General features: G+C 39.3%; 2 protein-coding genes and 1 pseudogene across 8 annotated transcripts; 2 read left to right on the forward strand and 1 right to left on the reverse strand.

Annotated features, from left to right (window-relative positions):
• Positions 1 to 2443: 2443 nt before the first annotated feature.
• Positions 2444 to 3235, forward strand: LOC309825290 (ATP synthase F(0) complex subunit B1, mitochondrial-like; annotated as a pseudogene). Its single transcript has one exon. The product of its transcript is annotated as an ATP synthase F(0) complex subunit B1, mitochondrial-like (transcript).
• A 22452-nt stretch (positions 3236 to 25687) lies between these two features.
• On the forward strand, positions 25688 to 37557 carry METTL21A (methyltransferase 21A, HSPA lysine). Of its 2 annotated transcripts, none has more exons than XM_082657708.1 (4): positions 25688 to 25740; positions 26534 to 26713; positions 28284 to 28395; positions 36928 to 37557. In XM_082657708.1, the coding sequence occupies exons 2-4, from the start codon at positions 26567 to 26569 to the stop codon at positions 37323 to 37325; spliced, it is 657 nt and encodes a 218-aa protein (XP_082513834.1). In that variant the 5' UTR covers positions 25688 to 25740; positions 26534 to 26566; the 3' UTR covers positions 37326 to 37557. The 2 variants fall into 2 exon arrangements, with proteins under 2 accessions (XP_082513834.1, XP_082513833.1); XM_082657707.1 differs by having other exon boundaries at positions 25734 to 25868.
• Positions 37558 to 44056: 6499 nt separating this feature from the next.
• On the reverse strand, positions 44057 to 100326 carry CREB1 (cAMP responsive element binding protein 1). Of its 5 annotated transcripts, XR_014297042.1 has the most exons (10): positions 100156 to 100326; positions 81933 to 82054; positions 75876 to 76022; positions 75118 to 75159; positions 68609 to 68709; positions 64123 to 64265; positions 59962 to 60144; positions 57911 to 58061; positions 49605 to 50171; positions 44057 to 48290 (listed from the first exon to the last, which is right to left on the reverse strand). XR_014297042.1 is itself a non-coding variant. In XM_082659062.1 (9 exons), exons 2-9 carry the CDS (start codon positions 82044 to 82046, stop codon positions 50027 to 50029), a joined length of 1026 nt encoding a protein of 341 aa, XP_082515188.1. In that variant the 5' UTR covers positions 82047 to 82054; positions 100156 to 100326; the 3' UTR covers positions 44057 to 50026. The 5 variants fall into 5 exon arrangements, 4 of the variants coding, with proteins under 4 accessions (XP_082515188.1, XP_082515189.1, XP_082515190.1 ...); XM_082659062.1 differs by having other exon boundaries at positions 44057 to 50171; XM_082659063.1 differs by lacking the exon at positions 75118 to 75159 and having other exon boundaries at positions 44057 to 50171.
• Positions 100327 to 144179: the final 43853 nt, after the last annotated feature.

Consider the following 144179-nt stretch of genomic DNA (forward strand, 5'->3'; position numbering starts at 1 on the left):
AATCATGATAATGGAAGCACAGAATTCAAACTCTTTCTCCCAACATTCAAGGCCTGACATAACGTTGACCTAACCAACATTTTAAGCTTATCTCTCTCCTTTGCTAAGCTTTGTTCCAGGAAAACTAGTTACTCAACATTCTCTCCCCACCTCCATGCTTTCTTAGTGTCAGTCGCTCCACCTAGAATGCCCCTCTTACCAACGCTATCTGGCAGTTCTGTCTGTCAATCAAGAATCATCTTCTCAAACATCACCTCCACGATATTTCCCTTGTCGACCTTTTTCTCTACTCCGAGGAAGGTTCTTTGAAGGTAGAAGAAGCTACATCTTACACAATCTGAATGACGGAGACCTTTAACTTGTTCCCTTCCTTCTTGAGTGTAAACTTGTTGCAGGAAAGTGGCTACCCAACCAGGAACTACAGTGGTCAGTATTGTACAGCCAGGGGTGCCTGAATGACTTGTTCTTACTGGTTGAATGTAAGTGGAAGTGACAGGTGTCACTTCTGGGCTGGGAGTTTTAAGTGTGCCTGCGTGAAAAGATGCTTAACGTCGCTAACAGAGAAATGCAAATCAAAGCTACAGTGAGGTACCACCTCACACTGGTCAGAATGGCCATCATCAAAAAAGTCTACAGATGACAAATGCTGGAGAGGGCGTGGGGAAAAGCGAATCTCCCTACACTGTTGGTGGGAATGTAAGTTGGTGCAGCCACTATGGAAAACAGTATGGAGGTTCCTCAGAAAACTAAAAATAGAGGTATAATTCAAAAAGATGCATGCACCCTTATGTTCACAGCAGCACTATTCACAACAGTCAAGACAAAGAAACAACCTAAACATCCATCGACAGATGAATGGATAAAGAAGATGTGGTACATATATATATACACACAATGGAATAGCCATAAAAAAGAACAAAATAATGCCATTTGCAGCAACATGCATGCAACTAGAGATTATCATACTAAGTGAAGTAAGTCAGAAAGAGAAAGACAAATACTATATGATATCACTTATATGTGGAATCTAAAATATGACACAAATGAATCTATCTATGAAACAGAAACAGAATCACGGACACAGAGAACAGACTGCTGGTTGCCAACGGGGAGGGGTTGGGGGAGGGATGGAGTGGGAGGTTGGGGTTAAGAGGTGTAAGCTTTTACATATATACAATGGATACCAACAAGGTCCTACTGTATAGCACAGAGAACTGTATTCAGTATCCTACGATAAACCATTATGGAAAAGAATTTTTAGAAAAGAATTTAAAAAAAAAGAAGTGTGCCTGCCTTCTTCACTCTTCCTCCTCTTAGGCAGCTTGAAGCCAAAGATTTTGTTACCCTAGAGCATACCAGGAACTCAAGATAGGTGAAACTCAAATCCCTGGATCATCAGGTGGAAGAAAGTTGCCTGCTGACCTAAAGCAGCATCACTGAGTTATTAAGCGAGGGTAAAATTAACTTCCATGGGATTAAGCCACTGAAATCCAATGTTTTCTTTCTTACAGAGCTAGAGCCATTTCGCTGACTAATACAACTTGGTATATCCATTTAGTGCTTGGCTCATTCCATCTCATATAGCAGGTGCTCAAAAAGTGTTTGTTAAACCGAACTGAAAATTCAGAGACAAACACAAAGAAATATAAATTAGGTTATACTGCTAGAACATAGTTAGAGATATCTGTTGACACCAAAATGCTCTTCCAACCCTATTTTCTATTTTTTTTTTTTTTGGCGGTACGCGGACCTCTCACTGTTGTGGCCTCTCCTGTTGCGGAGCACAGGCTCCAGATGCACAGGCTCAGCGGCCATGGCTCAAGGGCCCAGCCGCTCCACGGCATGTGGGATCCTCCCGGACCGGGGCACGAACCCGCGTCCCCTGCATCGGCAGGCGGACTCTCAACCACTGCGCCACCAGGGAAGCCCCAACAACCCTATTTTCTTAAAAAAAATATCCCCTTACCCCAAGTCCCTTGTTTTACATAAGTACTTATACATTGAGATCAGTTGTCACTTATTCTCAGGAAGAGAAAATAAGATGTTTTGAGAACCGACAGTCATTCTCATTGGATATAGGTGCCAAGTTTTCTTCTGGTTATATGAGCCAGATGGCATAACTGAAAAATAATGGCAAGATGAAAGATATCCTCTTTGATTGTCAGATACTTGGGTCAGATTTTCAAATAAGACATAATTAGTGCATAGGGGCCCTTGGCCAGTGGCACTTTTATTCACATTCCAATTCGACTTTCATTGTAAAATGATGATGCTATTATTGCTGGTATAATTTTTCAAGGCTGAGCTAAGTTATACAAAAGAGAGATCTCTACTGGCTTCAAGTCCAAAATATCATCAAAACGAGATTGGGATTACCTTGTTTCTGCCCCTCACAGAATCTCCTGTCGCGGTCACTGGGGCGTGAAGACCCAGTGTGGACTGTTGTGTGGACGCTACCTGACAATGCTGTCCCGGGTGGTGCTTTCTGCCGCCACCGCAGCTGCCCCCTCTCTGAAGAATGCAGCCCTCCTTGGTCCAGGGGTATTGCAGGCAACAAGGATCTTTCACAAAGGGCAGCCAAGTCTTGCCCCTGTACCACCTCTTCCTGAATATGGAGGAAAAGTTTGTTTGGGGCTGATCCCTGAGGAATTTTTCCAGTTCCTTTATCCTAAAACTGGTGTTAACAGGACCCTACGTGCTCGGAACTGGGCTTATCTTATATTTACTCTCCAAAGAAATATATGTGATAACTGCAGAGATCTTCTCTGCCATATCAACAATAGGGGTTCTTGTCTATGTAATTAAAATATATGCTGCCTCTATTGGGGAATTTGCTGATAAACTCAATGAGCAAAAAACTGCCCAACTCGAAGAAGTGAAACAGGCTTCCATCAAACAAATCCAGGATGCAGTTGATCTGGAGAAGTCACAGCAGGCACTGGTTCAAAAGTGCCATTACCTTTTTGATGTCCAGAGGAATAACATTGCCATGGCCTTGGAGGTTACTTACTGGGAACGGCTGCATAGTGCATACAAGGAGGTAAAGAATCGCCTGGACTACCACATCTCTGTGCAGAATATGATGCGTCTAAAGGAACAAGGGCACATGATAAACTGGGTGGAGAAGAATGTGGTACAGAGCATCTCTGTGTAGCAGGAGAAGGAGACAATTGCCAAGTGCATTGCAGACCTAAAGCTGCTTGCAAAGAAGGCTCAAGCACAGCCAGTTCTGTAAATGCATCTGTCCCAATTGAGACAGCTAGAAACAGTTGACTGACTAAATGGAAATTAGTCTATGTGACAAAGTCTTTCTATATTGCTCTCTACTGAAGTTAGCTTCCCTTTCCTAAAAATGGAAAGTTTGAGTTTCATATAATGAGAGAATTAAAACAATCTATGGGCCAGTAAGATGTTTCTCTCATCCTTCTTGCTCTGCATTTTGAGTTGTTCCATGATCACTTTTGAATAAGCAGTTCGCTTTGAATAAAATTTGGTACCTGACTAAAAATTATCAAGTTATAGTTTAAATTTGAATTAATTCAACCATCTTGCAAATAAAGTGACAGCTGAAACAAAAACAGAACAAAATAAAACAAAAAAACCAAGATTGGGTTGTCAGCCCTCCAAATCAAACTTCAGGCTAATCCAGTGTGACTGAATTATTGCATTAGAAAATCAGCATGTAAAGCTTGACTGACTAAGAGGAAGGTGATAAGGTAATCAGAAATTTGGCATACAGCTATATGGCTTTTCTTGGAGTTACTCTAATCTCTTCTCAGTGTGCTTCTTTTTTGTTTTTGGCTGTGGCTTGCAGGATCTTAGTTCCCCGACCAGGCATGGAACCTGCGCCCCCTGCAGTGGAAGCGTGGAGTCTTAACCACTGAACTGCCAGGTAAGTCCCCACAGTGTGCTGCTGCTTCTTTTTTTTTTTTAACCTTCTTCACCCTTCTCATCTATCTCAATAAACAAGCATCCACATGGAGCCCTATTCCTGCCTCTGTTCAGATACATTTTCTTATGATCTATCTGTATTCCTAGACCATTTAATTTGCCTGGCCAGCCTACTGTACCATCAGATTGTTTTCCATAAAAACATTAATGAACATATATACACTTATTTTTGATAATTTTTTTCCAAAATTTTGTTTTTTCCTAAAACAAAAAGCTGAATCCACACTTTCTGATAGCAAGTGGACTAATTATGATTCAGACCCACTTTTGGGGGCCCATTAGTGGTTCATAAAAATCAATTTACTGAGTCACAACCAGCATTTCCAAAAATGAAATAAAATAGAATAGGAAAAACTATTAGAGGGTGTTATACATGGTAGTCGGTAAATACTGATTCATGAAAATTCTATTTAAGTTACTTATATACTGGCATGTACTAGGAGGCAAGATAAAATATTTCTCAATGTGAGCTATAGTAAAAAATGTCTGAAACCTATTGCTTTAGCAGATATTTTTCTGGTTATTATTGTCTTAATAATTTAGCTACCTATTATTGTGGTTTCTTAGGGAGGAGGGAAAACTGGAAAGATCAAGATTTTAATAATTAGTATTGCTCCTTAAGGTAAAATGAAGAAGTAGAGATAACTCCTCAATGAAGAAATAGAATAAAAACTTCAGTAATTCTTTTTACAATGAAAAACTTTGAAGCCTAGTTCCTACAACATTCATAAAATTCATAAGGAAATGATCACATTGTCCTAAAATTACACTAATACATTAATTTGCTTAATTATTAGCTTTAAAGGTGAACTCACTTTTTAAAAACAGCTTTCTTGAGATATAATTCACATACTATAAAATTTACCCACTAAAGTGTACAACTCAGTAGTTTTTAGTATGTTCAAAGAATTGTGCAGTCATTACTACAACCTAACTTTAGAATATTTTCATCATCACCCAAAGAAAGCCCAAACCCATTAGCAATAACTCCCAATTCCCCACCCTCCCCAGCTCTAAGAAGCCACTATTCTATTTTCTGTCTCTATACATTTGCCTGCTTTGGTCATTTCATATACAGTTGACTCTTGAACAATGTAGGGATTGGGGACACCTACGTTCCTTGCAGTAGAAAATCCGTGTATAACTTTGCAGCCAACCCTCCCTATATCTAAGTTTCCGCAACCCTGGATTCAATCAATTGCAAATTGTGTATTACTGTAGTACGAATTTATTGAAAAAAATCCATGTATAAGTGGACCCACACAGTTTAAACCCCTGTTGTTCAAGGGTCAACTGTAAATGGTACCATACAACACATGCAGTCACATATACATACATTCTTACTGTCTTTGGGGGCTGGCTTCTTTCACCAAGCATGTTTTCAAGGCTCATCCATGTTGTAACATGTGTCAGTATTTCATTCTTTTTTATGGTTGAATAATATTCCATTGTACAGATATACCACATTTTCTTTATCTATTCATCAGTTGATGGACATCTGAGTTGTTTCCACCTTTTGGCTGTCGTTGATAATGCTATTATAAATATTTGTGTACAAGTTTTGTGTAGATATATGTTTTCATTTCTCTTGGGTATATACCTAGGAGTGGAATGAGTCATACAGAAACTCTATATTTAATATTTTGAGGAACGACCAAACTGTCTTCCAAAGTGGCTGCACCATTTTACATTCCTCAGCAACTTATGAGGATCCCAGTTTCTCCACATCCTCTCCAACTCTTGTCATTGTCTGTATTTTTATTATAGCTATCCTAGTGGATATGAAATGGCATCATATTATGGTTTTGATTTGCAATTCCCTAATGATCAATTATACTGAGCATAGTTTCTTGTGCTTATTGGCCATTTGTATATCTTTGGACAAATATCTATTTAAATCCTTGGCACATTTTTTAATTGGGTTATCTTTTTCATTGTTAAATTGTAAGTGCTCTTGATATATTTTGAATACAATTTTCTTACCACAAATGATTTGCAAATATTTTCTCCTATGGATTGCCTGTTTACTTCTTGGTGGTGTCATTTGAAGCACAAACCTTTTTAATTTTGAAAAATTCCAATTTTCTGTTTTTTCTTTTGTTACTTGCCCTTTTGACGCTGTATCTAAAAAGGCATTGCCTAACCCAAGTTTACAAAGATTTATTCCTAAGTTTTCTTCTAAAATTTTTATAGTTTTAGCTCTTACATTTTGGTCTATGATCTATTTTGAGCTAATCTTTGTGTATGCTGTAAGATAAAGATCCAACTTCATTCTTTTGCATGTGGATATCCAGTTGTTCTGGCACCATTTGTTGAAAAGACTATTAATTCACCCATCCAGTTATCTTGGCACTCTTGCCAACAGTCTGTTTACCATAAATATAAGTGTTCATTTCTGGAATTTCAATTCTATTCCATTGGTATATATCACTCTCTTTGTGTCACTACCACCAAGTCTTGATTACTCTAGCTTTGTAGTAAGTTTTGATATTGAGGATTGTGAGTCCTCCAACTTTGTTCTTTTTCAAGATTGTTTCAGCTATTACAGATGTCTTCCATTTCCTTTTGAATTTTAGAATCAACTTGCCAATTTCTCCAAACAGTCCAGCTTGGATTTTTGATAGGTATTGCATTGAATCTGTAGATCGATTTGAGAAGTATTGCCATTTTAATAATACTGTCTTGTGAGCCACAAACATTGGATGTCTTTCCATTTATTTAAGTTCTAAATTTCTCTTTTTTGGGCTGCTCTTTGCGGCTCATGGAATTTTAGTTCCCCAGGCCCCCGGCAGTGAGAGCACCGAGTGGAGTCCTAACCACTGAACCACCAGGGAATTCCCTAAGTTTTAAATTTCTTTCTAATACTATTTTGTAGCTTTGTACAAAATACTATTTTGTAGTTTTCAGTGTACAAATTTTACACTTCTTTTGTTAAATTTATCCAGAAGTATTTTATTCTTTTTGATGCTATTGTAAATACAATAGTTTTCTTAATTTCATTTTGGATTGTTCATTGATAGTGTATAGAAATACATTTGTCTTTTGTATAATGTCTTTGTATCCTGCGATCTTGCTGAATTTATTAGTTCTAATAGTGTGTGTGTGATTCTTTAGAATTTTCTATATACAAGATCATGTCTTCTGCAAATAGATAGAGTTTTGTTTTCCTTTTCAATCTGAATGCCTTTTCTTTTTCTTGTCTTGACTGGAATCTCCAGTACAATATAGAACAGAAGTAGTGAGAGCAGACATCCTTGTTTTGCTCTAAGGGAGAAAGCGTTGTCTCTGACCATTAAGTATGGTGTTACCTGTGGTTTTTTCTTAAATGCCCTGTATTAGGTGAAGAGTTTCCCTTCTATTCTAGTTTGTTGTTTTTTTTTTTTTTGATATCACAGAAAGGTGTTGAATTTTGTCAAATGCTTTTTCTGTGTGTATTGAGAGGATCATATTTTTTCCCTTTATTCTATTAATATGGTGTATTAAGTTGATTTATTTTTGGATGTTAAACCAACTTTGCATTCTTGGTATAAATCCCACTTTGTCATAGTGTGTAATTCTTCTTATGCATTTCTGGAATTGTTTATCTTTTATTTCATTGAGAATTTTTGCATCTATATTTATGAGGGGTATTAATCTGTGGTTTTCTCTTCTTAAGATGTCTGGTTTTGGTATGAAGGTAATTCTGGCCTCAAAGAATGAAGAGGAAGTATTCCCTCCTATTCTACATTTTTAAAGAGTTTGTGAATGGTTGGTATTAATTCTTCTTTAAATTACCAGTGAAGTAATCTGGGCCTGGGATTTTCTTTGTGGGAAATTTTTAAATTACTAATTCAAAGTCTTTAGTTGTTATAGGTTTATTCAGGTTTTCTATTTCTTCTTAAGTCAGTTTAGGTAGTTTGTGTCTTCTTAGGAATTCATCTAAGTTATCTAGTTTGTTGGCTATTCATAGTATTCCCTTATAATCCTTTTTATTTCTATAAGGTTGGTGGTGATATCCCCTTCTTCATTTGCATCTTCTCTTTTTTTTTTCTTGGTCTAACTAAAAGTTTGTCAATTGATCTTTTGATCAATTTGATCTTTTGATCAATTTGATCTTTCTGAAGAGCAATTTTTGGCTTCATTGATTTTCTGTGTTTTTCTATTCTCTGTTTCATTTATTCTATGTTTACTATTTGTTTTTCATATAGTTCATATCTTTATTTCTCTATTCTTCAATTATTGCCTGCTTTTGTGTTAGATATTTTCTAGTGTACCAGTTTTATTCCCCTGTCATTTCTTTTACTATATATTTTTCAGTTATTTCCTCAGTGATTGTCCTTGGGATTATAATTAACATCTTGACTGGAAACGATCTAGTTTCGATTAATACCAGCTTAATTTCAATAGTATACAGAAACTTTGTTCCAATATAGCTTTGTTCACTCCATCTTCTTTTGTATTATTATGGTCATATAAATGACATCTTTATATTTTATAAGCTCATGAACATAGTTTAATAATTGTTGCTTTATGCAGCTGTCATTTAAATAATATAGGAAAAGTTACACACACACACAACTCCCATTTATACTGTTATTTATATTCACCTATGCTGTATTTACTTGTGTTCTTCATCCCTCTCTTTTTTTTTTTTTTTTGTGAGTAGATGCATTCCTGAGAAAATAGGGGAAGCCCAGAAGTGAGAACCAATAAGAAAAACCAAATGTTCCTCCCTATACCGTGCTATTGATCTAGAAGGCAGAAGTAGAAAGTCCTTGGTAGAGCTTCCCTAAATGTGTGGTATGTCTGGCCTTTTCCTCCATATTCTTGGTACTCAGTATGGTCAAAGGTGAGATCTTTATCTTTTTATGTGGATTCAATTACTGTCTAGTGTCTTTTCATGTAGTCTGAAGCCCTTTATTATTTCTTGTGGGGCAGATCTACTAGTGACAGATTCTCTCAGGTTTTGCTTATATTTATTTGAATGTCTTCTCCATTTTGAAAGGATATTTTGCTGGATGTGCAATTCTGTTTTTTTGTTTCAGCACTTGAAATATGTCATCCCACTGACTGCTGGACTCCATAATTTCAGATGAGAAGTCAGCCATTAATTTCACCAAGGATCTCTTGCACATGATGTGTCATTGTTCTCTTGCTACTTTCAAGATTCTCTCTTCATCTTTGGCTTTAGACAGCTTGACTATATGTATTTCAGTGTGGATCTCTTTGAGTTGATCCCACTGGAGTTTGCTGAGTTTCTAGGATGTGCAGATTGATCTTTTCCATCAAGTTTGGGAAATTTTTGGCCATTATTTCTCCAAATAGTCTTTCTGCCTCTTTTCTCTCTTTTCTCCTTATGGGACTCCCATTATGCATGTTCTGGTTAATTTTCATTTCCTTATTCAGATTTTTAAATGCAGGCATAAGTACTCCTATAGGTATACTCCTGTAGGTGAAACTGCTACGTTATGGTAGTGACATTAAGAACTTTGATAGCTATCACTATTTGCCTTCTCAAAAGTTTATAACAAGGCACTGTATATCAGCAACGTATGAGCAAGCCCATTTCTCTTAGGGACATTTTATTGATTGGAGGTTTTTTAAAATTATTGGATGAGGTGCTTATTTTCAGTTGGGCTGTAGTTCCTTAGCTGTATCTTACTGCCTCTCAGAATCTTTTTATCAATGGTGCTATTATTTCTAGTTCCTTCTAGAATGATCCTCAGAAAACATTCATGAAGAAGAAATGATGGGCATATTTCCCAATGCTTTTTTGTTCTGTCTAGTTTTATTTCTCACTAAAGAGAAGTCTATTTGTTCTAAATCACATCTGTCTCAAATGCTAGGCAGAGCTGTGGCCTTTCTCTGAGCCCTCAAGGCCAAGAGGAGGCTTATATTATAAACACAGTTTTGTTAACTGCTTTTTTCCCACTCAACCACCTCATGTGAATATTTTCCAGTGAATTCTACAATTTATAATGGCTACAGTCATTCATAACTGCAAAAAGAAACACTAATATTGCTCGTTTTGTTAGTTTCTGATTCTTCCCTGTAATAAATAACACAGCAATGATTATCAGTAACCTCCAGGCGAGCTGGAGCCCTGTCTATTTTATTCTTTGCTGTGTTGCAGCATCTAGCACAGAGTCTGCCTTATAAAAGACACTAATAAGTGTGTGTAGAATGAATAAGTGGTTGAATAACAAGCTCTTATGTATGTATTATATGTAACAATACAAATGTGATTATTTCCTTCAAAAAAATAACCCAGAGGAGAAATTGATGGGTGGGTAGATCTATAGTTTTTAAGCCCTTAGCCAATGTTTTCAAATTGCCTACAGAAAAGATTTTGCCAATTTACACACCCATTGGTATATAAGAGAACACCTGTTTCTCTACTCTGGCCAACTACTCGTTTGTTTAAATCTATGCAACTGATGGTTGAAGAACAAGGTATTCTTAACAGTTTTAATGTGCACTTCTTTTAGGACAAGTGATGTTGAACTTTTTAATGTCTTTCGCCATTTGCTCCTTTAACCAGCAGAGCTCATCACTCTGGGAGGAAGGCTGGTCTCTTTGAGTCATGGGGGCCACAACCTGGGCTGCTCAGGGAATGAGAAGGCTGTTCTGTGACCATCCCAACCCACTTGCTTCTCAGGCAATCTCATAGGGTGTCATCCTCATTGATAGGAAGAAAAGCAGGGAGAGGTCTCATTGTACCTTGCTTCTGGCACCACGACCTGGGCAATTCTGGTTTACCTTTTGGATCTTAGGAACTTAGGGGGAGGGCTCTCACTGCCACCACCTCCACTGACGTTCACCTTCCTCTAGGCAGACAGTCTCCAAGCTTTTTGGGTTTGGCACCCATGTTGGCAAACAATTTTTAAGCATGCCTTTCCAATATATGTCTGTTAACTAATAAAGTCTATATATGTCCAGTAATGTTAATGTATTAAATACATATAAAGCTATCACATGAAACTTAACATTTTAAAGGGTGAGATTAAAAAGATCTATAGAACCAGCAGTTCCAATGTTCCTTCTTGCTCAGTGATATTTCCCTTTGGGCTCCCCGACTCTGGAGTCCAGTGCTCTGGGGTATTTGTGGGAAGGTGGGTTGTCTCCTGTCTGAGCAGGTGAGTTGCTTACACAATTCTTAGGGAGCTAGACTTCCTTCGCCACTGTCCAGTTGGCTATATAGACCAGCACTTTTTATGGGGTGCTGTAGAAGGGCACTTTAATTACTGTTCCGTCAACTGCCCAGTGCCCTCTGATGCAAACATTTTATGAGGGCCAAGTGACAGTACTGGCTGTCTTTCCCACTCTCCTCATTATCTGGCTGCCTTGCAATCAGCAGCTAATCTGCTTATTCAAAGAAGACCATGACATTTGAGTAAAGGAAGGCAGCAGCGGGAGCCTAGTCAGGACCTACGCTTTGCTGTTAGATTTTGCATTACAGTGATGGAACTGAGCAAAATATTTATATCACATCATACTGTGTAAACATGTAATGTCTCTGTACAGAGAAATACACATGCAAAAAAAATTCAACTGAACTAATAAAGGAAACAATATGCAAATAAATATTATGAGACAATTTCTTTGTAGTAAAATTTACCACCAAATGCTTTCATGGAAATACCTTTCCCCAAAGAAAGAAGAAAAATCCTCTAATAGACTTTAGTTGAAAACTTTGGTGTGGGGCGCGGAGCAGTGCAGCGAGAAGGCTGATGTATTTGAAAGACCACGGAGCTCTGGAGACGGACAACTGGATTTGAACTAGGTCTAGACCCCAAGCTTGCTGTGGGTTACAGTGTGACCTTTGACATTGAGATTTTTCTTTTAATAAGAGGAGATAATAATCCCCTTACCTTGCAATATTATGAAAATTAAATGAGAGAATGTCCACCAACCATTTTGCTTATGGTATTGCTCGATAAATTTTGGTGTTTTTTTTTTTTTTTTGCCAGACCATGCAGAATGTGGGATAGTTCCCTGACCAGGGATCAAACCCACATCCCCTGCAGTGGAAGCACAGAAAGCACGGAGTCTTAACCGCTGGACCACCAGGCAAGTCCCTGCTTGTTTATTCTTTCCTCACCTTTTTTATTGTTTTTTCTTTTTTTTTTGCGGTACGCGGGCCTCTCACTGTTGTGGCCTCTCCCGTTGCGGAGCACAGGCTCCAGACGCACAGGCTCAGCAGCCATGGCTCACGGGCCCAGCCGCTCCGCGGCATGTGGGCTCTTCCCAGACCAGGGCAAGAACCCGTGTCCCCTGCATCGGCAGGCGGACTCCCAACCACTGTGACACCAGGGAAGCCCCTCCTCACCTTTTTTAGACCATGGGAATTTCTTTCATGCCTGCTTATGCCCTAACTTCAAAGTTTGCCTCTTTTTTATTTCAGCATTAATGATGTAGCACATTTTTCCTAGAGCTGCTTTAACTACTTTAAAAATGTCTTAAATTTGAAACTTCTATTTTAAACGTCTCTGTTCTATTTGACCATTTCTAAGTCTGTAAAATGCAAACACGTGGGTTTATTCTGATGAAAGTTAGTGCATCTGCACTCAGCTACTTCCATAATGCAATTGGCATCAGAATTACTTTTAGCCTCATAAGCTGATTTTTTTTCTTTTTTTAATTATAGGTAACTCTAGTGTTCTAGAAATTCACATATCCAGCAAAACGCACACCCACACCCACTGAAAAACCCCTGTTTTAGGAGAGTGCTTCTCCACCCAGCTCTTTCTGTTCAGCTTTTCTGTGTTCCTTCTTCAGTTCTGCAAATACAGGTTTATATTTAGCCCCCTTTTGATTCTCCATATGTTCCTTCTAAAAACATTTCCTATTAAGGACTTTTCAATGGCTGATCTCTTGGAGAACTACTGAGTGAACATGACCCGGGGTAGGTGTGAGTGAGGTTTGTCCGCAGGTGGCATCCCGACCAAACCATGAATCAAGGAAGCCCCTCAGGGAAAGTTCTGGCCCACAGCTCTCCCGTTTTTCCGGAAAACTTACTGCTGATGACCAGAGAGGGTCAAACACGGTGTGTGTGGGGTCAGTGTCACTTCCCTTTGCCCATGTTCTCCACTCTGTGGGGAGGGTGAGTGGACAGCCAGAGGATGGGAAAGGTGGAGTCCCAGCACCACAGACGAGAGGTAGCCAGCCTATTGGCAGGGAGAGACCAGCATGCCTACCTGCCCAGGTTCAGGGTGGGCAGGGACTTCCCAGTCTGGGCCCTGACTCCAGACTGAGGTCCTCTAAGGGAGATGACCCTGGCTGTCTGTTCTCAGGGCAACCATTTACGCTTGGCCTAAAGGACAGGAGGAGCGAGGGGAAGGGTTTTGAAGCCGCTGAGACTAGCCTTGGAGTCCTTCCACTGGGCCTTTGGAATCACTCTGGGCCTTGGTTTCCTCATCTCTAAAGAGCATACAGTGCATGACTCATATGTGCTCTACTGCGGTGGTCTGGCACTGAACCCGTAATATCTCCAAGGTACGCGTGTACTGCAATAAAGCAACTCGCGTGAATTTTTCGGTTTCCCAGTGCATATAAAAGTTATGTTTACATGACACTGGAGTCTATGGATGTGCAATAGCATTATGTCTGAAAAAACAATGTACATACCTTAATTTAAAAAAACTTTATTGCTGGACTTCCCTGGTGCTTCAGTGGTTAGGGCTTTGTTCTTCCACTGCAGGGGGTACGGTTGATCTCCCTGGTCCAGGAACTAAAATCCCGCATGCTGTGCATAGTTCGCCCCCCCCAAAAAAAACAAACCTTTATTGCTAAAGAAAAAGGATACCCATCATCTGAGCCTTCAGCAAGTTGTAATCTTTTTGCCTGTGGAGGGTCTTGCCTTGTGCTGATGGCTGCTGACGGATCAGGGTGATGGTTGCTGAAGGCTGGGCTGGCTGTGGACGTTTCTTAGATAAAACAGGGATGTTTGACACATCGACTGACTTCCTTTCATGAACGATTTCTCTGTAGCACGCGGTGCTGTCTGATGGCATTTTACCCACAGTAGAACTTCAACATTTGAGTCAATCCTCTCAAACCCTACCACTGCTTTATCAACTGAGTTCATGTAATATTCTAAATCTTTTGTTGTCATTTCAACAATCTTCACAGCATCTTCACCAGGAGTTGACTCCACTTCAAGAAATCACTTTCTTTGCTCATCCATCAGAAGCAACTCCTCAGCCGTTAAAGTTTTATCAGGAGATTGCAGCAATTCAGTATCATCCTCAGGCCGCACTTCTAATTCTAGTTCTCTCGCTATTTCCACCACATCTGCGGTTACTTCCTCCACTGAAGTCTTGAACCCCTCAAAGTCATCCAGGAGGGCTGGAATCAACTTCTTCCTGACTCCTGCTGATGTTGATATCTTGGCCTCTTCCTATGAATCACTAACGTCCTTCATGGCCTCTAGAATGGTGAAGCCTTTCCAAAAGGTTTTCAATTGACTTTGCCAAGATCCATCAGAGGAATCACTACCTCTGGCAGCTGTAGCCTTAGGAAATTTCTTAAATAAGACCTGAAAGTTGAAATTGCTCCTTGATCCATGGGCTGCAGAGTGGCTGCTATGTTAGCAGGCATGAAAACATCATTAATCTCATTGTACATCCCCATCAGAGCTCTTGGGTGACCAGGTACTTTGTCAATGAGCAATAATAATTTGAAAGGAATCTTTTTTTCTGAGCAGTAGGCCTCGACAGTGGGCTTAAAATATTTAGTAAACCATGTTGTAAACAGATGTGCTGTCATCCAGGCTTTGTTTTTCCATTTACAGAGCACAGAGTAGATTTAGCATCATTCTTATAGATTTTCGAAATGGTAAATGAGCATTGGCTTATAGGATTTTCGAAATGGTAAATGAGCTTATAGGATTTTCGAAATGGTAAATGAGCACTGGCTTCAACTTCAAGTCATCAGCTGCAGTAGCCCCTAACAAGAGTGTCAGTCTGTCCTTTGAAGCCAGATATTGACTTCTCTCTAGGTATGAAACTTCTAGACGGCATCTTCTTCCAATATATGGCTGTTCCTTCCATACACACAGAAAATCTGTGGTTTAGTGTAGCCACCTTCGTAATCGTAGCTAGATCTCCTGGATGACTTGCTGCAGCTTCTACATCAGCACTTGCTGCTTCACCTTGCACTTCTACGTCATGCAGACAGTTTCTTTCCTTAAACCTCACGAACAACCTCCGCAGCTCCCTCCCCTCTCTCAGCATTCACAGAATTGAAGAGAGTTAGGGCCATGCTCTGGATTAGGCTTTGGTTTAAGGAATGTTGTGGCTGCTTTGATCCTCTATCCAGACCATTCAAACTTTCTCTACACCAGCAATAAGGCTGTTTCGTTTTCTTACCACCCAGGTGCTCACTGGAGTAGCACTTTTCACTTCCTTCAAGAACTTTTCCTTTGCCTGTATAACCGGGCTAATTGGTGCAAGAGGCCTAGCTTCTTGGCCTCTCTCAGCTTTTGAGATGCCTTCCTCACTAAGCTTGTTTCTAGCTTTTGATTTAAAGTGAGAGATGGCGACTCTTCCTTTAACTTGAAAACTTAGAGGCCACTGTAGGGTTATTAATTGGCCTAATTTCAATATAGTTATTTCTCAGGGAATAGGGAGGCCCCAAGAGAGGGAGAGAGTCAGTGGAGCAGTCAGAACACACACAATACTTATGGATTAAGTTTGCTGTCTTATATGGTTGAGGTTCGTGGTGCCCCAAAACTATTATAATAATAACATCAAATAGCACAGATCACTATAACAAGTGTAATAATAATGAAAAAGTGTGAAATATTGCAAGAATTACCGAAGCGTGACACAGAGACAGTGAGCAAATGCTGTTGGAAAAATGGTGCCTATAAACTTGCTCGACACCTATCTCATCAGCACATCTTGGATTCCCTTTCAGTCCTTTGTCTTTATTCTTTTGCCTTCATTTTCAGTTCTTTTCATTCCAGTTGCTTTTTAAAATTTATGATTAATTAATTTTTAAAATATTTATTTACTTATTTATTTGGTTGCACCAGGTCTTGGTCACGGCAGGCAGGGTCCTTAGTTGTCATATTCGAACTCTGAGTTGCGGCATGCATGTGGGATCTAGTTCCCTGACCAGGGAGCGAACCCGGGCCCCCTGCATTGGGAGCATAGAGTCTTAACCACTGTGCCACCAGGGAAGTCCCTATGATTAATTTATTTATTTGGCTACGTCTGGTCTTAGTTGTGGCACATGGGATCTTTCGTTGCAGCACGCAGGCTTCTCTCTAGTTGTGGCGTGCGGGTTTCGGAGCACGTGATCTCAGTAGTTGCTGCGCGCAGGCTTAGTTGCCCCGCGGCATGTGGGATCTTAGTTCCCCGACCAGGGATCAGGGATCGAATTGAACCTGCATCGCCTGCACTGGACCACCAGGGAAGTCCCTCACGCCAGCTGCTTTGATTCCAGTTTGACCCAGTTGATTCATTCCAATTGACACCAGTAGACAGTGGGTTCTGCTTCTTCCTTTCTAGATACTTTGTTTCCATCTTTGCTGAATGTTACCATATTTATTTACCTAGAGCTAAAAGCCCCTTGAAGAAATCACCACAACCACTGGAGGAGACGGGTGTTCCTGGCCAGGCATGTTTTGGAAACCTCCTTCCTCCAGCCTTCCTCAGCCTCAGTGCCCTGAGGGCCAGGCCAGTGAGCAGTGTTCCTTCCCCTCTCTGGGAGGGGACAACAGTGAGGAAATAGGTAATAGCAAAGTTAGTAAATGCTTCCTGTGTGCAAAGTACTGGTCTAAGCCCTGAGTATGGGGTAACCACCTTCCTCCTCATATCAAGTGGGCAGGGTCATGGTAAGATGCCCATTTTGCAGATGAGGAAAATGAGGCACAAAAATGCTAGTTCATTGGTCAAGGTCATGCAGCTAGAAAGGACACAGTCAGGAGTTAAATCCAGACCTTTGACTCCAAGCCTGTTTTCTTAATTCTTCGCTCTAAGGATACTCAGTAATATCCATTGCAGTGTTCAGTGAGCTCCTCCATACATCTCCTCCTTTGGTGCCCACGGCAGCCCTGTGCGGTGGGCATTGTCATCAACCCCATTTACAGATGAGGAAACCGAAGCTCAAGGCATTGGCAGTGACTTGCCCAAGGCCCCGTGACTGGGGACTAGTGCAACTGGGACTCGAGTCCACATCCTGCAACCCCAACACCCCACTCTTCCCCTGCCCCGCCGTGCTGCAGAGCAGAACACTGGGCTTGTGCAGAAGTGGTACTTTCGAGTAAACTGAACCCGAAGTTGCAGTAAAGCTGCTAAGTAGGCAAGAGCATAGGAAGAAAGAAAGGCCAGTTTTCTGAGAAGCTGCAGCACCCTGGAAGCCTGGTGGCTGAGTGGAGGTGGTGGGGAAGGGGCGAGACCAGAGACTGGTGCCCTGGTGGCCCAGACAGAAAGGCCTATTTAAGTCCAATGCCCAGTGAAGTCTGGTGTCCAGGAGAAAGGCAACAATCTGGCGCTGGCCAGCGTTGCTCAGAGAGAACAGAACATGTCGGTTGGGCGCGGAGAGCAGCCAAGGGCAAGGGCAAGCCTGCATCGCTCTTATAATCTTGAATTTTTAGACAATAGGACTCTTGGACTTGTTTGAAGGCAAAAAGGATAGGCCGTTGGTGGAACAAGTTGGGGAGCAAGGCTCCCCAGAACTGGAAAGGTGACAGAATTCTTAGGGCCGGGTGGGGAGCGGACACCTTTTCATCGTAGGATGGACAAGAAAGGTGCAGCCAGAGATCACGCTTCTCTTTCGCGAACATTTATCAAGTCACCTGCTGACTGTGAGTGTAGAGAGGACATTTTTGTCTTTCAAACACAAGTTCATTTAAAGATTAGGATCACAGTTGTTGTTTGGCAAATACAACAGCAAGTTATTATATATGAGGACCTTATAGAACGTTTATATTCTGTTTACATTACTTCCTAAAAACACACAACAGAAAATATACCAGCTAAAGTGAAAAAGGGAAATTTATTTTCAGGTTACACTGGCATCTATAGGCCCTGGGAGCCCAAGTGCAGCCAGGAACCAGACACGATGGTTCTCCTGTCCTGGGCATGACAGGAGAAACTTCTCCACACATAGCACACTGAGAAGGACCCTGCACGGGCACGACTTTACTCTCTTTTGTTCAAGGAACCAGCCCAGACTGAAAGTATCAGTATTGTTTTTCTTCTTCAGGGAACAAAAAAGAAAAAAGCAGTTCAAACTGGCTTCAGGTAATTAGGGAATTTAGCGGCTCAAATAACAAACAATTCCCGGCCCACTGGATCCAGGTGGTCACACGGCACCACAGGAGGCACCTCTCCCTCCACTGGTACCTGTACTGGCTCCAATCTCTGCTGGCTCAGCCCTCTTGGGACCAGATGACTAACAGGAACTCTGGTTCTCCGAGAGTCCCAGCAAGTCTCAGGATGGGCTGTGGGTAAGCCCAGCATTGGTCACATGCCCACTTCTGACCCACTCATGTCCAGATGGAAGGAAATGTTCATTGGCCAGACCTGGGACACGTGCCTGGTCCTAGAGCCACAGCTGAGGTCAGTCCCACCCCAGACACAGAACAGTAAGAGCAAACGCTACAGGAAGTTCACTGTTTTGCTGGGCACGGTTTTAAGTGCTTTAGATAACTCATTTCAACCTCAGCTTACCGTCTTTGTTTACTAATTTAATCAGCACATTATCCCCTTTTTATAGCTGGGGAAATTGAGGTGCAGGTGAACGTGTCTTAGCCAAGGTCTCACAGCTAGTTGCAGCTAAGACGCAGAGCTGGGATTTGACCCAGACTCTTGGGCCCCAGAAGCTGGGCTCTTGACCATTAGCAAAAGGGGACTGCTACCAACAAAATGGGAAATTGATATTGAGCTAACAGAGATAATAACAAGAGATGTCCAATAGCCACCCTGAACTCTAGCTCTGCAGAGGGAATTATTTGTCCAGCCCGAGTTGGGTATCCACCTTGGCCCAGGGCAGGATCACACTGTACCAAGGTGGCTGCATTTACTGTGATCTTGTACATGGACTAGTTCCAGAAAACAGGAGGGATAAAAGAATAAGCTCCCTTCTACCACTACCATTCTCTAGTAAGGTGTCATATGATTGGGGAAAGGCAATTGTAGTCACAGGGATAAAAATAAAAAGCTATCAACTAAAAGACCCTGGGCATAGTTATTCTACCCCTAAATTCTGCTCCCCGCAACGGGTGAGTGGGTAAGAAGGGTCCAAAAGCCTGCAGGTACCTGGGGGAACTGTGGAGCTGGAGGGGATGCCCAAGCATGGTGCGTTTCAGTTGTCTGGGTGCAGGAGAGGACCAGGGAATGAAGCCCAGTCCCGAATGCTATAAAGAAAAAGCACATAGGGTTCCCTGGTGGCGCAGTGGTTGAGAGTCCACCTCCGATGCAGGGGACACGGGTTCGTGCCCCGGTCCAGGAAGATCCCACATGCCGCGGAGCGGCTGGGCCCGTGAGCCATGGCCGCTGAGCCTCCGTGTCCGGAGCCTGTGCTCCACAACAGTGAGAGGCCCGCGTACCGCCAAAAAAAAAAAAAAAGAAAAAGCACATAGATTTACAGATTGTTATATTATGATTGAGCCACGTTGTGGATTTACAGATAATCCAAAGTGACACAAAAGCCCCACAAGACTCAGCTTACCGTCTTTAACAAACAATTCCCGCAAGACTTGTTTGCACATCTCCCACAAGACTGTCCTAAGTGGGAAAACATTCTTCAAGCCTTAGAATCACAGTTGGATAAAGGCGGTCAGTAGTTTCAGGTGATGCTGACAAGGGGGAGGGGGACAGGTGTGGGGCAATTAAGGTGTCATCATGAGCTAGGGGGGAGCTCCAAAAAAGGATGACTTTACTGAAACTAAGTCACCCGCATTAAATGCTCCTACCTGTTTTGAAATTTCCGTCCCTTTCACACCTGTGTTCTGACAGCTTCTGCTGAGTTATACTACGTAACAAACCCCAGTCTCAATGGTTAGCTCAACAAAGGTTTATTTCTCATTCGTGGCTCACATATTTTATGGGTCGTTTGTGGTTCTGCTCCACCTGGGGATGGGGTTAGGGAGTGCTCCCATCTGGGGCCTGCAGGTCTTTAGCAAAGGGAAAAGGCGCAATCCTGCTGTGGCTCATAGGTGGCAAATGTCATTTCCACCCACTTTCTATTGGCCAAAGCAAGTCATGTGGCCAAGCCTGACTTCAACAGGGTGGGGAGACATCCCTCCTTTGGGAAGGGTCAACTAGGACAGGTCTGTAGAAGGCAGACTGGGTATTAAAAATAATGCAGTCTACCACATGCCCAATTTGTTTTCAAGGATTAAAAATTTATTTGCAAGTATTCACGGGGAACCACTGGCTGTTTTGGTTTATTCTGATAAAAACAGAGCTGCATTAAAAAAAAAATAGAGGGCTTCCCTGGTGGTGCAGTGGTTAAGAACCCGCCGGCTCGAACCCGTGTCGCCCTGTCCCTGCAGGGGACACGGGTTCGAGCCCTGGTCCAGGAAGATACCACATGCCGCGGAGCAACGGGGCCCATGCGCCACAACTACTGAGCCTGCGCTCTAGAGCCCGTGAGCCACAACTACTGAGCCTGTGAGCCACAACTACTGAGGCCATGAGCCACAACTACTGAACCATGTGCCTAGAGCCCGTGCTCTGCAACAAGAGAAGCCACCGCAATGAGAAGCCCGCACACCGCAACGAAGAGTAGCCCCCGCTCGCCACAACTAGAGAAAGCCCGTACCCAGCAACAAAGACCCAATGCAGCCAAAAATAAATAAATAAAACAAATAAATTAAAAGAAAAATAGAGCTGCACTTAATGTTTACGGAACAAGTAGACACTAAGTGTCTACATGAGTTGCATATGTTCCTAAACATTCTTTCTGGTGCTCCCTGAGCCAAATGCTACCAATCAGAACACTGGCTGGGCTAAAGGACACTCTTGTCTAATACTAACAAGGAAAAGCAAATGAAAACTTTCTAGATAAACTGTGAGTAAATATAATGAGGCAGATGTCCTATGTCAGTTTAGTGGAGTGCTGGAGAGGTTGGGAGGTTTGGTTTTGTTTCGTAAAGTCCTATGTATGATTTCAGCAGAAACCATGGAGAGCGGGGAGAAGGAATGGGGAAGGGGCACAATCTGTGACAGGCTTTATGGATGAGGAACCTGGGATCTTGGGATGTTTATAGTACAGGTAACCCTTAAGCAACAAGAGGGTTAGGGGTGCTGACCCTCTGTGCAATCAAAAATCTGCATATAACTTATAGTCAGCCCTTCCTATCCACAGTTCCCCTGTATTCTCAGGTTCAACAAACTGCAGGTCACGTAGTACTGAAGTATTTACTATTGAAAAAAATCTGACTATAAGTGGACTGGCATGGTACAAACCCATGCTGTTCAAGGGTCAATTGTAATTACTCAAGGTCATACCAATTAAACTGTCAGAGGCAGAATTTAAATTTTCATAGTTCCTCTGGCTCCAAAGCACATCCTTTTTCTTGTGCCCAGTGATGGCTCCCCAAAGGAAAGGAACAAAGAGGAAAAGAGAAAATAAGGAGACGGGAGGTTTAAAAAAAGGAAAGTTGAGAGGGAGAAGCAACACAGAGAGGTAGAGGAGGTAAGAAAGAAAGGAGATACTAGGAGAGAAGAAAGGAGAGGGAGAGAAGACCAAAAAAATACAAAATAAAAAAGGAAAAAATGAATAATAATATTGAAGGAGAAGAATAAAGTTGGAGGACTGATACCATCTGACTTCAGACTTACTGTAAAAATGTAGTAATGAAGACAGTGTAGTATTGGGGTGAAGGAACAGACAAATAGATGGAGGAGAATAGAGAGCCCAGGAATTGACTCATATAAATACAGTCAAGAGATTTTTGACAAAGTGGCAAAGGCAATGCAAGGGAGAAAAAGATAGTCTTTTCAACAAACGGTGCTGGAACAACTGGACATTCACATGCAAAAAATAAATCTAGACACAGACCTACACCCTTCACAAAAGTTAACTGGCTATGGATCACAGACTTAAATCAAAATGTAAAACTATAAAACTCCTAGAAGATAACATAGGAGAAAACCTAGATGACCTTGCGTAAAGTGATGCTGTTTTAGGTATAATACCAAAGGCATGATCTATGAAAGAAATAACTGATAAGCTGAACTTCCATTAAAATTAAACATTTCTGGGGACTTCCCTGGTAGTCCAGTGGTTAAGACCCTGCGCTTCCACTGCAGGGGGCGTGGTTTGATCCCTGGTGGGGTAACTAAGATCCCACATGCCATGTGGTGTGGCCAAAAAAATAAATAAAATAAATCAGGGCTGGAAGCCTAATGAGACACAAAAATGAGAAGAAGTGAAACAAAATTAAACACCTCTGCTCTGTGAAAGAAACTGTCAAGAGAATAAGAAGACAAGCCACAGACTGGGAGAAAATATTTGCAAAAGACACATCTAATAAAGGACTGTTATCTAAAATATACAAAGAACTCTTAAAACTGAACAATAAGAAAACAATCATATTTTAAAATGTCCAAATAACAGGTACATGAAAATGTGCTCAGCATCACTAATCATCACAGGAATGCAAATCAATGCCACAATGAGATATCACCTCATACCTGCTGAATGGCTATTATCAAAAAGGTAAGAGATAATAAGTGTTGGTGAGAATGTGGAGAAAAGGAAACCCTTGTGCACTGTTGGCAGGAATGTAAATTGGTACAACCACTATGAAAAACAGTATGGATGTTCCTCTAAAAATTAAAAAGTAGAACAGAATTACCATATAATGCAGCAATCTCACTTCTGGGTACATATATCTCTGAAGGAAATGAAATCACTGTCTTCAAGAGATAGCAGCATTCTCGTTTTCAATGCAGCATTATTCACAATAGCCAAGACGTGGGAGCAACGTAAGTTTCATCATCAGATGAATGAATGAAGAAAATGTGGTGTGTGTGTATACACACACCTCCCCACAGGGAATATTATTTGGCCATAAAAAAGAAGGAAATCCTGCCATTTTCAACAACATGGATGACCCCGGGGGTATTATGGTAAGTGAAATAAGTCAGACAGACAAATACTATATGATACAAATACTCACTTAAATGTGGAATCTAAAAAAAAAAAAAAAAAAAGGACTCAGAGATACAGAACAGATTGGTGGTGGCCAGAAGCAGAGGATGGGAGGTGGGGGAAATGGGTGTAGGTGATCAAAAGGCACGAACTTCCAGTTATAAGTTCTGGGGATGTAATGTACAGAATGGTAACTGTAGTTAACAATACTGTTTTGTACATTTGAAATTTGATGAGAGTAGATCTTAAAAGTTCTCATCACAAGGAAATAAATTGTAACTATGTAAGATGAGGGATATTAACTAAGCTCATTGTGGTAATCATTTTGCAGTATTTACATATATCAAGTCATTATGTTGTATACCATAAACTAATACAATGTTGTATATCAATTACATCTCAACAAAACTGGAAAAAAAAGATGCTCTACATCATATGTCATTAGGGAACTGCAGATTAAAACAACAGCAAGGTACCACTACAAGCCCATTAGAATAGCCAAAATCCAAAACACTGACGACACCAAATGCTGGTAAGGGTGTGAAGCAACAGGAACTCTCATTTCTGGTGGGACTGCAAAATCGTACAGTCACTTTGGAAGACAGTTGGCAGTTTCTTATAAAACTAAACACACTCTTACCATATGACTCAGCAATGATGCTCCTTGGTATCTACCCAAAGGAGCTGAAAACTTATGTCCACAAAGAAGCCCGTACAGGAATGTTTATAGCAGCTTTATTCATAATTGCCAAAACCTGGAAGCAACCAAGACGTCCTTTACTGGGTAAATGGATAAACTGTACTAAATCTATACAATGGAATGTTTGTCATTCAGCACTAAAAAGAAATGACTACCAAACAATGAAAAGACGTGGAAGAACCTTAAATGCACACTAAGCAAAGGAAGCCAATCTGAAAAGGCTACATACTGTATCATTCTAACTACATCACATTCTGTAAAAGGCAAAACTATGGAGAGTTAAAAAAAAAAAGTCAGTGGTTGCCAAAGGTTATGGAGGAAGGACGGATGTGTAGAGGACCGAGGATTTGTAGGAAGTACAACTACTCTGTATGATACTATAATGCTGGATACATATCTTCTGCGTTTGTCCAAGCTCATAAGGTGTACACCACCAACAGTGAACCCCCATGTGTAAACTGTGGCCTTTGGGTTCTAATAATGTGTCAGTGTAGGTTCATCAATGGTAATAAATGTACCATTCTGGTGGGAGATGTTGAGAAGGGGGAGGCTGTGTATGGGGCAGGGAGTGTTTGGGAAATCTCTGTACAAATCTCTGCCAATTTTGCTGTGAACTTAAAACTGCTCTCAAAAATACATTAAAAAAAACTTAAAAATGAATAATTGAGTAAAGCAAAGAAAGAAAAAAAAAGTAAAAGACCTTCACTGGTGACCTTCAAAGTTCACTTCAAACCATCTTTGCAGCCCCAGGTCCCAGTCTTCTAAGACCTGGACAGAGAGCGGGGCACGCCCCCAGCGGGATGCGAGAGGCGAGGAGAGGGGGTGGTCTAGGCCTGGCCTGAGCCTCTTACCGGTGGCTGGCGGGAATCACCCGCGAAGCTCTGAAAAACAGGAATGCTCGGGCCCCACAGCGCACCAGCTGAGCCTTTCCGGTGGCAGCGTCCAGCTCTGCGGAGTTGAAAAGCGCTCCAGTTCATCCTAACGTGCAGGCGGAGCTGAGAATCGCCATGAGAGAGCGGCGGCCGGTGGGGTCGCGGGTCAAGGTCCGAGAGGAAAAAGAAACCTTCCTGGGAGAAGGATGAGCCCCCAGCCCCGTCCCCAAGCGCGGTCACATTCTTGGATGTTCACTCCAGCCGCGCGCTTCCCAGGGGCCTGCGGCCAGATGCCACACTCTCAGCAGCTCTCACCTCAAGAACAGGTGTCCCCAGGGCAGGTGCGCTCACCTTCTGCCCCGGGAGGCGGGAGACCCAGTCCGTGACTGGGGCCGACAGCGCGCCCCGCCCCGTATAACAATCCAGTCCCGGGAGCCACGTGCGGGCTCCGCGAAGGGCTTGGTCACGTTTCCCACTCTATTGGCGCGGAGCGCGCGATTACACCAATTCGGACTTCACTTTGGTGACACGAATACAGATGGGTGTGACCACGTATTCTTCGGCGGGAGTTTTCTCCTATACCTCCTAACTGACCACCGTTAAAACTAAAAACAAGCAAGCACACACAGTGAAAAACACACACAAAAAAGGCGCGCGCGCGAGAACGAGCACACATACAAGTGGACCCAGCGCCTGTCCAACGCCAGGCAGGTGGCTTCCGGGTTCCCGGTCGCCATGGCACCCACGGCCTCCGCTCACCACCCACCCCCCGCGCCTCCGCACCTAGCTCTCCCGGCCAGCTCTGCCCTCGGCAGCCAAAGAAACTGACTTGGGGGCCCAAATACCTTGGGGACACACGCGGAGGGAACACCGCCTCCGCCCCGCCGCGGCATCCCCGTTCCGGGGCCCTGCCCCACACCCGCCACTCCGTACCCCCGGCGCTCAGGGAGCGCTTGTCGTGGGAAGGCGGGGGACCGGAAACGCGTGACCCCGGCGCGGGCCGCCCGCACGCCTGCACGCACGCCGGTCTACCGGCTCTCTGGCCCTTTAAGGCGGATTTTTCCGCCGTCGACCTGGGGGCGGGGAAAGCGTCGCGCGCACCAGGCGGGGGCCGTCTCCCGAGCCGTAAGTGGAGGCGACGCGGTGCCGCGGACCGTAGGGTGTGGCGGGCCAGCGCCGCTGGAGGGGGGCTCCTCTCCAAGCTCCCGCCCCTACCTCGCCTGTTCCCGCAGCTGCGGGCCCGCGGGAAGGACGTGCGTACCTGTCGGCCCTTCAGTGGGGCAGGCGGGGGGGCAGGTTGGGCGACTCTGGAGAGGCCTCCGAGCCGCGGATGCCCGAGTCCACGCGGACCCGGGGTCTCGCTACCCGCGAGCGACTCGGAATCCACGAGTGTCTTTCACTTTCAGTCTCCAGGAAATGGAACTGCGTCGACCGTGTATCTCCAGCCGGTGTCGTAAAGCAGGATAATCATACAGTTAACCCCCAGTTTAAGTTTAGGTTTGAGTCCGTGGTGGTCGCAATTGAACGCACCGATTTAGAGGGAGTGAGGGAAGAACAAAACACGAAAAAATGCCCTGCAGACCGCAGCGGGTTGCAGCCTCAGTCCACGCGGGCCCGGGCAGTTTAGGAAGCGGTACTTTCTCTGCGGCCCCGGGCTGTCACCTCCGCCTCGCTCACTCTTACCACGCTGCAAATTCCCTGAGTGGTTACAGCTGAGTGCATAGCCATCCCGCACCTTTGGCATGAATTCCCAGCGAAATCTCACTTCCCAGGAGAGCCAGGCAAAAGGAATTAGACAAAGGCTTCCCGCAACCGTTTGTTTTGAACTTGTAAAACGGCCTTAAGAAGCATTTGGAGCTACTAGAGAGATAATGCATTTTCTGGCTAGAACCTCACTCAGGATTCTTTTGCCTCACAGCTTTGAGCGAGCAGAGAGCTGGGCGCGGGCGAGATGGCCCTGGTGCCCTATGAAGAGACCGCGGAAAAGGGGCTGCAGAGATTTCACAAGCCTCTTGCCACCTTCTCCTTGGCAAACCACACGATACAGATCCGGCAGGACTGGAAGCAACTGGGAGTCGCAGCGGTGGTTTGGGACGCGGTAAGTAAGCCCCGGGGGCCTCTTAGCATCAGCCATTGATTATAAGACTGGTCTCTATTTTTAAAAAGTAACAGCTTTATTGGGTTGTAATTCATATACCGTACATTTCACCTATTTAAAGTGTGTGTGTGTGTGTTTTTTAAGTAAGTTCAGAGTGGTGCAACTATCTATCACTACTCAATTTTAATACATTGCATCACTCCACCCCTTCCAAAAAAAAAGTCCTACCCATTAGAATCACTTCCCTGCTCCCTCCCCACCAAATAGATTGCATTTTAAGGGTGAATGAAGAAAACTGAAAGAAATTAAATGACTTACCAGTAATTTACCCAGCACGGAAGAGGGAGGACTGGGGCCCCTAGCTGTTTTGGACAATTATTCAGTTAGTTTTTAAGTTTAATATTGCACAAAGAATATTGTAAACTGACAAAGCCAAAAATGAAGATCATGTGTTTTCTTTAAGTTTTCCATAGTTGTAATGATCAAAAATTATACTATAATTGCTGCTTTACTTTTTTCTCTCCCAGCACTGTTTTTTCAGCTGCTTGTGCCAGAGACTTGCCTTAAGCATCTAGCCACACCTGGGATTCGGTGGGAGCTCAGTGAATGTTGGATAAATGATTGGTGCAGATACAATTTTACAATCTTAATATTGTATCAGGGGTGTTAGAGAAACACTTAGGAATAAAAGTCTTGATATATCGTAACCCAGTAATACCACTTCTAGGAATCTAGTCCAGGGTAACTACAAGAAAAGTTTTCTCAGAAAGAGTAATAAAGATACATAACAGCAAGGAATGGGTGAATCTCCCTACATTCTCACCAAGAAGAGGAATTGCTAAGTATGCTAATAGTATGTGGCCATGAAGAACAAATTATATTTTAAAATTACGTTATATGCTAATAGTATGTGGCCATGACGAACAAATTATATTTTTAAATCACGTTAACAGTATACAGTGATTTATAGAGTTATATGCAAATGCTAACTCACACATCAAGTCCAAACCTTTGGCTAAAACTTCCCTTTTGATGCCCAGCTCCTCTGGGGTGACGAGCGTTAGGGATGCAGGAGAGTAGGAGAGAGGGAGGAAACTCCAGGAGCCTTGGTGCTGCTCTGCTTTTTCCCTTTGGTTGTGGCCTTGCTGACTTGAACTTGGTTTAGGAACTAGACATTCCTTTAAGCAGAATCACAGAGACTGTTCATGTCAGCTCTACCAGAGTGATTTTATAAACCTTGAGTGTAAAAATGCTGTGACACAGTAAGAAGTTAGCCTTCCCAGATTCAGCAGGATCCTATCCTGGGTGGTCAGTGTCACTGACCACTGCTGTCCCCCGTAAGGGCCTCTGGTGGGGCCTGGGGCAGCTGTTCTGGGGAGCTCGGTGTCTGTGCTTGCTCCAGGTGACCTCCCAGCAGCAGCTGAGTTCCTGTGTGAGCTGTTACACTGGGAATGAACCTTGCGGTGGGAGGGGGGTATGTGATGTCTTCTTGGAGTATGTAGCCTGCTTGAAACACTTCAGGCCCTAAAGCGCTTGTTGACCTAAATTGTCATGCTGTGTTTTGACTCAGGCTATCATTCTGGCCACATATCTGGAGATGGGAGCTGTGGAGCTCAGGGGCTGCTCTGCCGTGGAGCTGGGTGCTGGCACGGGGCTGGTGGGCATGGTGGCTGCCCTGCTGGGTGAGTGTGACTCATGGCTCACTCCTGTGTGAGTGGAACTCATGGAGGGGCACCTTTTCCTGACTCAGAGCTCATTGTTAGTTTCCCTCTTACCGTGTTACTTCTTTTCCCCCTGTACTTATCATGAGTCACAGGCCAACGGCAGTGCTCTCAACTCCAGGAAGGCTAATTCCTTTTCCCTCTCTCATCCTATTATTTATACTTCTCACGGGACAGTGCTTTGCCCACTTCACTTCTGTGATGCCCATAATATGATCTTAAGGCAACTGAGTTCAAAGAGAATTATCTTATTTGTGTACATAGCTTTTTACTGTTTAGGTGCTGTCTCTGTACTCTTGGATTTAACCCTAGGAGGTCGGGAGAGCAGATAGTCTGTTACTTCATTGCTGAGGAAGCTTTGCTAGTTTTTTTCTTTTAGGGAGGGCTGGCCCCCCCTGCAGTTTGTAGTGACATCTATTAAACAGTGTGCAGTTCTGAAATGATACCAAGGTCTGTCGTTTTTTGCTTGGCATACAGACATTAGTTTAGGCCTAGAGTATTTTTAAGCTTCATTTCTATTTTATAATTCATTGATGACTCTTTTCTACAACTTCCTGCTCATACATTTCAAGCTGTGCCTTGATTGGATAGACCAGCCTCTGAGATACAATGTATAATATTCCCCACTTCAGTGTTGTCACCTGGAGCTCTTGTTAAAATGCAGTTTCTGCTTCTGTAGGTCTGGGGTGGGGCCTGAGAGCCTGCATTTCTAACAAGCTCCCAGGTGATGATGATGATGCCGTAACTCCTGGTCCTCAGACCACACTTGGGTGGTCAGGATCTAGAGTTCCATGAAGTGTGTACAGGTACTTGAGCACCCACTAAAGCCCCGCTTTTGTCCTGTCCTTTTTCTGGTAACATATCTTTTTCAGTATTCCTTTCTCTGTTTAGATTGTGCCTCCCGGGATTTGATGGGGAGCATGGGCAGGAGCGATGGGTGGACGTGTGAACATAGAAACTGATGCAGGTCCATCTGTCTGACACCACAGCACTTTCAGCCACTGAGGAGGCCCTAGCCGATACACCACCTTTTGATCTCCTCAGGTTGACCTTATATCGTCCCCGTGTATGTTAGGTATATTTTTAATTTTCATTTTTCCAGTGAAGCTGGGATTCCGGGAGATTAAACCACTTTCTGAAGTCCTGGTCAATGGTGACCTGAGACTCAAACCAGGCTTGTCAGACACAGAGGCCCAGGTTCTTTTCTTTCCATGGCACTAAGTCCCGTCTCTGTGACGTTTGAGAGGACTTAGCTGGAAGGGGAAATGAGGTTTCTTCTGTCTCCCCCTGAGAACAGGGTCTCCTCACTGCTGTCGAGACAGCAGAGCGTGGTGACCTGCAAAGGGTTAGAGGCCCACTTGGCTCTGACCTTTTTTGTTTCAATTTAATTTTATCAAAGCATAGTTGGTTCGCAGTGCCGTGCCCACTTCTGCTGCATAGCAAGGCGACCCAGCCATGCATACACGCATTTTCTGTTACGGTCCATCACAGGATGCTGAATACAGTTAGCTCCCTGTGCTACACAGTAGGACTCTGCTGTCCATCCATTCCACATACAATAGTTTGGCATCTGCCAATCCCAAACTCCCAATACTTTCTTCCCCACCACCACGCCCTCAAATCCCCCAACCACAAGTCCACTCTCCGCAGGCTCTGACCACCTTTAATTCTTACTAGCTATGTCACCTTGGGCAAGTTGCTGAATCTCTAAACTTCAGTTTCCCAATAAACTGGGGATAATAACCATAGTGACTGACCAACAAGGATCAAATGAGAGCATGCATAGAAATCTGTTAGCTCGCTGACTGGCACAAAGTAAATGCTCAGCAAGTGTTCTCTGCATTTTCATTTCTGATCTAGAAATCTGGATCTGTGGGCTTGGGAAAGCCAGCATAAGGTTCTTCAAAGACCATCACAGAGCGAAGGACTAGTTAATTGTTGCCACAAAAGATGGGGACTTTGGGAGGGGCGAGAACAGCAGAATGGCAGACGGTGTTCTTGTGGTTGCCCCAAAGCAGAATTAATTGCTCCCTTATTTCTCTTCCCCACAGCGCTCGGTGTTCTCCGCCCCAGCTCTGTCACATTTCACTTTAGGCAGTTGTTTCATGTGTCTGTCTCTCCTGGCAGGCTGAGGCTCCTGAGGAATGGGGCCATGTCTCATTCTGTGTGTCCTTGGCCCTAGTACAGCAGCTGGCACACAGTAGATACCCAAATAGTTCTGGAATAAGAGATGAACTAGAAAATCATGAAAATTACTGTTTCTGTTATAAAAATGATAAAACTCTATTACAAAAATAGCCCTAGAAGCAGTCTAAAAAAAAGGAAAAACCCACCAAAGATTCTGCTTATTCATGACTTTGCAACATAATTACCATTAGCATTTTGGTATATTTCCTCCTATTCTTTTCTCCATCCGTATTTTAATCATAGTTATAATTGTGATTCCATACGTGTACCTATGTGTGTGTGTGTATATTTTCACACATATATGATGTTTCATTTAACATGTCATGCACATTTCTCTGTGCTATGGCATGCTTTTCATGCTCATTATTTGTGGCTACAAAGTATTAGGCTGGAGAAATTTTGATGCTGAAACCTAAGAGTAAGAAAAAGTTAATCTCTTTAAAACGGAAACAGAACTAGAATAGGTAGTGCTTTGGAAATGTCAGAAAGAGGTTGATTGTTCCCCTTTTTTTGCTGTACGCGGGCCCCTCGCTGCTGTGGCTTCTCCTGTTGCGGAGCACAGGCTCCGGACGCACAGGCTCAGCGGCCATGGCTCATGGGCCCAGCCGCTCCGCGGCATGTGGGATCCTCCAGGACCGGGGCACGAACCCGTGTCCCTTGCATCGGCAGGCGAACTCTCAACCACTGCGCCACCAGGGAAGCCCTGATTGTTCCCCTTTTTAAGCTATTTTCATTTTTTGTAACCTTACTCATTGATTCCCGACTCTGGGGAACACCCACGGCGTGCCTGTCATGGTTTTAGAGCAGCAGGTCACTGCTCTCAGGAAGCATCCATTCTGACTCTTAACTGGAGCGAGAGGGGGGAAAAGACAAATTACATTAAAAAGCCTCCCCCTGGGCTTCCCTGGTGGCGCAGTGGTTGAGAGTCTGCCTGCGGATGCAGGGGACACGGGTTCGTGCCCCGGTTCGGGAAGATCCCACATGCCACGGAGTGGCTGGGCCCGTGAGCCATGGCCACTGAGCCTGCGTGTCCAGAGCCTGTGCTGCGCGACAGGAGAGGCCACAACAGTGAGAGGCCCACATACTGCAAAAAAATTTAAAAAAGTAAAATAAAATAAAAAGCCTCCCCCTCAAATGGTCAATGATATGCAGACTGTTAATCTAGGGTGATGAGATTTTCTTGTTAAAAGAAAAAACAGCTGCTAATTCCTGGGCGGTTCCTGTGTTCTGGGTGTTGTGTCTTTATGGCCTTCATCCTCACCACACCCCGGCATAGTAGGTCTACTTGGAGCTCTTTTCAAAGTGGCGAAATGGAGGCTTAATAGATGTCAAGTAACTTGCCCAAGGTCACAAGCTAATGGATTGTGGAGTTAGAATTTGAATCCAATTCTGACTCTCAAATCCTGGTTCTTCGTTTAAAAACCTCTTCAGCCTTTATACTACTTGAAAACTATTCTTAAGAAAAAAAAAATCACATCTTTAAGACAGGGTTCTGTAAGTTGGGTTGGGGTCAGGAATCTGGATTTTAAAAGCTTCCCAGGCGATTTGATGCCCAACCAAGTCTAAGGACCGCTGTCTTAAATATAATGCTCAGCAAGAAATTGTCTTTTAGGGGCTTCCCTGGTGGCGCAGTGGTTGAGAGTCCGCCTGGGGACACGGGTTCGTGCCCTGGTAATTCCAGTGCAAGTCTCCACTGAACTTTCAACGTGTACGTTTAAATGAAAGCTGTTGATGTCTCTACGTGGCTATTTGTCAGCGCGTGTTTAAACTTGAACTCTAATTCCCTTTCCAAACTTGTCCTTTCTCTTTTGTTCTGAGTTAGCATCACTATCCAAGTAGTCACTCAGGCCAACTCCTTGACCTGCCCTCCCTGCTGCCCACCCGGCCCTTGAGCCCTGCTGGGTCTTTTAACTATTTCTTGATTCCCTTTCTCCCTGTCCATTCCCACTGTCTGGCTGGAGTGCTCATCATCTGTCTCCTGCAAGATTCTATCCACATTCCCACCTGACCTTTCTACCTCTGTCTTATCAAACCCACTTTTCCCAATAGCTGTCAGGGTGGCCCATGTAAAACGCAGAAGTGATGGGGTGACCCTGTGCCTTCCCATTGCCTGCAGGCCAAATCCCAGGCTTCTTAGCGAGGCTCTGTAATCTCACTTTGCTGACTTTCTCAGCACAATTGCACTGAGTGAAGCTCCAGTGACACACACCCTGCCTCTGGCCTGTCCCTTCTGCCTTGAATTCCCCTCTTCACCTCTTTCCTCTGGTTAATACCGCATCTTTCAAGTGTAAACTCAGATTTCCTTTCCTTCCGAAATCTTTCTTCGACTTCTGCTCCTCTCGAAGAATTTTTCCTTTGTGACCACATAATTTCCTAGCACACCCATGTTCCTATATTTTACTCCCTACACTGCTTCATAATTACATTTATCTCTCTCATGAGACTCTCAGTTCCTAGAGGGCAAGGACTTTCTTACCCATCTCTGTATCTTTAGCACACACTCTGTGCTCCAACATTTGAATAAATTAAGGTGTTGCTTACAAAACTAAAAACTAAAAGTAATGACAAATGTTTACATGTTCTTTTTCCATTACCAAGTGAGTGACAGCAGGCTATGTTGTCTTATTGGGTCAGTTTCCATTAGTTTTTCATGAACTAAATATTGTCTCATCTCCCTCCTTACCCAGCATAAATCTCACGGGCAGTCATTTTATTACCATCTTCACATACCATCAATACCCTGCACTTCCTTGCTTCATCCTCTTCACTGGGCTCAAAACAAGGTTACGTGCAGCTCTCCACTTGTTCCAGGCCTGCACCCAGGTAGCTGAATGTGGCTGGAGGAAACAGACTACTTCTGGGTCTCATTTTAAATGCCTGGTCAGGACCCTCTGGGGGGCTCTTCGTGCTGCTGAGGAGTCCAGCTCTGCTCCCTCTCTGCTGACCTCCAGTCCTCCTTTCTCCACTTTCACTCTGAGCTGATGACATTTCTCCTTATTCTACTGAGAAGATTGAAGCAATCAAGAGAACTTCTGTAACGTCCCGGCACTGTCTCTAACCACCCCCTGCGTCTGCATCCACCGTCTGCCTTTGTTCCTGATGCTGTATGCAGGTGGACTGTGTCTCCTCCCCGGGGCCAGCCCTCTCTTGCCTGTTCAAGGGTGTTGTTCTGGTGGTTCTCTTTCCTGCATTATCACTTTTCCCTCTTTCTACCTGATCATTCTAATCAGCATACAAACTTGCTGTTACTCCTCCCATCCAAAAAGTAAAAATTAAAACTTAATAAGTGGCTGATTATAGTTCTGTAGCAGGAAATGTATAAGTTGACCCTGGAATATCTTGTCGTACCAGATAGCAAGGAAGCTATCGAGGATGACTGGGTTTGTGTCAAAAGTCCATTGGCAAAAGATAGACAATTTGAACGTTGATAATGATGATGGCATGGGTTTAAATACATCAGATATGTTTAATGCATAGTTCATGATACAACAACACTAAAGTAAACCCAATCTGTCATCTTTGGAGGATACTTAGAAACCAACTCTTTGAAATCTGGGTTATAAAAGGGGAGAGAGCAAAATTTATCCCGCCTTTCCTATCCAAACAATTCCTCTACAAAATGAATAACCAAGTAGGAATTGAAAGAAGCTTACTCAACAAATAAATGCAAAACGAATCTAATAAATTAAGGATCTGGGCATTGAGTATTTGTGGTTGCTCGCATCACAAAAATAGAGCCTACCAGATATTACATCCTCTTGATGAAAAATACCACCACCACCTCTGAAATACTCTTGTTCAAAAAATCAGACTCAAGTCAAACAAATTTACAGGAGATACAGAGCACAGAGGAACATGTCAAACTATACAAATGGCATAATCAGCCAAATCTAAATTGTGGGAAACTACAGGACAGATGATTTGTTTCTTCCCTAAATTGCAGGAGAAAAATAAATAAATAAATAAATAAATAAATACAGGAAACTGATAGATTAAAAGAAACTTAACACATCCTGCATACCCTTCACCCAATAAACAAACAAAAACTCCCAAAACAAAACCACAGGCAAGATGATAATATTCTGTGAGCTGAATATTTGGGTGATAAAAATCGAGTAACTAGGGCTTCCCTTGTGGCGCAGTGGTTGAGAGTCCGCCTGCCGATGCAGGGGACACGGGTTCGTGCCCCGGTCTGGGAAGATCCCACATGCTGCGGAGCGGCTGGGCCCGTGAGCCATGGCTGCTGAGCCTGCGCGTCTGGGCCCTGTGCTCCGCAACGGGAGAGGCCACAACAGTGAGAGGCCCGCGTAAAAAAAAAAAAAAAAAAAAAAAAACCTAAGTCAGATCACTAGTACTTCTGCTCAGCACTCTCCAGTGGCTTCCCATCTCACTCAGAAAAAGCCAGAGCCTTTTTGGAACTTAACCTGTGAACCCCAGCTGCTCTGCCTCCCTCCGGTTACTTCTTTAACCTGTTACTTCTCTCATTTGTCTCCTCCTGCTTTATCCCTCCTTCCAGCCCCTTGCCTGCCCCTATAGGCCTTTGCACTTGCTCTTCTACTTGCTAGGAATGTTCTTCCCCCTGATATGTATTCGGTTATTCCCTCACCTAAGTCACCTTCTCAGTGAGGCCTTCCCTTTCTACCGAACTCTCTTACTTCCTGATGTTTTATGTCTCTCTTTCCTGCTTTATTTTTTTCCTTAGTGTGTATCTCCAACTAACATACTAGATATCCTACTTTTAAAAACACCTCTTGCTGCCTATCTCCTCACTTGAATGTAAGTTCTATGAGGGTAGGGGTTTTTCTCCCATGCTGCTGGTAGACACTTGGATGTTTGTAGAATTGATGGACATTATGGGGAATGGTCAACTGACATTAAGATCCTACTGAAACTCCTGGAACACCTGGCAGGTTAGAAGTAGCCTCAGAAATCCCTGAGACAGGAGTTAGAGGAGGTCTCCATCTAAGAGCTATTAACAGGAACACTGAGGTGACATGCACAAGACCAGATCACTCCAGTATTCCTAACAGAGTGCTCTGTAGACTGTCAGGAAATCCAGAGGTAAAGTTCTAAGTTAAACCAGGAAAAGGCTGTCTGTGATTTCTGTTATCAGGAGAGATGAAAAGTGTCACTGAATTTTGCTCATTGGGCAGCACTCTGTCTAGCAACAAACGGTCAAAGTGGTAGGTGCATGCATCTAACAACTTGCACATTTTCATAGTATCACACTCAGGACTGAGTCAGATGTCAAACTGAATTACATACTGTCCTAATGTTACATGTCAAGATAAGAAACATTCAGTATAAGCTGCCACTGAAATGGTCTGGGATCCTCTTGGGGATTACCCATGAAGATTACAGACTGAAGGATACAGATGAGAGATAATTTTAGGAAAGAGTGAAACATAATTTTTAAGTTTCAGAATTTATGGGGTCAAAACCAAGCAGGATTACGTGTACTATAGTGTTACTGCAATGCAGATGAGGTATTTCAGGGCTGACCTTATGTGGTTGCTTCTCCTGAAGGATACCTACCGGTTCAGACTTCTCTCGGTCATATTGGTTCAAAGAGTTGGATCTCTTGGTTCATGGTAAACAACCCTCAAGAAACAGATTAATAAAATATTGCCTCATTCATTTTACACATTGCACGTAGAAACTTAGCACATAGAGAACATTACCTCACATTTTAACCTACAGTACTTTAATACAGGCTAGTAATTTCTAACTACTATTTTTCAATAATTATATATGAATTGCATGAATACATATAGATGGTCTGCTTCATGACAGCATAAGGAGAGGAAGACTGAGATTTCTTAGTAGCCAGTTAATCTTTTTAAAGCTTTAGCCCCAGAAAGGAACCTTTCCCGGTTTATGGTATCTTGTCATCCTCATAATCGTTGGCTCCCAGATTTTTCATCTTTGGACTCCATTTTACCCTGAGGCCTACTGACTTAAAGATGGTGACCTAATGAATGAAGTATAATGGTAGATACCTGTGAAGGGTGGGCCACTTCTGTCTGCACAATTCAGAAGCATCAGCTAGCTTATCACCTGTATTTAATAGGCATAACTTCAGCAAACAGCAAGTGTGTCATAGAGGCAAACCAAGTTTCACTTTTACCTACAGGCAGTAGAGAAGGAGCATCTGGCCATGGTTCTGACGTGTCACAGCTCTCCACAAAGGCATCATATTGTGTCTATGAGGTGGAATATTTAGAGACACTCACCCTGCTGTTTAACTTGATCCCTCTACCTATTAGTTGTACTGATGTGTGCATTACTTTCTGTCCCATGTTCTAGGTGCTCATGTGACTATCACGGATCGAAAAGTAGCATTAGAGTTTCTTAAATCAAATGTTCAAGCCAACTTACCTCCCCATATCCAGCCCAGAGCTGTTGTTAAGGAGCTGACTTGGGGACAGAATTTGGGGAGTTTTTCACCTGGAGAATTTGACCTGATACTTGGAGCTGATATCATATATTTAGAAGAAACATTCACAGATCTTCTTCAAACATTGGAACATCTCTGTAGCAACCACTCTGTGATTCTTTTAGCTTGCCGAATTCGCTATGAACGGGATCACAACTTCTTAGCGATGCTTGAGAGGCAATTTACTGTGAGGAAGGTTCACTATGATCCTGAAAAAGATGTACATATTTACAAAGCACAGAGGAGAAGCCTGAGGGAGGACTTATAGTTGGCTGTAATTTATAAGAATGTTGTCACTGAGTGTGTCAATTAAGGTCTTAGACTGGGAATATAACCGTATGTAATGAAATGGCTTACTGTACAAAGAGTCTAACCAAAGGTTCTCAAAAGGCAAAGCAAATGTGCGGTTTTAAAACAAAGCACTTTGTCCCATTGCTGTGACTTTTTAGTTACGTTTTACTCACTCTGAAATTCAATTAACATTAAAGGAAAGTGTGCGATTTTGGTTTATGTTGTTTCTGTATCCCATACTGCTCCCTCTCAATAAACAATTTTCACTGATGCTGTGATGAAGGGTTGGTATAAAGGCATCTTCAAAGCAGTGAGCTTGTTTTGGTGAGGCTAGATCCTGCAAATCATTTAAAACACATTGTAAGGCATACGTTTAGCCCAGTTTTCTAATTTTCTGAGTATAAAACAAGAGGTTTGGGCTTCCCTGGTGGCACAGTGGTTGAGAGTCCGCCTGCCGATGCAGGGGACACGGGTTCGTGCCCCAGTCCGGGAAGATCCCACATGCCGCGGAGCGGCTGGGCCCGTGAGCCATGGCTGCTGGGCCTGCGCATCTGGAGCCTGTGCTCCGCAACAGGAGAGCCCACAACAGTGAGAGGCCCGCATACCGCAAGAAGAAAAAACACAAAAAAACAAACAAGAGGTTTAATGGACATTCCCTGAGCTGTTAATACTCTTGAAATCTTTTGTCTACTGCATTTAGGTCTTAAATACTTTTGCTTGTTTGAGATTAGGATGTGAGTTTTCTAAAGTCTCACATGCTTTCTGGCATAATTTCGGATTTAGGTATATGAACAAAGGTGTAAGTCAAAATAAAATTTTAGTTACTTTTTGATAGCACCTAAAATCTTGGACCTCTATGTCCTGGGAATAGGTTATCTTCAAATCAAAAGCTATAGTTTCTCCCTTCAGCTCTACCCTTTGTCAAATGTTGTTTTTGTATTTCTTTCCTAGCCTTTCCCTGCCTCCTTATACTGCATAGGATGACAATAAAAAAAAGTTTTAAACCTCATCCCGCCATGGGAGGTTAGCTCCCCAAGTATAATCTCCATCTGTATTGTACTGGTAATTGCTTATTCAATGTCTGTGCTCCCCAGAAGACTGTGAGCTTCTTGAGGGTCAGAATGCTTCTGCCCCTTTCATTATAGCCTCCCCAGTATCTAGTATATCATAACCAAATATTTGTTGATTGAAAAAGATACATTACATTTAGAGGGTATTGATCTCTGGGTTAATTGATTGCTACATTGTTTTATGATTATCTTTGATAGACTTTGTGAAGTCACACACATACCCTGCCCTTTTTTCACAATGTAAAAGCTTAAACAACAGCTTAAACAGATTAAGATCCAAAGAATATTATAACTTCAGTATGGTATTTGGTACTAGAGATAGATTTCCTTCGTAAACCCTTAGAAACAAGACCTCCTCCCTCTTAACCTTTTAGTGAATATTTTGGATGTGGAAACACCAAATACTTTGTTTTCTACACATATTTTAAATAGAGGTTTGGCTTTAATAAAGATGAATTTAAAGTTCTGAGATTGTGATGTACCAGTTCAACCCAATTCTGATAAATGCACATGAAATTGAAATATCCACAGCTTACTGAATCCATAAAATGCCAGTACTGCACCATAGGCATGGAAGGTCTTTTAACAAAAGTAAAATGAAGGCCCTGCTATATCAACAACACTATAATGAAAGACTAATCCCATCTAGGTATGATATTAGAAATGAAGATACTAATTGGAATTCAGCTGCTTTCCTTTAACATCCCTGACTTTGGAGAGAGGTATTAGAATGTCTTGGGGTGTCCATGGAGTGGGCGGGGAGCCTGGATGCTTTACCAAGTGAAGGAAGCAGTGATCGGCTTCTTCTACATTTTCATAAAACAGTAAGACTCAGAAAAGGTTGAAGGTAATTCTTTCCCCTTGGCCTACAAATAGAAGAAGAGGTGAGAAAAATTCAGCAGAAATAGCTTGGTTGTCTAAGTGAAAATCAAATGATTTTTTCCTGGCTTTGAGTTCAAAATGTGGCCACAGGTCCAGTTCCCTAGGGAAATAGACTCAGAGGTGAAGGTTAAGGTGCAGAACGTTTAAATGAGAATGCTTTCGAGCGTGACACCTCTGACGGAGTAAAAGTAGCAGGACTGGGAAAGAGGAAGAAATTGGGTTGGGATGCGGTCAGGAAAGTCCTCAGCGGAATTCAGAGCTGAGGTGGCCGGAAGCTGGGTATTGAGGCAGGGGGTGGGACTTACATCCTTGTGTCGTCAGTCATTGGATGCAAGGAGCTGAACCTTGGGGTGAAGACAACACCTGAGAGACTCAGCTGAGAGCCATCAGCCACGAACATTCCCAGAAGCTGGGAGATGAGTGCTTCAGGGATGTGTGTGTGGGGATGGGGACGTGAGACTATATCTGGATATTGTAGCGCATTGTCCACTATAGATGTCAGCGAAGTTGTGACACTTAGGAGAAAAGGATTAATTTATCCCATAAATGTGCATTTTAAGTGTGCTTGTTTTGTCTTCAAGGATAGAAATCTAGTCTCTGGACCTACTGTACGAAGCCTTGATCCTCACATTGCTCAGTTTCTTCAAACTGTTATGCAGTTAACTTAGCCAGTGGGTACCAGTAACTTTCTTCCCAGTTAAAATCAAATACCATGGCCAAGATGCTAAGTTAAAATATACATCAGATTCTTAGAACTAAAACTACAAAGTACGCTGTTGTCTTCTAAGTAGTTACCTCTTAAGGGTATCTTGCTTTAGTTCATGATAGAACCATCTGAATCCATGGTACCATCTTCAGATAGCTTCTAGCGCTACATTTATTCTTTTATACTAAAGGATCAGAATTATAATCAATCAAAATACTTTATCTAAGTGAACTGAACACTAGATTGAAAACTGAGGGCAGAGTAACATTGTCTGAAATGTTTCATCTTACCAGTTTATGCTCCAATAAGACAAGGACCGTACCTCATACTTATATTTCAAGTGTTAACAGTGACCTCTTCATAAAGGGAGTTCAATAAACATATACTCATGAAAAATACAGATTCCTTTACAGATCAGTTACCTTATTAAATTGCCTATTCTCAGGGATATCAAAATGTAAAGCATATTCTCAGTAACAAAATTGTTATGAACTTATATAAAATATTCACTTCCAACATCATTTGTTTAATCTCTATGCTTTTATAGTGGTTGATAGAAGCATTTTCAGTCACTTTTGAAATCAAGAAACAAAAATAACAGTTTAAGACACCTTTAAAAAAATTCAAGCACTCTATTTTTTTATTGTTTTGGCTGCACCACCGGCTTGTGGGATCTTAGTTCCCTGACCATGAATCGAACCCCCACCCTCGGCGATGAAAGTGCAGTCTTAAACCACTGGACCGCCGGGGAATTCCAACAATTTAAGATACTTTTAAAAATCACTTTTTCATGTACCAGTATTGGTTAGAGGTCCTAGATATAGTTGGTGAAACAGATGTGTGATTTATTTTAGTGTCAGAGAAAGTGGTAATTTTTCTGCTCCCCAGAACCTCTACCAAGACAGAAGTAGCATTTTCAAGTTCTTTCACAAGAATGAGGTGAGACACTACAGTGAGTATTATTTCCCTGTTGTGGGAAACTGGAGACCTGGGCTCTCTTAGCACTGACGTGAACTGCAGAAAAAGCAGGGCAGTCCTCAGGGTCTTTTTTTTGCACTTTAAAGATTGAGGATTTGTTAGCTCAGAAGTTTCTGCTCTAAAAATCATGTTATGCTTTTCTTTCTACAACCAGAGAAAGGTTAAAATTTAACACTAGAAAGTATGGCATACTGAAAAATTGTTTCCTAGCTGAGAACAACTGTTACTCAGGGAGATTAGAAGGGAGAACAGTATAACACAGTTGAGAAAAGGAAGGGCCAGCTTTCTTTTTTATAACTTTGTGTAAGGCTGGTTCTGCTACTTCTATTTTTTTTCATATAATATATATATGAAGAGAGAGACTATGAAGTTTAACATAAACTAACCAACATGACATTTTTATTAATTTAGCAGATTAATACTGCTTAGGAAACCACCTCCAAATATGAAGAAAACCATACTTAATAAGTTTCCACTTTTCAGCATCTATCCTGGAGATATACTAACTTGTATATATCTATACTAACTTGTATATATATTAACAGTCAGCAGTTTCAAGCAACCTGAATGTCCACAAAAGAGGGTATTGGTTAAATAAACTATGCTGTATCTATACAATGGAATACTTCACACCTGTTAAACTGAGGTAGATATACATAGAGTGAAATACAACTATTGCCAAGATACATTCAGTGGAAAAAAAGCACCATTTATATAAAAAAGGGAGAGGGAGAAAAGACATTTACATTTGTGTGTATACGCACAGATTGTCACTAAAAGGATACACAAACTCACCCATTTGTACTGTTTAGTTTTTTTTCCAAATATACATATTACTTAAACTAAGTTAAAAAATATGAGGACATTATCAAGAAAGTGAAAAGAAAACTTACAGGATGGGAGAAAATATTTGCAAATCATATTATCTGTTAAGGGTCTAATAAGCAGAGTATATGCGGAACTCATAAGACTCAACAACAAAAAAACCATTAAAAACTGAGCAATGAACTTGGACACTTCTCCAAAGTATACAAATTGCCAACAAACACATGAAAAGATGCTCAATATCATTAGTCATTAAGGAATTACAAATCAAAACCCCAATGAGATACCACTTCACATCCATGAGGATGGCTTTACTATTTTTCTTCTAAAAAGCAAAATAACAAGTGTTGGCCAGGATGTAGAGAAATTGGAACACTCATACATCACTGGTGGGAATGTAAAATGGTACAGCCAATGAGGCAGTTTGGCAGTTCCTCAAAAAGTTAAACAGAATTATCATATGACCCAGCAATTCCACTCCTAGATGCATACCCCAAAGAATTGAAAACAGAGACCCAGAGCAAAAAACTTGCACATGATGTTCATGGAAATAACTGCAACGTATAACAGATGAACAGATAAATTGTGGCATATACCTACACTGGAATACTACTCAGACATAAACAGGAATGAAGTACTGATAAATGCATGATTATGTGTAATATCCAGAATTGGTGAGTCTACAGAAAGACTGGTGGTTGCCAAGGGCTGGAGGAGAAAATTGAGAGTGACTCTTTACCGAGTACAGCGTTTCATTTCGGAGTGACGAAAATGTTTTGGAACTAGATATAGGTGGTAGTAATACAACATTACGAATGCACTAAACGCCACTAATTGTTCACTTTAAAATGATAAATTTTGTTATGTGAATTGCACCTCAATCATAAAAATTACATTCAAATGCCTGGAAATTGCCTTTCCTCTTCACTTGTTAGGCCCTCATTAGAATTCTAAGCCCCAGTTTGGTCAATATACTTAAGAAAGTTGTCGAGAAATTAAAATGCAGTGAGGGGAAGGATAATACTGATTAAGGCAGGGCTTTTCTGGGTTTTTGCGTTTAGTGGATAATGGCAGCATCTGCAAGACGGAGAAGAACCAGCCAAAGGAAGAAGAGATTTACAGGAGTAATTAAAAGTTCAGTTTGGACCTATTGTTTTGCAATCAGAGTAGAAATGACAAATAAGTCTGGAATTCAAGGCGAAAATTGTATAAACGTGTTGGAATTGTTTCCTTGGCTGTGTGTCTTAGAGCGTCTTGAGGACAGGAACTTCTGCGCCCAGAAGTATGTTCTCAACAGGTACGTATTTGTGAAATGAGCAAGTGACAGCAGAGATATGGGTGGAGAGAAGATAGGCACTCTTTGCTTTTACTGGCGGTCCAAGCACCTGAACACGGTTTGCAAGGAGGGTCAATACAGGTCCCAGTTTGCTCAGCACAATCCTGGTTTACACCTCACCCTTTCACTCTCAAAAATGTCTATTTGTACAATAAATTACGTGTTACTCTTTGTAGAAGAAAAAAAAAAAGGAATACAATTCATGTAATTCCTTCAATACAATGGCAGAGATAACAGGCTTAATAAACATCGGAATTAAAAAAATTCCTTTAGAACGCAACTGCTTATTTTCAGAAATTGAATCAATAGTACAGGAGAGAATCTTTTATTCTTGTGCTTTAAGCAAAGAGCAGATTAACCATATCTCCTCTCCTTTCCTTCCATTTTATGGTCACAGAACTTGAGAATTACAAGGGGAGCCAGGAAGTCATCTGTCCTTATCAGTTCTTCCAATGCAAAGATGCGTTTTATGACATTAGAGACAGCTGGCCATATGTCTCCTCCCATTGGTCGTCTCAACAGGGGAGTAACATCTCCAGATCTTCAAATAGGCACTGTTTAATCTTACTGAAAAAAGAAATCTTGTGCTAAAAACTAGGAATACAGTGAAATTAAGTAACTAAAGATATGTTCTTGTTGCTTGAGTTAGTTTTCTGTTGCTGTGCACCACAAGCTTGTGATATATTCTAGCATAACTTTTGCCCTTTAACAAAAGTAATAAACCAAGTCCACAAAATACAGCTTGACACAACTAGTGAAAAACACAATGTAGAGATCCCATCCCAAAAAAGAGACTTCCGGAGTTTTTAAAAGCATGTTTATGTGACTGCACATAAATGTTTGTGTAAAAAGGGTATTATGACAGTTGATACCACAAAGATTACAGTAAGAAAAAGCACTTTATGACAATATTTCACAAATTCACAAGGATCACTTTAATATACAAAGCAATTGCTACCATTCTGAACACAAAGCAGCTAATATGTACATAGTGTTAATAAAATCCATTATAGCTCAGTACATTTTTCTTTTTACACAGATAAAGCACAAAAAGATTTAGGTAAAAAAAATTAAAACAGGGATGTTTCTAGATTGTAGGGAATTTTATTAGAAATGTATTTCCCTCACTATAGTTACTTATTTAGTATTCAACTCCAATAGCAACATCAGAGTTAAAAATCAATACCCTGTTTTGTGCTGATAGTTTTGGGGGGAGGTATTCTTTACCCCAATCCTCAAGCAAAAACCAAAAAAATAAAAACAAAACCAAAACCAAAAACCCAAACAAATATCTTTCTCTCTAGAAACTTCCCTGATTATTTTGCTTCTAAAGTTTCAAGTGATACAGCTAGGTTAGAAATAATTCCTCTTCTTGGGGGGGATGACAACTGACGTGACAAATCAGTAGGGGATTTTACATGGAAAACGGCAAACTAGCACTCTTCTTTGCCATCCTAACCTATACTCACAGAAAAATGTTGACGAATTATTTCCCACTTTTAATATAAATAATTTTATTACATACACAAATTGGAGTGGCACCTGGATAAAAATACAATGTCTATAAAGCATATACCAATTCAATTTTAAAAAAATAAGAAAATAAAACCTCCCAAACACAACGATATATCATTTCACTCAGCCAACTAACGTAAGATCATTATCTGCAGGGATTGTCTTCCTTCCCTACCAATTTTTTAACTACTTTAGATTTACTCTCACATCTCTGAGATGCTCCTCAGACACAAGCTTAGAAATGCCATACTTCTGTAGGCAAGTATTAAATAATGCCTCTATAAAGTAGGTAAAATTTGAATTTCCTACTGTATGACCCTTTCAAAAAGACATTTCCTGAAGACTGTTCATTTTCCTTTTACTTGCTGGTGAGAATAACTCAAAATGTATCGTGTTTTACCCAGCTAGGACCTGTGTGCACAGTACCAGAATGCAGACAGGTCAATATTTTCTCTCTGTGCTAAACAACTCAGCCTGTTTATAATATCAAATTGCTTCACAGGCTTTGTTCTATTTTTTTTCCTATTTTAATTTTTTTAAAAAATAAATTTCAAGCTAAAACACCTGAAATATAATCCCTCCATTCAAACGTTATCTGGTCCCTCTTAAAGTTTGCCCCCTGAGGACACATACAAAGGCTTAAGTTACATTCACTAATCAATAAGAACTTATCATAAGCAGATGAGACAGATGGAACTTCAGCACCCTGTTTGATTTATTTGAAATTCTTCCATACTGACTCAGCTTCATGATATGTTCGACCCCTCAGGGATTAGTGCCTCTCTTAGCCGTTGATTTTAGAAAGTCAAGGAAACCAGTTCCTAGTACATACAGTGACTGTGCAGTCAACTTAAAAAAGTCAACATATCAACATTAAAAGTATTCAAAATGTATGTAAGCCATCCAACAAAAAGTTCTAGTTGTGCTTTGTACAACTGAGTGAACAAATTTATACCACAATTCTTCACCTACAGGCTTACTTAAGCATACCTCACTTTTCCCCTCCTCATCTGAAATCAGTCAAATGTGATGTTAACAAAGACAATTTAAAGTGAAAAAATTTAATCAAATTAATACATGTGTTCTCCATGATAATAATGATTAATTGCCTTGAGAAGTCTTTTACTGTTCTAGGCAAATTCAAGGATATCTTGGGATTCTATAAACAGTATTAATGTTGGGGTGTGGACAGTCTTAAAATTGGAAATAAATATTTATTCACTTGAGTTGCTTTTCCTTCTATCTTTATCCATGATGAAAGACAATAAGATAGGGTTTGAACCCATCTTTTAATTAACTGGGCTAGTCTAATCTAATTTCCTGATATTTTTCTTTTACAGCATTTATAAGGCTAGCCTTTAGGTGTTAAAATATTTTAATCAATGAAAAAAGCTGCCATAAAAAAAGCCACATGATTTGAAGAGAGGAGAAAGACATAAAAAGTCAGATGACAATTAATTGATGAGGGAATTTCTCAAGTTTGCTAATACCCAAACAGGGTCATTTTTAAAAGTGCAAGTTACACCAAACATTTACAAAGAATATAATGTAAAAATAATCCAAATAAATATACAACTTTTGTATTAAGTCAATGGGAAACAATATACCAACAGCTTTCAGGGTTACAATGGCAACAAATAAAGCCTCTTGGAAAAACTGAAAAGGTGTGTTAACAGTTGTCTCTAAAACCCACTTTAATTCAAAATCTTAACTTTAAGATATTAGCCTTATTTTAATCTTGCAAAATTAAGCAGGCTTCTGATCTTCAAAATAAAGAGAACAATATATGCTGATAGCTGACTACAGCTGATCACAGAACTAAAAACATTAAAAATGAAATCTAGATTGAAGTCACTTAAAGTAAGTAAAAGCATCCTGGTTTAAACAAACTTGTTTCTTCCTAAGCCTTTGTATGATTCCACATGTCACCCCAAATGGTCAAAAGGATCAGGGATTAGGCCTGAGAGACAGAGATAAACTTCAGCCAGATGACTTCTGATCGGACAGCCTGCCTGACTGGCATTGTGCTTTCAGATACTAGCACTGCTGCTGACTTGCCATCAAGATACATTTTCTGACAAAAATCCCTGCTCAAATGAAAACACCAAAAATTCTCCCCCAGGATGATTTTTGAAAAATCAGTGGTACCTTTTAGAAGCTATCTTCAAAATGTTCTTACCACTGTTATAGCTGCCAGAGACAAAGCACAAAAACCAAATACTTTTTTGTGGGGGGGTGGGGGTGGTGGTGGTTCAAGTGACTAGTAACATATTTAAAAGTATCAAGCCAAAGAAAACTGACAATTAAAAAAAAACCAGGAGATTAAAAAACATCAATCATGAGTGCTGGGGTAATTCAGTCCAAGAAACTACCAAAAGTGATACAATAAAATACACAAAAATGTAAAATTTCATCTGACCTCAGTATACTATAATACTCAGCATTCCTGACTTAAGAGCTCTCAGAGCTTCAGATTATATACTGTATGTATATATATATATATATGTACACATATATTATACAAATGCCATTCCCCCCCCCGCCAGGAATATCTAAATCAACAGAGCACCTATGACAATATTATGGTTGCCAATATGGTACTTGAGTTTGAAAAATGAACTTAAAAATTACATCTGATATCAATTTTTAATAATGTGAACACATTGGATCTAGCCCTTTCTAAACCACTTTTCAGTTAAACACTATCAAAGCTTGAAAACTCGTAAGAGCAATATATAAAAAATAAACCCCTCCCACTTCATTTTTATTAGAGTTAATCTGTCCTATAGATAAAAGTGCCACATGGCCCTATATTTGCAAAGTGAGCAATACCAAACTTGCTATTTTCTAGGCAAATCAGTAGCATATGTACAGATTCCTATGATGACATTTTTATTCCCTTTTGGCCAATGAAGAGAAAAAACATAATGTGGCCACATGTTATTGGCTATAAGATTTTTAAAAATTATGCTGTTTTCTTAACAAAGATTCTCAAAGTTGCATGCTTAAAAACAAACACCTTTTTCCCAATTCTCTTAAAAAAAAGTTTGCTCAAAATATGCTTAATTTCTATCTGTATAAACTGAAATCTTCAAATCTCTCCAAGGGTCTAAACAGATTTAGCAACAGAATACATTTCTTACCTCACCATTAAGTAACTGACTTTAAACCAGTGCAATCAGTCTTTTATAACTTATAAATGCAGCCAGCTAATATGGATGTGACTTGCCTTGATTTATCAGGGACTAAGAGGACCACCAACTTTCTAATTAAATAGAAAGCCTCAACTTTTGAAAACATTTAACTTGCTAAATACTAGGCAATTTTCATTTATAAAGCTTATGACTTTTAAAATGTTCAGGTCTGACATTCTGCCTCAAAGAAAGACTTCTAGTTTGTGAACAGATTTGTGATTTTGCTTGGTTTCTATTAAACCAGTTTTGGAAAATGACACATCTATGCAGGTATACAAATAATTTTTACACTATAACTTTCCCCATTAGCTCAGCAGGATAAACAACAAAATTTACAGTCGTTTGAAAGCCTTCTTGAGAATCTGGCGAACTGTCCAGATATAAGACTACATCACTCAATTCTTAGAATGGTGCTCCTTCATAAACTCTGTTCATCCTTGAAAAAAGACAACGGTTTGTTACAAATAAAAATATACCATTTACAAATATTAATTAAAAATCTTACTTTTCAAAATGGACTCAATAATTAACACCCATATCTGCGTATTTTGTTAACACATTAACAAACTTAACTTTTAAAAACAACCCATGACTAAATATAAAACATTAAATTCTAGACTCTCTTTTAAAAAAGGAATACCTTCTCAAATGAGAAATTATAATCTAACATTATGTCAATCTCCAATTTTTCAAATCCACCTCAGTCTTATTTTTTTTTAAAGGGTAACTTTTAAATTTATCAAGCTTAGTGAATAAAATGAGTATTGGTAATTAAAAGTAGTACTGGAAACAATGTGTGATACATACAAATACAGACTGTTTATAGGTAAGGAATTAAAACAGGTAGCTCCTTTACAGAATAACAAAGGGTATATATAGCATATTGGAAAGCTAAAGCATAGCTATCCTTTTTATCAATAGAAGAAAACAACAAAGATATGTTTTGCAAGAATGACAATCCAAATATTGTAGTACAGCAGTCATTCAAATATGTCTGAAGAAAATTATTTTCCTTGTGCATATCTAATACTGTACTTTAAAAGAACTATATCCTTATAACTTCTTTCATTAAAAAATTCACTACTCTGTTAAAGTATGTTAATACGGAAAAGATTTAAAATCAGTATTTTTCTACAACACATAACATTTTATAAACAAATACAGCACTTTGCTTTAACATCTTGAAGGCTTTCCTGTTGGTGGTATAATATAAGTGCAAAGGGGAACAGTTTAATTAGAAAAACCTTTTAAAGTAAATGAGTGACAATATAAATATTTTTGAAGGCGATGACAAAAACATTTATTTAAAAACCTTGTTATATAACTCAAGGGATTGGTTTACTAATGAGCATCTTTTTACTAAGAATTTAGTACTAAACTAAAACAAGCTTTGTACTTTTACTTACTTTGATTTAATTTAAAATCAAATACCATGCTTTTTCATTCAGTTGGTTACTTCTTTTAATGTATTCAAAATGTTGAACACATACAGAATTGAATTAAGAAGCAACAAACTGCCCTATGGAAGAGCTGTAGTTAATACAGAATATTTTTAAGAACCAAGGACAAGTTTTCAGTATTGAAGAGAATGTACATAGAAAGCACTCCAAATTCATTCTTAATTTCTTCAACACCATCCTAAAATTCTTTTTTTAGAGGGTATGTCTCTTAACAATCTTACATAATTCACAATGAAAATGTGAAAACACGTCAATTTGGCAATCAACACGTCTTCATTGCACCTACTTACTTTATGCATGCGGCCCACACATTACTTCAGCTCAAGAGGCTGGGGTAATTCTGTCCCTAAGGCAATCAAGGAGCTCAGCACAAACCTTGAAATCATTTAAAAAAAGATTTTCTTTTCCTCATTTCCCCCATCAATTTACAAGTAAACAAATTATTACTTCTTGAAGAGGGCGGGGGATAAAAAGCAGAAGTCTCTTCATGATTCGTGGTGCTGAAAATTTCTTGAGGGGAGAAGTGGAGGCAGGTGTTGGAGCATTCACAGTTTAATGCAAAAGCACAAATGAATGAAAATTCTGTAGTTGCTTTCAGGCAGTTTTGCGCATAGAAAAAAAATGTTTAGAAAATAAATGTTTATTTCGTCTTTCTGGTTGTGGCCAAGCCAGTCCTTTTTCCACCATAATAGGTGAAAATTTAAATCCCAAATTAATCTGATTTGTGGCAGTAAAGGTCCTTAAGTGCTTTTAGCTCCTCAATCAGTGTCTTGTTTTGGTTTTCAAGCACTGCCACTCTGTTTTCTAGACATTTCACATATTCTTTCTTCTTTCTACGACACTCTCGTGCTGCTTCCCTACAAGCAAAAAAGGACAGGAAAACTTATGCAACGTTTCTGTATCATTTATTTTGCATTGATAGACTACATTAAAAATAAAAGATTTAGCTCAAAGCAACAAATGTTTTAATATATTATAGATTAGGCATTTGAGAAAAATAAACAGAATGACTTGGAAATTGTCTAATGTAAAATTTTAACATACGATAGAAAGTTGATTAAAAAAAAATTCAAAGCACCAGTTTTAATTGATGGGGCATAAGGGTGGCAAGCATTTTCATACTAAATTAAGAATTACTATATTTTGGAGTAGAATACAAAATTGAAATGAGCTTTAAATAAAAAATAAAAAGAACTCTTTAGCTTGGAGAGTGCCTCTTAAAGTTTCTCAAAAATTTCGATCTAAATATTTTTAGATAGAATGAAAAGATTCTCCTAGTGGATTGTATGGGCGAAAGGACAGATACACAGAACAATGAAGCATGCTAGACACCCCAGAAACAAACCTATACAAATACAGTCAATTAGATTTTGACAAAAGTACCAGGGCAATTCCACAGAGAAAGGATAGTCTTTTTAACAAATGGTGCTGGAACAAACAGGTGTTCATACAGAAAACCTTTTACACATTTCACACCTTATAAAAAAGTTAATTCAAAAGGGATCACAGACCTAAATGTAAAACATAAAACTATAACATTTGATACAGAGCAACTGGAACTTTCATACATTGCTGGTAGAAATGCAAAATGGTACAGCCACTCCGGAAAACAGTTTGGCAGTTTCTTATAAAGTTAAATATACACTTACCATTCCATCCATCCAGGCCACTCCTAGATATTTACTCAAGTGAATTGAAAGTTCATATAAAAACCTGTATGTAAGTATTTATAGTAAATTTATTCATAATCCTCCAAAACTGGAAACTAAGATGAACTTCAAGGTGAATGGATAAATAAACCACATCCATACAATACCAGGGATAAAACTAATTCCTGATTCATGCAACACTATCAATGAATCTTAAATGCACTGTGCTAAGTGAAAGAAGCCAGATCCAAAAGGTTACATACTGTTTTTATATGAGATTCTGGAAAATACAAAACAAGATGGAAAACAGTTCAGTGGTTTCCAGGGGCTGGGGGAGGGGGTAGAGGCTGACTACCAAGAGGTATCACAAGGGATTCTTTTTAGAGTGGTGTAAATGTCTGTATGGCACTGTGGTGGTAGACACATAACATTTTATGTCTGTTAAACCCCACAGAAATATACAGCACAAAAAGTAAAGTAATGAAAATTTAAAATAAAAAACAGGATATCGGGGAATCCCAGAATTGAATGTAGATGTTGAGAAATCTAACTTTACTATAAATGTTTATGTATATGACATAAGAGGGTGGAGAAAAAAGAAGCAGAGCTAAGTAACTTTGAAAACAGTGCTTTCACTGGTACTTTAAGGCTAAAAACAGAAAGAACTGTACATAAATGCTATATTATAAAGTTGTTTCTCATAGGGGTACAAGTTGGCAATTATGGAACTATTTTATATACTAGAGTTTAACAAATACATAAATAAACCATCTTTAGTGGGAAGCCAAGTTTCTGTCAGAGAACGAAGTTCAAATAAGCAAAGGGGGGAAGGGAAGGCTAAAATAAGCCCTGTGGCTACAGAATAGAGTCAGAGGGATCAGTACAAACATATTTATTATAGTAATGTACACGTACAGAAATACAGTTGTGTGCATACATGGGCCAGTGTACACGTACACACACACACACACACACACGTGTATATTTCCTAGCTCTGTCCTTTGAGAGGGCCTGTGAAACCTCAGTAGCAAAGAGCACAACTACTGCCTAACTGATTTCTAAATACCATTTCCAATGAAAGAAACTAGAACTCACTGAATAAATGGCTGATTTCAAGGCTAAAGCAGGGAAAACACAAGATGAGAAGTTGAACCCAGATGATCTTGTAGGGCCAGAAAGTAAAGACGTGCTTGAAGAAAAATAAGATGCCATCTAAAGGACACAGGAACCAACTTTTAAGAGCTCCCGATGGCCAAAACTGGAATAATCTTATCATAATAATATTGAATTATAGCCCAAAGAATATAAGGTAAGTATCTATAAGACCGTACTGATATAAATAAATATGTGGGGAAGGGACAAATTTTCCTTATAGAAGAATTCCAGTTAGTAAATGTAGAAGGGATGGGGAAATAGAAAATCCTCATTAGAATATCACAGTAATAATTACTGCAGGAAAGATTCCCCTGTGAATACTAAAATTAGTGGGGAAAACTTGAAAGAGAGAAATAAAATATTTGCATAGTCTCCAAGCAACTCTGCGAAAGTAACACCAATTACCATGTTGGTTTTCACCTATGACCACAAGTTCTTTGATACTCTCCTTTCCAGGAGGTGGAGTTTAATTCTCCTCCCTTTCTAAATCTGTGACTTTCTTCTAAGGAATAGTGTGTAAAAAGAGAAAAATGATAACTGCAGCGGGAACACTTGGACAGCACTTTAACCAAGTGATCAAAGTTAACATTGCCAGTAATGAGTCATGCTGGTATGTGCTCCCTGATATGAAGTGACAAGAAGGGCAGACTACATCTCTGTGGTATTCTTCCCCCAAATCCATTACCTTCATCTAATCATAATAAAAACATCACACAGGCCCAAAGTGAGGGATATTCTGAAAGAAACTTAACTACCACTCTTCAAAAGTGGCAAGCCCATGAAAGACAAGGAAAGAACTGTCACAGATTGGAGGAGATGAGGAGCCACGATGACTAAATGCAATGTGGTACCCTGGACTGGATTCTGGAAGAGAAAAGGAATAGAAGTAGAATAACTGAGGAAATTCAAATAAAATGGACAGTGCAGTTAATATTACTATACCACTATAAAAAATACTATGTTAATTACTATACATAGTATATGACAGAATGTTAATTTCTTAAGTTTTGACAAACACAGCCTGGTTATGTAATATGCTAAACTTATAGAAAGGTGGATAGAGAGTATCTGGAACTCTGTTCTATTTTTATAACTGTTCCCATAAGCTAAAATTATTTCAAAATAAAAAAATAAAAACTGTATACTAAAAACGTATTATTTATCTTTGCACATATATATTAGGGGAAAAAAATTATACTCCAGAATGTTAACATTTTGGGTGGCACAATTAGTGTTGAGTAAATATTTTAGCTTATGTTTTCTAATGTGCTTATAATGAGCATGTTTTACTTCTGTAATAAAAATAAATAAAAATGGGATAATACATATTCTTTGGTAACCTGCTCTTTTCCACTATGAACATCTTTCCATCTCAATAAAAACACATCTGCATTATTAACAGTTGGTTTTATACAGTTGAAAGGATGTACCTTAATTTATATAGCATACACTTTAAGTGGTTTGAATTTTCAGGTTTTTTTACCCCATTTCTAATTCATTTTCTTTGAATCTACTTATTTATATCCTTATCAGTCTCCTGACTTTGTTAAAATGTTTCTAGTTTATTGTTTGCTTTGCTACTTACCTTTTCCATGGCTAATCAGAGGCTTTCATATTTTTAGATGGTCAAGCCTACTTAACCTTTTCCTTCATTACTTCTGCTCTTAGGAAACCTATTAAATTCTTCCTGCACTCTAAAATTGTAAGACAGAGGTGCTGGGTTGTATTGCTTCCATAATTTTTTACTCCTCCCTCCCTGTGGGAAGAGCACACCATTGCCATTTCACTGATGTTGGGCTTGTCCTAGCCTGTGCTTTGGCCTATGGTACCCGAGTGGACAAGATGTTTACCACAATCAAGCAGGTGCTTCAAAAAGTATTTCCCCTTTCCCTTTGCTACAATAATGACAGGACTCAAAGAGGTGCTCCTCCTTTGGCTGGGAGCATGTGGAGGAGAGCCATACCATGACCTGCAGCTGCCGAAATGTAACATAAGTGAGGAAGAAATTTTTGTTGTTGTTGGTTTTTTTAAAATAAATAAATAAATTTATTTATGGCTGCGTTGGGTCTTTGTTGCTGCACGCGGGCTTTCTCTAGTTGCGGCGAGCGGGGGCTACTCTTTGTTGAGGTGCGCGGGCTTCTCTCATTGCGGTGGCTTCTCTTGTTGCACGGCACGGGCTCCAGTAGCTGTGGCACATGGGCTTAGTTGCTCTGCGGCACGTGGGATCTTCCTGGACCAGGGATCAAACCCGTGTCCCTTGCATTGGCAGGTGGATTCTTTTTTTTTAAAGAAGATGTTGAGGGTAGGAGTTAATTAATTAATTTTTGCTGCGTTGCGTCTTGGTTTCTCTGTGAGGACTTTCTCCAGCTGTGCAAGCCACTCTTCATCGCGGTGTGCGGGCCTCTCACTATTGCGGCCTCTCGTTGCAGAGCACAGGCTCCAGACGCGCAGGCTCAGTAGCTGTGGGCTCACGGGCCCAGTTGCTCCGTGGCATGTGGGATCCTCCAGACCAGGGCTCGAACTCGTGTCCCCTGCATTAGCAGGCAGACTCTCAACCACCGTGCCACAAGGGAAGCCCAGCAGGTGGATTCTTAACCACTGCACCACCAGGGAAGTCCCTGTTGTTCTAAGACACAGGTTTTTTGCAGTATGCGGGCCTCTCACTGTTGTGGCCTCTCCCGTTGCGGAGCACAAGCTCCGGACGCGCAGGCTCAGCGGCCATGGCTCACGGGCCCAGCTGCTCCGCAGCATGTGGGATCTTCCCGGACTGGGGCACGAACCCGTGTCCCCTGCATCGGCAGGCGGACTCTCAACCACTGCGCCACCAGGGAAGCCCTATCTTCATTTTTGAGTAAATGGCAATTTGAATGTTATAGAATTTGGGGAATCACAACTTTTTCTTATCAAGTTTAGAAGACAGGCTGTGTTTGAGGCACATAGGGACATTTATCCTAGTGAATATGTTCAGAAGGAGAGTGCTTCTCTAACTTTTCCACCTAAGTAACCATAATGGCAGAGGAAACTAAATATGGGAGCACAGTCCAAAGCAACTGCTGCTGGTGTGAATTATATCTTTAAGTTTACCTTAAAAATGTTTTTTCTCTCAAATTTTTGAGCCAAATAAATATTCAAGGAAAGCATTCCATGTTTGCCTCTTGGTGCTACGTACCTCCAGCACACTGCCATGTGTTCTTGTCTGAGAGGCAGAGCAGGAGATGATGGTTGAATCTGACAGGTAGCAGGTGCACAGGCTTTGGTGCCAGAGCAAGGCTCATATCTCAGTTCTACCCATTTTTTAAAAGGTGTGACCTTTGGCAAAATATTTACCTTCTTTCTGAACCGTATCTCCTCTGTAAAGTGGACATAAGCTTCTCTCTCATTGTGGGCAGAACTAATAAAATATGTAAAGAAATGAGGTATCGTGTCCAGCACATACCAGGACCTAAATAAATAATATCTCAAGGGAAAGGTCAAAGTCAGAGTATATATTAGGTGGTATCAACATATAGACGATGCCTGAAATACATAGGTATGGATGAAAGTTTCAAGGGAAAATTTGAAAAGTAGTCAGAAAACCAGGTGAGTAAGCCGAAGAAGAGTTTAGAAAAATGAGCAGTCAAAAGTGTCAAATACTCCCAGTAAAGGTAAAATAAAATGAAAAGAGAATACTAGATTTGCCAAATGGGAAGGTATCTGTCCCTTTTTATAGACACTGGAGTGGTATGGTGGGCACAGAAGCCAGATTCTAGTGAATGGAAGTTGAAAAAGTAGAAGCAGCAGATATCTGGGAAGAAAGGGAAAAGGAACTATACCAGAGTCAATGGGAAGTTTCCTTATAGTGAAATTAAATCCAAGCCAAAGTATTTTATTAAAGAGTTCACAGTAAGTCAGGTGGCTTCCCTGAATATCTCAAGCAAGCAGAGGTTGTTAGGAATTGTAGCTATGTGTTCCCTGTCCCCAGCTTGGCGTGCATGTGGCTGGTGTGTGTGTGTGTGGGGGGAGGGTGCGGGGCGGGGGGGGGGGAATCATAAATCGCATGAAGAGGAAAAGGAGAATTTGGTATGCCTGTCAAATTAATGTGCTTTCATAAATGGGCAGCCCTCTATACACCAGAGCAGACAAGAAGCTGCAGTGCTGCCTCCTCACCCACTACAATTAAGCTGCTTCTTAAGTGATTTCTGTGTAAGGGGAAAGGTTTCTGTTCCATAGAGCCAAACTACACAGACATAATCTGAAGTCCTTTGTTGCTTTCACAATCAAGAGATGTATTTTTTACCTGACTGCTCTGTTGTGTCTGCTGAGAACTGGTTTCTTCAGTAAATGTTCTCGTCTTAAACTTTATAACCTAGCCTTTACTTGAGACTTCTAATCAGACTTGCTTCTAATTTTCAAAAGGGTTACTTACACATTTCCTTACAAACATTAAAAAAGTTTAAAACACAGTTTAATTTATATTTTAAAATACATTTAAATATGAACACAGCTTTTATGCTTCTGTTTATTATTGTAGCTTACTTAAAATCACAGATTGATGGAGCACAAATGAAATAAGTTACTCAGCTTGTTTCCAACTCTTTTCCTAATAATCTGGAAAAAACTGTGCCATTTCTGCCTAGGTGTAATTCACCAACATTCTATAACAGCTAGGAATATTTTAGGAATGAAAGAGGTTGATCTAAGCTGAAACATGAAATTGCACAAAAACAGACACTTCAACAGAGCACTGCAGTTACAAAGTGCTTTCAAAGGAATTATCTTACTTGACCCACATATTTGACCCCCAGAGCAACCCTCTGGGTGCGTAGTGGGATCCTGTTTTACAAAGGAGAAAACTGAAGTTTAGAAGGTTATGTTCTTCTAAAGTCACAGCAAAAGGGGTAGATCTAGGACTTGAATCCACATCCTCTAAGTTCAACCTCTATGTTTCTTTCACTTTATCACAGCAGTTGAAGAATCTTGAGGTGAAAAGCAGTGGAATATTTTCACTGTTTCAAACTTTTAATATCTTTATTTTCATTTTCTTTATTTTGTCTTAGGTCATTTCTATATCTTAAGCTAAATATTTAAATCCTAAACTAAATAAATAAAAATACTAAGGTAAATATAAGTAAAAAAATTTTTATTACGTTTTTTTGATGACAAAGCCATTTACAGCTATGAATTTACTTTATGGGAATAACTTTCCCACATTTAATAAATTTTTGATATGTAGCATTTTCATTGCTGAAGACTAGTTCTATTTTAAGATTTTTGTCAATAATAAGATATTCTCGGCATTAATCTATTTTTGAAGAATCTTTCTTTAGGTGTTAAATTGTTATTATTTTGAGTAAAGATAATATGCATTAAAACTTAGACTGGCCATCATACATTTACCTATTACAAATACATTTAATATAAATAAACCTTAACACTTAATTTTAATATATATATACATAAAACTCTTAATTTTAACAATACTACTCATGAAAAGAAACAATTTTAAATAACCTAGATAGTTGGTTGAAGCAATAGTGGAAACGTAGCAAAGTTGTGCGTTAAATCTCCCATGGGGAAATTGCATGAAAGAAAACTACTCTATCATCAAAGATGGACCCATAATCCCATTAGCCATCTCATAAGTGCAGCTTATGAGAAGCTAAATAAAGAAGTTTTAGCAAGATCCATCAATTTTACCAGAAAAATATCTCAATGCAAAGATCCTATTGTCAGCAGATGTTAAAGACACACATCTGGCAGAATCTGAAAATATGCCTGACCTACAACAATATAAGTAAATGCAATGTATGTACCTGTTCTTCATGAGGCGAACCTCTCTCTTTCGTGCTGCTTCTTCAGCAGGTTGTGTAGGAAGTGCTGGGGAGGACGCCATAACAACTCCAGGGGCAATGGTGCTAGTGGGTGCTGTGCGAATCTGGTATGTTTGTACATCTCCAGAGGCAGCTGAAAAGAAAAACAGTGAGCATGGTGTAAGACACTGAACCACTGTGACTTGGTAAAACTACGTGTCAATCATCAATCTAAACATATATTTTGGATTAAAAGGAAAAAAAGGAACAGATGATTCTGACTAAAATGTTGGAAGAATCAGCACTCTTTGGGACATTACTCAGAAATTAATTCCCAATTTAATGTATTTACTAGTATAGTCACTTGGATGAAAGAGGTCTTAACTTATGTCTGCTGGGTCTTATATTTATCTTTCATTGGAATGTAGTTCTATTCTGTTGTTAACATGCTTACCAACCTTAAGTCTAAAAGGTAAGTGGGGCACAGCCTGGATGATCTTCCTAGATAGAGTATAGTCCTCAATGTCTTCCTTTGATATTGGTAAATTCATATTAAAAAATTTCAAGTAGACTCTTGCCACGACATAAAAACGACCATGATTTTTCATAAAATAGCAAAATGGAAGAGAAAATAAAGCATAATGGTCAACTATTATAAATTCCTAATTGTAACAAAACAAAGTATGAAAAAGTGTACCATTTGATGCCAATTATATTACTTGTAAGCATTGTTTTAATGTAAATGATAACGGCTGAACAAATTGAAGTTTTATTTTGCTAAATGATCCATCATTTGTGAAAAGAAAAAGTCTCTATTTGTCAAATCGCTTCTAAAAACAGCTTAATAATATGCCCTCCTAGGAATAAGAAACCTAACATTATCTGAGAGAATTTGAAGCTCTTTATAAAATCATCCATATTTGTTATTAATATCAATTAAAATGTGTAGTTTGAGTGGAAAAGATTTATATACTAAACATGTTACCATCTTCAAACTGACGTTCAGAATTCAAATTCACTGACATCCTGCTTTACAATTTTTGAGTACCTGCATGTAAAGTGAAAAGTTGTTTTACTCCCATTAATAAGCAAAATATTATCTTCTTCAAATATTATTTGTTTAGTAACAGAAAATATTCTGTAAATACATTAGGGCCCTTTAAATAAATTATGACTCTCTAGTTGGTGTTTTAGAATTATTCAAAATTAATCATCCATGGCGAAGGGGCACATCTGTCATTACCTAACAGAGGCAAAACATATTTTTAATAAAAATATTTTAGAAACAGATTTATTATTATTTCCTTAATATGCAAATTTTAAATGTGGCATAAATCATATTCTTAAAATATTCAAGTGAATTCAAAGAAAAATGGTCAACTCCCATCCATAAAGATTTCTGAAACAAATAGGAAGAAAACAAAAAAATTAAAACAAAACAAAACAGAAAAAAGCTATTTCTATAATTCACCATGGATTTAACTACTTTTGCTCATAGACCAGGAGACTTACACACTGGTATAAGATTTTTCAGAATATAATGCTATCCTTTGAAATAAAAAATGATGATCTTAGAAATGAAGATGTAAATTTCTTTTGACTTAAAAGCAGAGGAACAGAATTTTGAACCTCCAAAGATTCTTATCAGTGATTTAGTACAACTTTTCATTTGACACATGAAAAAAAATGAGGCCCAGGGAGGCTGGGTCTTACTCACAAAGGTCACAAAGTGAATCTCTATATATTTAGATTTAGAATCTATCTTTTTTTAACTCCTAATTTTATTGTCTTTCCCTCTAACCTACCTCATTTCTCCTATATCCAATAAAGATAGATGTTATATTTTTAAAACTGAAAATAGTTGTTTTTATGCCATGACATTTTGGTCCAATTGGAATAATGGAAGAAGAGTTCATGGAAAACAGTATCTATAATGAAGAAAAATAAACTATATTTTAATAGTGCTTTGCAGTATAATACTTACTTTTTCTGAGTCTATAAAATTTTAACTTTTCAAAGAATTTACCACACCTGTGAATTCTGAATTCTCTTACCTTGAACAACAACTTGGTTGCTGGGCACTAAGATCTGCTGTCCATCAGTGGTCTGTGCATACTGTAGGATGGTAGTACCCGGCTGAGTGGCAGCTGCATTGGTCATGGTTAATGTCTGCAGGCCCTGTACCCCATCGGTACCATTGTTAGCCAGCTGTATTGCTCCTCCCTGGGTAATGGCAACTAAAACCCAATGGATTTTATTATTACAAGTTTAATTAATACCATGTAAGTCTTATACACACACTAAATTCAAAGCAGAATAATTTGCAAGGCATAATCTAGGAGAAATTATTACAGCAAATAACATCACCAAGAAGGATTTTGTATACTCAAGTAACTTTCTGCTCAGGAAACCTATATCCAATTTCAAGAATACAAACGTACTCTATGAACATTATAATTTACAGTAATGTCAGTTAATAAAAAATGAGAAAATGTTAAATTCCACTTGAAGTTACTTGGTTCACAAGAAGTACCACTCTGTGACCCACACTTCCTTTATTCTGGCATTAACTACATATTATTTTCCTTCTCTACGTTCATGTACTTATTAGCACAGATATGGGCATGTAATAGGCACCCAATAAATGATTATTTAATTCATAATTAATAAAGCAGTTCAGTAGTGTATTCTGTTCTCTAACTCGGTTAGCAATGCATGAAGTGTAACAAAAGTCCACTCAGTGGAACAACGGAAATGTCCTATGGAACTTAATTATCACAGACCTCTCGTGGAGTTTAAAATTAGAGCCCAAGATCATCATTTAGAAAAAAATATTTTACTGCTATTTCTAAGTTCAAGCATTCTCATGTAGGATCCGTTGATTATTCACAAATTAATCATACTTGTCATTTATCTTTTACAAAGGAATCAACTTTGGCTCATACTAGTAGACATTTCACTTTATAAAAAACCTCAATTAACCTTTATGCTACAGTACATGTAAAAAGTTAATAAGATACTTTCCCTGTTAAAAGTTTTCCAAAAAGAGAAGGACTAAAAATCACAATATTACATATAAAATTGCATAATGGATTTTAACTAAGTCAACATGTCTGATTTGAGCATGTTACTTTTTGTCTGTTAGAAGGAAATTAGTTTGGGATCAACTGTCAGCTAGCTCTGGGTAACTAATATCCTGAGTCATCTATGTATGAAAAACTGGATTATTTACTGTTCAATCAAGAAATAATAACAGTTAATGGCTGTGATTTGGTTTAGTAAATAATACTTGTGGAAATTAAGATACTGGCATATACAATCTACCCACATTAGCTAATCCCATAAATTTTACTTATCTTAGACAAGGAGAAAAAAAGGAATATGTAAAAACTATTCTGAGATTAATACTTCAGGATAACTTGAAAGAATCAGGTTAACAGAATCAAACCACAATTTCTCAAATAGAGTTAATAAGCAAATTCCACTGTATTCAATGCACACAACTTTCTTCTTGACTACATACCAATGAACTCAAGGTGGGAGGAAAGAAGGAAACTAGAAATCAGGAGATCTGGGCTCTAGTCCAAGTTCCATCACTAAACTGTTATTTGAATCTGTTATCTCTTCTGTAAAAATAAAAATATCTGGTTCTAGCCACTAAGTACAATTGTTATAAAAATCAAATGAGATCATGTATATATGAAAGTACTCTGAATAACTCAAGTCTGAGCCTATCAAACATTGTTTTTCTCTTAATAGTTATATACTTCATATTCCAAAAGGACTTAAGATAGCTTTCAATAAAACTAAATTCATTAAAACAAGAAAAAAAGATAGAAATCAAGCAACTGATATATCTTTAGGTGTGTATAATGATTCTACCACAAAATCTAGAAGAAGGAAAAGAGTATAATTAAACAAACCCAGCTGAGATTCTGAGGAGCCACAATGAAAACAGTTTCAGTTAGTGAAATAAAATATGTTTTTCTAACTAAGAATAAAATCTCTCAAACAAGACTTTATTATCAGGAACTGTGAACCAAGTAATGGACAAAACTAATAATAGTATTAGTTAAAAAAAAAAAACAATTTATTGAAGGAGTACAAATTGGTGTAGCCACTGGGAAGGGTAATTGGGCAGGCTGGCTTGGCTTCAACAATTCCACTCTTTAGATGCTATCCCCACTGACAGGACAGGATACTACATATATAAAAGAATGTTCAGGTAGCATTGTTTGAAACAGTAGAAATGTCCTAAATATTCATCAGTGTATGATTTTTAAATAAATGTTATATTTTACAGTGAAACACAATGTAGCTATTAAAGGAAACTACATACATAACTATATATGCATATATTTGTCTATGGTATATAAATAATGTAGGTCTCACTTGTATAAAAATGACACATGACACATGTATGTATAAACAGAATGAAAAAGAATGGAAGGATATATACCAAACTCTAATGGGGAGGGATGGAAAGGGTTTTTACTTTTTATTAACACTAAAAACCTCTACCATTTGACTTTTTACAACCATATATTTCTTTTGTAAGTTAAGAAACAAATAAATATTGTATATGTAAGTGGTCGTTATATTGATTCTTAACGACAATCAAGAACATAATGTTAAATCAGTTCCATCAAGGTCCTATGTGCACATACAGAGAATAAGGGATAAAGATAATGTATAAAGCTTTTAAAATCTCAAAGTATTAACCTTTAAAACTAGCAACTGTCAGTTGCCAAATTAAACATCTATTTTTCTCAGCTTCACCTCCCTCAACTTCACTTCCCTATTTGAGATTTTGATATGCCTCTTTCCTAAAGAGCATGCTTTCTATTTCTAGTTCAAGTGAGAATTGCTGTGGTGAGTGAATCTGTTACTAACAGGAGTATGCTGTATCCCTCAAGCGTGGTGAAGTTAAAGAAAAAAAAAGTTCACATATCAAGGTCTTAGAACACACACCTTGAATAACTCAAATTATTTGGATATAAGGCTAAAAAATACACACATACACATATATAGATAGTATCTATTTCTGCCAACAAAGAACTTAAGAAGGAAAAGAATGAGTGAACTCTAATGAGCTTACAGAATGGACAAGAAGCTTAGTCAGAAATGCCTGCCTTCTACTTACTATTAAAAGTTTCAGCTTTGGTTGAGCTAAAAAGTCTGCTACTTGTTTTTAATTCAGTTGGAATGCAATTAGTTATACAAACCAAGGTTGAGCTGTAAATGGAAAACTATGAACTTGGGAGTCAAACTTTTACACATATTTCTGACACAGACTACCCCAGGGCATTAGAAAACCAATGCAGCAAGAGTTTCAATGTGTACATTTAATTTGTAATTAAGGAAGACAGGGAGGAAAACTATATAATGGGTAGCACTGGATTTAATGAACAAATCAAAATGAAGACATCAATGTGTGAGGCACTTTGGGAGGCAGAAAGATATTGGGAAAAGAGGAAAAAGGTACCATTCACACAAATGCCTTTGATCAAACAAAAGCAGAACTCAAAAGTTCTTTATAACAGATTTAGGTGAAAGATAAGAAGAGAGACCTAAGTGTCAGAGACATCAGAGAAATGGAAACTTTGATAATTCTGCAAAAGAAATCTTTGCTTTCTGTGCGACAAAAAGCAAAGTGCCCTCTTAATTTCAGCAGTCCTTATGCTCACATTATTACAATTCACTACACTACCTTTTATCTTAAAAGGAATAATAATTAAATGTGCTGGTAGACTGCAAACAAGCCTCTCCACCCCACCGTGAAACGTCAATATGATTTAAAAATGCTACTTTTAGAAAGAAAGATGAATTATTAAAATAGATGAATAATGAGACCATTTTTGGCCTTAAACATAATCAAAGAATGATTATCTGAAAAACTCATGTTTTCTATTAACATCATATGCTATATGAGGACTGAAATACAGAGTTTCAAGCAGTGGTTTGAAAAACTTGTAAGACTCTCCATGCATCTGCACAAAACAAAGGGCCATTTAAAGGTCTTACATACCTAAGCAATCCTAACTAAACCCTGAAGGAAAGAAAATACTTCTGTTACAAAACTTTGCATATAAGTAAGGGAAATAAAATGACAACCAAGATTTAGAAAAGAGCTGGTGCTTATAAGATTACTTTAAGGAAAATGCAGTCATTAGTTTTTCATCGCACTTTCCAAAACAGAAATATCTATTACTCACTATACTGTCCACTGCTAGTTTGGTAAATCGGAGTTGGCACCGTTACAGTGGTGATGGCAGGTGCTGAAGTCTCCTCTTCAGACTTCTCTTCTTCAATCCTTGGCACTCCTGGTGCATCAGAAGATAAGTCATTCAAAATTTTCCTAGAAAAATAGAGAACTATATCAATTAAAACAAAAGTAACATTTACTGGCTAAATACAAAGAAGAGGAAAAGATCAGAAAACTGGCAGAAAGCTGATAGTGCTTAAGAGAGAATTTTTAAATTTTACAGTTAAAAAATTTACAATAATAAACAATAAAATTTGCAACAATAAAACTAAAAATGGATCAGGGATGCACATGTCAAAACCATATGAGGACTAGAAAAAACAGATGCATTTCTCTTTAAAATGAACATAAAGACAGACTATGATTCAAAATCCAGGTACAATTAAAGAAGAGATTAATAAAACTGACTACAGGAAAAAAACGCTTTTTTATGGCAAAGAACACCAAAAATAAAGTCAAAGATGATCAAACATACTAGGAGAAAATGTTCACATATATTACAGATAAAGGTCCAATATCCCTAACATACCAATAACTCCTGAATACTGAGGGGAAAAAAAGACCAAAAACCTGATTTTTAACTTCTCAACTCTCAGATTGGTAAAAATAAAAAAAAGTATAACAATACAGTCTGTTAGCAAAGCTGTGAGAAAATACATGCTCTTGTATATTGCTGTTAGAAGTATAAAACTGGCACAACCCTTATGGAGGGAATTTGGGAAACCAAATGTGTTTACACAGCAATCTTACTTCCAGGAATTTACCCTTAAAATATACTTCCAACAGTACAAAATAAATATGCATAGGATTAATCATGGCAGCATCGACTGCAACTGCAAAAGACTAGAAACAATCTCCATGCTCATATATACGAGAATGGTTGAATAAACTATGGCTCATCCAAATAATGGATATAGCATGGTACCTTTTGTATACGAATGAAGGTGAAATAAGAAAATAAGAAAATATTTGTGTATCTGTTCATCTGCTCAAGAAAAAAAAGTCAGAAAGGATAAACTAGATGGAGTTCAATTTGATTAGTTATCTACTGGGGGTGGGTGGGAAAGAAGTAAAAAAGGATGGGTGGAGGGACACTTCTGAGTGTGTGTGTGTGTATATGTACAATTCTGACTTTTGGAACCATGTTAATCTTTTACATATTCAAAGAAATAAATTAATTATCAACAAGGATGGCAGAAGAATTCTAAAATGGAAAACAAACAAAAACAAATGAATCTTACCACATTTCAAATGAATAACATAATCACAGAAGAGGGGAAAAAAATACTAACCCAAGTAAATTTTTGAAACCTTAAATTTCTAACAAACCAGTTTGAAACTTAGCCTTAACCATCTACCAAAAATTTCCCCCTTATGTAGTTATTGTAACAAATTACATCTTCATGCCTTGTGTGTTCATTAACAGATTTATAATTATTGTTTTATGCATTTGCCTTTCAAATCATGGGAGAAAAAGAGGAGTTACAAAGTAAAACTATAATAATACTGGCTTTTATATATTTATGTATGTAATTACCTTTATTGGTACTGTAGAAAATATTCTTACAGTTGTTTTTAAAAAAAAATAATTCCCCTGATTGTATTTCTCATTTGTAAGACTTCTTACTCATTCTTTTCCACATCTGCCTGTTCCTATTTAGTAAACTTCTATTTTTACTGTAAGGATGGTTTTCTCTCTTTGCAAACAAGATACAAAACTATTTTAAACAGCTTGGAAACTGACAGCTGGTCAATACATCATGATTTGGGTATCACTGTTCTAGAACACTTGTTTTTCAAACTTCAGTATACAAAAGCAGCTCTTGAAGAGCATGTTAAAACACAGACAGATTCCTGGGTCCCCTCCCTAGAGATTCTAATTCATTAGATATGGGGTAAGGGCCTGAGAATTTGCATTTCTAACCAGATGCTGATTTACCAGTCTGGGCTGTGGACCATATTTTGAGTTGTATTGGTCTTTAGAGCAATGTTTTTCAAACTCAAATCATAACCCCTATGTGGGCCATGAAAACAATTAAGCATGTTGCAACCAACATAAACAATAAATAAAAAACAGCTAAGCGTCACACATAAGGATGAGTATTGCTTTGTATTAATTTTTGCTTCAGATCCCTATATATAGGTATATACGTGTGTGTGTACATACACACCTATATATAATGAAGAAAGAGAGAACTGTAAAGATATATTCCTTATTGTGGTTTAAAAAAAGTTTAAAAGCTACTTTTCTAGACCTACAAATAAATCTACTTCTCTTCTGCACGAAGCCAGCAATCATTCTCAGTCTTTTTTTCCAGTTTTTCAAATTGTTGCTCCAGACCATCCTGGACATTCTCCACTCAAGAAAGTTCACTTTCTCTTAAAGTGTATTCCAAATGTGGTCTGAGCAGTGGGATTAATTCCCTCCCTTAATCTAGACACTAGGTTTTTTTTTTTTTTTAAACCAACGTAGCCTTACAGCATATTGGCTTTTTTTGGCAACCACATCTAATCAATGATAATTAAAAGAGCATAATTATATTTTTTAGATGAATTCTTAATCCAGAATCCTATACTTGAATAATCGATTTTATTTTTTTTTTATTTTTTATTTTTTTTGCGGTACACGGGCCTCTCCCGTTGTGGAGCACAGGCTCCGGACGTGCAGGCTCAGCGGCCATGGCTCACGGGCCCAGCCACTCCGCGGCACATGGGATCTTCCCAGACCGCGGCATGAACCCATGTCCCCTTCATCGGCAGGTGGACTCGCAACCACCGCGCCACCAGGGAAGCCCAATCGATTTTATTTTAAACTCAAGCTCAGAAATTTTACAGTTATCGCCAACATTTCATCCTATTTGTTTCAATCTATTTCCCTTGGCTGCTATGATCTTTCAAGGTTCTTATTCTACCACCTATTAGGGTACTTAGCCCTTTAGTTTCTGTCATTTGCAAATCTGATAAGCATGGCCTCTATGTTTTCAGCTAAATTGCTGGTAAAAATAGCAAGCCAGATGAGAGCAAGTGAGAACCCTTCAAGGATTTCCTCTGGGTAAAAACTGATCACTATAAAGCTGGGCTGTTCCAATAAAAACCAGTGTGTATTATTTAATTCCCATTTCTCCAACTTCACAAAAACATCTTAAGAATTTTGTTAAAGATCTTGTTATAATCAAGACATAAAGGCTAGGTTTCAAGAGTTCATAAACCAAAAGCAAAATAATGGTATACTCCACTATGGAGGTTTGATTATAAGGGAAGATATTATCATCTTTCATAAAAGTAACGCTTTCTCTACACATGTGTGGTCTCAGGCATCTTTTATTTGATTCGTAACTGAAGTGCTATATAATGATTTTTGCTGGGATATACACTATAAGCCAATTAAAGGCAAATAAAAGATTTTTTTTCAACATAAAACTCATATAAGGTGTACAGCTAAGATTTGCCTAGAATTTATATATAGAGAAGCCATGTAGCTTGTTTCTTAGTACCAGGTTGAATCTGCTTCAGGATCAAATATCTTATATACTAACATGAGATACATTTCGAAGTTAAAAGATAAAACTAGCTATATTTTGAAAAAATTATGAGTATAAATAAAGGTAACACATACTTGGTAACAAAGAATTTCTTAAGACCTCAAAGTCAATTTATAGGTATTTATTTAGGGTCCTTAATTTATTTGTAAGGATAGAGAAAAGGGCTAGCTTAGCAGCCAAGAAAGTGGGAAAGAAAATTTCAACATCCCTTTGAAAAACAGAAATATATATTAATAGAAATAATTCAGGCTAAAGCAGGGAAGAATAAGTTTGAAGTTCATTAAACTCTGAAGTAAGCTTATGAAGATTTGTGGAACTGCTCTTCCTGGAGATATTTAATATGGAGCCAATTTCTACGTAGTATTAGAAACAGTTTTGGTCCATCTTGGAGGCAAGGCATGGATTTACACAACTTTTGTAGCTGAACACAAAACTACAGTAAGGTGCCCCTAAAATTAGGGAACATCAGCAAAACATCACCCTGAACAACTATTAAATTAACAAGCAGCTATCATGCTAAGTACCATGGCATAAGAAATGTGTTGTGAAGTAGGTAGTGTAGCCTCAGAATTGACATATAGCTAGAAAATGCTATAACCTTATCAAATGTATTCCAATCTTTTTAACAGAAAAGCAGCAGCCAGCAAAGTCTACAAAAACAGAAGAAAAAAAAAAATCAGTGTTTATCCAGGACTGTTCAGAGTAAGAAGTGCTCTTATTCTGTACAGTAAGGTTCTACTTATTTGAGAGAAGCAACTCAAGATGAAGAGAAGTATTCTGTATGGTCCTGAATCCAGCAGCTCATTGGCCTTCCGACATCTCTTCATCTGCAACTACGTAAGGGTACCTTTATACTTCCGATTCTAAGTTCATTTAACTATTAATTTTCCATACCTGTAGGAAGGCCTCCTTGAAAGAATTTCTCTTCGTTTTTGGGAATCGGTTACACTATCCACTGACTCCTGTGAATCTTCACTTTCTGCAATAGTTGAAATCTGAAAATAAAGAAGAACTTTATCTTGATAATCAAATTTAGTTCTCATAAAACTTTTATGAATTTTAAGAAAAAGTGAAATACAAAAGGACATATATAAACCTTATATGTGATTCGGTAGAAAAAAAATCAGTTTTTATGGGAGACAACCATACCATCCCTTTCCTCTCCCCTTTACTCATCCTACAGAAGTCAGAGGACCTAAAATTTTTTCATCAAAACCAGCCTAATCTCTTTCAGGACTTCTTGTAATCAACCCAGAATGTATCAATATTACTTGTCAGTTGTTTTCTTACAGTTGTTAGAACAAAACTACCAAGTAAAATAAAGTTTCTGACATGAAAGAAAGAATAAACAACTAAATATTTGGCCATTAAGTCTAGTGCCTATACAAATATTTTCCTTTAACTACTGGGTAAATAGTTTTGAATATATTTACAATTGTACAAGTAAGATCGGTGATCCTTCAACCGTGTTCCAGATGGTTGTTCCTAACAATTTTGGAAGAAGCCCTCTGCTACATATAGACACGTTTCAAAGTTGGCATTCTACAATTTTTATTAAGCAAAACTTCAAGGTAAAGGACTGTGCATTTCTGGAAAGTATCCTTGGATTGAGAAGTAATAAAGGTAAGTTGAATACAGATTTTACATGGGATAATAACAGCAACTAGCATTTATTGAGAACTTACTATGTGCCAGGTGCTATGCTAAAGCATATACATATATTACATTACTTAGTACTCACTAATACTTACAGGAACTTTACGTGCTAGATAAGTACAATTATTATGTCCACTTTACAGATGGAAGAACTGAGGCACAAAGAGTTTAAGTAACTCACCCAAGTCACAAAGCTACGAAGTAGTGGAGTCACTGTCACACTTGACATCTCAATTCTAGACAGCCTTACCAGCATCAAAATCCTGTTGGTTCCAATCTCAAACCAGTTTTGTCAGAAGCAGCAACCCAGGAACGTCTTTAGACCATTTTTAGACTAGAAGTTCACTCATCTAGGCAAGCTTGTCTGTCAAATTTATACTGCCAAGTTTCTCTAGTCTAATCAGCAGGAGCCTCCTGCTCTTTCCTGAACTAGGTGAGCATCATGCTGTAAGAGTGAGAATTAGATTTAGCCAAGGCAAAAGGGTCTCTGTAGGTTAGCTCCCTGAACAAAATTTATGGCAATGGCAATAAGAATGAACACATTTAGAGGAACTTGAGAAATCAAGTATGTGGTCTGAGCCTAAGGGTTCTGGACAGCAGGTACTCATTTTCACAGAGCTTTGTGATAGACACTCACTTTAAAATGAAATTTGCTAAATCTAGTAATGCTTTACAAAATATGTCTATAATAAAGTAATGTATGTGCCCCTCCAAACACTTTAAAGTATAAACGGTATAGTCTTATAGACCTAAAAATTAACAGGTAACACTGAATGAATCCAGAAATGACTGATAAAAAGATGGACAAGGCTGAATTTAGTCTGTGACTCTCTATAGAGTAATAGTGCTATAGTTACTGCCAAAGGAGCACCCAGAACAATTTCCTACTTCTGTAGCTGCTGTTAACTAGCCCACTCAGCATAGTCTCTGCACAGACTTTCTCATAGATGTAGAGTGATGAGTTGTGAAACAGCCTTAGCAGAGAGTCAGAATTCGAGGAATAACAAGAAGACTGAACTCAAAGTGGATAGTATCCTGACAAGTGTTTACCCTCATTAATGCTTCTCAGAACCTTAGTTTCTCTATTGTTCTTTCTGCCTTTTGTTTGTTTAACCCTCATTCTTACAACCTTCTTTTAAGGATACATAATGACTTAGGCACACTTTCCCAAGTTGAAAGTCATTAAAACAACAATTTTAAAGCACGCTACATAAACCACCCATAGGACAATTTTGAAATGAAATAAATTATCATTGCTTATTAAATATATGGCCCTTAATTTTTCCCCCAAACTCAATGGATCTATTGCTCCCAGTAAAACGAAAAGCCCCCCATTCCTCTCATTTGAAAGAATTTGTCAATTCATACAAAAGGAATTAACTTATCACTCTGTCGTGACTGCAACTTAAAAAAAAATTGAAGTATGATTGCTGTACGATATTATATAAGTTACAGGCGTACAGTACAGTGAGTCGCAATTTTTAAAGGCTATATTCCACTTACAGTTATTATAAAATATTGGCAAAAAAAAATATTGGCTATATTCCCTGTGTTGTACAATGTATTCTTGTAGCTTATTTTATACATAATAGTTTGTACCTCTTAGTCCCCTACTCCTACATTGCCCCTCCCCGCAGGTAACCACTAGTTTGTTCTCTGTGAGTCTTTTTCTTTATATTCACTAGTTTCTTGTATTTTTAAGATTCCACATAAAAGTGATATGTACTGCAACTTGTTAAATGTAAAGGGAATTCAGAACTATTCAGTACTACATAATGAATGTAACATTTCCTCTTTGGGGGAATACTATCCAGAGAGAACTTAGAATTAGGAAGTCAACTCTTATGGTCTATCTACCAAAAAGCAGAAGAACCCAACCCCACACCCCCAAAACCAAAAACAAATCAAAAAACAAGAAAATCCCAAAACCACTGAACCCACATTTCTAAGACCATTAAAAATCATGCCAAAAATCCTTTGATAATAAATAATAGTTTATATGTAATAGGTTATTAAAAATACCCACATGAAAAATTATATCCCAATTTTAAGTATCACAGTCTACCATCACATTTCAACGATAGATACCCTTCCTCTGGTCCTCACCTCCTGTCACCTCTTATTAACCCCTTCCTGAGCTCCTTAAATAGGTCTTTAACCACGGCCACTTATATGTTAAGAAATTTTCAAAAAGCCAAACCACCACGTGTACATGTAAAGTTTTACATCTATATTTCTCTATTTTCTCTTAGTTTGTTAAAAACCCATATATTCTGTTTATAAGGGGAGGAAAAGTCCTATTCTGATGCTATTTGAAATTTCAAAATAAAATATACAGTGACTAGAACAAAATTTAAAAAATGGTTGTATTAGATGTTTTCTCAAACTATACATGGTACCCTGGAAACTTAAGCACTTTTCTTGGGTAGAGTTAAGACTCAGGTTTAGGTACAGTTTTTACTCACTGGATCAAGAAGTTTAATAAAAGTCTAGAGCAATAATCTCCAAACTCTTCTGATCTGCAGATCTCCCTTATAAATTAATTATAAGATAATAAATTATAAGAAAATTTTATATAAGCATATATATTTATTTACAAGTTTTATCTATATCATAAAACAAATTAATTTTTAAAGAGGATAAGTATAAATATTACAATACATCTGTTAATTTCTTAAAGATAAATCATTTAATATTTCATAACAGTGAGAATGATGTGCTTTAATATGATTAATTAAAAGTCATTTAGTATTTTATAACAGTGACTCAAAAATCTGATTCTAAGCTTGGACTTTCTGAAATGTGATTTAACATCTGCTATTGTTTAAAACAATCATTTTTCATTTTCATCTGTCAATTACACAAACTTCTGATGAGATTTACTAGTATATTTTCATCTCCCTGGCTCTTGGTCAGTTATTATATGCTAATAAAAGGTTTTATATTTTAACAAATAAGTTCAACACCTACTGAAACTCTAGAAGACTTCTGAATAGTTTAGAAACTCTATTTCCAGAGTTTTGAAAGTATATAGATTTGAGTTTTTAGGGTACAAATTTACACTGTTTGCAGGTAAAAAAAAAAAAAAAAGTATGGGAACATTTCCAAACTTCTATATTCAAAATACTCTGTCCACAGCACAAGTTTCTTTCAAGATACAGTTATTCTCTCATGCATTGTTAAAATGCCACTTTCTCTCAGAAAGGACAGTTGAAAGGAATTTGTTTCTTTCAAAAATATCTGTTAGGTAACATATCCCTTGCAAGTCATCCCTTGCTTGCCATTGTTAAAAAGATCGGAAACTTTGGAATACTTGTCTTATGTAAAAAGCAAACAAGTAAACTCATCCTTATGTTAAGCAACTCAAGTACTTTGCTCTATGATAATCACTGAATCTCTATCTTGCACAAAAGATTTTTATTGTTGTTCCCATCACATCATGAAGTACTGTAAAGACTGTATCAGAAAGTTCATCTCCAACCGCTATCCCTCTTGCTCACTCTATTCAGGCCACTTCTTGCTATTCTTTGGTACATAAAGCATACTCTCACTTCTGAGCCTTTGGACTTGCTTTCATTATTTGTATGGCTTAGCCTCCTTCACTAGTTTATAGTTTCACTGCTCATCGTGTTCCCTGACCATCCTACCTAAAAAAAACACCCTTCCCTCCACATCATTCTCTATCCCTTTCTCCTGCTTTAATCATCTTCCCAGCACTTAATCCTCACCTGACACATTTTATTTTTTCATTGTCTCTCTTCGCTCAAATGTGATCTTCATGAGAATAGAGAAGTATTATTTGTTCACTGCTGTCTTTCATATCACCTAAACAGTGACTGGCACATAGCATGTGACCAATAAAAATTTACTGAGGAAATGAATGTATTAAAAATGCATCCAAAACTAACAAGTGAGGATGCCACTGTTAACTTCTATACATTTGTGTAACTCCCATTATTTTTGTGGGAATTCTTACATAATCTGTGAGATTTGATGTACATATATACATAAGGATAATGTTAGGGCACCAATGTCAAGCCATACATGAAATATTAGTAGTTTAGTTTCTAATACTCTGAGATGAAAAAAGATAAACAGAAGTCTTATTCTCACATCAAGAGAAATGTACCTTGTATATTTTGGAAATGCTGTTCTAGAATACTAATATTCTCCCATCGAGAAGTTTGAGGAATCACCTCTCTCCTTGTTTGATCACCTCTTCTGATATAAACCACTTCCTACTTATTAATGCTAATCACTGTTAACCAGCTAACATTACCATTAAAGTTTAATAGCTTCTCCATGGTTTAGGGCCTTTAAAGAAAAAAATACTGTTTATGTTTCTGTTTGTAGAATTCAGGCTTTTAATTATAAGCACAGCTCACTTTGATGGAAAAATCTATTTTTGAAAAGATGAATACACATTTCTATAAAGTTAATGGTCATATAACCCCAGGTCCAAATTATTATTATTACTCTTACCACAAAGTAAAGATTAAAATTAAGAATATAATCAACAATTAGGCATCATATATTAAAACCAATGTTTGTAATCTTAGCAAATTTTGTGATAATTTTTGTGTGTTCTTTATAGAAAGATCTCCCACTGTAAGTGAAAAAGAAAAAGTAAAGGTTAATGTGGGGTCTGGAATCTAGGTCTCCTGACTAGCAGGTCAGGTTCTTTCCACTATCATCAAGAGGAAGATAAGAGCAGGGAATTAGTAATGGCATACATAGTACGAAAAACAGTTAGGAAGCATTCAATGAAATAAAAACTGAGGCACAGGACAGGAGACTATTGTTCAGTCAGTGTGGTTCCACAGAAAAATCAAATTCTTCAGTCTTTACCTGGACTATACTGTCTCCTACTCAGTAACAACAAATTCCATTCCCAATATCTTTCAGTATGGAAATGCACAGAACTTGATGATTTTATATCAAAATATTCTTTCTTTTTTCTCCACCCCCCACACCGCCCTGCCTTAAATGTCCAAGCAAACCAAAGGCACAGGGACAGAATGAAGCAGAGGTGGGTTAACAGTGGCTCAATGACTCAATAGTATGATATGGCTGACAAAATCTGGTATATCCTTTGATGATACTGATAGAATGCTTCTAGGACAAAGGAGGGACTTCTCCCCTCTCCAAGTATCAATCAATCTGGCTACTAAACTCAAGGAAAACACCAGAGTTCTCACCCACAAGAAGACAACAAGGATGGTGAAGAGGAATCAAAGCTATGTCATATATAAATGGCTGAAGAAAAACAGGCATTTACTTAGTCTGGACATTTTTTTTAAATGGGAAGGATGTGGAAGATGGGGAAAAGGAAGCAGCCCAATAGAAAAAGAAGTTAAATTTGCTTAACTAGTTTCTGAGAATAGAATTGGGACCACTAGGTAAAAGTTTTAGAAAGATATTCTGGTTCACCACAGGAAAGAATATTTTAGCAATTACCCCCAATTATAAATCAGTTACCTCTGGAGATAGAGCATCCTTTCTCTGAAAGTGTTCAAGTAAAGCTGGACTGCCATTTGGAGGAGGAGAGAAGGATATTATATAGGGAAATTAAGCAACAGACTAAGGGCTGGGTAGGTAACAAGTTTGGCCTAGACCTAGAAGATCTCTTAAGATTTTTATTCAAACCTTGAGTTCTATGTTTATAGAGAGGGACAAAGATATAAAGAACAATTTCTCACCTTCCTTTCTAAAAATAGTTCTCTCCAAATCTAGGACCTAGGACTCACCTGAGTTCCGGAGAAAAGTCTTTTTAAGTCCTTACAGGAAGACTGTGAAGCAAAAAATATGAAATGGGAGGCTGGGGTTATGGCCTACTTGAATGAACGTTCAAGTCTTTTTTTTTTCCCCAATAAGCTCATCGAAAAGATGTATACTGCCCTAGGTTCCCTACAGTTAAGTAGAGGTTTACACACCTTTATTCCCTTTGGATCCAAACCAAAGGAACAATCTTTCCAAAGAATAAGATAACATGCATGGAAAAAACCCCTGATTCTTAAAGTGCACTTTCTGAATATATCATTTCAAAGTTATATACTCTAACTTAGAATCCTAAACATAGCTGGTTTTCTCTACATTCAAATAATATCTTAGGTAAGGTTATTACTTTTTGACAAGGGTTATTTTTTCCAATTGCATGTTTAGAAAATAATTAAAGTTATTATTTTTGTATCTTAATTTTCCCTAACTGAGGTACATCAGCCTTATAGTCTCTCCCAATATTTCCACTTTATCCCATATACTTTATGATTTTTCCCATTCAATTGTTTTCCTTTTTTAGTTTAAGAAAAAGTTTTTTCTTATATGTCTGTTCTTGTGTATATATGTTCCTATACTTAAGGTGACTACAGATGCAGCATATTCCATAATTACTGTAAAGTAAAATAAACTCTGAACTAGATATGTTCCTATTTTCATAATGAAAGGAGAGAGATATGGCTATAAACAACAGTTATGAAAGTAGATGCAGAACTTTTTATACACATACCTGAACTGTCTGGACTTGTGGAGACTGAATAACTGATGGCTGGGCCGCCTGAATAACTCCATGGACTTGAACTGTCTGCCCATTGGGTAGCTGTACTAAAGTTACGGTGGGAGCAGATGATGTTGCATGAGCTGCTGGCATAGATACCTATGGTGTTGAACATGGAAAAAAATTACCATCACAGATACCTCCTGGGGAGTACTCATGTTTAGTAAGAAACAACTCTTTGGCAGCAAAAGGAAGACCCTCCTGCTAGGTTAAGTATTCCATTGGTGTGAAAGAAACTAATCATTAAACTTAATATTGTTTTTGAAGAAAGACTACAAATGCTTCCCATGCCCCCTACTTTTAAACTCCTCCCAAATGACAAAAACCAAAAAACTATTTTAATGTAACATCAAAATATATAACACAGACTTCCTTTGAACACTAAATACCACTTTATTTGTATAGTGCCTTACATTTTCCCACCTGCTTTCATATTCAGTTTCTCATTTTGCCCTTCGAAGAAATCAGACTGGTTAGAATAAGGGTTATCTCCATTTTAGAGACAGAAATATGAAGTGCTCCAAGAGATTAAGTCACTTACCCAAGGTCAAGAGATATGCTAGCTCTGAAGAGACATAAGTCTTCAGAATATCATGTGTTAAATAACCCATGTTCTAAAACATAACTGTTCCCAAACTTGGGCAAAACTTAGCTACTAAATCTAGAACAAATACATATCTTACAGTATACAGCATATTTATCTCTTGTAAACTAATTACAAGTATGCCTTTCATTAATGAGAAAGTGTTAATAGATATTATGAACTGAAAATTTCTATCCTCACCCCACCCACTGAACTGATAATAATTGATATTTCAAGGATTTATTTTCCTCCTGAAGAAATAAGGGAGCAGAACTGAAAGAATATGAGAGACCAGTTTTCTCCTGAGGCACAAAGGCGGCAGATTTAATGACTCAATACCCAGGTTAGAAGGGTTCTTAAGTCATACATGTCTATCAGATGGTATTTACTGTTCCTGTGCTTGAATGCGTTTGGGGGCAGCAATTTTATTTGTTCATTTGGTAAAGTTATTGCGGATATGTGTGTCAGAAACAATGTTAGAACTGAAACTACAGAAATGAGAAAGACATAGGTCCCTGCCCTAAACGAAATTATTAAGGCATGTGTATGAAGGAATGGGGAAAAGAACACAAATAAATATAATTCAGTGAAGTAATGAGGTTTGCAAAGGGAAGAATGGACACACTGAGGAAAGCTACCCCGCCCCACCCAAGAGGAGGGGAGGCTACCAGGGAAGCATGTGAATTTGAAATAAAGAATACAAGTAAGGCACGTTATTATGATTTGCAGGGGGGAGGCACAGAATTCCAGGCAGAGGGTAGCAATGGCAAAAGCAAAGAGAAACAGCAGTGTCTGTAAATGGCAAAGAGGGATGACCAGCAGCCAGTACTACTGGAGCACATAAGTGTGTTACTATATGATGTAGGAAGTGTGGAAAGATGGAATAACAGAGGTAGGCAGAGGCCAGATGGGCTAGTCATGAAAAATCTTACATATGTTACGTTAAAGAACTTGCATTTTACCGTGAGATTGGGAAAAGCACTGAAGGGCTTTTGAACTCCTGAAAATCATGGTGAGGCTTGCATTTCAGATAGATCACTTTAATTTAGTGGCAGTGTGAAAGACACTTATCTCAGAGGAAGAAAAAAGTGGAGGTGAGACCAACTGAGAAAGTCTATATATAGTAGTAAGGGTGAGATGATAAAGGCCAGAAATTAGGCATGAGTTGTGGTAGGGATGGGAATGAGAGAAGTGATTTAATGAAAATTCAGGAGGCTAACCAGAAAGGGCTTTATGAATGACTGATTGAAGGAGGTGAGACAGAAATCAAAGACGACCCACATATTTCATGTTTGGGTGAGAATTAGTAGACTATGCCATAAAGAGAGAGAACACAAAAAGAAGCTTATGGGTGGTTGGGGCAGTGGTGGAAGATGATGGAACTGATATGATATCTGAATTTGTAGAGATGTTTAGCAGGCAGTTAAATATTTGACTATGAAGCTTGGGGGAGATACCTACTGAAGGTAGAGGCTAAAACCATGAGCTTCTCCTTTGGACAGTTAGGAAGGCCTTCCTTATCAATCGTTTTTCTGGCTACTATACATCTTATTTTTACCTTGTTTTCAAAATGTGGTCCATGGACGACCACCATTAGAGTTATATAGGGTGCCTGTTTATAAAGTCAGAATCTCTGATGAACCCAAGGACACTTTCGCCTACGCCAAAGTTTGAGAACCAAAACCATAATTTATTTAGAGTATCCCATCTCAATGGAAAGCTCTTCTAATATTTGAAGCAATTAGTACGTCCTCTTCTCTGAGTATTCTCTAGGGTAAACATAACAAGCTCACTCAACAAATAATCCCTTTTCTACCCTAATTATTCTACATAATGGCTACTCTCACTGTAAGTTTATAAAATACAGATATACCAAAAAAGAAAAAATTGCTTATATCCCTACCACTCGGAGTTAATCACTTAATATTTCTGCTGTAGATATAGGTGTTTTTAAAGATGCATATATACACTCAATTTTCATAACACTATCACAGAATCTACTTTATCTTTCAAATCCATTCTAAATATCTCTTCATACCATTAATAGTATTCTTTAATGATAAAGAATGGTATAATGGTAAGAATTACATAATTTGTTTAATAAATCCCAACAAATTATTGGAATTAAATTATTAGTAATAATTAAACAATAATAAAATCACTAACTTAATATTATTAAATATTAAATTACTGAATATACAAAAAATTATTATTGAATATTTAGGTTTTCAAATTTGCCTATTACAAGAAAGTTATTTTACAACAAAATTGCAACGATCATCCTTTTACCCAACTCTTTACTTAAAACCATCCATAAAAATTAACATTCCCATACTCAAAACCAACATTGTTTTTTTTTCCACTTAAAAAAAAATCTCTGTAAATTCTAAAAGTAAAATAAGGCATTTCATTATTGTTTTAGATCGACTTTCTTCCTTTACTAGTTAGGCTGAATTTGTGTTTTTACTGTTCATTGATCACATCACAATGGTCTTGGACTTGAAAATTTTATTATATATTTCTAGTATTAAAGACTGACAACCAAAAAATAACTGGTATCAGAATTGAGAGAAATAATGTCAAAAATGTATAATATATGTGTTAAGAACTTGGATGAGCAAGTAAAAAAAACTCTGTAATTAGGTATTAAAAAGAACAACAACAAAAAATATAAATGGGAACAGACACTAGCTTTCCTAAAATTCAAATATCATGTCATTCCACTTATCAGTGATTATATGCAAATTGAACATGTGCATATAATTTTGTTCTTTCTTGAATTTCCAATTAAGCTTCATGACACTGATTTTGTTTTTATAGGCATAATCACACCAGCAGAGAAGAATGGGAAAGGAGATAACAGTAAGAGTTTTGGAGGCTGGAAATGGATGAATGGTAATGAACTTGGAAAACCTCAGAAGGCCAACTCATGAGGCAGAGGCAGGGACAGACTGATTTCTGCCACAAAGTCCTTAAGAGGCTCAGGATCTAAGGCACCCCAGAAGGCAGAGTGAAAGGAAAGGCTGAAAATAAGGAAGGCTGATCGAAGGTCTTTGAAAAGCAATTGGATCCCCTCTTCAACTCTCTGTGGAAGAATAACTAATCTATACCCTATGCTGACAGAGAAATGGAGGTTTATTTTCTGGATAGGTGGTTTCTTGACTGCCTAACACCAGGCACTGCTGAGGTGGGTACTAAGTCCCAGTCCTCTTCCCTCGTCTGGCTCAAAGGTCTTTACCTATAAGCAGAAGATTAGTAAAGCTTTTCTCTGCAAATGTGACCAACACTAAAGGGAGAAGAAAGACTTAAGAGATAATGACACAATAAAGATGTAAAAAAAAAAAAAAAAAAAAAAGAGATAATGCCAGTGGGATGCCACAATCATCCTACCGTGAAGCTCACAACTCAGATGTTAGGCCCCAAAAAGAGCCACAGAACTACCAATACAGGTTTTTGGTTCCCTACTTTTAAATGTAGGCAGAAAACCTCGAGTTATGAAATACTCAAGGAAATCTTCTGATAGGAAAGATGGTGACCAAAACAGAAGGGAGAAAAGGTACACAGAAGAAAATCTATGTGGAAAGAAAACTTAAAACTTAATTAATATTATCAGAGGTAAGAGAAAATACTGCCTTTGTGAAACATAAAGAGGATGCTATTAAAACACAAAAGGACTATTCAGAAACAAAGGGAACTCTTGGAAACATGACAGCAGAAATAAAAAAAATCTGACAGATGGGTTGAAATGTGAAGTTGAGAAAATCTCCCAGAAAGACAGAGACAGAAAACAGGAGAGAAAAGATGAGAAAATCAGAGAAACAGTCCTATAGGTAAAATATCTGGATCACAAGAATCCTAGAGAGAAAGGAGAAAGAAAAAAAAATCATCAACCAAATAAAGAAACTGCCCAGATTTGAAGACCCGAGATTCCACTAAAAAAAAAAAGCCCACTGAATACAACTGCACAATGGATGAAAACTGCTACAAACCAAGGCCTTGATGATGAAATAGTGAAGCACTGCTAACAGAGAGATTTTTACAAGATAACAGAGATACAAAGTAAGAAATGGATTTAGTCTTTTCAAACAGCAACACTAGAAGTTGACTGTGGATCAATGCCTTCAAAATTTGAAAGAAAAATGATTTCTTTACCCAGTCAAACTTGCTCAAGGGACCACTGGAAACAAAAACTCCATAAGAGAAAGACAGTAGGAAGAAAGGAATTTCCAGGATGACATTATTTAGTGGACGTGGAGGACAACCAGACCAGAAAATGATGTCCCAAGAGATAGATATGTTGAAGGTTGTCACCACCAAGATCCCTGCTGGTATTATATCTTCTTTTTACCACAGGGCTGAATGTTTGGATGAGCCCATATTCTTATCTGTGCACATTTGCCTTGACCATGTGCTAATGAAGTCCTGATGCTCTTACCTTCGTTCCCACACCTGCTTCATCTTGAGTACTTTTTCTTCATCCCTAAATGTATTCTGCTTTGCCTTACACCTGAGGGCTGGAGGTGGGTCCAGGTGATCTTAGGAGAAAACACAAAGCAGCCCACCGCTTCTGACTACATTCCTGCTGGAGGTCTAGTATTTGGCCCATATTTTAGCTCAGTGTGGTTACCACCTGTGGTTAGCCCTCTATATCCCAAGACCCACTGTTGCTCATGACTCCTCTAAGAGAGCTTTTAAACTCTTTGTGAAGCTGAAGCTCAACATACCAGAGCCTTGGCTAGGATTATTTTCTTTTGGGAGCTTTCATCTGAAAGAGGCAATGTCACATTTTCTTACCTAGCAGGTTATTGTTTGCTACTTGGTTTTTATATTAACCACCTTTCTCACTCATATATATGCCAACAATTATTAATAAAATAAAACATCTGAGAAAAAATACACAAGAACAAAAATGAGAATATAACCTTAGAATGCTTAAGACAAAGACAAAATGAAAGAATCATGAATCATATTTAAAATATACAGGGACAAAAACTATCATCCTTGAAATTTACTTGTGTGTCAATTTATTTGCTTATCCTATTTTTTAGTTTAAGCACATGTAAATTTAGCCTTTCAGATTATCTGCATTCCCATGCTCCCAAATACATCTATATGACATGAAAAAAAGCAGTTATCATATTAGGTTTTCTTCCTTTAAGAGACAATCTACCCATCAGTTTAAATGTAATTATTTCTGAATTATGTCACTACAAATAGTGTGTTAGTGTTTAACAATACATTTTTCTGTTATGTTACTGAATCAATACTATCATTTCTAAAATTAGGCTAATACTAAGTAAATAGGAATTTTGATATTCTAAGAATGTTTCTGCTCATTTTATCTCTGTAATAAAAACTAAGTTCTCTTGTTTAAAACATATTCCTCTTAGAAGAGACAACTTGGAATCTCTCCATGTATTTTATACCTGGGCTAATGTGGCAATCTGTGGCTGGGCTTGAACTGTCATTTGCTGGCTTTCAGCTTCTGTTACAGCTGCATCTCCACTCTGCTGGTTCTCTGCTCCAGATTCCATGGTCATTTAGTTACCTACAATAATATGGAAGAGTGTTACAAGCACTACAGTGCTTTGTGCTTTTGTGGTTTTAAAGGCAATTTTCAAGTTGTAAATAAGTATATGTGGTGGTTAGGTTAGCAGATGCACTCAGAAATCTAGTTAAACTATAATGTAGTTGAATTATTGTCAGACTTGTCCAAATACTCTGAGCTAAAAAGTTCTAGTCTTTTCAAAAAAGAAAGAACTTTTTCCTTTGCCATTTCTTCCCAATGGGATATTACTCCATCTATTATAGAAGACGGGATTCCTCTCTTCCATGAATCTTCCCAACTAACAAGGGGAGGAAGGGCAGCAGCATAAATATAATTTTTTCAAAAATGTATCAATCAGGTAAGGAGGGAGGGTAGAGAGTAGAAGTGAGTTGATGACAGGGTCTATGAGATACTGGCTTCAAGGTACCGCCTATATGGGTATTCCCTCCTATTATAGGGAAACAGAAGAATTATAAGCTACTTCCTTGGGAAATTATTGGTGGTAGGACAAAACAGCCCAGGTTTCAACAGCCCAAGTTATTGGGTATCAAGGTAGAAAGGTGGGATTAATAGACACAGAGTCAGACCTCAAACAACTGAAAAGGTTACTTTGTGTTCTGACTCCTTACCCTATATATAGTGTGCAACATTACACACGTGTGTGTGCGCGCGTGCACACACACACACACACACACACACAATAAAACACCTTTTAAAATTTTAACTGCAAAATTCTGGATAAGTTAATCAAGGCTGATCTTTCTTACTTTTTGGAAGCTGCTTTGCTAAGAGTTTACTATATTTCTTAGATCTGGCACTGGATGACAGCAAAAGTGAAGAGAAATTCCTAGCAGCAGTAGCTGCTACCTTGAGGTTAGGGAAATTGATTATATATAGCAGATATAACTAGGAAAGCAACTGTGTCTAAAGGAGTCACAATAAAAGGGATTACTTCTTATTTGTGTACTACTGTTACCATTTAGTACCTAGCATATTACCTGTCAAAAATAAATTTAATAGTAAGGACTACCTATGGTGATTCCATAAACAACACAAGAACTCCAATGCTTTTCCAGAATTTATTACATTTATTTCATAACTCCGACATCAAAATAGTCACTGATCCTTATGTGATTATTACATGCCATCAGAATGTATCACATGCTAACATTTTGCCATCATTCACAGGATTCTATAAAAAGAAAGTGTTTTTACAAGTGACAGTTAAAAATGAAAATATCTCTGTAGAAATGAATATAAATAATGTAGAAATACAGAAGCCACCAAACAGATGACAAAGGAAAAGATCAACAGACTACATAATTATTTAAAACGTTAATATGACAAAAGCCACCAAGACAAGTACACGAGGAGAAAATATCTGCTACATAAAATCAACACAATAACATCTAGAATACAGAGAAACTACTAATTCAGTAAGAAACTCTTATTGGCTAGTTCACAAAGATATATGTTTCAAGGATGGAATTTTTTTTTATAATAGCAGAAAACTGGAAACAAGTATCCATCATTAAGGAGGACCATTAAAAAATTAAAGCAATAAAAAATAATGAAGTCTATCTATAATGTAAAGACACATAAAGCTTTCCAAGACAGACTGAGTGAAATGGCAAGTTATGAATATACTATAAAGTAGAAGTCCATTTATGTTAAAAACAAGTAAAACAAATTGTTGTAAAGGTGTATGCATGAAAAGAGGTATGGGAAGTTATAACTGAATCATAATAAGTGGTGGCTCTGAAGAGAGAAAGATTTGATAGAACTGTATAGGATGATTTTCACCTTTTACTTTTTACATATTTTAGTACTTTACTTTTATTTTTCTTTCTTTCCATAAGCATGGATTCAGGATTACTTGCACAATTAAAGAAATTTTAATACCAGAAATGACAGATAACATTTTGAAACTCTGAACCAAAAGCTTTACTTCAGTCATGATTTTGAGATATCTGCTAAAATTTTTTAAATCTGATCCTTTTTATATGAAATTAGTATTTTTGTTTAAGATTCACCTAAACTGTTTACCCTACATTTCCAAAGAGTAAAAATAACTATTTAAAAAAAATTATCAAATAACTTTATTACCCTCTGTGATAATTCACTGAATTGTACACTTAAAACCTGTGCTCTTTTAAACTAAAAAATTTAAGACATCAAAAATAACAGAAAGCAACATCAATAGCAAAATAGTTTATGTATACTAAATACTGTCCATATTTTTGCTCTGGAAGAAAATGGCACATGAAAGCAAAAAATCTAATCCTAGTAACAATAAAATAAGTAAATGAATCCATTTGAGGACAGTACTGAGTCAAGCTAAATAAGAGCAGAAACCCGCAAACTTTTCTCTATCTTCTCCCCTAAGTCATCAATTTAATGAGAATGAGAAGATAAATACAAATTTATCATCATAATACTTCCTTTGTAGAGAGAGAACATGCAACCATTTTTGAAAGACTTTAGTCGAAGCCACATTTTTTTTTAACCTATGCTGTCATCCATATAGTTTCACTCCACCATTTGATTAAAAGTAATCCAAAGCACAGATCATATTTCTTTTGTTTTTGTTTACTTTTCAGTATGTCAGGGCTACTTAATTCTTTTTTTTTTGACATTTAAGGTATAGGGTATCATTATAACTTTTTGTTTCAAAAATTAAAATATTTATGACTCTATAATAATAAAAGAATAAAACCATTAGCTAACATAAGTAATTACAGCTACAAGGACACATTCAAAATAGGAATGTGATTTGCATCCTTCTTCCCTCCCCAACTAGATAATATTCTTTTTACTTATTTTTTACTTTCTTCTAAAAACAAAGTGTGGTATTTCCAATGGTTAGCATCCCCCATGTGAATAAACTGCCAGTGTTTTATTATCATTTCATTCAGGCAGACTATCAATCCTTTTTCAAGGTGGGGGATGGCCTTCTTAATTAGTTTGAGTAGATATCAACCACTTGGGCAACAGTATAATTACTGTCTCTCATAAGATAATTCAGGCCTTCCTCAAAGTACAGGTGAGAATTACTTACAGAAAAACAATTTGTTTTAGATAAGAAATTCAAAGGACTCAACTAAAACAGAAACCATTCTTTTGGTTTTCACCTTGAGGGTACTGAAATAGCAGTCTCCAACTAAACTAGCATTTAACACGAGCACCTTAATTATGACTTTGAAAGCTTTTACTCTTTTTTTGTTTGTATCTTCAGGTGGAGAGAGAAGAGATGCTATGGTATAATGTGTACAGTCTTCAATTTTTCTATTAACCCAGGAGCAGTCTTAGCCAGCAGAGCAGTACTTCAGACACAGGATCAGTTACTAGACCCAATATGTAGGTTTCCAAAATTACTCAAGAAAGGAGACTCCTAATTCATTACACAAATGAATGCTTTCTGAGAGTGCAAAAACAAAGAAAGACTGAATACTACTGTAAAATTAAAAAAAGATCAGGTACATATGAACTCAGAGGGAATGTTGTACAAATATTGGACCTGGAATATTAGAAACAATGAATCTTAGAAATCATGAAAGATCTAGTCTTGACAGTTTTGTGAAGAATTCTTAAGAGTTCTTCCAATAATTCTGAATTCCAAAATTTATTTGGGATTGATATTTAAGATTTAGGTATTTTAATGAATTTATCCCTAAAAATTTACATAATTCTTTGAAAACTATGAACTTGAAGCAAATTTCAAAAGTGTCACTCCTAAAAAAAAACAAATTTTAAAAAATAAATTCACAAAGATACATGCCATTTTGGGACTTCCCTGGTGGTACAGTGGTTAAGAATCTGCCTGCCAATGCAGGTGACATGGGTTTGAGCCCTGGTGCGGGAAGATCCCACATGCTGTGGAGCAGCTAAGCCCATGCGCCACAACTACTGAGCCTGCGCTCTAGAGCGTGCAAGCCATAACTACTGAGCCCATGTGTCACAACTACTGAAGCCTGTGCACCTAGAGCCCATGCTCTGCAACACAACGAAGAGGAGCCCCTGCTCGCTGAAACTAGAGAAAGCTCGCGCAGCAACAAAGACCCAACGCAGCCAAAACAAAAGATACATGCCATTTTGCTACAAAAAGATACATGCCATTTTGCTACAATGGTCTTCAGAGTTCTAACTCATAACATGAAAAATAAAAAGGGAGTGATCCTGCAGTATTATGCACCCAATCTTGAGCAAAACAAAGAATGCTGTTCTAAGTAGTTGGGAAAGACCCTAACATTTGGTGGAAAGCTGGATCTGTCACCAAGTGGTCGTTGGAGAAATTAAGCTTTTTGTGTTCCAGCTTCCTCATCTGAAAACAAGAGAGATGAATTAAAAGATCTCTCTCAATTTTTAAGTGCTCTGATCTTAGGAACTGACAACACAAGATATATGCACACACACACATAATTATGCAGACCACTTAATAAAATTATATATTATTTCCTTTTAGTACATAGTTCATAGTAAAGAAAACAGACTAAGAATAGGTCACCTAGCCTCTCAATCTTGGGCAAATATAAAAATATTACCATTCACATATATTACAATATATAAAATTTATCAAACAGTTTAATAGTCCCTTTTCTTAATTTTCAAAGAGGATAAAGCAGCTTTTTCTTTCCATCCTAGAAAGCTTCAAGAAATTTATCTAAGACTGTATCACTTTTGTACCTTTATAAAGACAGTAGATATTTAAAAGTTTAAAACATAGTTTAGATAAACATCCCAATAAAGTGTCAAATGACTGCTTCCATGATATTTAAAAGGAGAGTATGCTGCAATAGTCAAGAGTGCTGGAACGCCAAAGAAACACCAGAGACAAATACAGTATTGATAAATTTGGGGATTTATTTTCTGATAAGAAAAATGGTATAAGCAAAGGCTTAAATTATAGTAGGCCTTTAGAGACATGTGTGAGTCAGTGCCTGGTGCGTGATCTTGCACAGAAGCAAGGATAAAAGATAAAGAAAAAATGGTCATCCCAAGCCAATCAGCAACTACCTGGGCAAAATGAGAATATGAGAATGATGTCTCTTAAAGTAAGTCATTGGTAGAATTTTTATGTTGCAATGTATTTTACTTCTACTTTGTAAAGCAATATATCCTGAGGTAATTCACCACAAGTGAATAACTCACTTTTCCAAAACCAACACTATCTTCAATTTTAACAATTTATATTATATACATTATACTTGTATTACAGTATCATATCTGAGCATTTATATGTCAGGAACTGTTCAAGTTACTGGGGATGAAGAAATAAAATTTTAAAGAACTTTGTCATTGTGGAATTTATATTCTAATGTGTGGAAATAGAGAGAAAGTAAACAAGTAAAATGTGTAACAAATCAGAAGGTAAGATGTGTTGGGTAAAAAATAAAGCTGGGAAGGATATTGGAGGGATTTTCAGTATTATAAAAGGAAACCAGTAAAGCCCTCATTGATAAGGTAGCATTTAAATTCACTTACCCAGCACCTGTATAGAACTATACCAAATCAGGGATAAACTGCTGGCAGCACTAATTCTGTATTTTCTGCCTCTACCAAGTCAAGTCAACTAAAGGTCATCATCAAAAAAGAAAGCAAGCCCATATCACCACTTTTGCTAACAACCATTAAGCAAAAGGAGAGAATGCTGTAAATCTTCACTTTGTTCTTTTTCCTAAAATATTTTGACCTTTAAGAAGTGCCCAAGTCCTTATGGTCCTAAACATTCTAGTTCAAGTTTATGAAAAATAAATCCATCTCCCTTACAACTTAGTTTACTTTTTAATCCCTTAAATCTATGACAAATTTAATCCAGTCTAGGATGAGAGGTAAGTATTCAGAGAAATGCACTGTGAAGAAGAAATAATATATTCATAATTAATAGAACATATGAACATATGCTGTGGTTTTTAAAATGCAAATGACCTTAATTATAAGCAAGAAGAAAAACTTCCCCTGCACCTAGCAAGTGGGCGACTCCTCCTGAACTCTCCCATCAATCTGGAAGTCCAGGGATTTAAGGAAATCACATAAGCAGAAGTCTAACGTCTCCAGGGTGATCACAGCAAAAGTCACATTTGGGCACATGATTTTAAAACTAAATGACTAGTATGTTGTCATAGGCAGATATACTACTAAAAACATTTTGCAGAAGTATACCTAAAAATGTCTAGGGGTGATGTACAATACTTTCTACAGTTATTTTGTACCTGTTTTTAGTACTTTACAACTGCTTGAAAGCCTTGCTAGCACATTCTCACACCTTCAACATGTCTTGATTAATATTCTATAAGTGTTATGATTAATTTACTAAAGAGAGTGGCAAAATGTTCAGCTGCTACATAAAGGACTCTAGCTTCCCAGGACTCAATGACTATGTTGCACTGCCTCTTTTCCTCTACTTTTTTTTCCCCTGTATGTTTTTTGGTTGTTAACCTTGAAATACTTCATTTATCTTTATCTCGTATGTCTTATCTAGCAGAACTGAGATGTATGCAATCAATACTGGAAATTTAATGGTCCAGGTTTCTGATGCTAATAATAGTCTTTTGCTATTAAATACACCATACTTTCACTGAAACCAGCTAGGAAAATAGCATATTCAAATGCTGCATGTGTACATATACATGTGTGTAGGTACGTATGTATGTACACATTCACACTCCCCTCTCAACACACATATCAACTTCAACTGTAAGAACCTTATTAGATTAGACTGATCACACCCTAGCAAAATAAGGTTATATACATACATTTTTAGGGAAAGAGAACAGTCAATGTGATAAACTAAAATAAACTGGTATCTTTATAAAGCTAAGTAAATTCTGACATAATTTTCAGAAAGTTTCCTCTATGCTCCTACTAAGGTCTTTCTCCCTTAACTAGAATACAAATCCATACTTTAGCCTACAGTCTAGATATTAGAGGAAGGCAAGGTAAGTTGTATATGAAATTAATTTTGTGTGATCTGAATTTGGTGAGATTTAATCATTTATGAGACAAAAATAAAAGCTTGAAAATTTGTATGTTTTAATAAATTCTTTGTATTAATAGTAAATGCCAGTACTCAACTACCACTACCTAAAAAGAAGGCATACAACAATGGGGAATCTTCTCAATGTTATTTAATAAGACTATTTCCCTGATTTGTTTATTGGACTGAACTCAGAGAAACTGCTTTAATTAAGTTCAAGATTTGTATGTTATGATTTATTGCAGTTTTGCAGAGCATTTAAATGCTATTTTAATTTTAATGCTATTTTTAATAGGTAAAGTTATTTAAAAATGTGTAGCATGCTCTATAAGAAAGATACTGTCCTCAAAGGAAGTACTTAACAGAAGTGCATTAGGATTCACAGAAATGTACTGCATGATTTATGATATAGCCATCCTCATATCCTAGTGTGACTAATTCTACAGTATCTTTCAGTAAGAAAGCTTTAGTGATTTCTCAAATCAAAGTTACTATTATTTTTTTAAGTACTGGCAAAATGTATTTGCCTTGTTTTCCTTCAGGTAAGACTACTCAAGGCTCTGAAAGGAGCCTTCACGTATCTGGTCACCAAGAGACAAACAGTGTTGCTTAGCAAAGCAGCAACTATGACTATGCATTATTTTAGATAATAACATTTTATCCCAACCCTTCTTTGCAAACACACATCTGATACCATTTTCACACCTTGAGCCTTTCAAAGAAGTGACCCTATATAAATTTCTATATATGAAGTTCTACTAAATAGATTTTTGAAGCTGATTTTTTAAGGAAAAAGGCATTATGCACCTCCTACATACAGTTACTTTTAGAAAAGCAATTTCCGTGTTGTCTAAAGAGTGAAACTGTCTTCAAATTTTAAGTTCTGCTTCATAAACTAGCTCAAGGTTAATACTGTAAGGACCTACAAAAGTTATGCCTTGAAGTTAAAAATTTATAGCCTACTATTCCATTTACTCAATAAAACCCCAGGGACTATGTGAAAATAACTTACATTGAAATGGAAAATGAATGTCCAAGTGTTTTCAAAAATAAGTTTATAAAGTTAACGTTTATCATTTTAACAGTTCTGTTTTGAGCTAAATTTTAAAATGCTATTCTTGGTGAATTATTTACAAATTAGACATCAAAGAGTGAAAATCAGTTTTCCTGAAGTGAGACAGCACATGTTATATGGTGGGAGTCATAAGACAGGAATTCTGGTTTTAGCTGTGACTTCACAGATGGAGAACTAAAGATGTTAAGAGATTTGTAAGAACTTCACAAGACTGTTCAGGGCTATACCACCTAGCCTCAAATATTATAAAAAGTGAAGAAATATTTGACAGCAGAACTGCATGAACTATTAAGCAACATGCTAATCATTTTAATTATGTCTTGCTTACCAGAAAAATCCCAAGCACTCAAAGCACCAAGGGTATATTGAACTATATCTTAAAAATTAGCCATGGTTAATCTACAAAGTTGAAAAATGACATGCAGATGAGCAAAGACTTTACGTACAGTTTTGATAAAGACTCACTTCAGGTTTAGGTATCTTTATCTCTAATCCTGAAAGAATCAATGCTGAATCAAGTCCAACATTCCAGGTAAATGTACTTCTTTACCAATCAGGCAGTTTTTTCTGGTAATCACTTTGATTAATACAATCTCATGCTATTTTTCATGTTTCAGAGGTGGGAAGTATTAGTAAAGCATCAGAATTAACTAAAACTCAAAGGAGAAAACTTTCTTTTTAAGCTATGAAAAACGAACCTAATTTCCTTGGCTTTTAAAAAACAAATCTGTAATTTCAGTGTTTTAATTGTCTAATAAGCATTTATGTCTGCTTCCTTTAACCTGTGCAACTCTAAAGGGGGATTGGTTTTAATCTTGCCTTTTAAATCTGTGACCCTCCAAGAGGGACTCATTCATTATAAGTAAGTTTTCTGTGCACATTACATAATAAGTGTTCTGCCAAAAACTATGAGGACTATAGTTTAAAGCAGGCAAGAACCTTTCTCTCAAAGAGCTCACAAGCTAATAGTAAGAGATGAAAAATGTATTATATACATATAAAAGAGTTAGGCAAGTATAAACTACCATCAGTTTACCTATAAAGTCCCTCCAAACAAGTATTTAGTTAACAATGACTTCAAACCATAAACTATTTTGAAATGATAGGAAAACAATGAATTATGGAAAAAAGGAAAGCAAGAGCTGGCTATTTATGGTAATCTTTCTGTTGAGGCTGACCTAATTAATAAGATAATGAAATCAATATATTTTTTCAAGACCGTGGCTACTTCCTTCAAGTGAACTTTTATAAACCAAAACTTAACTATTGTTGAGGAACAAAAATTTCTAGTAATCATCAATAAAGCTAGAACCTTGGAAACTTTATCCACAAAGAGATAATGCTGTTAATATTCAGAGTGATGAAGACTATGCTTCACTGTTATTTCTTGCCCAGGGAAAAGGCTCTACCAGTATGTAAATTTAAATTCTCCAGAGCTCAGTTTAGTCATCTGCAAAAAATGAAGGAGTTACTACTGCCTTCATGGTAAAAGTTTGCTAAGTGTGAATTCCCCCCCAAATAGCAGAATTTATGAGTAATATACTACACCCACACAAACATAATAAATTCTCTCATAACAAATAATTTGCAAAATATAGTATATTGAATTAAAATGTTTCACTCAAAGTTGTTAGTTCTTGATTTTTATCTTTGCTTCTTTTGGTCAGTCACTCAACTAAGGGATCTGGACACAGGATGAAAGAGAAGACCAGAGCAGGTGGGGTGTAACTCCAAATATGCATTAGCAGATTTAGTTATTTTTCTAACTAAAAACTAAAACTAGATTTTAGTTTTTAGTTAAATAGTGGTGTCCTGTTTGCCTGGGCTTTCAGAGATATTCAGAAAATGTCTGTTATAATTAAATAAGAATTTATGATGTCCAAGATATGACACCAAAAAGCACAAGCAACGAAAGAAAAAAACAGAACTGGAAATTGTCAAAATTAAAAACTTTCGTGCCAAGAAAGTGAAGACAATCCACAGAATGAAAGAAATTTTTATAAATCAGATATATCTGCTAAGAAGTTTGTATCTAGAATAATAAAGAACTATTACAACTCAATAAGACAAATAATCCAATTTAAAAATGAGCAAAGGATCTGAACAGACACTTCTTCCAAGATATATAAATGGCCAATAAGTACACAATAAGATGCCAGACAGCATTAGTCATTAGGCAAATGCAAATCTAAATCACAATGAGATACTACTTCACACCCACTAAATGGCTACAATGAAAAATAAAAAGTGTTGGTGAGGATACAGAGAAATCAGAACCCTTATATATTGCTGGTGAGAATGTAAAAAGATACCACCATAGGTCTGACAAACAGTCTGGCAGTTAAAGTAGTTACTATACAATCCAGCAATTCCACTCCTAGGTATAAACCTAAGAGAAATGAAAACATGTGCAATAAATGAATGTTCATGGCAGCATTATTCACAACAGCCCCGAAGTCCAAATATACATGAATTCATGAATAAAATACTGCATATCCATAAAATGGAGTATTATTTAGCAATAAAAAGGAATGAAGTCCTGACAGATTCAACATGGATGAACCCTGAAAGTATTAATATGCTAAGTAAAAGAAGCTCATCACAATAGAGTCCTTTGATATGCAATGTTCAGAATAGGCAAATCTAGAGACAGAAAGTGCATTAGTAGTTGCCTAGGGCTCGGGGTATGGACAGATTGAGGCGTGATGGTTAAGGGATGTGGAGTTTCTTTTTTGATTAACAAAAATGTCCTAAAACTGACTGTGGTGATAGGTGCACAACCTTGTGAACATGCTAAATAACTACAGAACTGTACACTGGAAATGGGTAGACTGTATGGTACGTCAACTGTAGTTCAACAGTGCTGCTAAAAATGAATCAATGATGTCCAATTTTTAAACTGCAATATAATCTATCATGAAGGAGAAAGGATTAAGAGTCAGGATATCTATATTTTAGCCCAAAATATCACACCATTCCTGTTTATGTCGTTCCTCCTCTTACATGAATAACTTAAAGCTTCCTGCCTCACACTCAGGGTTTCTCGTAGTGTGGATTTATAGTTAATGTGACACTTTCTTCACCTCACCAACTTGTGAACATATCAAGTTCACTCTACTTCCATGTCTTCATTTTTGTTGTCCATGCCACTGCTTACAATATACTCCCCTTTACTTCTACCTTCCAAGTTCTTCCATATGCAATTTGAATACTATCTTTCTCACAAAACATTTCCTCACTGAACGCCTTCTCTTCTAAACTCAACAGTCCTTCAAGATAGCAAAAACTGATACTCTGCCACATATAAATCATTCTTTCTTATATTTTTGTCACCTCCACTATACTGTGAGTTCCATGAGGGCAGTAAAGCCACATACAAAGGCTTTACTGTTTATAGCAACTAGAACAATACTTCATTTAATATCTATAAAAATACCTAAATGAATAAATTTTCTCGTGATTATTCCACCAAATACAAAAAAGCTAATGGTCAATAAACATTCACTGAATAAATGACTAGATTGATAAATGGCAGGAAGTAAAACCGTAACAGCAAACAATAAAGCTGCTACTGACACTTTTAAGGAAATGACACCCCTTTAAGAGTACAGAATTCAGAACAAGCAATAATTTTCACTTCAGTGATGAAAAACAAGATATTTCTGAGTCTCCTACTGCTAATCGCTTACACAAATAGGGATAACAACTCTAAAAATTGTTATTCAGCTTTGTTTAGATAACAAACACTTTGTTACATCTATGCTGTCATATAATTATAACCAGAAACTCACATGCAGATAACCAGCTCATTAGGAAAAGAGTTAAAATTGAAGAAAGAGGGCTTCACCAGTAGCGCAGTGATTGAGAGTCCGCCTGCCGATTCAGGGGACACTGGGTTCGTGCCCCGGTCCGTGAAGATCCCATATGCCGCGGAGCGGCTGGGCCCGTGAGCCATGGCCGCTGAGCCTGCACGTCCGGAGCCTGTGCTCCGCAACGGGAGAGGCCACAACAGTGACAGGCCCGCGTACCACAAAAAAAAAAAAAAAAAAAAAATTGAAGAAATCTTAGTTTCCAAGACGATTCACTAATCTTTGGGAAAGACATTTTCTATTACCATTGGTATAAATAAATTCTCAGACATACCCTCTACTCTGACACCAAGGTCATTAGTTATTTTAACTTCTCACTTAATTCTCTCTTCTCCAACCAAATGTCAGTCATTACTTCTCTCCTTTAGGAAAAAACTTACCATCGATCCCTCAGACCTCTTACTCTCCAAACCTTGACTGTTGATAGACTATTCAGAGTCTAGATTAATCCAGCCAGGAAGACTTTGTTCAGACAGTCCATCTCATTTATGGTAAACTTTTATTACTTTACTTCAACCCTGAGAAAAAGCAACTCAGGCATTTCAAAGTTTAACAAGGGGTACTATTGTTAAGTTGAGATTCACGTAACTAGCCTCAAGAATTGATTAAATACATAAAGGTAAATTTTTCATCACTGGATATGTAAAATACTGTCTTCTACTCATCTGCTGGAATTAACACCAAAGTATGAATGATAAATCTTCCCCTCCCTCCCTTCTTATTGGTAACCTAGGAGACAGGTGAACAAAACTAGTAAAATAACAAAACATATCTTTCCAGGGCCAGGACTGGCAGAGCTAAGAGAAGAATGCAAAACAAAATAAAATAAAACAAACAGGACGCAAGATAAGACTTTGTATATACTAAGGAAAGAGGGGCATGCTGGGTGAGAAGAGAAACAAATGGCTATTCTTATCTGTGTTTCAAGTATGTCTCAAAAACCTACATTTACAGATTGATAGTACAAAATAAATTTAAAACCATACTTTCTTCTTACAACTCCAAAAAGTTTAACCAGACTAAGCACATATAATGACTGAGTTAGCATACGTATTAAATTGGCAGAGGAAAACAAGTAGCCATTGTTCTAGTTCTAGACCTTTACCTCTACCCCAAAAGGCAATTCACTGATACAATGACACTGTGAGAAATCATTTAATTCCCTGGTAGCCTCCAGATATGTTCCAGAAGAAAACTTTTCTGCCTTTACAGATTTCAATTATCCACTCCCCCCCCCACCCCCAACCAAATCTAGAAAGATAAGTGCTCTGTAAACATTTTAGTCACTGAGTGGGCAAAAATAGCATGTATTAGTATTTTATATAAAAATACTAGTAAATCCTCAAAATAATAGTAAGACAATATTCTTTCATTAAAAGCTTTAACATATGTAACTGTCAACGTAAGCATACAAAGAATGAGATACACCATAACAGCTTCATTTAATGATTTTTTTTGAAAGATAAGGGACTTTTTTGTGTCCCTGCTGCTAGAGTATTAGTTATCATTTTCTAAGCTTAATCAACTTAAAAAACTTACAGCATGTGTATTTTAAAGATAAATACACTAACAGCATGTATATTTAAAATGAACTATAGTTAAATGCTGCTTAGAAGGTCCAAAAAAGAAACAGAGGTACTGAAACTTGTTTTGTTTTCTAGTTGAAATGAGTATTACTTGGGTCAACTGGTTGACCAAGGACTTTCACAGTAAAAAAAAGAAAAAAAAAATTATCTCAGCAGTAAAGTCTCAGTAGACAATCATACAGAAGAAACTCACCATTTATTTAGATATCAAATATAAAACTCACTGATAATGACACTAAAAAACATTAGAAAATCATCAAAAAATAAGTTAATGAGTATATAAAAAATTAACTCGGAGAAAGCTAGTACACTAATCAGGATTACTGGGTAGTAATAGTCCATGAGAATAGTCTGTTTAATAAAAGGTCTGGACTACATGAGATGTTCTTTCTCATTCAGAGAGAAAACTATAGACTATTTTTGGTTGAAATAACAGAAGGAAGTAGTTTGTTCAGGGCTATAAGAACCACAACAAGAGTTAAATTCAGATTAAATTCACTTTGAGACTTAAATCTTCTACAGCTTGCTTTCCTCTTCATGTACATCGCGATCATTTTAATAAAACTTAAAAAAAAAACCCGAAACTAAAAAGGTAATTAAGGCAGTTCAAATAATTTCCAAATTGGCATCTCTCATTCAAACGAAATCTTTCATTTAAAGAAATAAAGGCATAATGACAGCATTCCTTACTTTAAATGGTCACAAAAGAGCTAAAAATAAAATCAGCTCACCAACCGGTTAACAAACACAGGTATATCCAGATGATGAGGTGCCTCATAATTAAAAGAATGAAGCTCTTTATGTCCTGACACAAACCAACTGCTAAACCATGTTAAGTGAAAATAGCAAGATATATGAGTGTACATAGTATACTATCATTTGTACAAAAGGGATGGGCGGGGAGGAGAGTACATACATATTTGCTTGTATATGGACAGAACACCTCTGAAAGGACAAACAAGAAATTGGTGCCACTTGGGTGACTGGAGGGCAAAACACATGACTCCCTGCTGTATTACATCCTATGTGTTTTGAATTACGGACTATCTGAATGAATTATTTATTAAAAAAATAAAACTGGAAATACAAAACATAATCCTTTCTTCCATCTTCAGGTGTGATCTCTCTTTCCTTTGACTGCTTTCTGATGACATAATACTCTGCATTGTTAGTCATCATGTCCCCAAAAGTTCCTTGAGGGTAGAGATATGACAATGTAATTCATCTTTGGATTCGCTGCAGCTTCTGGCCCAGTGTATTAAAACACAGTAACAATTATGATGAATAATTTAAAACATAATAGGAAACACTTGTTGAGCACTTGTGACATGCCTCATGTTTAATATGCATTAACTTATTTAATTCCCACATTTGTATGAGCTAGATATTGTACACTTATGACCAAGCAAATTGAGGTATGGAGAAGAAACTTGCCCAAGGTTCCAAGCTAGGAAGTTAAAATAAACCTTAAAAATAAATAGCTGTCATTAATTGAATCCTTAAGGAAGTACTTTATAATTATCTCACAATGCTATAAAGTAGCTTTATCAGATAAGGAAACTAAGGCTGAGAAAGATCAAGAAACTTCTTGTAGGTCACAAAATTCCTTGAGGGTAGGCACATGATAGTAGTGGCAACAGGAGGATTCAAACTGGCATGTGATTCCCAAACCCCATGCTCTTTCCATTAACTACATTCTCTGTCACAGTAAATGCTAAATATTTGAAGTACCACAAACTGTGTCTCAAGTGATAATGTAGAGATGAGTTCATACATGAGTAAGAAAAAAACCAATCTTTTCATTTTTTCCATTCCCTATATCCTTAAATTCAGATTTGAGCTCTAACTATTCAATAAAGAAGCCATCACTGGAGGTGACACTGTAACATGAAGAAAGATATGCTTACAAGATTATGTCACAGGCTGGCTATAAACAAGTCTACATAACCATTCCTGATAAGATACTGAAATGAAATTATAAATTTCAGTGATACATTGTAAGCATTAGGTTACAAGTAAATAATTTTTTTCTACTGTGTAAAAAAAGGAAAAAGATTTTTAAAATGAGGTGAAGTGGGAGACATATACTTGGTTTTACTGCAACCATATTATATCCCCCAAAACAAAACCCAATGTCTTAGAATGAAAAACAAAATAAAGCTACTTCTCTATGAAGAAACAAAAAGTCTATTAATCAGATCTAATCATGAAAATGAATTTCAGAAAGCAGAAAAAGGAAGGTGCCATTTTATGAATCAGGTTTCTAAGTTTCCTTAGGTCCTTATGTGGAAAAAAAAATCATTCGAAAAGTGTAACACTAAAGTCTTAAATTCCATAAAAAGTGTCCTTTTAATATTCTTCAGTCAATTTGTGTCAAAGACTCATTGGCTTTCTGAATACATGTCCATTAAAAAAAGGTTCAAGCAGATTTAACTGTAATTTCTGCTGATCCCTGGGAGGGAGCAAAAGTATAATTTAGTAACAAGCTCTAAATGAATATTCAAATATTAATGAATATAAAAGTTTAAAAAGTTTCACCTGAGATTACTAAAAGAATTAGATTATGAATTTATAAATAAAATTTTCTAAAAAATCTTTTGGATAAGACTGAAGAAAAATCCTATCAGAAAACTTTTTTTTCTAATTCAACAAAGGAAGAGTCATTGTCATATAGTCTGTTACTCAACTTATGCTGGTTTGCAGAAAATCGTTAAGGAAAACCAGTAATCTATAGTATCATCAAGACCATAATTTCCTCAGTGTTTGGAAATAAAATCATCTTCCCAATTCTTATGGAAAAACTCTTTATTACATCTTCTTAATTGTTTCTTGGTAATGACAAATTGCTAAGGTGGTTTTTTAAAGACTTGCAATACAGCAAAGTAGGTTTTGGAAAAGTGACTTGCAAACAGAAAATCAGAAGACAGTGCTTCTACTAACAATATTTATTCCTAACAAGAAACCTTGTATCAATCACAATTCTATCACACCCTAAGACAGGTAAGTATTTTAAAAACAAATAACCTGTTCATCTTTTGCATCACTTAAAATAACCATTTTGGCTTTATTTTTTAATTCAGGAAATGAGTGTAAAAGATTTCAATAGCTGGCAACCAAAAGTATCTTTTATATTAACTTAAACCTTTAGAAGGCAAAACTGTTGCAAGCTAAGGCTAGCATGAAATTCTAACTTCTGAAGAAGGCAAGACAAACTTAAATAGGTCATATCCCAGGTCGTTTAAAAATTGTCTTTTAATCTTTGATGTGTCAATGACTTTTCTGCTGTCCCTCTTCCCCAACAGGGAAAGAAAAAATAAACCTTGCGGCTTAAATTATTGTCGCTCTGGGGCTGGGGTTACCTACCGCACGCTAGACTAATAATGGATACTTTTAAATGCCTATTTTTAGAATTAGTATTAACCAATCTCTTGTTTACATTTAGACAGAAAGATGTGCGAAACATGGCAGGGGGTACATGGGGAGATCCAGAAGACCCAACACCACGGTTGCCCGCCCCCCCCAAAAAAGGTGATGTAAAACAAAAGTACATCGGCTAATATGTTTCAACGAAGTGTTTCAAAATCTCTCAAGTGATTATTCCCTTATTGAAAAGGGTTAAAACCGAAACTGTTTTCAAACATCAGCTTCCCTTTTACAAGATCCCAACAGTTTTTAAAAAGTTACTACCAATATGTTTTTCTTAGCACCCCCTTCCCGAAAGAATGCATTTCCATGACTACTGATTTTAAAAAAAGAGGGTGAGGATAAGAGTCAAAAATTATTTTAAAAAGCGAGAGTTCTCATTCCTTCATGTAAGTAGAAAAACACAGAAAACATCTTTCCAACGGGGTGGGAGCAGGGGAAAAGGGCGTGAATAAAATACAGTACGAAAGGAAACCTTGGGTTTCGAACTTTATTGCACAAAGAGAGAGTGGAGAAGAGAGTAGGTCAGCCGGAGCAGCGCTTCCCCTCGCGAAGCGGACATGCAGACAAGGAGGCTACCGAGAAGGCAGGCGCCTTCACCTCCTCTGCCCTCAGCTGTCGCCTTCTTCCTCCTCCACCCCCCGCGGGCACCCCGGCGGCGCTGCCCGGGCGGACGGCGGGCCGGGTCGGGGGCGAGGCGGGCGGCGGGGGCCGGGCGGGCGGAGCGGGGGGCAGCGCCCGGCAGGGCCAGGCCGGCGGGCGGCCTCTCCCGGGGTGGCTTCGGGCTCTGGGCTCCCGGCTCCGCGCCGGGCCCCGCTCGGCCCGGCGGCGGCGGCGGCGGCGGGAACGCGGGCGCCAGCTCGCCGCGGCCGGCCGCCCGCACACACCCCCGGCCGCCGGCTCCCACCCCGCCCGCCGCCCCCCGCCATGAGCGCCGCCGCTGGCTGCAGGCAGAGTCGCTGCCGCCCCGGCCGCCGCTGGCTCCAGTCCGCCGCCATTATTCTTTGTTCGCTGCGAGCGGCGGCGATGGTGTGGGGCTCGGGCGGAGGCTCCATCTTTACCACGGCCCCTCCTGCGAGGGGAAGGCCCCGAGCGCTGGTGTCCGGCGCCTCCCCGTCCCCCCTCCGTCCCCCCGGCTCTCTCCGGCTCCTGCCTCCTCCTCCTGCTCCTCTTACCGGTGGTACAAGCTCCTCCGTCACTGCTTTCGTTCGCGGCCCGGATCTCGCTGGAGTTTTATTCTCTCCCCCACGTAACACACCGCGTCAAACTACACCTCCGCCGCGTCACTCACCAACACTCCGCTTCTCCCAGCCGCCCGGGCCACAGGCAGCAGCAGCCGCCGCCGACTGAGGACTCGCAGCCAGGGAGCCAGCCAGCGCCGCCCAGTGCCGAGTGCGCAGCGGCCGCGCACGGAAACAGCCGAGCTCGGCCCGGAGGAGCTCGAGCGGCCCCGCCCTCAGCGCTGGAGGCGGAACTTGCCGAAGACCTTCGAGTTCCTTCGGGCACGGCGGAGGGCTTCCGCGGGGAGAGGGAAGGCGGAGGTGGTCTGGGGCCAGGGGTGGGGAGGAATGATCTAAGCCCCCCCTCCCCCTCCCCTCCTCCCTCCCCCGCCCTGCCGCTTATCGACGGATAAAACCGGCGGCGGAAATTTGCAGGAAGAGTTAGGGTTTGTGTGTGGCGGGGTGGGGAATTCCCGAGGGGCGTCGACTGCTCGATGGAAACCCCCGCGCGGGCTGCCCTTGCGGCGGTAAGCGGCGGGCTCTAGGGCGGCTGCGGCGTGCCGGGTCTGGGTCCCCGAGCGCCGCCAGCCCCGGGAAGTTTCAAACGCTGCCGGGACGGGGGAGACGCGCCACTGGGTCGGGGCCGCGCCTGAGTGCGAGAGTACTGCGAGCTGGGGAGGAAGGCCTGCAGCGGCTCTGCGGTCGCCCCCGAGGCCTGGGGCCTGGGCTGGACTCTGGGACGGTAGGCCGCGGCGCTGCGCCGGCGCGGCCCGGGGACGTCGTTGGCCCCTGTGGGGAGGGTCTTCCGCCCCTCTGGGCGGGCTGGGCGGCTCTGCTTCGAGAATCCGCTGAGAAACCTGGCGCCCGCCGGCGGGGCCGTTCTGTTTCGGGGGACGGAGGCTCTGGGACTCCGGTCACCTTGGCGGGGTTCAGTACAACAGCGAGGACGGCCAGACCTGGGGGGCACATCTTCGGCCTCCGAGCCGTGACCTGCCCTATCCGAGGTTGCTCTTCTACACTTTCGAAATGTCTTACCTTCCTCCTCCACCTGCCCGCCTTTTTTTTTTTTTTTTTTTGCACCATCCTGTGTCGGTTTCTTTTCACAGCCCGTTTTCTGCAGCACAGGGTTGCAGCGGCTGCACCCTTTTCTTCACCACCCGCTCCCCCTGTGAACCCGCAGTGTGACTTCCGTTGCCTCGAAGCTGCTGAAACTGCCCTTTCAGAGGTCACCCGAGACACGATACCGACTTTACCATTATCCTTTTTATTGAACTCGACAGTCCTCTCCCGGGCTTTCATGTCTATTGTAATTCACTTTCAGTCCCTTAAAGCAAACATGTTTTAGGAAGCCGAGAGGGTCCAAAACAGAGCTCCGTCCCTTATTGACTTACTGTTGAAAAAGAAAGAGTTCCCTAGCCTGGTCCTGTAGATCCCCTCGTCCCTTCTCTTTGGGCTGAAGAATATCCCCCTTTCCTTCTGTTATTTTCAACCTTTCCTTCTCAACCGGCGTTTCTGTCCAGTATTTGAACATTCTTAAGTCTCTCATTTTTTGGAAAACATTTTTCTCTTTAAATCCCTCTCCAACCGCGATTGTCTCTTACCCCGTGGACGTTCATGTCCCAGTCTCCTCAGCCCTCTCCAGTCTAGTTTCTGTTCTTACCACACACCTGAATCAGCTCTGAATTGTCACAGACAAGCTTCAGGCCTCATTTACAAGACCTCATTCTGGCATTTTACACCATTGCCCACAGCCTCATCCAAATATTCTCTGCCCTCTGCTCTTGTTTTCTTTTACCTCTCTGGTTGTTCTTTAACAACCAGCTTCTCCTCCTTTAGCCAACTGTTAAATATTGGAATCCTGTTGAGCTTCATCCTCTTCTCGAGTCCCACCATGTGCATTTTCCTAGGTGGTCTCATCCTCTTTCCGGTGGCTTCAAATACCCTTTGCCAAAGACTGTCCAGCTCAAAACTCAAGCCTAGATCTTGCTTTTGAACTCTAGATTCATATTTCTAACTGCCTGTGCTACACTTTCATCTGGATGACTTGATGTCAAACTCAACCTCTTCCCTCCAAAAGCCTCTTCCCGTAGACCTCGGATCAGTAAAGTACAGCCTGTCCATCTACTCAGTTCAGAAACCTAAGACACCTCCGACACACATCAGAATCACCTAGACCTGCCTTAAAAAAATAGGATTTGTGGCTTCTCATCCCACTCTAGTCTAAGCTACATTCATCTCTTGCTTGAAGTTCTGCACTAACTACCATCGAGGTCCTACAAAACTGCTCTTGGCTCATTCCAATCCATTTGCCATACTGCAGCCAGAGCAAATTTTAACAAATACAAATCTGATCAAGTCACTACCCTGCTTGAATTCCTTCAGTCCTTCCCTTTGCTTACTGAACACAATCTTAAGTCCTTGTCATTAAGGCCAGGCCCTCCATTATCTGGGCTCGTCTTCTTCCCAGCCTCCCCAGCAGTCCCTCTAGCTCTCTGCACTCCAGCCATGTTAGTCGTCTTATTTTTTCCAGGCTCTTTTCTCTTGTTCCCTACTGTAAACTCTCACCTCAAGGAATTTATACATGCTATTCCCTTACCCTGAGATTCTTTTCTGATTCATCATACTTGTAATTATTTGTTTAATGTCCATGTGTGGTCTGTGCAGGTAGGGACCATGTCTGTCTTGTTCACCACCAGAATTTCTCTCCTCCCATCCCCAGCACAATGTCTAGAATGTAGTGGTGCTCAGTAAATATTGAACAAATAATGAATATCTCTATGGTCCTGGGAAAAAATCCTTAATATTTTGGGGTTCAAATCCTGGTTCAGCCACTTACTAGCTGTGTGACTTGGGCATATTTTTCATTCTTGCGCCTCAGTTTTCCCATCTGTGAAATGAGAAGATGATAATAGCACCTATATCATAGTGTTACTGTGGTAATTAAATGAGATCATTCATGGAAAGTGTACTTGGCACAGTGACATGTAATAAGTGTCTATTTAAATGTTGCCTATTACTAGCTTTATTTGTATATCTCACCCTTGTGTCAAATACATTTGCAAAATTGAGCTTATTATCTTCCTGCTCTTCTTACCCTGACCCTATACATGATATCAAAATATTAGAATTATTTGCTCATAACCAATGCTTCTCATTCACCAAATACAGTAATTTTTTATTTAAAAATTTCCATATATTCTTCTTTTCTGTTCACACTGATCTTCATTTAGGGCCTACCTCTTCATGCCTTAGTTACTTTGCTGACTTCCTGGGTGCTTCCTAGGTGCTAGTGGGACTGCAGGCCCACTTCTCCTATTCACTTGTGCCCTACTCTCAGACCAGTGGGCCTCAAACAGTTATTAAGTCATACTTTCTCCTTGACTTACGCTCTCCTGGCCTCTGTTTTCACCTAATTTTGTTCATTCACTCATTCAGTCATCCAGTCATTCAAGTGCAAGTTATTTTACTAAATGCTTTGGATATACTTTAGATTTGAAATGTAGTCTCCCAGTTTCATATATGTGCTCTGGCATCTCCATAAACCATAGAAATGAACTAGAAATGTCAAACTTTAGCATCCGTTTTTATCTCTGGGACTTGAAAGCTACTCCCACTTTTGACTCAATTTTTCAATTGGAAAACAGGGTCAATATTGGGGAGATGAAAGTAGGGAAGAACGCATGGATGTAAGTTGACATAGTATAAGGTAGATAAGATGGCAAAGGGGGAAGGTCTCAAGAGATGATTATAAAAGGCTTCAAGGAGAAAGTGGTATCTGAGAGCTTTTTTCTAACCACGGCTTCCTTTTCCTGTTATTTTTCTCTCTTGCTTCCGCTGTTGAACCTAATTTTCACCCTCACTGTGAACTCAAGTTCCATGAACACTGCCTATTCTAGTTCATCACCTCTCAGGACTTAATTTGTTTTTCTACCTAACCCCAAGGCCATGATGACCTATTTTGTTTATTCTAAAAATACCTGTTGAGCACCTATTTTGTGCTATGTACTACAAAACTGGGGCTATCGCAGTAAATAAAACATTGTTTCTGCTCTCAAAGGTAATAGCATAAAATCTTCAACTTCTCCTCTTTCTGACATTTCTCTTTTTTGTTCACTCCTTTGTGCCCTCATCTAGCGTCATGGTTGTAAATACAATGCCCATGCTGACAACCCTCAAAATTATATCTTCCCAAATCACTCTCCCAAACTTTAGACTCATTTAAACAACTGCCTACTCACACCTCCACTTGGATGTTGTCTTAGCCTTGGTTCTCCCAGAAAGCAGAATCTGAGGCAGTCTTCTGTGCTCTTATTTTATTAGGGAGTACAATCTTGGGGAAGTGAGGGTAGGGAAAAGTAGTGAGTCAGGACAGGAGGTTAAGATTCAGTCAGAGGATGCTAACACTACCCTCCTCTGCAACATACACATACTTCCGTTTCATGTGGGCACCAAACAGACCCCTGTGTGAGATGTGTGGCCTGAGCATGAGGCAAAGCACTATTGGGTGGTTACTGCCTGAGGTTGGTTGGCCATGGCAATGAAGACAAAATAAGTGGTAGAAGACCCTACAGGCAATGAGGCCAAGAGGATCCTAGGTGATACAGAGGTGTCTAATAGACATCTCAAACTCAATATGTCGAAAACTGAACTGATTTTCCCCCTCACATCTGCACCTGCAGTCTTTCCCATCTTAATTGCTGAGGTTAGAAATCTTGGAATGACTCTTAATACCTTCCTTTCTCTCACATCCCACATCTATTCCCGTAGGAAATTTTATTGGCTGTACCTTCAAAATATATCCAAAAACTGACTACTTAGCACCTCCACTGCAAGTGAGCTGGATGTATAATACTTTCATCTCTTACCTAGATTACTGCAATTGCTTCTTAAGAACTTCCCCCTACTTCCGTTGCCGTACACCAGCCACTCTTCTGCCTTAGCACCTGGGGGCTGTTTCAGTGCTTAAAATGCTCTTTTTCCAAATATCAAGAGAGCTAACTCCCTCACCTCCTTCTGGTCTTTGCTGAAATGTCACTTTCTCACTGAGGCCTTGACAATACTACTTAAAATTACAATTTGACACCCACCTCAATCACCCCTATTTTTTCTTATGGCACTTATTACCTTCAAATATACTGTCTGTTTTACTACTTTTTTTTTTTATAAATTTATTTATTTTTTGGCTACGATGGGTCTTCGTTGCTGCATGCAGGCTTTCTCTGGTTGCGGTGAGCAGGGGCTACTCTTCGTTGCGGTGGGCAGGCTTCTCATTGCAGTGGCTTCTCTTGTTGTGGAGCACGGGCTCTAGGTGTGCAGGCTTCAGTAGTTGTGGCACGTGGGCTCAGTAGTTGTGGCGCGTGGGCTCAGTAGTTGTGGCTCACGAGCTCTAGAGCGCAGACTCAGTAGTTGTGGCGCACAGGCTTAGTTGCTCCACGGCATGTGGGATCTTCCTGGACCAGGCCTCGAACCCGTGTCCCCTGCATTGGCAGGCGGATTCTTAACCACTGAGCCACCAGGGAAACCCTGTTTTACTACTATTTATGTTTATTGTTGACTGGCTCCCTTGCTAAAATACACGTTCTGAAAAGCATTATCTTTCTTTTGTTTACTGATGTATCTCAAACACTTGGAACCATGCCCTGACATATAATAGGTGCTCAATATATGTTTGTTGAATGAATTCCCAACTTGCCTGTGTTCAGGTGGTTCATACTATTCAGATTTATTTTCTTGGTTGCTTTTGTAATGAGCAGGAATATAATAGTTTTCCTTCTTATTTGGTAAGATTTCCTATAATCTTGATGTAACAGTTATCAATAAAAATTCCTGGAAACAATTGAAATCCCAAACACCTCTCTATAACAGCAAAAAAAAAAAAAAAAAAAAAAAGGAATGACCCAAATGTCCCCATACTAAACAGTTAACTATTTAATTCAACTTTTGTCCCTTATATGTACTCATACCTCTTTTAACATTACATGGGAACTATTCATTTGTTTGTCTGCATCCTTTATTGAACCATGAGCTCCCTAAAGGCAAAGTTGTGTTTTGTTGAACTTGCATCCCTAGTAACTGACATATAATAGGTGCTCAGTAATGTTTCTTGAATGAAAGAAAGAATGAATGGTTAGAGTTTTTCCAGCACTGGTCAAGGGACCGGTACCCTGCCCAAGTGATTCAAACATCTGATCTCCTTAGCAGTTCTTCCCCTGCAGTGTAGATGGATGCTTGAGAGTCTTCATAATTGGAAAGAGCGCAAGGTGGAGCTGTTGTCAGCACGCATGAAGTAATCCTGTGACTTTAATTGTACTTTCCCAATAGTTTTCCAACAGAGAGGAGAAAGCACTGATCTGTTACATCTATTTCTGTTCTGTTTACCAGTTATAGTTCCCTATGTAAATTAATATGTTGCTTCTTAAAATTAATCTTCAACAACAGCAACAACAAAACTCTCCATTTCTACTTTCTCCTCTAGCTACTGTCCCATTTTTTTGCTCTCTTTACAGTAAGTATCTCTGAAAGAGTTATATATTTACTGTCCCAATTTCTTTTCTCTCATTTTCTGTTAAATCCACTCCAGCTAGCTCTTGCCCTCAGCATTCCACCAAAACTGCTCTCCACATTTCTTAATCCAATGGCCTGTTCTCAGTGGTCTCACTTAGCAGCACTTGACACAGTTGATTGCAACTTCCTCCCTGTAACACTTTCTTCACTTGTTACACTTGTTTCTTCAGTGTTACAGGGCACTTCACTCTCCTGATTTTCATCGTGCACTCCTGGTCATTGTTCTCAATCTCCTTTGTTCACTGACCTCTCAATATTGGAGTGTCCCAGGTCTCTGTCCTTGGACCTCTTCTGTTACTATACTCTCTCCCTCAGTGTCTCATTCATTCTTATGGCATTGGATATGATAAATAAGCTCACAACTCCCTAGTCTCAGATTCAGCCTTGTATATCCAAGAAACTCCGCATCTCTACTTGGGTATTTAATAGACCTCTCCATTTTATTAAACCCAAAACCAAACTCCAGATCTCGCCTCCCCTCAGAAACCTTCTCTGCCTACAACCTTCTCTATCTCAGTTAATGGCACCTCCATCATTCCCATTGCTGAGGGCGACTCAGCAGCTCTTTTACACCCCACATCCAATCTGTCATCAAATCCTGTTGTTATCTCTTCAAAATATGTGACCGCTCTTCCAATCTCCACTGATACCAGCTTGGTCCAAGCCGCTGTTACCTTTGATTAGGATTCTACATCAGCCACCCTTAACCTTCATTCCTTTCTCAGCCCAGCAGCCAGAGTGATCCTTTTAAACTTTAAAGCTGACCACACCGTGATTCTGTTCAAAACTATCCAGTAGCTCCCCATCTCACTCAGAAAAAGCTGTGATTCTTACAGTTAGGCCTACAAGACCCCATTTCCTCTCTGATTTTACTTTCTGCTCTTCCTACCCTACCTTTCTCTGCTCAGAGGCCTGTTGACCATCTTGCTGTTCCTCAAACACTTTGGACCCACTCCCCTTAGGGACTTTGCATTTGCTGTTCTCTCTGCTCGGGATGCTCTTTCCAGACGTTTCCACGTCCTCTTCATCTCCTCAGGTCTTTGCTCAAACGTCCGCATTTCTGTGCGGCCTTCCCTTACTACCCTGATGAAAACTGTTCACCCTACACCCCACCTCTCTCTTTGATCTTTTGCTCTGCGTATCTCCTTTTGCTACTTAGTTTTCCTCCATAGCACCTGTCACTTTCTGGTATGTTATCTACTTAGCTCATTTATTGTGTTTGCAGGTACTTTTGTCTCTTTTTTCACTGCTATATTCTTAACATCTAGAACAGTGTCTTGTACATAGCTGGCACTCAAATGTTTGTTGCGTGAACGAAGTTGAAATTCTGGACTTAATCTCCTGGCATTGGTTTGTGTAAACAGGTCTCTCTCAGTTTGATCATCTCTGTATGCATCTATAAATATTGTTTCTGTATTGCAGCCTGAATCATGGTGGGTCCACCAAAGTTTTGCCTTCTTGTGGGGCTTGATTTCATCATGGCCACGCTCTCTGCCATCTCTGTCTCAGTTGCATAGAACTTGAAAGAGTTGAAGACCTCTTTGAAGCTTTCTGATCTTCCCATGTCTCAGAGTCAGAACTGATCGGGAAGATTCTGGTTGCTTCTTGTTTCTATTCTGAGGACCAGGTGGTTAGCTACTAGTACTGCTGCATTCTTGTCTTCCTTGTGACTGAAAGCAGTGCCATGTAAACAAAGTCAGATGGCCTCTTATCCTCTTGGAAATTTACAAAAGGCCAGTGGTTGGCAAATAAAACTGGTAGCAGCAACAAGTGAAGATTTATTGAGCTCTTACTTTGTGCCAGGCACTGTTTTAAACACTTTTGATTTATTAACTAACTTAATCCCCATAATAACTCAATGAGGAAAATATTAACATTAGGAACATTTTATAGATGAGTAAGCTGAAGCATGGAGGGATGATGAGATAAACGTCTCCGAGGTCTTAGAGCTAGCAAGTGGCAGAGTCAGAATGTGAACCCAGACAGGCAGCCTGGCTCCAGAGCCTGCGCTCTTAGCCACTGTGCTCTACTGCCTGGTTGTAGAATGAAAAGTGGGAGAGGGAATTTGCTTTGAGAAGAAAGCAAATTATAATTCCATCGATGTGAGTCTGTCATTCTGAAAGCATCATTGTAACACAAGCACTTTCTTCTCATGTCAGTTCTATCGCCATTTTCATGCATGATACAAGAATTAGGCTAAAAAGCTTCCACGATACCTTGTCACTCTTCCTAGCGAATGAGTAGGCTCCTTGAAACACTCTGCCTAGCCACCCCCTTTCATTTTTGCTTCACTAATTCCTAGTCTTTAGCTGAGCTCTGAAGGGTGTGTCATGAACTCTGAGTACCCTACCTAACTCCCTACCCCAAACCAACACTCTAGTCTGATTTAGGTGCCTGAATTCCATATTTTTGTTTCTGTCAAAGCACCCATCACACTTGGGACTTCCCTGGCAGTCCAGTGGTTAAGACTCCGTGCTTCCACTGCACGGGGCAAGGGTTCGATCGCTGGTCGGGGAGCTAAGATTCCACATGCTGTGCAGCGCAGCCAAAAAAATAAATTTAAAAAATGTTGGCACTTCCCTGGCAGTCCAGTGGTTAGGACTCCGTGCTCCCAATGTAGGGGGCAAGGGTTCAATACCTGGTCAGGGAACTAAGATCCTGCATGCCACATGGCATGGCCAAAAAAAAAAAAAAAAAAAAAAAGTAACAAATGTGGAGGAAAAAATTTTTTTAAAAAGTACCTATCACACTACTTGTCATTATTTGTTTAAATGACTAGTTCTGTGCTAGACTGTAACTTCGGTGAGGGCAGAGATTGCATCTGCCTTATTCACTGCTATATCCTTAATACCTAGCATGGTGTTTGGCACGTTGGAGGAGTTCAATAAAATGTTTTTTTAATGAATAAAAGTGATATTTCTATAGAATATCTGCAATCATACCCATGCATTAAGGTGAATTTTCTTATGGCCAGACTAGTCCATCTTTTTAGAAATGCGAAAGATAATTTTCTTTCAGTCTGCCTTCCAGCTGTTGGGTTTTTATGTTAGCATTTCTTATGCCATAATGCTAGTTTTCAATTAGTGACTGTTTCTGCTTCAGATTCAACTAACGTTCAACTGTAATGTAGCAGATGTCTCTCTGAGGTCTTTCATATATGTCTGCTAATTTAAATTAAGACAATTTCTTTGGGTTTCAGCTTCTTCAGCTACACAGCCAAGATACCTGATTGACTTGTGCAAGATCAGACTGTAAGTTTGAGAATTGGGGTTTGAATTTAGAACTTCCAATTCTAAATTTAGCTTCCTTTTTTTCATATGTGATGTTGCCTTTCTGTTCCTATCTCTGATTCTTGTCTACTAGTCTTTGGTTAGCACCCATATTACTGAGCGACAAGCATATTTGATAATCTTATAAGCACCTCCTTCAAAAAATTTTTCCCCACTCCTTTGTTCTGTTTTCCAATTTTATTTATTTTCTTCCCATTTCCACTCTGCCAAATTCTCTCCCAAACAGTGGCACTCAGGGTTTATGAAAACATTTCTGGGGCCTGTCCTAATCTCATGTATGGATTAAGGGCTTTAGTGATATTTGGTTATTTCTATTATTATTCCTATACTATTATTATTATCTATTTGAGAAAAAGATATGAGAAGAATCCCAGGAATTGGAAACAGGACACATACTACTTGGGCTCCTGATCAAACAAGGTGATTGAACACATACTTTTTGCTTTGCTTATTCCTGGCACCCCACAGTAAAGGCGGAAGGAAAGTATAAACCCTTATGATAGATAGAATAATGGTCCCCTCATAAATACCCATGTATTAGTTCCTGGAACCTATGAATGTGTTATCTTACTTGAAAAAAAGGGCTTTGCAGGCGTAATTAAGTTAAGGATTTTGAGCTGCGAAGATTATCCTGGATTATGTGAGTGGGCCCAATGTAATCACAAAGCTGCTTATAAAGGAAAGAGGGAGACAGGAGAGTTAGAGTCAGAGAGAGAGAAATTGGAAGATGCTCAGCTGCTGGCTTTGTTGATAGAGGATGGGATCACTAGCCAAGAAATGCAGACATCTTGTAGGAACTAGAAAAGACAAACAGATTCTCCCTTAGAGTTTCCTCGAGGAATGCGGCCTGGCCAGCACCTTGATTTTAGCCCACTGAGACTGATTTTGGGCTTCAGATCTCCAGAACTATAAGATAATAAATTTGTGTCTTTTTAAGACAGTAGGTTTGGGGCAATTTGTTACAGTAGCAATAAGGTACTTATACAAGCCCTCAAGGACAAAAAGAACAGAAAAGCAGACAATGGCAGTTGAGAGAATTCAGCACATGCTTAGAAGACAGGATAGATGGAGGAAGGGTAGCTGACTTGGCAGAGTGGGAGAAGCTGGTACCTAAGTGTCTGCAGAAGAGAGACCGGTGAGAAGGAAGCCAATTTGCCTGACAGAAATCCAGAAGGGTTCAGGAATTAGAGGCCATGCCTGCTTTATCCCATTTGCAGAGCCTGGGAAAAGAGTACCAAGAGAGGCCTACAGAACATTTGTCCAAATATTTAAAAGTTATAAATCCAGCGAACAAACTGCTAACTAAAATATATTCAATCCTTCTATCTTGAGAAATGCGGAGAAAGGACCTCCATTTGGGGGTACTCCTGTGAATTTAAGGAAATTGTTCTGCATGAAAGAGAGAAACCAACTAACCACCAAACAGAAAGTCTGATATGTATGAATGTATTGAGATGAGATTTAAACAAGTAGTAGAGAATTTTGAATTGGTGATATGCGCTTAGGAAACTAAGTAAACGAAGAGAACAATACAATTATTAACTCCAGGGAAAACAAAAGGTTTGGCAGGAGAGGAAAAGTATTCACAGTTATCATATGGCTCAAATCTAATTAGAATACAAGGTCCCAATAATGTAAATACTCATTAATCTAATTAAATTTATGATATATAGTGAAAGGAGCACATATGTGGTGGGCATGCAAAGAAGGAGGATAGTAAACCCTCATTTCCATAGTGAAAATCAGTAAGTAATGCCTACAACAGAAATATCAAGTTACCACAATTAAAACATGTGTGTAGAGACATGGAGGTGAATTCCAAAGAATTAGCTAAAATAATTCACAGTGGTTATCTCTGGGGAACGGTAAATATTCATTGAGAGAGCTTTGACTCTGCAAACTTTGAGCATGTATAACTTTGATACAACCAAATTCTTATTTAAAAGATGATCTTAAGGGGAATAAATATTGAAGATTCTTTCCGAGATTTGAAAAACATGAGAATTAAGATTGAAAAAGATATTCAAATCTCTTGAAAAAGGCCCATATCAGAGCACACGACCACAACCTATTAAAAGCCTCTGGCAGGGGATGAAGGTACATACAAAGGACTAGAAATAAAAACAACAGTGGTCTTCTCAACAGCATCATTGGAAACTAGAAGACAATGTCTTAATGCTTTGTGATTCTGTGGGAAAATTATTTCAAATTCAGTATTCTATTATTTTCAGACATATTAGATCTTTCTTGTCATGAACACTTTCTCAGGAAACTACTAGACGATACGCATTACCAAAATGAGGTGGTAAAACCAAAACAAGAAGATCTAGGAATCAAGAGTGTTACCTGTCAGCTTAGGCTATGTTGCAGTAACAAACAATACCGAACTCTCCATGGCTTACAGTACAGGTTTCTTTCTTTTCACCCAATGTGTCCATCGTGTAGTTCTGCTCCTTGTCACCTTCATAATGGGACCCAGCCCGATGGAGCATCCTTTATCTGGGAAATTGCTAGTCTTGTGGCGGAGGGAAAAGAGATGATAGATCTCTTAAGCTTCCACCTTGGAATGTCACATGTCATTGGCCAAACAAGTCACATGGTCACTTCTGAGTTTAACAAGGCAAAAATGTCAAATCCTTCCATAGGATGGAACCTCACAAGTCATAACCAAGCCTGACATCAATGGGGCACATATTGATATAATCGACCCCAAGGCAGGAGCTGCAGATATTTCAAACAGTAGTACAGTCTTTCTCAAAGGGAACCCCTGCATAGAAGGAGGCAGAGGGAATACCCAGGTCAGCAGCTGTGAGAAGAAGAGAGCCCCAGGAGGAAGGTCAGACTGGGGGGAGGGGAGATTGGCATTAACAGCTTTTCTGACAGGTTTGATTGTTAGATAGCTGCCACTCTGAGAAGGCACTGGAAGACAGAGTTGGGGTAGGAGACTGCTGTTTTCTCATCGGCTTTTTTTGTATGAAGTGAGATCTAAAGAAATATGTAATATAATAATTTAATATAAATTTGAATTATTTTTTAAATGGATAGAAATTTAGCTTTACTTTGATGTGTTTGTGTGTGCTTCTGGGATGTATATGTGTCCTGTGTTTGTGGATATGTGTGTGATTAAGATGGTCCTTTGCAGACTGTAGTTGGGAATAGTTTGTTACCCATCTGCCACAAGGTGAATATAGAAGTTGAGAATAAGCATTTATAAACTTTAATAGCAGTTCGGCAGAGTATTTTGTGTCTGTTGAAATCAATCATACAAAATTTGGGGGTTTATGTTTTGTATATTTTGGGTTTTTTTAACTTACTTTTCTAGTAGCTCATTTCTATTGTAATTTACAAAAGTTTGCAGTAGATTGGAATTTTTAAAATTTGGTCCTTCACCACAGATAGTTTTAGAAGTGCTGATTTAGAGTATAAAGGGAAGAATTGAGGATGAATATATTTGAGAATTATTGTGCTAGAACAATCCGCAAATGACCAATGCCACATTTTCTGACCATCCTTCTTCCTCCACAATTACAAATATGAGAATGTTATGTAGAAAGAACAGAAGCATATTGAGGTCAGCATTTGCTGTCCTTCCACAATAAAGTTGTTTATGATATTTTCCTCTTCCTTCATCTTACTCTCTCAATAAAGCACCTGGAAAGAGACCAGAGAAAACAGTGGTATTTTCCAAGAAGCCATGGGAAACAGCATTAGTAACCCCGAGAAGGTGGAGACATTTGACTTTCTAAGGACAACTGCTTTCTTTTTTGCAGTCCTATCCAAATTCTGCAGTTTTGACTGCAGTACTCTCATACTAGTGTTAATAGTCAAATATCTAAGGCATTAGTAATAATAACATAAAAAGATAGGGTTTCTCTTGCCTTTTTAACTGTCTTACTAGGTTCTTAGGCCCTTTCCCTTCAGGCTTTATGCCTTTGCTACCTGATGCTTATTCAAAGAAAGCAAGGAAAACATCCACACTAAATGTCTTTTGGGGCTTAAAAACTGATGCTTACTGTGCTGACGTAAAATATAATTTATCATAGGATGTACTTCAGAAGTACCAGAGCACATTTCTTCTCCAGAAGAGTAACATTTCTTTCAATACATGGATAAAAAGAATGAAGTGGTCATTAATTCTATCAATCTTAATGCTGATGTTCACCTTGATAAAACTTTTCTGATCTCTGTATTAGTTGTGGTTCAGTCATGTATGTTGCCTTGGTGACACTGGAAAACAACACAGCTGATTCATACCCTAACAGGAATTGCTACTCCTAACTCAGGTACAGGATACAGGGGTTCAAACTGCACTCTAAGAAGCATCCCATCTCTGCATAGTGAAAGGCTATTGGAGGTTCGCTTGTGAGGTAGGAGTTACTGTATCTCCTAAGACTGCATCAAGGTATCTGATTTGTGTGTTCAGATACTTAATGAGTGGTTCTCAAGTTTTCTATCTTTTTCACACACAGTACATTTCCATCAGCATCCAAAGATGGAGTGGGGGAAGGGACACTGTCTATTTTCAAAAGTTCCTCCCAGCTAGACTTTTACCCCCCTCCTTCTGCAAGGAATTTAGAAAGAAGTTACTTGTTTGAATATGTAAGGATGGTGGGGAAGGAGAGAATAAATCTTTTCATCTGTATACATCCCAAGGCTGCAGATGAGAATAAGAACCCTTAAAAATCTCAGTGTCATGATTGCCAGTGTCCCTTCTTTGTGTAGACAGTTCTTAGCAAAGAATCTAGTCCTGTCAGCTAAATTCTTATATTTTAGTATTTGACACACTTTTTTTTAAGGAACCTGTCAAAAATGACAGTGATTTGGTCTATGTTTCTGTAAACTGCATTAACGACAGTGTTACTTCTTCCCAGGAAATATCTTCTTGCCAACTGAATTTAGAGGATGCACTTGCTCATGCCTCCTTGCACAAGCAGATTTTATATCATTAGGGTCTTGCATTTGTAGATCAGGAAGAAAAACTTTGTTTCATCGTAATCCATTGGTTTGAGCAGATACTGTCACAGTTCTGAGATCCTCTTAAGAGATCCCTTAGTACATGTATTCTCAAACTATGAATGAGGGTTATAAACATCAGTGAAACGGAATTGAATTTACTAGAGTTTGGTGTGCTTACAGCCCTGGTTCTTATTCTAGGTTCACAGAGTCTCCCCAACTAGACTGATCCTTTTCCAGGATGGACTACATCCCTTTTCCCCCCACTCCCTACCTTCCAGTACAGTTACCCTGTGTAGATTCATATAATGAATCTGCAAATGTTACTGTTTAATATATTATTGTCTAATACTCTGTAAATGTCACTAACATCTGTTCTATGGTACATTGCTAAATGGTTTTTGTAACTGTGGATTTTGAGCCCAACCAGTAGAATGCTTTTGTAATTGTGTGTCAGAGTTTCTCGTATTTTTTCTGGGAAGCCGGAACTGAATCATTTTCAGGACTTTTGTATAACCTAGTGTGTCATCTTTAGTCCAACGTTAAACAAACAGCGTATGCTCTTGTGGCCTACGTGATACAAGGTATGAGAGAGCTATAATCAAAACACTCCCTGAGTGGCTCACTGCAGCCCAGGAATGTTTATTGGAATTACCCGTAATACAGCGTGAAGCCGAAGGAGTTGAGAAAACACCCTCTCTTTCTTTCTGTTAGGGCTTGCCCTAAGTTGTAGCTTCACTGTCAGAGCTTGCTGCACACACAGAGGCAGGGCACCTGGCACGTGAAAGGAAGTAAATCACCCATTCATGTATTGTCACCCTTTAGACTGTAAGTGCCTCAAGCCCAGGGACAAAATTTTACTCATCCCTTTAGCCCTGCACCTCCTTCTATGCCTGTTTTTTGACCTGATCAGAGGGAACCAAACAAAACCCAAAACACAAAACCCAGGACAGAAAAGACTGGAATTAGAGGTCTATGTGTAGCAGAGAGAGCAGCCATGCTTGGGGTAACATGTGGAGCATGTGTGGAAGACCCATGCTAAAGATTTCATTCTTAAAATTCTTAAAGGTGAGGAATTATTAAATAAGAGGCTGATAATATTTTTTCCAAGGGGAAAAAAACAGCAAAGCACAAAGATCATATGGGACATACAGAAGGCACGTAAGTTTTCTTCACTATTTTGAGCTTTCTCTTAAACGGGGTGAAATTGGTAGCTACTTCATAGGATTGTTGTGAGAAGTGAAATAAAAATTTCCATATATAGCACTTAGCACTGTCGCTGGCTCATTGTGGCTAGTAAATATTAGTTATTTTTATCATAATATTTCATTGTATCCAATTAAAAGATATTTTTTGTGTCACTAAGAAAAACACTCCCCGTTAAACTGTTACATGGTGATTTCTTATCACCAAAATTATTTTCTATTTCTTGAAAATTTAGGTCTATCTAGATGGAATTTTAAAATAATATTTTATTCTCAGGTCATACATGAAAAGGTAAATGTAAATAAATTATTTGAGATATTTCTAGAACTTTTTCATGTTCAGAGTCTAATTCTTCAGAATCACTTTAAGACTCAGAGACATTAATTTCTGTGTTTTTCCTCACAATGTTGTCTGTGATATCAAGTATTGGGAATTTGAAATGGAGCACTTCTAAAATGTGCCCCTCTGCTGAATCCCAGATTTTCTTTCAAACCACTGACACCCACTCTTCTTGTGCTTATTCCGTCTTACCAGAAAGTATCAACAGCACATTTTCAGATAACAACCAAATTCCTATTCTTTCGTGAATTCCATGGAAGCATGGTCTTCCCACGTTAGTTCATGACACCTCCATTGTAGTAGTTGCTCAGGACAAAATCCCTGGAGTCATCTTTGGCTCTCCTCTGTTTGTTATGCCCCACATCTGTTTTACCATGACGCTAAATCCAAACTCTGGGTCTCTACCCCTCTCTACATTACTTCTCTGGCCTGGGGCATCATCCTCTCTCACTTATAATTACCTCCTAATAGGTTTTTCTGCTTCTGTCTTGGCTCCATTACAATTTTATTCTCCACATAATGGCCTGAATGAATCTTGCAAAATAAGTCAGATCATGTCTCTCCACTACTCAAAACCAGCAATAGCTCACCATTTAACATAGAGTAAAAGCCAGTGTTTGTAATGGCCCCCCAAACCCCCATGATTGATGCTCCCTGCTTCACTTCTCTCTTCCCCTCCTGCTCCCTTCTGGGGCATTTTGCTCCAGACTCACTGGCCTCCAGGCTTTTTCTCAAACTCACCAAGCATATAGCTGCCTGAGGGTTTTTGCTCTAATTCTTTCCCCTACCTGGAAGCCTCCTCTTTTGGGATCTACAGAGATAATTCCCTCACTTCCTTTGAGTCTTCGCTCAAATCTCCTGTTCTCACAGAAGCCTACCTTGCCACCCTAATTAATACTATAACCTGAACCTTCCTCTGTACCCTAGTCCACCCCAGACCCCTTAACCCACTCCATGTTTTCTTTTTCCATAGCACTTATCATTATAACATACTATAAAATTTACTTACGTATTATAGTTTATGTATCATCTATTTCTCCTCACAAGGGTAGGCAACTTTGATTTGTTCACTGATGTTTCCCAGGTGCTCAGAATGGTACCTCATCTGCATTCATTCAATGCATGTTGAATTTTACTGAATGGTGATAAATCCTATTACTGAGGTCCATGCAAGGTGCCATGGCCCACAATGAGCAGGCTAAAACTTTGTGAAGGACCTAATGCCTCAGCTGAACTTTTAAGGATAAATACAGTGAGGCAGCTAAAGGAATCATGAGAAACAATGAAGTTACAGATGCAAAATACTCCTTTAGGTATTGTTTCAGGTGGATATTTAGATTGGACTCTACCTGTTGATTACAGTTCCGGGCATGAAAGTCAATCCCCATAGGTAATACATTTTGCAAAAAAATTTCAACAAAGCTTATTTTCATCTTGGTGTACCACGTTATCATAGTGAGCATGGATAACATTTCATGGTCAGACTGCATGGGTCAGGAATTAGATCAATCGAGGTGCCAAATCTTTGTTTTGATCAACAGAGTAATCAGTAATGAAAATGTTAGGGTTCTGCTAACCAAAATAGTAGTTAAGGAAGTTTACAGTCTTTAGAAAGGAATGCAGTGACATAGAGATTTTTCTCATTTGAGGTGTTCTTTCAGCATAGACCAGGGATTGTCCTCAGAGATAGAGCCTTATCTATTTTGGTACATGGGGTAAGATACAAATTCACTCTCAATCAGCTTTGTAATTTCTGATGTATGACTTATGTGTTCTTAAAAATTTATGCCAGCTAGTGGCTTCATATTTAAATAATTATTCTTGATAATTAGATGTCAAGCTCAGTTGTTTCTAGCTGTTGGAGGAGTATATGTGCTGTCAACATGTAAATATAACACATTTTAGAGTTGTGCACGCTTTAAAATGTTTGCTTGTGCCCTTTAAATTTCAGTAGACAGATACAAAGCTCTTTCTCTCTTCCTAATTTTGACTCTTTTCATAGAATCACCTAAGCTCAGTCTCTGGGTGGCACACAGTAATCAATATGCATTATTTGAATGACTGAATCAAATATATTTTGATCCAGAAGAAACATATACTCTAAGCCTTAGGGACTTGGGGAAACTGAACTTAATGTACTCTTTTGTATCTGTAAAATAGGGCTCATCATACTTCCCGTCTGAGTCTCCATGAGAACTAATGTACGTAATAAGAGTTAATATATGTAAGTCTTTGGCATATTTCTTTTATCAATAGACTTTATTTTTTAGAACAGTTTAGATTTACAGAAGTGAGCAGATAGTACAGAGAATATATACCTACATCTCCTCCCCTCACCCCATCCCAAGCCTGGTTTCCCTATTATTAACATCTTACATCAGTGTGGTATATTTGTTACAATTATCGAGCCAATACTGACATCTTATTATTAATTAAAGTCTGTAGTTTATTCAGATTTCCTTAGTCTCATTTACCTAATGTCCTTTTCTGTTCCAGGATCCCATCCAGGATACTAGGTCACATTTACTGGTTGGGTCTTCTTACGTTCCCTGTGACAGTTTCTCAGACTTTCCTGTTTTTGACGATTTTGACAGGTTTTAGGAGTACTAAAGGTACTTTAGTATACTCAGGTACTTCAGGTATTATACTGTAGGATGCTCCTCTATTGGAATTTGTCTTTGGTGCATTTTAAGGTATGTAAAAGTGTTAGTTATTGTTATTGTTGCTTCATATTTAGATTATGTTGTGGAACAGAGGTAGGATGTGATGGGGAGATAGTTTTGCTGGACGTAAAAGAAAGATTATTTGAGGCTTGGTCATTTTATCAGTGCTTAAAGACTCTCTGGAAAAAAATGTGGTTTTCCTACATCCATTCTTTCATCTGTCCATTTGATTCAGTAAATATTCACCAAGTCCCTGTTGTGAGGGTAGAAGTGTGTTGGATGCTGGGGATTCAATGATGAACAAAGCAAAACTGCCCTCACGGAGCTTCTAGTCAAATAAGGAGACAGCTAATAGGCAACTAAAAAATTGAACAATCTAAAGAATAACTTGTGACAAGTGAAGAAAAAATATTCTTATATTAAAGAACATCTCAGCTGGTGAGGGGAAGGGGGACTACTTTATTCGAATTATATATTAGTTAGGAGCAGATTTAACTGTGAGGGGCAGAAAACTTTAAAAACAGAAGCTTAAGATAGGAATTTCTCTCTCATGTTCAGGAAGTCAGGGAATCAGTCTAGAACTAATGTGGCAGCTGCATAGTATCAGGGTCCTGGGCTCCTTCCATATTGTTTCTCTGCTGTGCATGGATTCATTTCCCAGGATCACCTCATGATCTAAGATATTTTCCAGGGCTGCAGCCATCATATCTGAATTCCAACTAGCATGAAGGTGAAAGAGGCAGAGAAGGGAACACCCACTTTCCCATTTCTGCTTACTTTTTGCTGGTCAGAACTTAGTCGTGGCCTTACCTAGCCTCCTTACCTAGTCTTTATCCAGGTGGCCAGGTATACCAGTTAAGCATCAGAAGTGTTATTGCCATAGAACAGTGGTTCTCAAACTTCAGCGTGCATCAGACTCAACCTGTAAGACTTGTTGAAATACAGCTTGCTGGGCCCCACCCCCAGAGTTTCTCTTTCAAAAGGAGGCCAAGAATCTGCATTTCTAACAAGTTCTCATGTGTTGTTGATACTGCTGGTCCAGGACCACACTTTGAGGGCCACTGCTGTAGAAGAAGCGGAGCATGGATATTGGGAGAGTGGTCTCTGATTCGGAGCATAATTTGGACTTTGATCATTTACATTTTTGTATTGAGGCAGATGATGCTTTCTGAGGCCAAGTATTTCATCTCTGGTGTACCAAATCTGGGTAGCTGTATACAATTCAGTCATTTTTGTGTAAGGTCAGTATTTTGGTTATCTACTGGTAGGTAACAAATTACCCCAAAACACAGTAGCTTAAAGCAGAAATTTGCTTATGATTCCATAGGCCTGCAATTGGAGCAGGACTCAGTGGAAAAGGCTTGCCTCTGCTCTACATGTGTTGGCTGGTCATGACTCGGGCTGGAGGATGCAACAGGGCCTCACTCACATGTCTGGGGATGGCTGTCAGCTGGGCACCATGGGGCTCCTCTAAGAGACTCTGTCTAGCAGTACAGCTTGGACTTCCTTACATGGAGGCTTGGGGCTCCACGAGGATGCCTAGAAATCACACTGAGTCCCTTCTGCCGAATTCTGTGAGTCAAGCAAGTCACAAAGCCAGCCCAGATTCAAAGGGAGAGGAAATAGACTCCACTTATTGATGGAAGGAGTAGCGGAGTCACATTGAAAAAGAGCATGCAGTTGAGGGGAATTATTGTGTCTGTCTCTAGCAATAGTCTACCGTAGTCAGGGCTGAGAATGTCGATATTACAGCAGGAATCCCTAACAATTGTAAATATGGACATAGACCTGTCAACCATTGTGTTTTACCCCTACCAGGACCAGAGTATAATGTGGATAAGACATTTCCAAAATATTTTTGTGCACCGGTAGAAAAGAAGTATGACAAGATTAAACAGGAGTTTAGAAAGGATTTTTTGGTTATTGAAAACACTTTACCATACCTTTATCGATCTAAAAGTTCACACACGAGGAAGAGAACGCAAGTTGTAAATAAATTCACAAATATTTTTCTGCTGGCCTTTAGACCCATGGCTCTTTTTTTTAAAATTTTTTTCTTAAGTTTTGAATTTATACAGCATGTTCTTATTAGTTATCTATTTTATACATATTAGTGTATATATGTCAATCCCAATCATCACCCCCCCCCACTTTCCCCCCTCGGTATCCATACATTTGTTCTCTACATCTGTGTCTCTATATTTCTGCCCTGCAAACCGGTGCATCTGTACCATTTTTCTAGGTTCCACATATATGCGTTAATACGATATTTGTTTTTCTCTTTCTGACTTACTTCACTCTGTATGACAGTCTCTATGTCCATCCATGTCTCTACAAATGACCCAATTTCATTCCTTTTAATGGCTGAGTACTATTCCATTGTATGTATGTACCACATCTTCTTTATCCATTCGTCTGTCGATGGGCATTTAGGTTGCTTCCATGACCTGGCTATTGTAAATAGTGCTGCAATGAACATTGGGGTGCCTGTGTCTTTTTGAATTATGGTTTTCTCTGGGTATATGCCCAGTAGTGGAATTGCTGGATCCATGGCTGTTTTGACTGAAAGTAGTGATCTCAACTTTTGAAAGTCAGTATCTTAAAAATAGTGTTCTCATACCCGTATAACAGGAATTCATACTCTAAAAGAGGTCAAGTTTATAGTATATTTATACGTAGTATCATTTAGGACATGGGTAAGAGACATTCATCCCCCTGTGAAATCTCTACAAGTTCCTGAAATTTTCCAAGGAGTGATTCATTATTTGTTCCAAGCATTGCTCATTTTCACTGGATTCTTACATAGCAGATACTTCTGGGAAGGGGAGGATAGGAAGTCAGTAGCACTGTACTATGAATAATTTAGAGGAACAGTCTTCTCAGAGAATTCTGAGAGTCCTGGATGCCTTTGGAGGAAGGAGTTGCTGAAGCAGGAGCTAGGTGACATGGGGAAGGGAAGGATGAAGAATGGTAAGATGGGGTACTGAGCCACATGCCTGCTGCTGAGGTGGCATGCACTGGGCTTATGTGATGTTAAAACAACTGATTCCATACCAGCTCTTTATTTTAGAGAGAATATTTTGTTCCTATAATGTGATATTCACACACTATTTGTGTTTTTTCCCTAAACACTTCTCTACAAAGAATATTTCTTTACCCTGAAAATAACTCCAGCCGCCTGCTCTGAGGTCCTTCTCTAATAATAACTTTTAGCTGTTGTGCTTTTTCTTTGGAACGAGGTATCTGTTCCAGCCCTTCCTTCTCACCCTATTTTCCCAGGTCGGAGAGACAGCCTGGCATTCTGTTGGACCTCTGAAGCTGCCAGTCCACTGTGGGAAAAGTCCAGCTTGGGCGGAGACCATGCTGTTTGTTTGCCAGGTGTTGAATTGACCGCAGGGCGGAGCTGCCCTGCAGCCTGTGTTTTCCTTGTTTGGATAGCAAGCTTATTTACCTCTGACTTTCTTAAGGGTCTTTCATTTTAACCTTTGCCTTTACCCAGTGAAAACTAAATCCAGCTCAGAAGCCCTGATGAGTTACATTCTAGGGAGCTGCTTTTGTTAGAGGGGCTAATATAGTGCGGGACTGTGATTTTATTATTCCCACAGAAAGCAAGAGCCTGTTCTGTGGTTCAGATGAAAAGCTCTGTGACTAACAGGATTCTTTCTTCCTTTTCTCCTTTTTTTGGGTTACATTTCTCCCATTAGCTGCCAGGTCCTTTTGCGACAGTGCTGGCTGAAGTGATTTATCACGTAGAGAGAGTGAAGGAGAAGTGGGAACTGTCTGGTTGCCTTTCACCCCCTGACAGCGGGGCTTCTACTCCTGCCATCAGGGCAGGCCATCAGCCTGCCAGTGAGGTGGTGTGAGCTGAGGAAAGGAGACGTGACTCAGAGCTATTGCAGCTCTGGAGAAGTCCCTGGATGCAGGGCAGTGAGCCAGTGGGTGCAGTCTGCCTCCTGGTTTTCCCTCCTAAAGCCAAAGGCTCTTGAAAGCCAAGACTTAGTTTGTCAGCCAAACTAGAGATGGGTGTCCTTCTGTGGTAGTCCTGGGGACTAGTATGGATTTTACAGTTAGCCAGAGCCTGTTGCAAACTGGAACTAGAGCTGACCAGGCATTTATCCTCTCTTAAGCCTCTGCAAAGGCTTCCTTCCCCACACCCCAGCTGGTTGGCAGGATCCCAGGGGATACCCACAGGCTGTTGAAGGCTTCTCGATGTTGGAGTATCCCATTTTGCACTCCGAAGTCACTGTTTCCCCAACCACTTCATAGAGACAAGCACTTTTTTTTTTGGAAAATATGTGACAGTTTGACACATCCAATTAGTAGCTTAGTGTCATGACAGTAGCTGAAGAACCATGTGATAAAAGCATCTCTAGTCTTGACAGCTTGCAAAGGTCCACCTGAAAAACAGGTGAGCCATGGGCAAGAAATGTATTGGAGGGAAGTGCTAATTTGCTAACAAGATAGACCAACAAGATGTCAACAAGTAGAGAACAAAAATACAGTCTCTGGTATCCTCTTGGAGAAATCTCTGCTGATGAGTCCTCCACCTTCCAGCCTCTGTGCATGGGCTCCATCCAATGTCTAGAACTGCCCCAGTTTCTGAGCCAGTCCTGACAAGTAGGAACTATAGCAGTGTACTATAAAAGTGTTACCAGGAAAATAGAAACCATGCTGAGTATTTGAATTGGGGGAATGTAATGCAGGTAACTGTTTATACAGGAGATGGAAGAGCTGAGAAGCCGAACAATGGATGGCGAGATAACTCAAAGAATAGCAACAGCAGGAAGCCACTGATACTTCTGAACTGGAACTCAACAGGGAAGAAGTGCTCTTTTACCAAAGTGCAGGAGGCACGAGGGTCATCTGGTAGAAAACCACTGTGGGACTGTCTGGTTGGAGTTGGAGCCACAGAGGAGATGGCAGAGACACTGCCCTATGCAGAGAGGGAGGGGGAGAAATACCCTGGGGAACATGGCTCGCCAAGGGTCAATCTCCTGGAATCCAGAGCAGAGCAGCAGAGGGTGAGGGCTAGCCCGGGCGGGGAGTCCCATGTGGATGTGTGTGGAAGGGAGTTCAGAATCAAGTCTTGCTGCGTGTGGACCTTGTGTCTTCAGTGCCAGGGATGACTCCTGGCTGCCATGAAATCTACCAGTAGCAGCACCTCCTGTCATAAAATAGTCTGGTAGAGTGTAATGGTTAAGATGTACAGTAGAGTTCTTGCTAGGCATGTGGGGCATATGAATGTATGCATTTTTTCAAAACTCATTGAACTATAATCTTTAAATTATACCTCAATAAAATATAAAAATACAGAAAGAGTATTAGGCTCTGGAGCCATACTGTCTGTATTTGCTACTAACTAGCTCTTATGGACTGAATTGTGTCCTTCCCCCACTCTCCCCCCACCCCCAAATTCCTTGTTGAGGCCCTAACTCTCAGTGTGACTGTATTTGGAGATGGGGCCTCTAAGAAGGTAATTAAGGTTAAATGAAGTCATAGGGTGGGGCCTGCACCTGATAGGACTGTGTCTTCATAAGATGAGGAAGATAAACCAGAGATCTCTCTCTCTGCGTGTGTACCGAATTAAAGGCCATGTGAGGACACAGCAGGAAGGCAGCAATCTGCAAGCCAGGAAAAGAGGCTTCACCAGAAATCAACCTTGCCAGCACCTTGATCTTGGACTTTGAGACTCCAGAAGGCTGAGAAAATAAATTTCTGTTCTTAACATCACCCAATCTGTGGTATTCTGTTACAACAGCCCGAGCTGACTAATACACTAGCTGTGCAACTTTGAGCAAATCACAAATCTTCTGTCAACCTTAATTTCTTCATCTCAAAAATGGAGATGGTAAAAGTTTTCCTTCATAAGGTATTTGGAAGAATTAAGTGAAATAAGAGTTTAAAGCACTTAGCATGCAGTAAGTATGCGTATGTAGCTCTTACTGTTCATACCCCTGAATTTCTGCCTCAGTATCCCTCCCTGGAATTCCAGGTCTCATCTGTCATCAGCTGCTGCCTCCCAACCCCCTAGCCTACACGGGGTCTTGCTGGTCCTCTCCCTGTGTTCTGCTGCTGGCATCCTTCAGCCACCACTTGGGGTCCTGCTGGCATCATTCACCTGCGTTTCTCTTTGCTGTCAATGCTCCACTTGCTGACACCATCTCCACTCTGAGAATGTTGTGTCCCTGTGCTTTTCTGCTTTGGTCCATCTACCAAGTGGCTCATATGGCTGAGCCAGCTGTATCCGTTTCCCACGACCCCATCCCCTCTGGTCCTGGCTCCATCCCATCAGCCTGTGTGCTTAGGTTGGCCCAGCACACTTCCCATCTTCCTTAGCGCTCCAGGCTATTTACATTGACTCTTGAAGCTGTGGCTGGATTTTTCTGTCTAGAAATGCATTGGGCAGGGTAAAGGGATGAGCTTGCTTTGCAGCTGCGTTTGCATAGCAAGCACACCTTTATGTTTGTTTGTTTGTAACTTAGATTGTGGGCTTATTGGGTTGGATTTTAGGAAAAATAATGGAAACTATATGTTTAGGAGGGTAGGGGCCATGGTCACAGGCCGACTGGATACAACTTCCCAGCATTAGTTCTTCACTCAGCGCTTATTACTGCTTTTATTCGGGCCTTGGGATTTGTGGTTGTCTGACTGAGGTTTGTTGGGTGGTTTGTAAGCAGTGGTTCTCAGGTTTGCGATGACTCGTGTGTCAGTTTTCAACCGCCACACACCTCAAACTCAACAGCATCAGACAACACACACATTATCTCAGAGTTTCTGCAGCTTTTAGTCTTTTAAAAGTACAAAAATGATACAAGCTGGTTATAACAAGTTTAAACATTAAGAAGTTTATAAAGTAAAAATGATACATATGTCCTTCTGACTCCCCTCTATTCCACTTCTCCCCAGAAATAACTGCTGGTAGCCATTCAGTACATGCATTCATATTTTTCCGTGCTTAGATGAACGTACACTCATACACACATACGCACATTTTTTGTAAAACAAGAGTAAGCTCACACTTAAATTAGGCAGGACTTTTGTTTGCAAGTGATAGAAACTCTACATCAAATATTTTAGTCAAAAAGAGGAATTCACTGGCAGAAGACTCTAAACCACAGGACACACTCCCTCTGTCTTTGTCTCTGCTTCTCTCAGACCAGAATTCTCTACTAGCTGGAGCTCTCATTACCAACCTCCCCTGGCTTCTCCACACAGAGAGCTCATCCCTCTGCCTTCGCCTCTAAGTAAAATACTCCCAACAAGTACTTTGGCTGTAAATAACAGAAAACCAAACTATCAGCAACTTAATAGGGGCTTATTCTTTTCATGGAACAAGATGTCTGGAGGTAGATGGTTCTGTAGCCCAGTGGTGCCATGGTTCTGGGTCAGTTTCTCGCATTCTCTTGGTCTTCCCCTCATGGTTGCAAAATGGGTGCAGCAGCTCAATGCATCATTGTTTCTCTGGACAATGTCTTTTTTTTTAACCTGACTTCTCTCAGAAGCAAAGCCTGAGAGACGAAGGCTGTGTGCAGGGACTTGGGCGATGCTTGCGGGGAGCAGGAGAAAGAACGGGGGGTGAAGCAGGGACGGAGGGGCAGCTAATGTAAGGGCGCCCTACTGAGTGGGGCAGTGCTGCGAGTGAGCTAGTGCTAGATCCTGCTGGCCTTACGAAATATATCTCAGGACTGGGGGACCAAAGAGAAGCATTTTCCTATTGGTGTGGAAACGAAACAGTACGTCAACGAGCATATTTTCCAATCAGTGTACGTATATGTGGTATACACAGTTCATAGCTCATAGTATTTTGCTATACAGATGAGCCACCCTTTGCATTTTCTCCTATTAATGCACATTCAAGTTGCAGCCCTGTTTTTTTATCAAGTTGCCATAAGCACTGAAAGGGGCATGGCTTTGCCTCTTTTTTTTTTTTCTTTTTTCCAATCCCAGGACTGAGGAAATTTTATCCCATTTCAAGGTTTTGGCACCTTGAAAAATATAGCAATATTTCATCTTGCCAAAACACAACTATTTCAGACTAACCTATTCAGAATAAAAATAGAAAAGAGGTAAAAATAGCTTCTAAGTAGCCAAATAGATGTCAAACAGTCACAAAATCCAGTGGAGTGAGCAGTGCTGTGTGTAGTGTCACTCTGGTTTTGTCTTAAATCTCACACATTTCACTTGTAAGAGAGGGCTTTACTGGGAGCCTATTTAACGTTTTACTTACAATTCTAACCAGTGTGGTATCCTAGTTACTATTTCCACAGCAAACGAGAAAGGGAAGGAAGCTGCTAAGGAAGCCACACTGACAAAATCAAAAAGTGACCACTGACAAGCAACAGAGGAGGCAAAAAAAACAAATAACAATAAGGAAAAAAAACCTTTAAAAAATGTCATAAACATGCAAAAGAATATTGTGTTCTATCTACTCTGTGGGACAGTAAATGGACTGAGGTTCACAGCCAAAAAGAATTGTTAAAACTGCATTCAGAGTGCTCTTTACAAGGCAAGGGAATGAATAATTTATTTTGTGCTGTTATATTCTTTCATGCAGTATTGACTCAGTATGATTATTCTTTATGTGTAATATATTTTAGAGAGATTTCCCAATAAGGTTTAAAGTGATGAAAAAAAGTTGATTCTAAAACCTCTGGGGAGAGGGTATGGAGAAAAGGGAACCCTCTTGCACTGTTGGTGGGAAGGTAAATTGATACAGCCACTATGGAGAGCAGTATGGAGTTTCCTCAAAAAACTAAAAATAGAACTACCCTACGACCCAGCTATCCCACTACTGGGCATAAACCCTGAGAAAGCCATAATTCAAAAAGAGTCATGTACCACAATGTTCATTGCAGCACTGTTTACAATAGCCAGGACATGGAAGCAACCTAAGTGTCCATCGACAGATGAATGGATAAAGAAGATGTGGCACATATATACAATGGAATATTACTCAGCCATAAAAAGAAACTAAATTGAGTTATTTGTAGTGAGGTGGATGGACCTAGAGTCTGTCATACAGAGTGAAGTAAGTCAGAAAGGGAAAAATTAATACCGTATGCTAACACATATATATGGAATCTAAAAAACAAACAAAATGGTCATGAAGTACCTAGAGGCAGGACAGGAATAAAGATGCAGACGTAGAGAATGGACTTGAGGACATGGGGAGCGGGGAGGGTAAGCTGTGACAAAGTGAGAGAGTGGCATGGACATATATACATTACCAAATGTAAAATAGATAGCTAGTGGGAAGCAGCCACATAGCACAGGGAGATCAGCTCGGTGCTTTGTGACTACCTAGAGGGGTGGGATAGGGAGGGTGGGAGGGAGAGAGACGCAAGAGGGAAGAGATATGGTGATATATGTATATGTATAGCTGATTCATTTTGTTATACAGCAGAAACTAACACACCATTGTAAAGCAATTATACTCCAATAAAGATGTTAAAAAAACTAAAATAAAACCTCTGGGGGAATTTTACTCTCCAAACAACCAGTTTCCATGGAGTTTTAGCCAAGAAATTTCTTGCAGCAAACCAATTGGGCAGCCAGAGGAAATGATTTCTCCACCTCTGTGCACAAGGGGGCGATGTGCACCAGCCTTTGCCTCTAATTCAGGCCAGCGGTGCTCTTGTCTCGAGTGCACTTGCACGGTCACCATCCATCCTGGCACTGTGACGGATTAAGCTGGGTAGGCAAATATTAAAAGAGTTTTATCCATCCTCCTAGAACTTTTCCAGAAATGTTAGAGGTGAGCTGGAATGGAGGGGGCAAGAAAAGAATCCTTTACCAGGAAAAAAGGCATTTGGGAACTTTTTCTACAAAAGTTAAATAACTAGCAAACATGTCATTTATTTCTTGTTTAGTTTGTGTAATTAGTAAACAGTAATATCCTAGCTGTGGCATCAGCCAACCAAGCCATTACTCTGTGTGTGTGTGTGTGCGTGCATGCTTGGAATTAACTAATAGTATTGAATAGATATTGTTTTTTTGCTTTGTTCCAGATTCTTATAGTTTAATGCACTAATTCTTATATATTTGTAATCTTATTACTGTTCTTAATGTTACCACTCCATTTTGTTTATTCCTTGTCATTTCTTCCTCTATTCTTCCTTTTTCTGTTTTTTGGGTCTTACATGCTTTGTTAGAGAGAATAATGCCCCCCCCCCTCGCCCCCGCACCAAAAGAAGTGCATGTCTGAATTCACAGAACCTGTGAATATGTTATGTTACATGGCAAGGGGAATTAAGGTTGTAGGTGGAATTAAAGTTGCTAATCAGCTGACTTTAAACTAAGGAGATTATCCTGAATTATCTGGTAGGCCAAAAGTAATCACAAGAATACTTAAATGGGCAAGGCAGAGGCCAAAAATTTAGAAAAAGAGAAATGGCATTGTGAGAGAGACCTGCTGTTGATGGCTTTGAAAATGGAAGGGAGTCACAAGCTAAGGAAGGTGGCAGCCTCTAGAAGCTGGAAAAGGCAAGAAAATGGATTCTCTCCTAGAGCCTCCAGAAAGGAATGCAGCCCTGCCAAAACCTTGGTTAGCCCAGTGAGACCCATTTTGAACTTCTGACTTCTAGAACTCTTAAGATAATAAATTTGTGTTGTTTTAGGTCAGTAAGTCTGTGGTAATTTGCTCTAGTGGCAATATGAAACTAATACACATGCTCATAAATTACATTTAAGATGTATTTATGAATTATTTATTGTATGCTCAACACTGTACATAGGGAGAAGATGCAAAAGTAGTATAAAAGTCACACCTTCTCACAAGCCATTGATATTTCAGGACATGAAATAGGGTTTTATTTCTGTTATACAGATCTTTACCTATTATTATATGATACTCATAGTTGCATAGGTAACTCCCATTCATCTAACCAGCTACATTTATTAGTGCCTTCTCTGTGCCAGGCATTGCACATATGAAGATAAGTGAGATACAAAGATGAAAAAGATACAGTTATTTAATATGACCAAGCAGAATTCTTCATCTCTACTACCACCTAATCTGCACCTCCTGCAGTCTTTCCCCAATCTACCAATTCCTCAAACTCCAAATCTATAGGATAGTTGGAGTAGAGGTTTTCAACCAGTGGTGTGAGTGAGAGATATTGCTGTGGTGGGTATGAATGGGCAGGTAAAAATACAATGCCTGGACCTGCCCCTGGAGATCCTGACTCAGTAGTCTGGAGAAACATTTGGCTATAGGTTATTTTGTAAAAACTCCCTAGGTAATTCTTTACCTTGTTTTAGAGAATGAGATAAATATAGTAAAAAAAACAGGCCAAAGAAATTTCAACAAGTTAAACATTTGATATCATACAGGTGGTACCATTAGTTGATTACAATATAATACAAGTAGAAATTAACAATAACAACAATAAAAGAGAGCTACTCAAAATCTATACATTTGGAAATTAACAAAGCAGATTCCTAAATAGTTAATTTTCTGGATGAAAAGAGATTCAGAGTAAAATTGCAAAATATTCAGAATGAAACCACAATGAAAGTAGTATGTATTGGGACTTCCCTGGTGACACGTTGGTTAGGAATCTGCCTGCTAATGCAGGGGACGTGCGTTTGATCCCTGTTCCAGGAAGATCCCACGTGCCGCGGAGCAACTAAGCCCATGCTCCACAGCTCCTGAGCCCGTTTGCCACAACTGCTGGAGCCTGAGTGCTGCAACTACTGTGCCGCAACTACTGAAGCCTGTGTGCCTGAGAGCCCATGCACTGCAACTACTGAGCCCACGTGCCACAACTACTGAAGCCTGCATTCTCTAGGGCCCGTGTGCTGCAACTACCGAGCCCGTGTATTGTAACTACTGAAGCCCACGTGCCTAGAGCCTGTGCTGTGCTACAAGAGGAGCCACCACAATGAGAAGCCCGTGCACTGCAACGAAGAGGCAAAGAGTAGCCCCTGCTTGCCACAAGTAGAGAAAGCCCGTGCACAGCAATGAAGACCCAATGCAGCCAAAAAAAAAAGAAAAAAGAAAGTAATATGTACCAAAATTATAAAAGTAGCCAGAGAGCAATTTATAGCCTTAAGCTTTTGTTAGAAAATAAAAAAGATTGAAAATAAAATACCTAGCTCAAGAAGATAAAAAAAGAAATCCTAAAGAGTAGAAATATTCACATCAGGTTAAAGATAAAAACAAAATTAATGAAGCAAAATAACCTTAGTGGAACTGATTAATAAAACTAAAAGTTTGTTCCTTGAAAAAAATAACACAAACTTTAGCTGTGACAAACATATGGTATTATTATTAGTTGTAGTATTAGTATTAATAGTAGTGGTAGTAGAAGTATTAAGAAAACGTGTATATAATGCTGTATATCAGAGACATTTATTACCTACCAACTATGCATGTACTTGCTACTTTTCAGGCCCTCTTGGTCATGAGCCTGTAAGCAGAATGGCTACTGAACTGTAAGTGGAGCGACATGTACCATTTCTCAACCAAAGCATTTAAGAGCTTGTGTATGATCCTTCAGCTTCCCTCTCTCCCTCTTTCTCTGCTGCTGTGATCTTGAAGGCCATGTCCTGACATAGCAAAACCATTCATTGGAAGCAGCCTAGATTACTGAGTCCCCAGTTGAAGGACAGATGCTCTGGGGAGTTGCCTAATTGACATAGCACCCTGTGTGAACAAGAAATTAAACTTTCTTGAGTTAAGTCACTGGCTCATGTTTTAATGTAACATAGTCTATCTTATCCTGTCTAATTCATGTTTCATAAAATGTGTTTTTGTAGAGTACCTCTCAGTTGTTAGATACCTATAACTTAACCAATTTACTGTGAAAGTTAAAGTGTAGGAGGAGAGTGGAAAAGGACAGATTAGCTGAACTCTTCAAAGTTCATTTTTCCTGTTTATTGCCAGGCAAATATACCTAAAGTCCCAATTAGTTTCCAAGACCTAATAGACCAGGTCTAGTATGCCTCAAATCCTGTAGAAAAAAATGGCTTCCAGGCACCTCCTTTAGTGTTTTCTGTTTAGAATATTTTTCTTAATTTGCTAATTCACTGTTGCTTTAGAAAGATAGTAGATTAAGCATCAACTCTTTTATTTCTAACTCCAATAAACTATTAATGTGATTTATTACAATTAATTTATTATGGCATATTTCCATCAAAATAAGAAAAATGAAAATAATACACAGCCAACAGGTCTCTGCATTAAATTACCTGTAACTGAATTTGACTTGATTTTGTTGCTACTTCTCACATTCAGAGTGCAGTAGAGCAAGCCACTTATTAACATTTATTGTAACACTAGTTCTGTATTATTTGTACAGGAATGTTTTAAATTGTTAGTCATATTTCTGAAATGCACAGAACATTGAAGCACACACTGGTTTAATATACAGAGTCAGCTTGTCTGAGTTCCTATCCCAATTTCACCACCTTACTAGCTAGGTGGCCTCGGGTACTATTTAACCTCTTTGAGCCTCAGTTTCTCCTCCTGTAAAATGGGAATAACAGTAGTTGAGGTGGGGATTAAAAATGGTACTCTAGGGCTTCCCTGGTGGCGCAGTGGTTGAGAGTCCGCCTGCCGATGCAGGGGATGCGGGTTCGTGCCCCGGTCCGGGAAGATCCCACATGCCAGCGGAGCGGCTGGGCCCGTGAGCCATAGCCACTGAGCCTGCGCGTCCGGAGACTGTGGTCCGCAACGGGAGAGGCCATGGCAGTGAGAGGCCCGCATACCGCAAAAAAAAAAAAAAAAAAAGGTACTCTATGTAAATTGCTCAATTAGTGTTGCTTTTGGTGATGTTGATGATGCTTATGATGGAACAGGTTTGAGAGTAGTCTAGTCACATGGAGCTGGTACTGATGAGCAGCTCTGCCTCTTGCTTCCAGTGTATCTTTGAGCAACTTACCCTCTCTCATTTTCAGTTTTCTCATGTACAAATGAGGGTAATTATAGTTATCTGGTAGGCTTGCTGGAGTAGAGTATTACAAACTGTTTAGCACAGAGCTGTGTACACAAGGCACTCAGTGAATAACAGCAATTATTATGAAAACCAAAAATTGATTTAGTTTACCTATATAGGACAAATATCATACAAAATAATATTCTCTGTTACCATGCTCTTCCACTCCTTCCTGTGGCCTTAAACAATGCTATTTCCTGAACTCAGGCCAAGTTCTGATACCAAGAATTCCAATATATAAAAATAACCAATATTTTTTGTTTTGTTTTGTTTTGTTTTGTTTTGTCAGCACTGCACGGTTTGCAGGATCTCAGATCCCCAACCAGGGATTGAAGCCTGGCCATGGCAGTGAAAGCCTGGAATCCTAACCACTAGGCAACCAGGGAACTCCCTATTTTGTATTTTTTAATATCTAGATTTCATGAGGTTTTATATCTGGAAATTTGAAAATCTTTGTTGTTGTTATACTAATTTTATTTGCCCATGTTGGATTTAACTCAGAGTCCACATTTTTGTTTTCTTTTTTTTTCTTCTTTCTTCCTCCTCCCCTTATTCCACCCTTCTGATTTTCCTTCCTCCCCTCCTTCTTTATAATTACATATACCTCCAAACTGTCTTCCATGCCACTCTCTATAGCACGAAAGACTAGATCCGTATTGTGGAAGAGCGGCTCTGAGAATGCAGCATTGAAGCTAGCACTGACCTTTCTTGGCTTCCATGTGCCCATCTAAATGATTATCTCCTCTGCCACACAGAGGCTACCATTGCTCTAATTATTGCTTTCACTCTCATTTCTGTCTAAGCTTTACATTCTTCCAATGCACTGAATATTAATTTCAGGTTGCAAACATTCGATAATTTTTAACCCATGCTTTTTTCTTCAATGCTACTGTAAACATATTAGCTTCACATTCTCTATTGTTTACAAATTTAAAATATTAATAAAATTAATATTTTATTTCTAGAGAAGAAAAAGTACCAGTGATGTTGATGTTAATGTTAAGATTAACAGCTCTTGTGTGGGGCGTATTATCTCTTTTTCTGAAGAGGGGAGGGTCATTTTGAGGTTTGGGGAGAGAATCCCATCTTCAGGCATGTTTGGTGAGGTTCTCGGAAGAGCAAGTGTGGGAGGAGGGAGTACCATGAGCTTGTAGGGGGTGCAGATTTGTGGTCAGCATTCTTGGCCCTTCCGGGGAGTGGGGACACAGTTGTGCATATCCATTCTCGGGCGGCAAGATGGCATAATGATTAAGAGCACAGGCTTTGGAGACCGATAAAGCTGGCTTCAAGAACTAGCTCTATCACTTGCTAGTTGCATGGCCTTGTATAAATTACTTAACTTCACCAAGCCTTGGTTTCTTCATCTGTTAAGTTGGAACAGGAATAGTACCTTTCCTTAAGGGTCATTGTGATGACTGAGTGAGAATACCTGGAAAACATTTAGCACAGTGCCAGGCACAGGGTAAATGTAGTAAATGTTTGGTATTGTTATGGCTATTTTATTATTATTATATATATATTTTTTTGTGGTACGCGGGCCTCTCACCGTTGTGGCCTCTCCCGCCTCAGAGCACAGGCTCCGGACGCACAGGCTCAGCGGCCATGGCCCACGGGCCCAGCCGCTCCGCAGCATGTGGGATCTTCCCGGACCAGGGCACGAACCCGTGCCCCCTGCATCGGCAGGCGGACTCTCAACCACTGTGCCACCAGGGAAGCCCTATTATTATTATTTTTATTAATTTCTATAATTTAATAATTTAGTTTAGTTCCAGAATGAGAGTTTTTTCACTCCTCCAATCAGTCATGTGATCCTTGACTTCAACCCCTGGCTTTAAAATGGGAAGCTGTTATTTCTTCTCATGTGTTTTTCTATGTTTGTTTGACTATAAGGAGGATAAATCATCTTCTTCCTTTTCTCCTCACTCTTTTTCTAGTCCATTTAAATCTAATAAAACTCTGCCTGGTGTAGGTTTCACTCTAAGGCATATAGACATCAGAAGAAAGTGGTTGCTTGCTCCTGCCATTTGAAACATGGATTTGGACACAGTGGAGCCCTGCTGGATGAGACAAAGTTCTAGAACTCTCAGGGACTTGACTGCATGGGTTTGAAGGACTCAGCAGTCTCAGTCTCACTAGGGGTGATTTTGTTTTTGGAGCCTGGGGAGTTTGATGGGGATATTTTTGCTCTGGTGGCGGGGGACTCCCCAGACATCTGTGTGACTTTCCTGGAGGCCTCTTTCTCCCATGTTTTTTTTTTTTTTGCGGTTTGCGGGCCTCTCACTGTTGTGGCCTCCCCTGTTGCGGAGCACAGGATCCGGACGCGCAGGCTCAGCGGCCATGGCTCACGGGCCCAGCCGCTCCGCAGCATGTGGGATCTTCCCGGACCGGGGCACGAACCCGTGTCCCCTGCATCGGCAGGCGGACTCTCAACCACTGTGCCACCAGGGAAGCCCCTTCCTCCCATGTTAATCATATGCTGGGATGTGAGAGGACCATCATCTCAGTCCCTACCCGGCCCTTGTCAGCAGCATGCGAGCTGGGAGAAGTGAGCGTCAGCCTCTGGCTGAAACCAAGAGGTGGCAAGGAAATGGAAGCCTGACAACACACATGGGCAAGATCAGTACTGAAGCTGCAGGCCTGAAATCACAGTGTGTGCGCCGGAATATTTTTGGCTTAAATTATCTGTGATTGCTTCATCACTTCAACCTATTTTTGTGAATATATTTTTTACTTACAGAGTGCTTTCACATTAAGTAGAAAAACCCAGTCTTTCCTTCCCTATGTTTTTCCTTTACTCTCATAAGGCTATCACATTCACAACACTTCTGACACTCTGGTCACCAGATGTGTGTGTTTTTTCTCCCCACCAAGGATTTCTCTGATACCAGTGGGTGTTCTACAATGTAACTCAATTCTGATACTAGCTAACTGGAGACAGTATCAGATCCCACAGGTTAAGAGCTCAGTCCCACAAGACTGTACCCCACACCCCCACTTCAGATGCCAATCACAAGTAGTAGGTCCCCAGCTCACCCACAGCTTCTGTCAGGTTTGGCTGTAAGTCAGAGGTTCCCACAACCCCTTCTTTGGGTTCCACTGATTTGCTAGAGCTGCTCACAGAACTCAGGGAATCACTTATAAGTAAGAGGTATGACAAAGGATACAGATGGACAACCAGATGAAAAGATACATAGATCGAGGTCTGAGAGTTTCCCAAGCACAGGAACTTCTGACCCCATGGAGTTGGGGTATGTCACCAACCTGGAAGCTCTCTGAACTCCATACTTACTGGGATTTTTGTGGAGGCTTCATCACGTAGGCATGATCAATTATTAACTCCATTTCCAGCCCTTCTTTCTTCTCAAGAGAATGGGGGGTGGGATGAAAATTCCAAGCTTCTAATCATGGCTTGGTCTTTCCAGTGACTAGCCCTCATCCAGGAGCCCACCCAATGAGTTACCTCATTAGAACAAATCTAATGTCACCTCATTAGAACAAACTCCTATCACCCAAGAAATTACAAGGGGTTCAGGAGCTCTGTGCCTGAACAGAGGGCTGGGGGCAGAGACTAATGTATTTTCTATCATCTCACACACATATGCCAACTGGCATGATCCTCACAATAGTCTTTTGAGGCAGGCAGGGTAGGCCTCAGCCCTAAGTGACAGAGAAGAAAACTAAAGCTTTCTCCAGTTAATCTTTCTAGTAAGCGGCAATGCAGTTTCTGGCTCCCGGTCCCATTGTTTAGAGTGTTTTTGGCTGGGCTGATTGTGTTCTTCTAGGTAAGCACTATGGTATGGCTTGAGGCCTGCTGGGACAATCTCCAGCCACCAAACTACTTCTGCTTTTCTGCATCATCTTCTGAAATTCTATCATTTTGAATCAATCATACATTTGATTTAGCCATACCTCTCCAAGCCCTCTCTTACAAAATGCAAAGGGGTAGGTAAATAATAAATGGTAAATCAGTTTGCCAGATTACTTTCTCTCTTGACAGCTAGCTGAGATCAGGGCAGTTAGGGATGGAAATGTAGATGATAGATGGAGAGAGGGAACCTCTGGAGTTTGAAGGGCTCTCTGAGAAGGGGAGGCCTAGGAAGGTGTATTGGTTTTCTATTGCTGTATAAGAAATGACCACAACTGTAGTAGCTTAAAACAGCACACATTTATTATCTCACAGTTTCTGTAGGTCAGGAGCCCAAGGATGGCTTAGCTTTGTCCCCTGGTCAAGGTTACAAAGCTGCAATCAAAGTGCTGGCTGGGCTGCATTCCTTTCTGGAACTTGGGATCTTCTTCCAAGCTCCCATGGTTGTTGGCAGGATTCAGTTCCTTATGGTTGGAGGACTGAAGCCCTCTGCTCCCAGAAGCTGGCTGCAGCTTCCTGCCACGTGGCCCTCTCCACAGGCAGTTCATATCATAGCACCTGCTTCTTCAAGGCCAGCCACAGATTTTCTCTCTCAGGTCTCTAAGATGTAGTGTTATATAGTGTAAATATGATCATGGGGGTGACATTTTGAGATTTTACCTAAAAAATCTAGATCTTTCAGTGAAGCTGGGCCTACATTCTCACTGGCAAACAGCTGGTAGGAGCTGAGTAGTACCAGTAGGTAGTAGCTTGGCCATGAAAGGACCTTAGTTTCCTGTAGGATCCCTGCCTTCCACGGATGCCATATCTGCACTGCCATGCCCTGCTTCGGTCATTCACTGTACCCTTCCGTCTCTCATGGGTATTGGCGTTTGTGACACAGGATTACATTCTTGAAGAAACTGAGAAAGTGTATGACTCCAGGAAATGGAATAAGGAGGCTGTAATTGAAGAAAGGGGGTGGGGCTGAAGCAACTATGACCCTATACCCTCTCATATGTCTAATCATAACACCAAAAAAGGTTGGACTGAACATAACTGGGTTTGTTCCTGGCTCTGCACTCACATGTGTGGATTTGAGTCTATAATTTCACCTCTCTGAACCTCAGTTTCCTCATCTAGAAAGCCTTCCCTTCCCCCAGAGTTTCTGATTCAAATAGGCTGGGGTAAGGGACTAGGAATCTATCATTTTGACAAGGGCCCAAGGTGATTCTTCATGGTCAGGCAAGTTTAGATGACAAGTCCACTCACAACTGGGCACTGGCCAGCAACTCAGGAAATAAGAGCCAGTTCTTGGCATTGACAGTTAGGGCTCATCTAAGCAGGCTAGAATTCATGGAAATATTTCAGGTCCAGAAGGAATATTCTCAAGGAGAAAATATTGAGAAGTTAAGAATCTAGGAAACTTAGTCAGAAACCAAACCATATAGACTGGGCCATCATGGTGGAGCAGGGGAAGCATGGATGTAGTACACAGGGTCCCCCAACCACTACTACCTCCTTCTCACTCCCCAGTAGCTGGCTTCCTACACTCCATAGATGTAGCTGCCTACTGGGTCAGTGCAGAGGCTGAACATTTGCATCTTATGTCTCAAAATATTTTGTAAACTGCTGCTGGGGCAAAGCTATGCAGCCCAGTAAAAATCAGGGGCTCAGTAAATGTTGATTGAATAAGGGAATCAATAAAAAGTAAATGTTTCCTGAGGTCTGGTACTTGGTACCACTTTGATGCACTCTCCCACTCTTTTTTTTTTTTTGCGGTACGCGGGCCTCTCACTGTTGTGGCCTCTCCCGTTGCGGAGCACAGGCTCCAGACGCGCAGGCTTAGTGGCCATGGCTCACGGGCGCAGCCGCTCTGCGGCATGTGGGATCTTCCCGGACTGGGGCACGAACCCGTGTCCCCTGCATCGGCAGGCAGACTCTCAACCGCTGCACCACCAGGGAAGCCCACTCTCCTGCTCTTAATCTCTCTGAATGTCTCTGAGAACATGGAGAGAAGTTCTCCTCTGTCTCTCCACACACTCTACTGAGCTGAGTGCTATCTGTAGAGAGATTATAGTTAATGAGGGGCCCAATTTAGAAAAAATCTTTTATTTCTAGCCAAAAGCAAATAAGTGCCCACAATTTCCTGGTTTAAAAAATGCAATTATCATTTTTCATTGAAAAATAAATTCTTCTAGTTTCTAGAACACATTTTTCCCAACTAAGGAGAATTTCTAGTAACTTATAGGTGTGGAAAACCTCCCTGTAGGCAAACTTGATTTTATCATTACACTGTCATGTTTGAAAATATAAGAGAATTTTAAGTAGCCTAACACAAATGCTGATCTTTATAAAGCTTTGTGGTTAAAAGGGCATGAGATTTATCAATGTTGTGCAGTCTCTTCTTTCTAATCACACCTCAATAAGGCATGAAAACAAAAGACATTCGGAAGGACACATGCGCTTTATGAAGTCCTGCTTTGGGTGAGACTTTGCTTCCCCTAGGATATATTTTGGTCAGTTAGTTCATATATTTTTGGTCCTATCTCTTTCGAACACACAACATTGGTTTGGGTTAATAGCCCAAAAGAGCCTTTAAATATTTCATAGCTGTTAGTCCTGATGAAAACTCAACTTGTACCAAAGTTATCTTTTATTTATGGGCTTCTGGGGGCATCCATAGTGCTCCACGAAGCATGGGAAAGACAAGTTTATGCTCTGGGCCTTCTGTGAGTGCTTGGCATTTAGATAGCAGTGACAGGTAGGAGTGTGAGTGGCTTTGTGAGTTATTTGGAATGATAGCCTCCTGGTTGGAATGACATGCTGTCCTGTTTGGGGGAAAATGATTTCACAGGGTATGGTCACTGGTCACTGCATTTGGAATCATTTTTCTGGAAGTGGTGATGAGCATTTAAGGGACAGATAGATTGGGAGGATAGATGGGAAAAAGAAAGGCATTTGAAATGAGGGAAACTGCATGACCAAGGCACAGATGTGCTGTATCTGGTATATTTGGGGAACATATTTGGAGGAATAGCATTAGATGAGGCTGAGTGGTATAGTGGGCCTGGATTATGAAGAATCTGGAGAGGCAGGCCTTGCCATTCTAGCAAATGGAAATAAAAGGTTTTCTATGGAAGGTTTCTTTTTTTAAAATTATAGTTGATTTACAATATTATTTTAGTTTCAGGTGCATAGCATAGTGATTCAATATTTTTATAGATTATACTTCATTAGAAGTTATAAAATAATGGCTATCATTCCCTGTGCTGTACAATATATTTTTGTTGCTGTCTATTTTATCCATAGTAGTTTGTATCTCTTAATCCCATATCCCTACCTTGCCCCTCTCCACTATGGAAGGTTTCTGAGTAGAGAAATGCCATAATAGTAATTAACTTTTTTTATTGAAGGATTACCATACACAAGTAATGATACAAGTTCTTCTATATACATTGACTCACAGCACCCCTGGAGTGTAAACACCATTTTCAGTACCTCATTTTTCAGATGAGGAAACTAGTCATTGTAAAGTGGCTGAGACAGGATTTGAATCCAAGCTGTTTGGCCCTACTGCCAATGCACTTAAGCAGTAGGCTATCTAGTACTCCTCAACTGGATAAATGATATCTAAGGAAGGTTAATCTCAGAGTTGATTGGAAGGGGGGAAAAAAATCTTGGTGGTGAGAAATCCAGTTAGGAGGCTACGGGAGTAATTCTAGGCATGTGAGAAACCATTCACATGTTTGCTTCCTGCCTCTCCGTCACTGATTTCATCCATCCCTACTAGGCCTATGCTAATTCCAGTCCTCATTGTTTTCTGCCTCCTGCCCTGCTCCCCAGCAATCCATTCTCCACTCTGCAGCAGAAGGATCTTTGTAAAAGCAAATTGGAGCATGTTGCTCCCTTGATTAAACCTTCCAGGTAAAATCAAAACTCTTCATGAGCTGGCTCTCATTTCTTTTCAGCCCCATTTCTAGGCACCTGCATAATTTCACACCAATAAACATCAGCTGGTATTATTATCCCGTCACAACCCACTTATCACACCACTGTATTTGCTGAATGAAGAGAATCAGTGAGTGGGAATGAGATTAAGATGGATATGTGTGCTCGCTTCGGCAGCACATATACTGAAAATTGGAACCATACAGAGTAGATTAGCATGGCCTCTGCTCAAGGATGACATGTAAATTCATGAAGCCTTCCATATTAAAAAAAAGAGAGAGAGATGGGTATGGTTAATAGGCAGATGTCTGATTTTAACATTTTCTCCCCACCTGCAGGCCTGAGGCAAAGAAACCCAGAGGAAAAAAGATCTGCCTTTTTATTCTGGGGCCTCTGCAACTTTTCCTTCCAGAACCTATCTAGCAAATGTTTTCCCTCTTATAGCAGCCCTTTTGGGGGGTCTGTTTCCTGGTCTCCATCCTGCGTAACTGCCTTGACCGCTGGCTCTGCTGCCTGGAAGCCTGGGGCTTGGCCACGCTTACTGCAGCTCCAGCTCCAGGAAGCCAGCCCCAGAGCCTCTCGCCCCTCTGCTGCCTTGGGAAGGGGATTCAGATCATTTCAAGGAAAAAGGAGAGGATGATTCAAAGATGAGTAGACAGTTTCAAGATGGCTGACTCAGAGGATGACTCAGAAGAAAGCTGGAGGGGTAAGGAGGGAGGACAGTAGCTGTGATGGTAAAGTGCAGGGAGGCCTCTGGAGGCTTCAAGGCTGGACTTCAGTCCCATTTCCTGACCTCAGGCATGACCCTCAACTGTCCCAAGTCTCAGCTTACTCTCCTCAAGTGGGGCCAATCACAGCATCTGCTGTACAATAGTATCTTGAAGGTTAAAGGGAAAGTGACCCTCAGGCCCTCAGCGTGATGGCGCATCACAGGAAGCACCCTCCAAAAGTCAGCTGTCATTACTTTAAGTGGGAAGTGACAATAAAAGGGTGTGGCCTAAAACAGGGAGTTTCAAACCTTTTGGTATCTGGAGGGCCCCTTAGGCTCGTAAATGTTATTGAGGACTTCAGAGAGCTTTTGTTTATATGTTTGTTATATCTAGTGATACTTACCACATTAGAAACTAAAACTGCAATGTTTAAAAATATTTATTAGTTATGTAAGACCAATAATAAACCCATTGTCTGTTAACATATTTTTTTAAATGGGAAATAATAAGTTTTTCCAAGACAAAAATAATTAGAAGAGTGGCATTGCTTTACATTTGTGTAAATCTCCTTAATGTTGGGCTTAATAGAAGACAGCTGGATGATTCTGTAGTCCGGTGCAGCACCACATTCCGGTAGCCTCTGGATAACTCCACTATACTCCTGTGAGAGAATGAGCGTTAAAAAGGCAAATAACATTTGGTGCTGTTATGAAATAGTTGTGACCTCAAAGTCTGCCTGGAGTTTCAGGGATTTTCCAGGGGTCCCCAGACCACACTATGAGAACCACTAACCTAAAAGATCATTTTGAAAAAGATTTTGTTTTCAATCTGTGAATAAAGATAATGCCATAAAATGAGATTATATATCACCTCCATCAAATGGGCAAAAATTAAAGAGTCTGCCAATATCAAGTGTTTCTGAGGATGTGAAACATCAGAAGCTCTCACCCTGTGTAGCACAGCTATAAATCGGCTTGACTGTTGTATTAGGCATTACCAAACTTCTCTTTAAAGTTAAAGTCGCTCGTACTCTACCACCCAGCTATTCCACTCCTCAGGAGAATTAAGAAACAAATGATGATATCTCTATATAACAGAATACTACAATTAAATACTAAAATGAACAGTAATGGTAATAGAAGAGTACAATAGTAGTAATGTGATATATTCACATAATAGAATGCTGCAATTAGAAGTGAATTCACTAGAGTCATGTTAATATGAGTAAATCTCAAAAATGATGTTGCGCAAACACTGAGTAAAAGACATGCAAGTCCAGAGTAACATTTATGTAAAGTCTGAAAATGCCAAACAAAAGTACATATTGCTGATGGGCACATACTTACATAGTGAAAATATACCATCGCGCAAATTCAGGACAGTGGTCGCCCCTGAATAATGAGGACAGGCAATGAAATCAGGGAGGATTTTGGTTGGGGAGGCTTCAGATATACCTGTAATGTTTTATTTATCTATTTTAAAAATCTGAATTTAAAATGTTTTGTTTAAGCGTTTATTTAGGTGGGAAAGCAAATATGGCAAGGAAACAAGGCCATGACAATAAAAAATGAAAACTCACTGCAAAAAGCCTATGGGCAAATGACACCCTCAACTCCTTCCGTCACACTGACTGTGAGGTCAGGGTCCACGTAGGAGCAGCTTGGTTCCAAAGACTCATTTGTAATTGATTCTTTGGTGTTTTCCATGGGTTTTCCCATGGATACAGTTAATTAAGTTGCCTAGACTAGGTCATCTGCCCGGCCCACAGAAACCTATTAACTTCACAGCCTTCCTGACCAATAGAAAGGGATCAGCAGGGTTGAGAAAGTGTTTCCTGGGAAAGTTTGTTCTGACTTAGCCAGGAGCAGATCCTCTCCTGGACATCCTCGGCCTGACTCACCTTCTACTTCCCTTTCCAGCCAGGTTTTGAGAGAGGGGATTCTCACATTTCTGAGCTAGTCAAGCTTGGCAGGGGTAGGATAAATATCTGGCAGCACAGTATGGGATATGTGGTTCTGTGGGTAGATTGTCTGGGAATTTGGGGCCAAGGGATGTGGGGGCGGGGGAAACCTGTCAGCCCAAATCTCTGAGTTGGAATAACTCTTGATCTTTGGTCAGCTTTAGAGTTACCTCACTGATTTTCTACTAAGACCTCTTTTACTTTCTCTTTTACTGACAATCTGGTTGTTTCTGACCTGTTTCTCTCCTATCTGTTCCACTGTAGAAAAAGACCACAGTCCCACAGAGTCTCCTGGGTCCTTGACAGTGGACACTCTGCTACTAGTGACTCCAGAATTTCCTTATAGGCAGGGTTTAGGGTGCTGACTTGGTGGAGAAGAAGGATTTGAAGATATGTTTATGTACCATTTAAAAAAAGATGGAGGCGACGTCAATGTCTTATTAAATAGGGTGGGAACTGGTGGAGAGGTGGAAGCTGAGGCTCAGATACCTACCGCTCCCCACTCCTGCTCCACCCGCCCCTCCCCCAGCATTCTTACCCAACTCAACAGGAGTTAATTCTC

This window comes from Grampus griseus (assembly GCF_964374135.1).
Source record: "Grampus griseus genome assembly, chromosome: 7".
NCBI classification, from domain to species: Eukaryota; Metazoa; Chordata; class Mammalia; order Artiodactyla; family Delphinidae; genus Grampus; species Grampus griseus.

Coding starts and splice junctions, on each gene's coding strand:
- METTL21A (XM_082657708.1), top strand. CDS start 26,567: ATGGCCCTGGTGCCCTATGAAGAGACCGCGGAAAAGGGGCTGCAGAGA. Junction 26,714..28,283: donor CAGCGGTGGTTTGGGACGCG/GTAAGTAAGCCC, acceptor GTTTTGACTCAG/GCTATCATTCTGGCCACATA. Junction 28,396..36,927: donor CATGGTGGCTGCCCTGCTGG/GTGAGTGTGACT, acceptor CCCATGTTCTAG/GTGCTCATGTGACTATCACG.
- CREB1 (XM_082659062.1), bottom strand. CDS start 82,046: ATGACCATGGAATCTGGAGCAGAGAACCAGCAGAGTGGAGATGCAGCT. Junction 75,160..75,875: donor CACAAGTCCAGACAGTTCAG/GTATGTGTATAA, acceptor TTTGCTTCACAG/TCTTCCTGTAAGGACTTAAA. Junction 50,172..57,910: donor GTTCGCCTCATGAAGAACAG/GTACATACATTG, acceptor TTTTGCTTGTAG/GGAAGCAGCACGAGAGTGTC.